Source organism: Balaenoptera ricei, chromosome 12, assembly GCF_028023285.1.
Source record: "Balaenoptera ricei isolate mBalRic1 chromosome 12, mBalRic1.hap2, whole genome shotgun sequence".
NCBI lineage: Eukaryota > Metazoa > Chordata > Mammalia > Artiodactyla > Balaenopteridae > Balaenoptera > Balaenoptera ricei.
In genome coordinates this window covers 16,613,315-16,757,493 of record NC_082650.1, presented here as the reverse complement: position 1 = coordinate 16,757,493, position 144,179 = coordinate 16,613,315, and the positions used below count along the sequence as shown (strand labels likewise).

At 38.0% G+C, this 144,179-nt stretch overlaps 1 protein-coding gene and 1 pseudogene across 4 annotated transcripts; one reads left to right on the top strand and one right to left on the bottom strand.

Moving 5' to 3' along the window:
- Positions 1 to 38,191: 38,191 nt before the first annotated feature.
- Positions 38,192 to 121,876, top strand: TAB2 (TGF-beta activated kinase 1 (MAP3K7) binding protein 2). Of its 4 annotated transcripts, none has more exons than XM_059941022.1 (8): positions 38,199 to 38,279; positions 62,769 to 62,917; positions 85,615 to 85,805; positions 92,924 to 94,424; positions 109,801 to 109,961; positions 110,177 to 110,270; positions 111,533 to 111,613; positions 119,910 to 121,876. In XM_059941022.1, exons 3-8 carry the CDS (start codon positions 85,704 to 85,706, stop codon positions 120,050 to 120,052), a joined length of 2,082 nt encoding a protein of 693 aa, XP_059797005.1. In that variant the 5' UTR covers positions 38,199 to 38,279; positions 62,769 to 62,917; positions 85,615 to 85,703; the 3' UTR covers positions 120,053 to 121,876. The 4 variants fall into 4 exon arrangements, with proteins under 4 accessions (XP_059797007.1, XP_059797005.1, XP_059797006.1 ...); XM_059941023.1 differs by lacking the exon at positions 38,199 to 38,279 and adding an exon at positions 38,759 to 39,365; XM_059941024.1 differs by lacking the exon at positions 62,769 to 62,917 and having other exon boundaries at positions 38,192 to 38,279.
- LOC132376421 (large ribosomal subunit protein eL30-like) lies at positions 80,699 to 82,025 on the bottom strand (annotated as a pseudogene).
- Positions 121,877 to 144,179: the final 22,303 nt, after the last annotated feature.

Below are 144,179 nucleotides of genomic sequence, written 5' to 3'. Positions count from 1 at the left end.
CGAGCTGATCTCCCTGTGCTATGTGGCTGCTTCCCACTAGCTATCTGTTTTACATTTGGTAGTGTATATATGTCAATGCCACTCTCTCACTTCGTCCCAGCTTCCCCTTCCCCCTCCCTGTGTCCTCAAGTCCATTCTCTATGTCTGCATCTTTATACCTGTCCTGCCCCTAGGTTCCTAAGAACCATTTTTTCTTTATAGATTCCATGTATATGTATTAGCATACAGCATTTGTTTTTCTCTTTCTGACTTACTTCACTCTGTATGACAGACTCTAGGTCCATCTACCTCACTACAAATAACACAATTTCATTTCTTTATATGGCTGAGTAATATTCCATTGTATATATGTGCCACATCTTCTTTATCCATTCATCTGTCGATGGACACTTAGGTTGCTTCCATGTCCTGGCTATTGTAAATAGAGCTGCAATGAACATTGTGGTACATGACTCTTTTTGCATTATGGTTTTCTCAGGGTATATGTGCAGTAGTGGGATTGATGGGTCGTATGGTAGTTCTATTTTTAATTTTTTAAGGAACCTCCATACTGTTCTCCATAGTGGCTGTATCAGTTTACTTTCCCACCAACAGTGCAAGAGGGTTCCCTTTTCTCCACACCCTCTCCAGCACTTATTGTTTGTAGATTTTTTGATGATGGCCATTCTGACTGGTGTGAGGTGATACCTCATTGTAGAACATCTCCTCTCCCCTCGCCAACAACAAAATAGACATTCTTTTGAAGTGCATATGGAACGCTTACCAAATTAGATTATAATCTGAGTCACAAAACAAATTCAAATAATGTTAAAGGGTTCAAGTCATACAAATTATATTCTCTGACTACAATGGAATTAAATTAGAAATTAAGGGAATGGAAAGAGAAATCATTGAGATTATTAAATGTGTGATTAAAAACGTTACTCACTGCATTTTCAGATCATAGTTTAGGACAAATATCAGAGCAAATGTGAATTCAGCAGGAATTGATTCTCTCTCCACAACAAAAACCAAGACTGTGACTGGGTCACATGAATTAGTCACACACTGAAGGAGCTCTGGTTGCCACCACTCTTCAGGGAAGCAGCTCTTGCTATGTACGGGCAAAAGAAAATATTGCCTGCATTAAAAAAAAAATCTCGGGCTTCCCTGGTGGTGCAGTGGTTGAGAATCTGCCTGCCAATGCAGGGGACACGGGTTCGAGCCCTGGTCTGGGAAGATCCCACATGCCATGGAGCAACTAGGCCCGTGAGCCACACCTACTGAGCCTGCGCGTCTGGAGCCTGTGCTCCGCAACAAGAGAGGCCGCGACAGTGAGAGGCCCGCGCACCGCGATGAAGAGTGGCCCCCACTTGCCGCAACTAGAGAGAAAAAGCCCTCGCACAGAAACGAAGACCCAACACAGCCATAAATAAATAAATAAATAAATAAATAAAATTAAATATATATATATACGAAAAAAAAAAAAAAAATCTCTTCCCACCCACCTCAGGTGATAATACATCACAGAAAAGCATTCTTGGCTGCTGGTTCATAATAAATTGCAACTGGTTGGGACAGCTTAGGGGATTTGTTGGGAAGGGTGGACTTAAAAAAAAACTTTTAGCAGACTTTATTTCCTACCTTAATAAACAAAAGGTTGACTTTTGTCACTGTTTTGTCACTCTAGAAAGAATAATCTCACAGTTATCTAATAAATTAAACATCTCTCCAGTTAGTAGACTTGAGTAGTTCTATTGTGGCAGGCTCCCTTGGCTGGAACCTCTCAGGAGCAACTCTCTCCTATCCCACTCTGTTTGCACCACTTGGTTGATGCTAAGTGGGTATAGATAAGTAGAAGCCAAGGACTTCAGGTCATGACCTATGTAAATAGATCAGTAACCAACAGAGGAAATTAAAAAAGTAATGTAAGTATAATGGAAATATGGAAGAAGGGGAGAGGGTATGTTATATCTTTGTATAATGTAACAGGAAGTTCATTGATTATACCTAGATTTAATAAATCACAGATTAGGGGCAGAAGAGTCTCATTTGGAGGTGTAGAAATAACTGCAAGAAGAAACAACTCAAAGAGAAGTGGTGGCTTTTGCCCAACAGGACTAGAGTTGAATAAAGGAGGGCAGGGCACTACGGCTTATAACTGCGCATGTATAACTTTGATTTTTAAAAACATTTTTGAAATATAATAAAAATCATTAAAATTAGTAGGGCGAATAGTTCAAGGTTTCAGAATACAAATAACAACAATCTTGTAGGTGTGTTATCACTAGGATCTGACCACCAATGATTAATTGCAATGTCTCTTTCTCATTTGGTTTCCCGAAACTTAACACTCATTTGCCAGCTTATACACTTAAAATGCAAGTTGACCTTTGTCAATTTCTCTTCTTAGGGCATTTAACAGCCTGCCACTTGCTACATCCCCACTAGTTCACAACACCAAAATGCTTCATCTCCCCACATACCCAGCCCAAGTGCCTCTAGCCATGCTCTCCACCCTGACTTGTATCCTTTCTCCAAGAATAAGCAACACCTTACTTGCACCACAGGCAACCCTCCTCTGACTGCCCCCAAGCTGAGTTGGGTGCCTCTTTTCTTTCCCGTAATTCTTTGTGAACATCTCCAGCACTGTTTCAACAAAATTATATAGTGTTGTATCTTTAGTTTCCCTACTAGATCCTTTCTTGAAGTCAGTCTTTGTATCCCAGTGCCTATTACTGAGTTTTAGTAAATGCTCAATAAGTGTTTTTTTTAGTTAGTTCTGAGAATGCAACTCTCACAAGGACTAAGAGGAGGAAGCATCTAACAAAAATTAGAGCTAATTTTCACTCTGGGTTAATCTGTGTCTGCCACACAATGATCCCTTTACACAGACACACACACACACACACACACACACACACACATTCCCAAAGCACATGAGCAATCTGTCCTTACTCATGGGCAGGGTAGGCAGTTGCCTGAAGGGCATGATTTGAAAAGTTACTAGAAAGTTCCCCTGAATCCACTCCAAAATACCTTCTCCATTAGCTGCTATACTGCCAGAGAGGCCACCCGCAAATTGTTAACATCTAAAAAACTGCCTCTTCCTTTAGGCACAACCAATCTTGAAAGAGGTTACCCTGAATCATGCTCCCTATCCCCTTGGAGCTACTTCCCCATGCCCACTGCCCCCACAGAGCCAGGAGCTCTGAGAGAGCGGAGCTGGCTAAAGGCAGGAGGAAGGCAGTTCTGCAGCCTGGGGCGCTGCCTAAAGACATCCCATCTGGGCCACTGCTCAGAGACGAAGAGCACAGCTGTTGGAATCAGGAAAGTCTGGTTTGACTTGCCTCCGACTCTTATACCTCTGTGATGTCGGGCAGGTTATTTTACCTGAGTATTAGTTGCTTTTAAGAGGCCACATTCTCCTGGTGTAGTTGTAGGATTTAATGATACAATGCCCACTGAGCTCTTCAAGAGGGCGCAGGACAGGCACTCAGTAATAAGTTAGTTACCATTCACACTCTTGTAAGTGGGTAGACGGAAAGCACAGACCTGGGGAGAGAAAGCCAGAGGGCACTGAAGACAACTCTCAAATATTTCACAATTGTGCCTGGAGCCTAGAGTCTTGTACATTTCCTAGAATCTCTTTACAGGGGAACAGCTTCCCCCATCTCCCAGGGGTAGTACTAGGCCTATCTTAAACAGTGAGCTACTTCCTTTCTCTTAACTTTCTCTCCATTTCCACCTATTATCCCTGTAAACTCTGGGAGCAACAAAGAATCCTTCCTTCTTATGAAGTAAGAAATAGGGGGAAAGTTCTAAGATGTGTATTTTAATATACTTATATACCCGCTTCATCACATACAGACATGTAACTAATTAAGCACATTGAGTGACTTCCCAAACACTGGTAGATAAACAAAACCTGGAAGGCAGAAATGTCCTTCTCTATGTCTAACCGGTTGCTATCTCGCCTCAGGTCGTGGTGGTTGGGGAGATGGACAAACTGATTTGCTTTTAAATCCTAAATCAGTGGTTCTCAATCTTGCGGATGCATCAGAATCATCTGGAGACCTTGTTAAAACACATGGCTGGGAATTATGCTCAGAGGGTCCAATTATTAGGCCTTAGAGTCTGAGAATTTGAATTTGTAGCAAGTTCCCAGGTGATGCTCCTGCCGCTGGCCTGGGGACTCCACTTTGAGAAGCAGTGCTCTAAATAACACTGTGTACGGCTTAAAACAACTGAAGTCCTAGTTTTCCTTTCAGAGAAAGAAAGGCACTGAAAATATATTTCACAAATTCTTCTAAAATTCTTCTAAGATATAATTTGCTCATTTTTAAAAATGAGGTATACATTACTCAAAAAAATCTCTTTTTAATAATCTAGTAGTTCCAATCCAGTTTCTCAAACTTAGTTACGCACTACTATTTAATTTTTTCCAATGCCCTGGTCTTAAATCTTAGAGTTTAGAAAAATCCCAGCTGCTACCAATGGACTTTCATATCTGACATATGCACAGAACATGAAGAAAAAACAATTTTCAAATATTATTATACGGCGTACATTTCTTACAAATTACTTCTGTATATCTAAGATAATAATTTGCTTTTATGGCTGTTTTCAGTTTTCTAAGTTATTACCAATACTTGATGTTACTCTACTTTGTTTTTTCAAACAGGATATAAACAGCATTTTTTAAAACCCTCTAAAAAGGAAAAAATGTTTCTGAAAAAATGTATGTTTGAAAGTGCATGGTACTTTGAAGTCCCGTGGAGGGCAAACTGGTTCAATCTTTCTGGAAAGGACTTTCCCAGTACCTATCAGAACCCTTAGAAGTTTTCACATGTCTTGACCCATTCATTCCTCTTTCAGAAACCAATCTTGAGGAAATAACCTGACAAAAGGTTTATATACAAAAATGTTCACCACTGCATTATTTATTATAGCAAAAATTTGAGACCCAACTATCGCAATAGGGGGCTAATTCAGTAGACTATGATACATCTGTACATTGGTATATTTGACAGCCCTTAAAATGAAGGATTTTTAGTAGCATAGGACAATATTTATGATATAATGCTAAGGGAACAAAGCAGGCTAACAATTGTATATATCATTTAACTTTGCCTTTGTAACCATAAAAGAATGTATTTTTTAAAAGACTGAAAGCAAAACACGAAATGTTGACAGATGAACATTTCTTCAGGTGAAAAGATTATAGGTGATTTTCTTTTCTTCTTTATATTTTCCTACATTACACATGTATTAATTTATAAATAGAAAACAATAAACATTGTTTTAGAAACAAGTATAAAAATGGTAGAAGCCCCTGAAATGTATAAATTTATGCCCAAACTGCAAATGTTCCCAGAAATATTAAATGGATAGAAAAAATAAGCTTCCCCTACATATTGGAGGGACTATTAACAAGCAAACTTTGTTTTCTGGGTGTCTTTTTTTTTAAGAGTAGTAGGAAGTTGTGACTTTTTCCAAAGGAAAATGAAATCTGCTTATTAAAAGTTGTTGTAAAGGTATTTCTTTTGATACAAACTACTCATGTGTATACCAACTTCTTTTCCAGCCCACCAAGCACAGGGCCACTCCATCAGCCTGTTACAGAATTTGTTTTCAGTGTGGTACTGTGCCTGGTTTTATTTTTTATATGTGTTAAAATAAAGACATTGGGTAAGAAAAAAAAATGGTTCTGAAGAACATAGGGGCAGGACAGGAATAAAGACACAGACATAGAGAATGGACTTGAGGACACGGGGAGGGGGAAGGGGAAGCTGGGACGAAGTGAGAGAGTGGCATGGACGCATATACACTACCAGATGTAAAATAGATAGCTAGTGGGAAGCAGCTGCAGAGCACAGGGAGATCAGCTCGGTGCTGTGTGACCACCTAGAGAGGTGGGAATGGGAGGGTGGGAGAGAGACGCAAGAGGGAGGGGATATGGGGATATGTATAGCTGATTCACTTTGTTATGCAGCAGAAACTAACACACCATTGTAAAGCAATTATACTCCAGTAAAGATGTTAGAAAAATAAATTAATAAATAAAGACATTGTGCTCACTTAAACTGCCAGGTAACACTATTCCCTGTAAAGAGAAATTCAGGAAAAAGCAGGTTAGTTCTGAACACTCTCTAAAGCGGACTAGTAAATAAAAGTCCCCAGAACTTAAGCACTGGGCATAATCTTTACAAGGAGGTCTTAAGCATTAATTTCAATTGCTCCACAAAATTTAGTTTCCCACTAAATAATATCTGGAGTTTTGATGCTCTCATAAAAATGTGTAGCATGTTTAAATTCAATCATCAAATTACAGTTGTGCCAAAGAATAAAATTATGGTTATGATGAATTAGTTAATTGTTTAAAAATATCAGCAACAAACAAATAGCACAATGACATTAAATATGTTTAAGGCCTTACTCTGCTCCTGCTACTGTGCAAAGCACTTTATGTGGATTACCTCACCCAGCCCAAAATCACTTTATAAGGTGGGCACTGTTACCTCTGAATGAGGAACCCGAGGGGCAAAGATCCGAACACAGTGGTCCCTGCATCGTTTCCATCTCACACCATGGTCTGCTCAGCAGAGTGGATGTGTTTCTCGCTCCCTCTTCTTTTACTCTCACATCTCTGCGGACCAGCGGAGGGTAGACAGTTAAAAACTCACAGAGACAACCAAGGCTCCTCGGCCCCGTCTGGGCTCTGTGCACCTCAAGGCAAAGCCTCAAGCAAACGCAAGCCGCCCCCGTGGCCACATCACCACCCTACCAGCTCCTTTTCCTCTGTTCCTGCTCATCTCTGGGGTCCCTGAGACAGGAGTGATGAGGGAGAGGGATATGCCACTGCCGGTAGAGAAAGAAAAGGGCCTTCTCTTTGTCCAGCAAAACGTCTCCAACCCACACCATTGCAGAAAAAGCTAATCAAATTAGTGAAAACCTTGATTTCCAGCATACTTTTCGAATGATGCAATTGTACTATGCACAAAGGAACTTGTAATATACTTGGTTTATTAGGACCAAGCAATACTCGATAGTGGAACTTAGACGATATCTGATGATGTCCTAATAAGTGTCTTGAACTCACGGCAGTTCTTTGTAAAACTGCACACAAGTAGCTTTTCTTAAGTCAATGGTTTCCCTACTTCTGCACTTGCACCCCGACACAGGAATCAAGGGAATGCTTTTTAAAAGATAGATCATGTCTTTCCTCTGCTCAAAACCATCCAGTGACCCTCACCTCACTCAAAATAAAAGCCAGAGAGGGAAACTTAAGCCTCCATCGATGGATGAATGGGTAAAGAAAATGTATAAATATATATATACACACACACACACACACACACACACACATAATTCAACCATAAAAAAGGAAATCTTGCCATTTACAACAACATGGATGGACCTTGAGACCGTTATGTTAAGTAAAATAAGTCAGACAGAGAAAGACAAATACTGTATGATCTCACTCATAGGATCTGAAAAAAACTGAACTCATAGAAAGAGAACAGACTGGTGGTTACCAGAGGCAGGGGTTGAAGGGGAATGGGTGAAGGTGGTCAAAAAGTAGAAACTTCCAGTTACAAGATAAATAAGTCCTGGGGATGTAACGGTGACTATAGTTTACAATACTGTATTGTCTATTTGAAAGTTGCTAAGAGAGTAGATCTTAAAAATTCTCATCATAAGAAAAACAAATTCATAACTGTGTAAGGTGATGGCTGTTAACTAGACTTACCATGGTGATCATTTCACGTTATATACTTATATCGAATCATTATGCTGTTCACCTTAAACTAATACAGTGCTGTCTGTGAATTATACCTCAGTAAAACTGGGGAGGGGCTTCCCTGGTGGCGCAGTGGTTGAGAGTCTGCCTGCCAATGCAGGGGACACGGGTTCGAGCCCTGGTCTGGGAAGATCCCACATGCCGCGGAGCAACTAGGCCCGTGAGCCACAACTACTGAGCCTGCGCATCCGGAGCCTGTGCTCCGCAACGAGAGAGGCCGCGATAGTGAGAGGCCCGCGCACCGCGATGAGGAGTGGCCCCCGCTTGACGCAATTAGAGAAAGTCCTCGCACAAAAACGAAGACCCAACACAGCCATGAATAAATAAATAAATAAATAAAATTAAAAAAAAAAAAAAAAAAACTGGGGAAAAATTTTTTTAAATAGAAACACAAGCCCAAGTTCTCATCATGGCCTTCAGTGGATCAACTGAGGAGCCTTTGAAATCCATAGTCTCTGGTTTGGGGCCTGAGCCTGAGTCCTTCCAGCTCCACAGGTGATTTGTATGTACAGGCAGTGTGGAGAACCAGTTCTGCAGGATCTGACCTCATTTTCCACCACTCTCCCACTCCAGGCCACTGGGCTGCTTGCTGGTGCCTGTGCCTGACAGGTACACACTTCACTGCTTTTGCATTTGCAGGTTTACCCCTGGCTCAGCTATCACCTCAACATGTCTTTGTTCAAACAAAGAGTACTTACCTAACCAACCTTTGTGTCCTCTCCCCTCTTCTCTTCATCTCTATCCTCCCTCCTTGCTTTATTTGCCTCTATAGCAATTGTCACTACCCCATATATTTACTAATTTTTAATTGTATTTCCTACCCTACTCTTCTCCACTAGAATGTAAACTCCATCAGGGCAGGAATACTTGTCTGTTTTGCTTTCTTATACATCCCAGGAGCCTAGAAGAGTATATGATACTTAGTAGGTGTTAAATAAATAGCTGTTGAATGAGGGAATGATTTAAAATTTCCTCACCTTCTTCATAATTTACTAGATAAACCCCACTTTCACAGCAAAAACAAAGATATGCTTCAGCCTGAACCTTGTTTGACAATTTATCACAAAATCTAAAATAACAGGATCCAGATTAAAGACAGTTTCTTCCTGGGGGGTGGGGGGGGGGTGGGGGGGCGGTTTGTGCCATTTTGTTAAAATCAGACACAATCCCTGAACTCCTGCTGCATGCAGAACACCACACAGTAAGCTCCTGTTTCTTCAGAATGATTGGGGAATGCATACTTTGTGAACCAAAAGTGACCGCATACATTGACCATCCAGGGATTGTCGCATTTCAAAAAATGAGAGTCCATCATGAAACTCAGTTTAAACTTCCTTTGATTATTCAGAAACCACTTCAGAATTTTACTGTGACTAGATGTCATCATTAGGAGTATTATTTGAGCTTTCTAGGTGAATACGTGCTAATCTCGGGGATGTTGCTGATCATATGAGCAATAGAAGACAGTGCCTGTCCTCAAGGGTTTACAGTCTAACTATGAAGACACATCATAGGAACTAAATCATTAGAAAACAAGTTATAAGGCAACATACCAATGAATATTCATTAAAATGACACAAATTAAGAATATAAATGAGGAACATAAATGGGTAATCTTAGCAGCCTTCTAGAAGGAAGTGATTGGCAACTGGATTTTGCAGAATTTAAGAGTAGGAATGGCAAGCAGATTGAGTCACCTAGACAGAAGTATGGTGCTTTGATTAGCACAACACTCTGGAAAGAGTAAGTGTTTCGGTAAATTTTTGACAACACAGACTGATTAATCTCATTTCCCAGTGCTTTGGACCACAGATTGAATTCCATCCGTGCTGGCATCAGAAAACTGTTTCTTAATCAGGAGTCCATGAGCACTGAACAAGTCAAAATAAAAAGCACAATTTTAGACTGAATGATTGATGCAATTAAAGTTATTAGTAAGTAAGGGCCTAGCTATAAATATAGAGCTGCAAGTTCAAACAATGAGACTATCTAGAATTTTTGTTTATTTTAAGAAAGAGCATAAAATTAACTAAATAGATTTGTTTAAATAGAGGAAGAGCTAATCATTAAATTTATTTTTGAAAGAATTGAACTGTGTTATTGACAGTGTTCCAATAGGTAAATTAAGAAGCATAAAATTTACATATCAGTATTAAGAAATCCAGCGTATTTCCAACTTGTAACAAAAGCACCCCTGAAGTTTCTACAAATCAATATACCTTAATTAAGCAACAATGACCTTATTCAAAAGTTAAAGTTATTTCATAGCTAATCATATGACCTATTTCCTTGACATCCTTAATCTTAATTAAATTCCTTTGTTTTTCTTTAATAAAAATATCATATAACTCAAGCTAATTATGAAAGTTTTCATTGTTACTCAATATATGAGGATTGAATTAAAATTTTTTGACTAGATGAATAAATCAGTTTTTCCTGGTACATATCTTTATTAGTTCCCCTGAATGAAAAGCCGACAAGTTGGGAGTTTCCAGCTGAGTTTTGCTTCCCAATGAAAACAACCCTGTGAACTCCAGAAACTGCTTTCTCGGGCCGGGCTTCATGACCACAGGCCTCTGGTTATGGGGCTTACTAATTACAATAGGACATTAGAAAACTTTTGAATTGTCTCTCTTCTTCTTCATTTACAATTGGGGACAGGGGATGGGGGGATGGAGAGAGGAGAAATTTGTAGTGAAGTGTAAATGGAATTATTTTATTTTGAAAGATCATTGAGTATAAAATGTTCTGAAATATTTTCTTATATTTAATGTAGAATAAATTCATTTTATATAAATCTACCATCTCATTCAGGATAATTATTAACCCAACTCTTTTGATTCTAGAGAGAAGTCTGGAAACTACTATTGAAATTTTTTTCTTTTTGAGTTATCTCCAGTAAGCTGTCATTAATTCGCTCCTTACGTGTGTTGCTGTTTGTTTATTTGCATGGGTTTTCTGGTTTCAAAACAAAACTGGTCTCAGATGCAGGTGTCCTGGCTTGTTGTTTGAATCTTTTCACATTCCAATAGCATTTTCCATTGGAATGTTGAATTTAATGAATGAAAAACCAGATGTTCCAGGTACATCAGCCTGGGTTGAGAAGGGCATATGTGACAGTACCCCCGTGCCTTTTAAAAGCATTAATAAATTACAATTCACTTCAACTCTTCAAAATTACCATCCTCTAAATATAAGCTTAACATGATCTGTTAAGGAGAAATTTATGATATCTTTCAAAATGCTGTAAGATCACTTCACAGACAATATGACTTCATTTACATCATCTGATAATATTAGACGAATCATCATAAAAATGTTTATTCTGCTGTGATAATTTAATTACTGAAAAAGTCAATAATTCAATACAGTGTTATAAAAGCAATTGTTTCAATGGTACAAAGGCAGAGATCTAGAGAGTGTTAAACACTCAATAACAAAGTTATTTTCCCTGAAAAAAACTTAACAAATAGAAAGCTTTTAAAGCTATATATAAGTGAATAGCTATAAATCCTAAGTGTCATTGTACAAATCCAGCATCTGTTTTGCTCAAGAGTAATGGCATTTATGTATGTATGTATGTCACTAGCTGTATTAGTTTGCTAGGGCTGCTGTAACAGAATACAACAGACTGGGGTAGCTTAAACAACAGAAATTTATTTTCACACAATTCTGGAGGCTGTCTGTAAGATTGATTCTTTCTAAGGGCCATAAAAGAAGGATGTATTCCACATCTCTCTCCTTGGTTTATAGATGGCCATCTTCTCCTTATGTCTTCACATAGTCCTCCTTCTGTACCCATATGTGCCCAAATTTCCTCTTCTTATCAGTCATATTGGATTAGGGCCCACCCTAATGACCTCATTTTAACTTTACCTCTTTAAAGATCCTATCTCCAAATACAGTCACATTCTAGAGTAGTAAGGGTTAAGACTTCAACATATAAATTGGTGGGCGGGGGGGCTAGGGGGCACAATTCAAATTATAACATTAGCTTTATCAATGGTTTCTAACATAATTTTACCACCTGCTGTTTTGATAAGCCAAGACACTCAGGTAAAGCAGCTGCATTGGTTAGGTTATAGTTTCTTTCTCTTATCTGATTGCAAGGTCATGTGTCGTTTGGTATTACTCTGTAACAAACAGCACTGCACATAATATAAATTATGTTCCCGAATAAATAGATTACTTTATGGACAATTGTTATTAAAATGGATGCCATAGTATAAATACCTATGAACTGGAAAGGCTCTTGAAGAGTCAGTAGACAGTAAACCTGGGTTCTAGTGCAGCTTCTACCATAGACCAGCTTTGTGACCCAACCTCTCTGAACTTGAGTTTTCTCACAGACTTGTGATGATCAAATACAACCATTAATATAAGAGGGCACTGAAAACCACACAGTGCTATGCAATTATAAGGCATTTAAAAAACTTTTTTAGAGTGAAATATAATGCAGATATAGAAAAGTACATAATCATGCCCTCTAAATTACAGTTTTGTTTCTTCCTTTCCAGTCATTACACTTTTATTTTTCCTTCTCACCTTACTGTACCGTCCAAACCTCCAGTACAATGTTGAATAGTTTTCATCATGAGTGGATGTTATAGTGGACTCTTAAGATATAGTGGACTCTCAAAATTCTCTGGAAGAATTTGTGGAAGATCTGATTTATTTCTTTCATAAATGTTTAGTAGAGCTGCCAGTGAAGCCATCCAAGCCTTTACTTAGCCCAACTGTCTCTCCTTTGAAGATAAGCTATCTTTTTTTTTCTCTGCTTGCTTTGAAGACTTTGTTTTTGTCTCTGGTTTTCTGCTGTCTTGCTACAGTGAGTTTAAGTGAGGTTTTTTTTTTTTTTTTTTTAACTTACCTGGCTTGAGAATGTATAATGTGTGGCTATCTTTCATCAGTTCTGGAAAATTCTGAAGCATTATGTCTTCAAACATTACTCTTTCCTATTGTCTCTCTCCTCTCCTTCTGGAACTCCAATTAAACATGTTAGATCTTCTCTCAGTATCTCTGTGTTTCGAACCCTCTTCTTGTTTCTCTCTTCTCAGGATAATTTCTTCTGATCTATTATATAGTTCATCAATTCTATTTTTAGCTGTCTCTGACCTATGGTTAAAACCATCCATTTAGGGCTTCCCTGGTGGCACAGTGGTTGAGAATCTGCCTGCTAATGCAGGGGACGCGGGTTTGCGCCGTGGTCTGGGAAGATCCCACATGCTGCGGAGCAACTAGGCCCGTGAGCCACAACTACTGAGCCTGTGCGTCTGGAGCCTGTGCTCCGCAACAAGAGAGGCCGTGATAGTGAGAGGCCCGCGCACCGCGATGAAGAGTGGCCCCCGCTTGCCGCAACTAGAGAAAGCCATCGCACAGAAACGAAGACCCAACATAGCCAAAAATAAATAAATAAATTAATTAATTAAAAACCAATGAGCAAACATTAAAAAAAAAAACCATCCATTTAAATGGTTAAAACCATTTAAACTAAATTTAAATTTAGTTTAAATTTTTTTAAACTAAAACAATTTAAACTAATTTTTTAGTTTAAAAAATTAAACTAAATTTTTTCACATATGTGTTCATCTACTTCTGGTTTTTATAGCTGACAGCTTCAAATCCACCACGATTGCTCTTCTCAGTTATCTTTGTGCCTGGTTATCTTTAACCATGCACTACATATTGCATTTGTAAAAGGAATAATTTATAGAAATAATTTGAGGCTCACAGTGAAGGCACTTTCCTCCAAAGAGGATTTGTGCTTACTTCTGCCAAGACTGGCATGCTACCAACCCAAGACCACCTTACACCAAATTCAAGGTTTGACATTCCCAAAGATCTGAAGGAGGTCAAGCTGATTAGGGGATTTGAGTAGAGCTCAATATCTCTGAAAATACACATGATATTCCTAGGAAATGCATTTTTGTTGGACAAAGATATGTAGTTTTAAAGTCAGAAGACATCATTTTAAATCAAGACTGTACTACTTACTACATGTGTAACCCTGAACCAGTCATTTAAGCTCTTTGAACTTCAGTTTTGTCATTTATAAATTGGAGATTATAGTATTTACTCTTCAAGGTATTCTAAGGGAAAATTAAAATATGGAGGACATTTTAGAAAGTCTAGTACACACACAGACACAGAGAGAAACATTATTTTTCCTTATTTCAGGGGCAAATCCCATAAAATGATATTATATTCTCCCACTTGGCAGAACCTGTTTGAGAACTTTGAAGATAATCTCAGCTAAAAGGATTAACTCTGTAACTGGCTAAGTACATTCCTTCCCCTTAATGTTGTTTTTGAATTAAAAATATATGCCTAGCTCCATTGTTACTATCAATCATAGCTTTTCATTGGGGATTTATTTAAAGAATCTTTTTCATGCTAAATAAATACAGAGATTTAATTTTTTTCCTTGACTGGACAGCTTACTCTGAATGTTTTTACATATTTCAAATACAACAGAAAATGAAAAGTGTTACAGTGGAATAGAAAAACTATGTTAAGAATCTGTCTAATTTTAGTGGAAATGTTCATCTGTGAATACAGCATTGGTTCGAAATATTTAATTCTGGTCAAGAGACTATAGTAATTACGTTAGTGTATCTAACGTCAGCTGCCATTATAAGTTGCAACAGAAAGGAAGTTAATGGTGCAGTGCAAATTAGGGGAAATCTATTTTTCCTATACCCAGGTTTTTGCTAGATAAAAATGAAGCTAGATAAACTAGATAGCATTTTTGCTAGATGAATGTCTTCTGGATGAAGACAGAATAATTTTTTTCTTTTTATTGTTATTGAAGAATGTTGGTCTCGAAGTATTAACAATATAGGAACAATAACTTATATAGGACTAGAAAGATGGTAAACTGAGGATAGACCCTGTGATTCTGATCATTTGTGAGTGAATCCAGGTAAACGGATTCATCCTAAGAAGTCTATATATTGTTAATAGTTACTCTGATTAAATTTAAGCCCTTATTTGTATGTTTGGCTCAAGAGATCTCAAATGTCCTATTTCTCTCATATAAAAGGAAAAATCATACAGAATGGTTTTGATCAATAAGACATGTTTGCTGAATCATGGGTATAAGATTGACTGGAGTCAGATAATTTTGATTCTAGAACTGATTCTGCCAATAACTCTGATTTTGAGCAAATCGTTTAGTTTCTGCACAGGTCAAGTGAAGTGCATGAAATGGTCTTTAAAATCACTTCCAGCTGTAAAATTCTGTAGTTCTGTGGGTTATTTTAAAATTCAATTTAGGACTGAAAGTGATGCTTTAGGATCATTCTCTTTCCTTCAACCTTTTTCGGATTGAATGTTATTCTTACAGAACAGTTTAGTGTTATGCGACAGAACTTTTTGTCAGTCATGTGTCTAAAATCATCTCTCCCCCCATTACCATGTCCCCCCCACCTCACCCCATCCCACACACACACACACACACACTCCACTGCGGTTAAAAGACAGGCCCAATGTCAGACTGAGGAAAGGACCAGGGGTTCCAGCAGGAAATTAAGAAGGCAAAGACAGGGAGAGGTGGGCTGAAAGCTGAGAGAGGGGTTGTCAATACCAATGATCCTTAGCTTCAAGGCCTAAGTCACTGGCATGGAATATTCTGGACTCTGCATCTTTTGCTGCATGGAAAGGGAGGATCCTGACTCAGTTAGCCAAGTGCATTGGATGCACCTTGGCAAAAACGAACCCATGTGTAAATTGAATGCTGCATCATTCAGGGCTTGGGGAGTTTTGCTATGAGATAACCAGGATAGAGACTGAGTGATGACAAGAGACTGCCTTCCCTCTCATCCCTGGAATCATCGTGAACTGGGATAACTGGCAGAGGTCCACAGTGTGGTTGGTCAGAGACACATCTCTGTGGGACAGAGGGGTCTCTTGACATGGTGGTCAGCAACCATATAACATTACCAGTGACACCAAGGGCAAATCTCTAGCACCTGAGGCAGCCAAAACCAGAAGACACGGCAAGGAGCCAACAGCTACAGAGTTTAGCCCCAAGGAATATTTGAGTTCTCTCTCCTCTAATGGATATTAACAGGGGAATTACAGTAACCCTGGGAATAAACTGGAAAGCCTGCTAATCAAGTCATAGATTCTTGGGGACATTATAATGTAGAGTAGTAAGGTAATTGTAATCTTAATTATACACTGAGGTTGTTGAAGCCTGCAGTATAAAGATTATGTTTTCAACTATTAAAATTTCTTAAAATGAAGTCCAGCAGGGAGTTAATAAGGGGATGAAATGGTCATTTCTGCATATTACACTTAAACATTCATCAAAAAAAATACGGTTAGGAGTAATAAGAACCCATGTTTATAAACCCTAACTCTATGAATGTCAGTCCACATTCTAAAATCTCTTTTTATTTATTTGTTTCATCATGTGAAAGTTATTTTGTGTCAGAAAGCTGTAGTGTCTTCATCTATCGTTTCCATATAATATTTTGTCTTCACTAAGAAGAGGGCTATGTATTCAAAGAATACTTGTCAGAAAACACTATACTGAACAGGTCAACATCCTTTCAAATCTTATTTTTGTGATTGCAAAATAAATCACTTTATAAAACCATCGACCCAGCGCTCCCTGAGCCACCATTGTGGAGAACAGAAGGAAACGTTGAAGGATTAAGACATATCTACTCATTACATTCTTATATTATTTAATACAAAACTACATATGCCATTTGAAAAACAGTTTTGACAAAGAGGTATAAAATTAAATCTATTTTCATATCCAAGAAGGAAATCATTGACATATACTAAGTCTTAAAGTTCTGCCTATTGAAGCCTCTCAATCAGCTTCTATGAACTTACAGCCTGTTCTGTTTCACATAGTCATTCAAAAATATGCCCAAGAAAGGCTCAGGAGCAGATCCCATCATTCTCACAAATGCTAGAAAATTATGATCATATATGTGTATGCATATTTTGTGTGTGTGTATGTATACATTATACACACAAATAAGCCTGTGTTTTATTTATATATGCATATTTGCACTTTTTTATCAGAAAAAAGTAAAATGTTAACAGTAGGTAATTCTAGTCTTAGAATTATTAGTAAGTTTTATGTTCTTTCAGTATTACTTGTGAAATAGAAATATTTATTAGAACACTATAGAGGAATAGTTTATGGTTTGGAAAGATGTTCACAATAAAAAGTGGGTATTTGGCATCAGACTTCCAACTTCAGGGAGTGTAACTGACCAAGGGCCTCAGGCGGCTGCGCTGGGAAATCTGTCCACAGCGTTTGCGCCAAGGCCACACCCCTACCGTCTGCTCACAACCAATGACAGCCGGACAGGGTTAGTAAGGCGGGCCTCTTCCTCGGGGACCTGGGACTCCTCTGATGGCCGATTCTTAGTCCAGGACTCCCCCAGAGACTTGCTGAACTTTCCCTAGATGACACCACTCAACCTCCTGTCTCTCTCTCCTTCACTTGGGATCAGACCTAGATCACAGTCTGATGCCTCTCCAGCCTCTCCCAGCTCGCTCCCCATTTTCTCTCACAGGTGTTTTCCTGATGAAATTCAGGTACCTTTAGTCTTATCTTGGTGTCTGCTTTTCAGAGAACCTGAAATAACACAGGCTACAAAGCAATATAGCATATTATTATACTTTGGTTAAGGAGAAAAATATACCTGTGGGTGTGTATGTGTGTGTACGTATGTATATTTCCATTATGTATATACACATATACGTTTACAAATAGAAAAAAGCATGGAAGAGTTTCTCTCTCTGGATAGAAAGAGTATAGGTAATTTTGGGCTTATCTGTATTTTCTTAAATTTCTAAATTAAATATGTGTTATGTGTAATAAATGAAAAGTAAAGTTTTGCATGTTACTAATTTAGTTCGATCTGTGACAGATACATTTATGCCTAATTTTACGTTTTACCAGATTGGTTAAAGATACATCCATTCATTCATTTCTTCACAGAAACATCTGTTACTCCTGTTATGTGCAAGTCTGTACTAGGAACCATGGCAGATGCAAAGGTAAAGATGAATCAGTGAAGCCAAGGAAGGAGGAATCTGAATGGAGATGAGTGGACTGTGGGAAGTGCCCTGAGAGAGGCACAAAGCAAGTGCTGTGAAGATCCAAAAGATGGAAAGAGTACCCCTGTTAGGAAGACCAGGGTCTCGCGTTTCAGCTAGACCCTGAAAGAACAGGTAATTTTTTTTTAATTTTGGAATTTTATTGAAACCACCTCAGGAGTTTGGATCACAGTTTGGGAGTGCCTCAGAGTTTGAGACAGCTTGTTTATTGTCTCTCATGTGTCCCAGTGCAGGTAACATTGTTCATGGCACTTTGCACTTTCCATCGCCATTTTCCCATCCACCAACTTTCTCCTTCTGGGGGTCTCCCTGCCAGCCCAGTCCTGAACCTGAATCAAGGAGTCATTATCTAAGGTCACTGTATTCTTGGTTTTCTGGCCACCTAGTATGGTTTCCTCAAATTCTTCTCTCATCTTAAAGGAGTTCTCATTAATTTGAAAGATGCTCTTGGTTTTTACAGTGATCTTATCTTCATTTGTACTGATGGGCACAGTGGGTTTTGCCAGACAGCTCAGATTCCTGCTGGCTCCTCCTATTCTTTCAGTAACAGGAGTCTGGGAATTCAGTCTTCAAGTGCCTGTTTTAGTCAGATAAACTCTCTTTTTGGAGCTTCAGAAGTTGGGCATGTCCCTCACCAAAGACAGACACGTTCTAGAACAGGTCACACTTTGATGGGTAAAGGTGGAAAAAATGACAGGTGCAACAGCAAAAGGTTAGGTCCCAATGCTCTACCAATGTTCACAAAGTAGTTGATTTTATAAATTAGTAACATGTACCCTGGTTTATCTGTGGAAAATGGCACAGGTGAACCACAACTAGGATCTCACAGGATCTCCCATCATTTCACCTAAAGGACTAGACTCATTTGTTTAAAAGTGGCTCAGTACAGCAGTCTTTCCAAATTTGGGAGTATCACTTGAAAACTGTTGAAAGTTATTTTGTCATGATTGGTACATCTTTCTTCCTGTTCAAATGTCTTACTGAAATGTCGAGTATTACTATAAGTAGGGTAGAACTGGGGTGGGAGTGTGCATCATTAAGATAATCTATTATTAACTTCTGCTACATGAGCCCATCATGTTACTTGGCTCACCACAAGCTTGAAATTCAAATACTGCAATAGCTTGTCTCTTTGAACTCATTTCCTTTTTCTAAGGGCACTATCCAAAGTTCACAAGACTGTTCAGACTCAGGAACCATTAAACGTATAAAAGCACCTCCAAGTCATTTTCTTATCTCAAATGTCCTGCCTGTTCTCTGCTGTTAATAGATGAGCAGTTAGAAACGGAAGATCCTGACATTATCACGTGGAAAGAAAAGTAGTTCGAAGAAAAAAACAATAGAACACAAAATTCTGCAGTGAAATGCTGACTTTGAGTGTAACACAGACAAAGCAGTTATTCATAAATCTGAGGTAACATTCTTTTGAATTTTTTTTAAAGAAACGCTATAGTAGCTGAAACTAGAGTCTAAAGTGTTTCCTTCGCATGTCATTTTTTCCTCCAATTCAGACACATAGACTCATTATTTTAAAATTCTTCAGAATTCATAAGGTTTCCATTTTAGAATAGTGAGCATCTCAGCATTTATTTTGGAAAAAATTGTTTAGAAAAATGTGTGACTTTTTCTAGTAAGTAAACCAATAACTAGGTCTAGGAACATAACAATTCTTCAGTGCCTCTCCTCACCCCGCCTCTGAACAATCAAACTTGGTTTTCATTTTTTATTTTTTGTTCTTGTGTTTATATAGGAAGTTTGCTCTAAGAGAAATAAGAGGAAGAGTAAGAAGAGGGGGTTCTGTTCTACAGATCTATAGAATTTGGACTAAACAGTCTTACTGAAAATTTACTGTGTGCTTGGCGTCATGCTCTTGCTGGATTCACCAGGGCAGGAAGTTAGGGTGGGGTGCGAGAGACCCTTCATATACAGAGAGAGATGAAGGCATGAAAGACCATACAAAGTTTATCATCTTAAGTTTGTAGTTGGTAAATTTTTTGACACTAAGAACTCCTTTTTAATCTAAGTATCTTAATAATGTGGCCCTCTCCATACAGCAGCAGTTGTACTTTGTCAATTTAGTTTTCAGACTAGGCTTGGGACCTATACGAAATCACTGGCTCCTTACAATAACCCCATGGTCTGTGGAGTTGGGCCCCTTTCTCCGACTCCAAGATCTGAGGCTGAGACACAGTTCTTCTCTGTCCATAGATGGGTAGCGTTGTGAGTCATGGAGCGATTCTGTTGCAAACATGATAAGCATTAGGCCTCTGAATCCCATAGCAAAGTGGGTTGAATTAAGGATTTTCAGTCATTTTTGCATAATAATGTCTGCAGAGCCAAGAGGACTTAATGTCCAGATAACAGTGCACATAAGACCTGGTTCAACAAGGATAGAAGAATGACAGGGACAAGGAGAGGAGTTCTCTTGTATCCTAAAGACTTACATATGTGGAAATTTACACAGTTTGGGGAAGAGTAAGTATGGATGGCAAACCAAAAAAGAGGCAAACTGCCCGTCTCTCCTCCATTCCACCACCCCCCGCCCCTGCCACAGACCCTGCTGCAAACCTCAGGCAGCCGGTGCTTCTCAGACTTCTTGTCTGCTGCCCTGTCAAGGTTTCTTTTCCTTCGATTCTTTTAACCATCGTGGAAATGAGGTCAGTACTCTGTGATTGTCATTTCATTCCAAATTCTTGAAATATTTTATTATTTACAAAAGATTTCCCTACTGACTTAGGACAGGAAAAATTATGAATGTGCAAAACCTGAGAGTCCTAATCATAAAAATTTCAATCGTCGTGGCTTTAGTTAAACAAAGATTATTCCTAAAGAACTTTTGAAGGAAAATATTTAAGAAACATAGCTTTATTTTGTTTATTTTTATTGAAGTTTCATTTTGTGTGTGGATGTATAAGTAATGTATTCATTGCTAAAAATTCAGAAAATACCACCCCCAGAAAAGTATAAAACATAAAATAAAGGTGGCCCCTCTTATCGTCACCCAGTGTTATGTTTTGGAGCCTATCTTGCAAGAATTTTTTCTATACATATACATCCACTGTTTTCAATGTGATCAGAGTTTTTTTTAATAATCTGTCACGCAATCTGCCTTCCTCACTTAATATAATATTGTGGCATTTTTTCATGTCAATGTGTGTAGTACATCACCCTTTTTAATCTTTGCATCGTATTCTTTATCAATGCGCCAGAATTTAGCTCGTTACTCACTAAGATATATTCTGGTTGTTTTCTATTTTTTTGCTATCATAAGGAAGGTTGAAGTAAACATCCTTGAACATATACCTTCAAATATATGTACAATTTTTTCTTCCTAGGAGTGGAATTGTTAGGTCAAACAGTTTGCATATTTAAAATTCCAATACATGTTATTAAACAGCTTTGTGGGAAGCTTATACTATTCTACTCCCAATCCCAGGATATAAGAATGCCTCTGTCTCCACCATGCCAACATTGGGGTTCCACATTTTTTAAATTTTCACCATTAATAAACAAAAAATTAAATTTCATTGTTTATGAGTGAAATTGACTAGTGAGAATGAATTTATTTCTTATGTTTATTGACCATCAGCAATACTTTTTAAAACAACCCCTTTATGTCCTTTGTCCATCTCCTGTTGGCCTGTAAGTTTCCAACCTTATGACTTTTAATAAGCTTTTATATATTAGGGATAGTAATACTATTCTATATAGACTATAAACTCCATGAGGGCCAAGACCATCTTCTTCATCACCGCATAGCCAGCCTCTAGTGTAATGCCTCACCCAAGGCAGACATTCAAAAAATATCTGCGGAATGACTGACCTTTCCCTCGTATATGTTGTAAGTATATTTTTCCAGTTTATGTTTTTCTCAATCCTTTTTCCCCATCCACAAGTTTTTAAACTTCATGTCGTAAAAAAATCTATCAATATATTTCTTTACATATTTGAGTCATGTAGTTCCCATCTAAAGATTATAAAAAAATAATATCAACAAGCATTTTTGTGTACACCACATGTACCAAGAACTGTTGTAACAACTTTACCTATGTTCCTTCATTTAATCCTTGTAACAAGCCTTTTGTCTAGTCATTGAATCCCACCCTACCCCCACCCGAATTATTTCTCCTTAAAAAAACCATTCTAGTTCTTCCTCTCAATTGATTTCATTAATTTTGATGTGTAACGCTTTCACATTTTCTAAATCAGGAGGAAAGGAATAAAATGAGATGTCTCACAAATATCATATGATATCGCTTATATATGGAATCTAAAAAAAGGGTACAAATGAACTTATTTACAAAACAGAAATAGAGTCAGAGATGTAGAAAACAAACTTATGGTTACCAAAGGGGAAGGTGGGGGGAGGGATAAATTGGGAGGTTGGGACTGACATGTACACACTACTATATATAAAATAGACAACTAATAAGGACCTACTGTATAGCACAGGGAACTCTACTCAATACTCTGTAATGACCTATATGGGAGAAGAATCTAAAAAAGAGTGGATATATGTATATGTGTAACTGATTCACTTTGCTGTACAGCAGAAACTAACACAAAGTTGTAAAGCAACTATACTCCAATAAAAATTAATTTTAAAAAAATGAGATGTCTCACTCTCTCCCCCTCATCTCAGCTGCCCCCATTTTCCTCCCCAGTGCATGTATGTGTGTGTGTGTGTGTGTGTGTGTGTGTGTATTTCCCCTTTTCTTTACAAAAACTGTAGCATGCTATACACACTGTTCTGCAACTTTTACTTAATAAAATATGCAGATGCTCTTTAAAATTACTTTGTCAATCTTTGATTGTGCTTGAGTTAAATTTATAACCTTGGGGACAATTTTGTCCTTAAAATATTATCTTCCAACTCAAGGTATATTATTTCTATTTTTCTTCTAGTTTTTTGTTTTGTTTTGTTTTCTTCAGCAGAGCTTTTCATTTTCTTATAAATCCTAAATATTTCTTAAGTTTGTTTCTGAACAGTTGGTCTTTTCAATCTTTCTCCATCTGATACACTGGAAGAAAAAAATATCTCCTTTGTTTTTTTAATGTCATTTACTTTATTACCAATGAGGTAACACATTTTCATACATTTATTGGCCATTTGTATTCTTTGTCAATTCATCCTCTCATCTTTAAACATCTGAATGACAGAGGCTTGGAAAGCTGCAGAGGGCAACTAAAACCATTGTTCAACACATTGAAAATCTAATTCATTATTTCCACCAAAAACACTTCTTCGTTTCTGTTAATGTGATAACAATTCACCATTTTTTAGGCTCAAAATCAGTCTTTCTTTGATAAGTTTTTTCTTCCTCACCCCTTTCATTTGCCTAAAATGATTTTATAAAAAATCTACCATCTGGGAGACCTTCAAGATGGTGGAGGAGTGAGACGTGGAGATCACCTTCCCCCCACAAATACATCAGAAATACATCTATACGTGGAACAACTCCTACAGAACACCTACTGACTTCCCAAGAGGCAAGAAACTCCCCACATACCTGGCCATGTGGCTGACAGGGTCTTGGTGCTCTGGCTGGGTGTCAGGCCTGTGCCTCTGAGGTGGGAGAGCTGAGTTCAGGACATTGGTCTACCAGAGACCACCCGGCTCCATGCAACATCAAACGGCAAAAGCTCTCCCAGAGATCTCCATCTCAATGCTAAGACCCAGCTCCAATCAACGACCAGAAAGCTACAGTGCTGGACGCTCTATGCCAAAAAACTAGCAAGACAGGAACACAACCCCACCCATTAGCAGAGAGGCTGCCTAAAATCATAATAAGGCCACAGACACCCCAAAACACACCACTGGACGTGGTCCTGCCCACCAGAAAGGCAAGATCCAGCCTCATCCACCAGAACACAGGCACCAGTCCGCTCCACCAGGAAGCCTACACAACCCACTGAACCAACCTTAGCCACTGCGGTCAGACACCAAAAACATGGGAACTACAAACCTGCAGCCTGTGAAAAGGAGACTCCAAACACAGTAAATTAAGCAAGATAAGACAGAGAAACACACAGCAGATGAAGGAGCAAGGTAAAAACACACCAGACCAAACAAATGAGGAGGAAATAGGCAGTCTACCTGAAAAAGAATTCACAATAGTGACAGTAAAGATGATCCAAAATCTTGGAAATAGAATGGAGAAAATACAAGAAACGTTTAACAAGGACCTAGAAGAACTAAAGAGCAAACAAACAGTGATGAACAACACAATAAATGAAATTAAAAATACTCTAGATGGGATCAATAGCAGAATAACTGAGGCAGAAGAACGGATAAGTGACCTGGAAGATAAAATAGTGGAAATAACTACCACAGAGCAGAATAAAGAAAAAAGAATGAAAAGAATTGAGGACAGTCTTAGAGACCTCTGAGACAACATTAAACACACCAACATTCGAATTATAGGGGTCCCAGAAGAAGAAGAGAAAAAGAAAGGGACTGAGAAAATATTTTAAGAGATAATACTTGAAAACTTCCCTACTATGGGAAAGGAAACAGTCAATCAAGTCCAGGAAGCATAGAGAGTCCCATACAGGATAAATCCAAGGAGAAACACGCCAAGACACATATTAATCAAACTATCAAAATTAAAAACAAAGAAAACATATTAAAAGCAGCAAGGGAAAAACCACAAATAACACACAAGGGAATCCCCATAAGGTTAACAGCTGATCTTTCAGCAGAAACTCTGCAAGCCAGAAGGGAGTGGCAGGACATATTTAAACTGATGAAAGGGAAAAACCTACAACCAAGATTACTCTACCCAGCAAGGACCTCATTCAGATTCGAGGAGAAATTAAAACCTTTACAGACAAGCAAAAGCTAAGAGAATTCAGCACCACCAAACCAGCTTTACAACAAATGCTAAAGGAACTTCTCTAGGCAGGAAACACAAGAGAAGGAAAAGACCGACAATAACAAACCCAAATCAATTAAGAAAATGGTAATAGGAACATACATATCGATAATTACCTTAAATGTAAATATATTAAATGCTCCAACCAAAAGACATAGACTGGCTGAATGGATACAAAAACAAAACCGGTATATATGCTCTCTACAAGAGACCCACTTCAGACCTAAGGACACATACAAACTGAAAGTGAGGGGATGGAAAAAGATATTCCATGCAAATGGAAATCAAAAGAAAGCTGGAGTAGCAATTCTCATATCAGACAAAATAGACTTTAAAATAAAGACTATTACAAGAGACAAAGAAGGACACCACATAATGATCAAGTGATCGATCCAAGAAAAAGATATAACAATTGTAAATATTTATGCACCCAACATAGTAGCACCTCAATACATAAGGCAAATGCTAACAGTCATAAAAGGGGAAATCGACAGTAACACAATCATAGTAAGGGACTTTAACACCCACTTTCACCAATGGACAGATCCTCCAAAATGAAAATAAATAAGGAAACACAAGCTTTAAATGATACATTAAACAAGATGGCCTTAATTGATATTTATAGGACATTCCATCCAAAAACAACAGAATATACTTTCTTCTCAAGCACTCATGGAATATCCTCCAGGATAGATCATATCTTGGGTCACAAATCAAGCCTTGGTAAATTTAAGAAAATTGAAATCATATCAAGGATCTTTTCTGACCACAATGCTATGAGACTAGATATCAATTACAGGAAAAAATCTGTAAAAAATACAAACACATAGAGGCTAAACAATACACTACTAAATAACCAAGAGATCACTGAAGAAATGAAACAGGAAATCAAAAAATACCAGAAACTAATGACAATGAAAACACGACAATGCAAAACCTATGGGATGCAACAAAAGCAGTTCTAAGAGGGAAGTTTATAGCAATACAATCCTACCTCAAGAAACAAGAAACATCTCAAATAAACAACCTAACCTTACACCTAAAGCAATTAGAGAAAGAAGAACAAAAACACCCCAAAGTTAACAGAAGGAAAGAAATCATAAAGATCAGATCAGAAATAAATGAAAAAGAAATGAAGGAAACAATAGCAAAGATCAGTAAAACTAAAAGCTGGTTCTTTGAGAAGATAAAAAAAATTGATAAACCATTAGCCAGACTCATCAAGAAAAAAAGGGAGAAGACTCAAATCAACAGAATTAGAAATGAAACAGGAGAAGTAACAACTGACACTGCAGGAATACAAAGGATCATGAGAGATTACTACAAGCAGCTATATGCCAATAAAATGGACAACCTGGAAGAAATGGACAAATTCTTAGAAAAGCACAACCTTCTGAGACTGAACCAGGAAGAAATAGAAAATATAAACAGACCAATCACAAGCACTGAAATTGAGACTGTGATTAAAAATCTTCCAACAAACAAAAGCCCAGGACCAGATGGCTTCACAGGCGAATTCTATCAAACATCTAGAGAAGAGCTAACACCTATCCTTCCCAAACTCTACCAAAATATGGCAGAGGAAGAAACACTCCCCAACTCATTCTACAAGGCCACCATCACCCTGATACCAAACCCAGACAAAGATGTCACAAGAAAAGAAAACTACAGGCCAATATCACTGATGAACATAGATGCAAAAATCCCCAATAAAATACTAGCAAACAGAATCCAACAGCACACTAAAAGGATCATACACCATGATCAAGTGAGGTTCATCCCAGGAATGCAAGGAATCTTCAATATACGCAAGTCAATCAATGTGGTAAACCATATTAACAAATTGAAGGAGAAAAACCATATGATCATCTCAGTAGATGCAGAAAAAGCTTTTGACAATATTCAACACCGATTTATGACAAAAACCCTCTAGAAAGTAGGCAGAGAGGGAACTTACCTCAACATAATAAAGGCCATATATGACAAACCCACAGCTAACATCGTTCTCAATGGTGAAAAATTGAAACCATTTCCTCTAAGATGAATCTGGTAAAGTAGCAGGATATAAAATTAATGCACAGAAATCTCTTGCATTCCTATACACTAATGATGAAAAATCGGAAAGAGAAATTAAGGAAACACTCCCATGTACCACTGCAACAAAAAGAATAAAATATCTAGGAATAAACCCACCTAAGGAGACAAAAGACCTGTATGCAGAAAACTATAAGACACTGCTGAAAGAAATTAAAGATGATACAAACAGATGGAGAGATATACCATGTTCATGCATTGGAAGAATCAACATTGTGAAAGTGACTATACTACCCAAAGCAATCTACAGATTCAGTGCAATCCCTTTCAACCTCTCAATGGCATTTTTCACAGAATTAGAACAAAAAATTTCACAATTTGTATGGAAACACAAAAGACCCTGAATAGGCAAAGCAATCTTGAGAAAGAAAAACGGAGCTGGAGGAATCAGGCTCCCGGACTTCAGACTATACTACAAAGCCACAGTAATCAAGACAGTATGGTACAGGCACAAAAACAGAAATATAGATCAATGGAACAGGATAGAAAGCTGAGAGATAAACCCACGCACATATGGTCACCTTATTTTTGATAAAGGAGGCAAGAATATACAATGGAGAAAAGAGAGCCTCTTCAATAAGTGGTGCCAGGAAAACTGGACAGCTACATATAAAAGAATGAAATTAGAACACTCCCTAACACCATACACAAAAATAAACTCAAAATGGATTAAAGACCTAAATGTAAGGCCAGACACTATAAAACTCTTAGAGGAAAACATAGGCAGAACACTCTATGGCATAAATCACAGCAAGATCCTTTTTGACCCACCTCCTAGAGAAATGGAAATAAAAACACAAATAAACAAATGGGACCTAATGAAACTTAAAAGCTTTTGCACAGCAAAGGAAAACATAAACAAGGCGAAAAGACAATCCTCAGAATGGGAGAAAATATTTGCAAATGAAGCAACTGACAAAGGATTAATCTCCAAAATTTACAAGCAGCTCAATATCAAAAAACAAACAACCCAATCCAAAAATGGGCAGAAGACCTAAATAGACATTTCTCCAAAGAAGATATACAGATGGCCAAGAAACACATGAAAGGATGCTCAACATCACTAATCATTAGAAATTAAAGATGATACAAACCTCACTGAGAAATTAAAGACGATACAAACCTCACTTATCAGAGAAAAAAATGACAGTGAGGTATCACCTCACACCAGTCAGAATGTGCATCATCAAAAAATCTACAAACAATAAATGCTGGAGAGGGTGTGGAGAAAAGGGAACCCTCTTGCACTGTTGGTGGGAATGCAAATTGATAAGCCACTATGGAGGACAGTATGGAGTTTCCTTAAAAAACTAAAAATAGGACTACCATACGACCCAGCAATCCCACTACTGCACATATACCCTGAGAAAACCATAATGCAAAAAGAGTCATGTACCACAATGTTCATTGCAGGTCTATTTACAATAGCCAGGACATGGAAGCAAACTAAGTGTCCATCGACAGATGAATGGATAAAGATGTGGCACATATATACAATGGAATATTACTCAGCCATAAAAAGAAACGAAATTGAGTTATTTGTAGTGAGGTAGATGGACCTAGAGTCTGTCATACAGAGTGAAGTAAGTCAGAAAGAGAAAAACAAATACTGTATACTAATACATATATGTGGAATCTAAAAAAAAAAAAAAAAAATGGTTCTGAAGAACCTAGGGACAAGACAGGAATAAAGACACAGACGTAGAGAATGGACTTGAGGACACGGGGAGGGCGAAGGGTAAGCTGGGATGAAGTGAGGGAGTGGCATGGACATATATACACTACCAAATGTAAAATAGATAGCTAGTGGGAAGCAGCCACATAGCACAGGGAGATCAGTTCGTGCTTTGTGTCCCCCTAGAGGGGTGGGATAGGGAGGGTTGGAGAGAGACGCAAGAGGGAGGAGATATGAGGATATATGTATACGTATAGCTGATTCATTTTGTTATAAAGCAGAAACTAAGACACCATTGTAAAGCAATTATACTCCAATAATGATGTTAAAAAAAAAATCTACCATCGAAATTTCTCTTGCTCCTGACTTTTTTTTTTTTTTATTGCCACAGGTTTGTTCAGGTTGTCCATACCTTTGCCTAGAAATGATTGGCTTTGTGGTCTTCCCACCTCCAGCCTCTTCTTTCTCCACCTGAATAGAGGACAGATGAAGTACAGATTTAAGTATATTCCGTTGATCATAAGACTTCAATGGTACACTACTGCCCATCAAACTTAGTTCATAGTGCTACCTTTTTCTGTCTTCTCTCCTACCACTATCCTACATTTTTCCTACAGTTCAACAAAAACAAACTACTGAATATTCCCAAAATATGGTCTATGCTTTTCTGACTCTATGGCTTTGCACCTACTATTACATGCACCTGGAATGCTTTCCCTTGTCTTTGTTTGGTTTGGTTTTGGGGGTTTTTTGGTCTTTTGCAATCCCGTCACCTCTTCAAGGCCCATCTGGAATATAATCCCCAAGACACCTTTCCTGTGATCCCCTCCTCTTCTGAATTTCCAGAGTAACTTTGTTTCTCTTAAACTGCCCACCCTATTATTATCATCACTGTAAATTTTTTAAGCAAAGAGAAGATGTCTTGCAGGATGGTATGGTGAAAAGGACCTGGGCTATGTGGTCAGAGGATCTGTTCAAAGTCCCACTGTTCACTTAATAATTGTTTTAGATTACCCAATCTAAAGTCATTTAACCTGTTGAACCTTAAAATCTTTAGTTGTGAATTGGTGGTGGTAGTAATAACGTATAAAACAAAAGAAACTGTGACAAACAGAGAAGATAATATATGTGAGAAAACCTTGTAAATTGTAAAGCACTGTATAATAAATAGTGGTTTATAACTGGTAAATTTTATATGCCCTGGGTTCCTATCACATTTGTGCATTACGCCAGTGTATCAACGTGCCATATTCTACATCAGACAGTCGCAACATTTTCTGATAAGGTCTTGCATCATGATCTAGTCTCAAAAATGGAAATCAGCATGACTGGTTAGTTGGGAAGATAAGAGAGTTTTTAACTAATGGTTATCCAAAGGTGAAAAAGAGCCTTAAGTACTCAGCACCCAAGTCCAGCCTAAAGCTAGATTATGGAATTTAAACACTAGCTAATTTTGCTGACATAAACTATTCTGAATGAAACAGATTTTTATTCAAGAGTTTATGACCTAGGGTGAAAGGGAGAGACAAAGATGAGAATATTAGCCATTCTAATTCTCTCTGTTTTCAAGTCTAGTCCTGAGGCGAAGGGTAGCTGAGTCCATGAAAAAGACTGTTGATTTCTCGTGGATCTGTCTGTTATTATTATTCTCCTGGAATAAGTTTTTAAATTATTCATAAAAACTTCTGGTGCTTCTACCCAGAGTGGCATCACACAACACACACATACCATATTTTGTACACATGAGAGCATGTGACATAAATCACATTGTTTATCCTAGAGAGAAATAAGACAACAATTAATGAGTGACCCTCTTCCTTCATATCACTATCTCCTTTCCATAAGTTTTTAATCCCCTTCCCAACACTCTTACTCTGAGCAAAGGACCTTGCTTTCTGCATATTCAAAAGCTTGGAGGCCACCACAACCTCTCTACTGTCCCTCTTTCTAAGATTAAATTTCTCTACATTGTCACCCATTGTTCTCCTTTTAGAAAATGTTTTTATTGAAGTACAAAATATTTTCAGTAAAGTGCCTAAGTCACGCTTAACTTTAGTGTATATATTACTCGATGGATTTTTGCATGTGTTTAAATCCAATCACCACCCAGATCAAGATGAAGAATATTTTAGTGCCCCAGTAGGCTCCCGCATGACTCCTCCTAATCAAAACTCCTCATCCTGTACCCCCCAGAGGTAACCACTATTCTGAATTGTATTACCACAAGTTACTTTTGCCTGTTCTTGAACTTCACATATACAGAATTATACAATGTGTATTCTTTTCTGTCTGTTTTCTTTTTCTCCTCTCAGAATGTGCATGAGATTCACTGATTTTGTTAAGTGTATCAGTAATTAATTCTTTTTTAAACATGTAACTGTTTTATTAAGATATAATTCACATACCATAAAATTACCCTTGCAAAGCGCAAAATTCAGTGAGTTTTAGTATACTCAGAGTTACGAAACCATCACCAATATATAACTGTAGAACATTTTCATTTTCATCATCCCCAAAGGAAACTGTGTACCAATTAAAAGTCACTCCGTATTCTACCCTTTCCTCCAGCCTCTGGCAACCACTAATATACTTTCTATCTCTATGAATTCACCTATTCTGGACAGTTCATATAAATGGAAACATACAATATGTGGTCCTTTGTGACTAGCTTCTTTCATTTAGCAGAAGGTGTTCAAAGTTCATCGCTGTTGTAGCATGTATCAGTGCTTCACTGCTTTTTATTGCTGAATAATATTCCATTTATCGGTTTTTTGATGGACCTGTGCATTTATTTCTCCTGAGTGTATACCCAGGAATGAAATTGTTGGTGTATAAGAATTTGCCAGAGAGACAGAACCAATAGGATACAGAGAGAAAGAATGAGGGAGAGATTATAGGAAATTGGCTCACATGATTATGTAGGCTGGCAAGTCCAAAATCTACAGGATGAGCTGGCAGGCTGGATACCCAGGGGGAGCCAATGTTGCAGTTTCTGTTCAAAAGCCAGCAGGCTGGAGAACCAGGAAGAGCCTATGTTCCAGTTCAAGTCAGGAAGCCATCTAGTTGGGGAAATTCCTCCTAGTTGGGGAATTCCTCCTAGTTGGGGAAAAGTTGTTCTTTTGTTCTATTCAAGCCTTCAATGATTGGATGAAGCCCATCTACACTGTGGAGGGCAATCTGCTGTATTCGAAGTCCACCAATTTAAATGTTAATCTCATACAAAAACACCCTCACAAAAACACCCAGAATAATGTTCAGCCAGCTATTTGGGCACCATGGCCCAGCCAAATTGACACATAAAATAAAACAACATAGTTAGGTCATAAAGTAGGCATATGTTTAGCTTTAGTAAACACTGTCAAAGAGTTTTCCAATCTGGTTGAACCAATTTACAATCCCATCTGCAGTATATGAGAGTTCAGGTTGCTCTACACTTTTCTTTGCTAACACTTGGCACTGTTAGACTTTTTAACGTTAGCCCTTCTATTAGGTAGGTACTGATATGTCATTGCGTTTGTAATTTGCATTTCCCTGATAAGAAATTATGTTGAACACTTTTCTGTGAACTTATTGGCCATTTGGAAATCATCTTATAGGGTACTTCTTCAAGAGTTTTTCCTTATTTCAAAAATTGGGTTGTTTGGTTTTTCTTATTGATTTATGGAAATTTTCTCATATATTTTGAATGTGAGTCCATGGTCAGATATATGTATTGAAATATAGTCTCTCTTTCTTATTCGCTTTCCTGATAGTGTCTTTTGATTAATAGAAGCTTTTAAAAACTTCCCATATAGGTCTATGATCCATCTTGAATTAATTTTTGTATATGGTGTGAGGTAGGAGTCAAGTATCGTTTTTTTTCCATATGAATGGCCAATTGTTCCAGCACCATTTGTTGAAAATATATCCTTTTCTCACTGAATTGCAGCAGTGCCTTTGTCATAAATCAAGTTCTATTTCTGGATTCTCTATTATGTTCCTTTTGTGTATTTATCTGTCTCTGTGCCATCACCACACTGTCTTAATTACTGAGACTTTTAATGAGTCTTTAAACTTGGTAGTGTTAAGTCTTAAGTGTGTTCTTCAAAATTGTCTTGGTTACTATAGACCCTTCTATTTCCACATAAACTTTAGAATCGCCTTTCAATTTGCACACACACATGCACAAACACACACAAATATTTCAGGATATTCTTCCTTTCTTAATTATTTTTGTCTCAGAAAATGTCCCTTGTCCTAAAAAGCTAAACTCTCTTCTTGTGCCTTCAATATTATTCCTATAAGTTTCTCTTAGATGCTCAAGAGTCATCACCTCATTCTTGCACCTTCAGTCTTTCCCTCTACTTTGAATTTTTACCTCCAGCCTATAAACACAGCCAAATGCCTTTTATTTCTTGCCAAAGCAAAACAAACCAAAAAAAGCAAATGTTTTTCAACCTTACAGTTACCTCAAGTTACCATTCTCTGTCTTTGCCATTTAATATTTTAAAATATATGCATATGTGTTTTAATTATAAAATTTCTATAACATACAAAGTTTGGAAAATATATATCCCATTGCTCAACAACCCCAAGACAATTACAATTATTTTGTATATTTTATAGTATCTTACATATGCCCATGTATATATACTTTTTGCTGTTATAATCCATGTCTTTGGTGTTTTTTTTAAGTTTTCTGTCTTCTTCCTTTGCTTAATAAATATTTTTCCATATTGTTCCATAATCTTAATTATTTAAATGACTGCATCACATATAATTGAGTACACAAATCCTAATTTTTTAAATAATAATACGTTCATAAATTTCAGTTGCTTCCAAATTTTAGTCTTATAAATAAATATTGCTATAAACACCTTCATTCATATAGCTTTTCCTTTTGTGACTACTAAACTTTCTGAAAGAATAGTCAATATTTCATGCTTCTTCCTATCTATCTGCTTATCCCTTAACTCCTGAAATATATCTGCTTCTACCTTACTATGAAACATCTCTCTTAAAGATCACAGTTACCTAGTTGGCAACCCAATGTTTCTAAATCTGCATCATCCTGAATCTCTCCATAGCACTTAACACTGTTGGCTTTCTTGAAACTCCATCCATTCCCCTTGATTTATGTATAATATATGGCCTACCTCTCTGACCATGCTTTCCCTGCGTCCACCTTATTTTCTGAAACTGTGCTGTAGACCCTCTCTACCCCTCCTTTCCTTTGGCAATCTCATGGCTTTGTTGATTTTCTCTCTGCAGAAGACATCCAATGCATATCCCCAACTTTGATCTTCATTCTGAACGTCAATCCCATGTTTTCACATGCTGATCATTTCCACCTAGATACCTCAAATTAGGACTCTCACAAAAATCATCATCTTTCCCTGAATAATTTCTCTTCTTCCTATGGACCCTAGTCATTTAGGCTTAAATTGTAGAGTCATTTTTGACTTTCATCTCTCCGTCTTTGACTCCTTCACACTTGTTCCATCATGTAAACCCAGGACTGCTTCATGAATAGGCATGTGATTCAACTATGGCCTAGGAGATGGGAGGGAAGTCAGAGGGGAGATGGGGGAGTGGTTCTGGGAAACATTTTCCCTCTCCTAAGAAGAACTCTTTTCTCCCTCCAGACATTATGACCTCAGGAAATGATACCTGGAGCTGCCATTACCATCTTGCTGTTATTAGCTGGAGAATAATGCCAACACCCAAGATAGCAGAGCAGAGATGGCAAGAACCTGGTCTTTGACAACATTATCAAGCTTCTGAATCTTTCGAACCCAAAGTTTACTTTGTAATTACCAAATCTGTGAGATATAAATTTCCTTGTAGCCTAAGCCATTTTAAATTGGAATTTGTTACATCCTTACTGATAGACAGCTTTATATCAATTCATTATGTCTCATTTGGGCTATTGCAATGCTATGTAGTCTTTATGCCCTCAACTCTAATCCATTTCATACATCTGCTGCTAGATTATCCTTCCTAAAGAACTATTTGATCATATTTTTTGTCTTGTCCAAAAGACAACTTCTTTAGTAGCTTCCCGTTGCTTAGAGAATTAGTCCAAGCTCAGCAGTTCAGCATTTGTGGTGTTGTACAGCGCTACACTCTGTTACATACCTTGCACTATGGATACATAGAACTAAGTGCTATCCCTTGAATATGCCTCTCCCTTTCCCGCTTTGTTCATGTTGTCTTTGCCTGGAATACTCTTGCTCCATCTCCACTTGCCTGTACACAATCTTCTTGAAACTGTCCCTGACATTTCCTCTACTGCCACCCCCTGCAAAGTAAACTCTCCTTCCTCTAAGCTTCTATGGTGTTTATTACCATCTACTTTGTATTGGTGTTATTTACATAGTGTATTCTCTTCTACTACCAGTGCTGTTCAATAATAGAACTGTCTGTGAAGACGGTTAATGAGCACTTGAAATGTGGCTAATGCAACTGGGGGCCTGAACATTTCATTTTGCTGAATTAATTTAAATGTAAATAGCTACAGGTAGCTAGTGGCCACACAGCACTAGACTAAAAGACTCTTGAATGTAGTACAGGGATTATATCTTGTTTTATCTCTCTAATCATTACAGAGAGCATCTGAAAGGCACAGTCTGCTTTGTTCCCTCGTGTTTTCTCCACAGAGCCTTGTGGATAATAGACACTGAATATTTATTGGATCAGTAAATATGGGTATCACATTTACCAAATATATAGTAAGGGTTCCTAACTATCTCTGTTCCAAATTCAAGTAGATTAAATAGGCGAGAAGAAGGAAAAGTTGAATGACCAAAACTCCCATCTGTTACTGAGAAACAGATGGCTAGTTCCATTATGAAAGCATATCTATTTCTCTATCTCTATCTGTCCATCTCACAACATTCCTTCTCTTGGTTAAGCAGGGAACTCTGCACTTTAAAGCTCTTTGTTTTTTAAAACTTTTTATTTTGCAATAATTTCATACAGTGAAAACTTGTAAGAATAGTAGAGAAATTCCCATATTCACCAAGTTTTTAAAAATATTTAAACTATTTTAAAATTTAAAAATAACCAAGGGGACTTCCCTGGTGGCCGCAGGGAATATTTCAGTGTGTTTTCTGATGAACAAGGATATTCTCATACATAATATATTCAGGAAATTTAACACGGATAACGTACTTTAATCTACAGTTCATATTCCAACTGCATCGATTATCCCAATAACATCCTAAAGTATAGCATTTTCCTCCTCCAGTAAAGATCTAGTTCAGGGTCACATATTGCATTTAGTTGTTATGTCTTTAGTTTCCTTTAATCTGCAGTTTTGTTTTGTTTTCATTGACACTGAAAGTGTTTTAAGAATACGGGCCAGCTATTTTGTAGAATTTTCCTCTATTTGGGTTTGTTTGATGCTTCTCATGATTAGATCCAGGTTAAAGCTCTTCAGTGTTGGTGCAAGGATGTATTGTTATACATACCTTCTCTGCCACCCACTGGTTCTTAGACTTGAGCTATTCACACCTATCGTATTCATAAGTTTACAAAGCATTATATTGCCATTAAAATATGTATATATACATTTCATTAAATTTCTAACAATATTTTGTATAAAATATGTAATTCTACCATTTCAAAAGCAATTGTTGGCTCTATATTTTATAGTGGTTTCAAAGAGAAGTGAAATTTACTTAATAATGGATTCAATTTCTCTAAACTCATTTCATCAATTACTTTAACATTTAGTTCAGAAATAGTTCCTCAGAAAGGACTACTGTGAAGTATTAAGGTTCAGTGACTTTTTTTATTACCAAGCATTGCATACATTAAAACTATAGTCTTCCCATTTTTAAAATCCTAATTTACTTCTCTTAATGATATCGACAATGGAGAGAAAAATACTTAAATTCTGATACAGTAAGTAATAATAAGTACTTCCGGCTTTGACGTGGTAAGGGTTTTGAATTGGTGCCCTATCCCAATATTTCAGGTATTTTTAAATGATGAGTGAGGGGAAAAGAACTGGCAAAAGTACCTTAACCGGAGAGAAGCCTGTACTTCTTAAGAGATTTTTGTTTTGTTTTGGGGGTGTGTGTGTGTGTGTTTAAAGGCTCTCGCTGTAACTACAGCGCTCATACTGGAAATAGAAAAAAAAAAAATGCTCCTTCAGGATTTTTCTGGGGAGTAAGAATTGTTTCAAGGAAAAAACTGGCAGAGAAATGGACAAAAAAAAAAAAAAAATGTAGTGTTTTGGACACCATTAAAGCGCTAGAATGTTTAAATAAATATCTTACATTGTGAGAAACGTGTGAGTGTTAAACACGTTTCATTTTAGGGGGAAATTAAATATTTCTTTAAGATAGAAACAGAAGTCTTTCCTTCGCCTCCTCCCCCCCCCCCAAGTTAAAGTGTCTTTGGCTCTGCTTCTAGGACTTCTAGGAACGTGCAATTTAAATAAAATCGCAACAACAAAACCCTTGCAGCATTTACACTGGTTTTTTCTTTCCAGCGCTCAAGAAGACTCAGAGCCCAACATTTTTTTCCAAACTCGAAGCTGCGAGTTCCGAGCCTTCTAGGACGTGTCCCGCACACTCTCGGGACGACGCTGGTCTCCCGCTCTGGTCACCCGCGTCAGCCAGCGGCTCTCGGCGCCGCCCGCCTCCAAAGGGGTGTGTCCCCGCCCCGCAGCGGCCGCACACCCGCCTCCGCCGCAGGCCCACCTGCCGCCCTCGGCGGCCCGGGCCCGGGGAAGGCGCGGGGCGGCGGCAGTGTCGCGGCATCGGGTCCGCCCCCCCGCCCGGAGCTCGAAGCCCCTTCCCCGCGCGGCGAAGCTAGCAGGCCCACTGGTCCCGCCGCCCGCTTCCGGACGGGCCGAGCCGCGGGGAGTTCTTTTCTCCTTTCAACCCAAACTGCTATCGGCCCCCGTTGAAGGGTAAACCTGCTTTCTCTCCACACACACACACCCTCCAAGTAACGGCGGCAGGGATAAAACTTAAAAAGTAGGATCCCGGGCCCTCCTCGGGCCGTTTGCCTCGGCGCCCCCTCTAGCACGGCCCCAGCGGCGGCCCGCGCCAGTCCGCGCGGCCGGGCAGCGTTCTCCCTTCAGCCTTCGCAAGACGGGTGTGGAGTCTGCGAGAGTCGGGGGAGGGGTGCAGGGCGGAGAAAGAGCATCTCCGCGCCGCCGCCGCCGCCACCGCCGCCGGCCGCTCCCCCGCCGCCCGACTGGGGGAGGCCTCGTCACAGCCGCCGCCTCAGCAGCGCCCACAGATCTCGCGGTGTTTGCCGGCGGCCGCGCCGCCATATTGTGTGACAGTATTTTGATTTGCACTGGACTGGCGGAGCCGCGGCGAGAGCGAGCGAGAGCTGGGGGGGTGGGGGGAGGGCAAGCAAGCGCGAGGGGGGTGGGGGCCGAAGGAGGTAGGGAGGCCGAGCGAGCTGGAGCCGAGGAGCGGGGAGAGGCGACACTACCCAGCCATCGTTTTTGATCTGCAGCAGCCGCCGGCGGGGCGACCCAACCCGACCCCCCTCCCCTCCCCCTCAGCCACGAGCGGCGGCGGCGGCGGCGGCAGCGGCAGCCGGAGGGAGTTGGCGGCGGCGGCCGATCGGAGGGGCTGAGCGGGGAGGGAGGGAGGGCTGAGGTGTCCCCCCTGCCGGGTGGAATCGGAGGCGGCGGCGGCGCTGGCGGCGGCTGTGGTGGTGGAGGCGGCGGCGGCGACGGTGGAGACGGCTGCCGTAGTGGGAGAGGCGGCGGCGGCGGCCGAGGAGGAGGAGGGGGAAGCGGCGGCGGCGAAGGGTAAGCGGACAGCGCTGCCGGGCCTCGGCGGGATCCCCAATCCCGGCTCTCCCCTCAGCTCCCCGCACCGCCCCCCCTTCATCTGAAAGGGACTCTGCCGACTCGCGAGGCCCTTGCGGGGCGTCCGCTTCTTCCTCTCGCTCTTCCTCCCTCCGCCTCCTTCCTTCCCCAGTGGCGAGGCAGAGAGGGAGGCCCCCCAAGTCCTCCAGACCGGGCGGGGGTGGGGAGCATCGGGCCCGGCCTGGGCTCCCGGGACGAAGTGTGTAGGGGGAGGGGGAGATTCATTGGAGTCGGGCGCCGGGGAGAGCCCCGGGTGGGGGAGGGTGCCGGGGGCGGGGAGGGCCCTTGCCTGCACGGGTGCCCCCGGCCCGCCCCTTTGGCATGTGTGAGATATGGGGGGCTGGGAGGGGGGGGACAGAGATCTCCTCTGGGGGAGCCGTGGCCCGAAGAGGGATGACTTAGGGGCGAGGGTGTTGCGGGGAGAGATCGAGGGAGTTACGTGGAGGTCGAGGGGAGAGCGTGGTTCCTTTTCCGAAGTGGGTTTTCTGCAGCCTTCTGGAAGTGGGGAGCAGCCCCGCTGTGAGTGTGTGGCCCTTAGATTTCAGAGGATAGTTCTAGCTTTCTGTCCCGTCAACCTCAAACCCTAAGATTGGGGTTGGGGCCGGGAGGCTGAAAGGGTCTGGGTATCGCTGAACAGGTGACAGGTGTATCGTCCCGTTGCTGATGCTGTACGGCTGCTCGGGCGGGGTAGTATAGCAGAGTGGCGGAGCCCGTGTGGCTTCGTATCTATGCGTTTGGCCATGTTTCATTCCATATATAGTATATTTGCGATGTTCGGTTTCCATTCTTCAAGTCAGCTTAATTGTCGTGGAGGAATTCTTCAAATGTTTCTGATAAGCGGGGTTTCCAGGAGAGTGGAGGGAATTTGCAGCTTCACGGGGGTTTCTCAGGAGTTCATGCGTTTCGGGGTCCCCAATGCGAGGCTGTTTTGAGTGCCTCTCTTCATTGGAAAGTTCTTGAACACTAAGGTCGTATTTGAGGCAACAGTGAAGCAGTATACTTTTGCATCCATTTTGTCTGTTTTAGGTAAGTTTGTAAAGTGTCGAACTTTAGGGTCAGGTTGATTCGCATTTTATAAGAGGAATTCGTTTGTGCTTTAGCTCACTCTTAAAGAGTACGTTGCTCATTATGCAATTTCAGATTTGGCCGGGAATTTTGGTGGGCATGGAATACAATTTTGCTTTCAGTTTTTACACTGCTGCTGCTTACCACACTCTTCGTACAGTAGCAGAGTATTGACACCTTTTTAAAAATATCTTTGAATTCCTTGGAACAGTGAAGTCGTGATTGGTTTTAAACCCTGACAGTTTGAAACTTTAGATTTTGAAACTACTGCATTTTCTAATAAAGACAGACATGCTCTTCATCTCACTGTAAGCTTTGGCTGAGCACTTAAATTAGAAACAATGGGAAGAATTGTCAGATAAATGAGTTACAAATTAAAATAAGGCCAAGTTTAAAAAGGATTCAATAGCTTTGAAAAAACGTGTCTGGAACGAATATATTGAATGATGGCACTATCAGTGTGTTAACAGGAAATAGAACAAAAATTCCAGTGATTCAGAACTTCTGTTGGGTTTTTTTTTCCCCTTAAATATAATCAGTTTCTAATAGAGGGTGCTTAAGATTTAAATCTTTAAAGGATCAACTGAAAGTTGAATGCGTTAATTAGATGAGTAAGTCGTCCACTGAATACACTCCGTTATTTCATTTTCCTGTTGGGCACGTGGAATACCTTTTCTTGAGTTCAAAAGTATTCTCAGGGGACACTGATGAAATGCAAGCGGTTCAGCCCTCTTTAGTGAACTGTCGCATAGTAGAACCTGTGCTTTTTGTAACTTGTTAAGAAGTGGGTAAATGATCAGTCTCATCTGATACAAATTTACTGAAAAATAAGTTTTAACTTAATCTGATTTGATTGAAATAACACCTATATTTGGTCCTCTCTTTACTGGAAAGAAGCGCTTGCCTTCAGCTAGTGATATTGTTTAAAACTTGCATACAGTTATTGCATCTAATGAAATCAGGAGGTTTTTAAACTCTGCAGAGTTAAGTGGGCACACTACTCAGATCCCCAGTTACGTTATTATTGAGAATTGCTTCTTTAGTATTAGTAACACGTTATACTTGGGTAAGTGTCTTAACATGATTAGTCTTGTGTCTTGACAGAAATAAAAATTTATTCTACTTCTGTAGTTTTCTCTGTAGGGAAAATTCTTTTCTCAAAATACTGTTGAGGATGAAATCTACATATGTATCTATGAACATATGGCATTTTGCAAAATGGGTGTGATGGGCACCACTTACATGAAACTTTGTGAGTTTCATGCCAAAAAAGTCCCATGAGGAATGTTTGAATTTTCTGAAACAGCATTTTTTTTAGTTGTATAAATTCATCAAGACTAAAAGTGTATTTCTTAATGGTTATCAATGTATTTAAAAGGCAATGTTTACCTTGTTATAGATGTTTTGAAGAAAAGTTCCTGATAATCTTTACAACATACAAAGTTTGTAAGTTAAACTGTAATTCAGAAAAGCTTCAATTTCATTATATCTCTACCTGGCCACGCTCCTATGACCCAGAAGAGAACAGTAGTAGCACTTTTCCGTTGTTTCACTTATGTCATCTTTATTTGGTCCATCTAAGATTGGGACTCTATAAAATAGAAGGATTATGAGGGAATAACAGAGGCAAATGTGAAAATGGGGCAAAACAGTAATAAGGAGGAGAAGCTAGGGGATAAGATGCTAGTAGAGGATTAGATGAACAGTTTTAGGCAACTAGGAAAATGGAGATGTGGGTAGTGGTGGGTGCCAAGCAGAGGAAGATGATCATGCTGAACGATTCTAAGGAGGTTTGGGCTGAATCTTTCGGTAGATTCTCACAGTCTATATGTCATTTTATTTTAAGTCCTCTGTATTAAGATGGTAAGGATTTGGACACTTTGAAATTGTATGAAATCTAAACGTATGCATGTTCATATTTATTTGCCTCTGGTTCATATTTCCAAAATACTTATAATATTTTAACATTTCATTTTTTTATGATTCCGACCCTAAAAATCAAGGACATTTACTTAATCAGAAATCTAAAATCCCAGAGTAAGTACTCAGGGGTGGCCAGTACTGTACTTTTTACATTCCCTTTAGTTAACTGCTAAACTTGCCTATGATCTTGATAAGAGTCAGAGATTAAGAATGGCTGTCTTTTTCTTCATTTTCTAAGTATTCCATCCCTCAAAACACAATGTTTGGTACTAAGTAGTACTTACTACTAGCCTTCTAGCGTTAAAGTTATGCATTTCACTTAGATTTTTATTGACTCATTTTACAAAGTATGCTTAGTTTCTAATTTCTTAATCCTCAGAAGGAATGGGCTACTGTTAAAAGCACAGTAAGATGTGTCAGCTGAGAAGTTGATGTTTTAGAAGGAGATCCAAGTCAGAATTGCCACAAAGCAAAATTGCGAATATTAATATCAGTGAAAGATCTCTGTGAAAATTGATTAAAGTTTTGCCACTTAAAAGTGCTTTGTTCAAAATATAATTCATGTAGACCCCCGTATCTCCTGACAGTGCTTTATAAATGAGGCTTTGCCGAATGTATCTTTTTGATTTGCCTCAACGTTTTTAATGTAAAACTTGAACAAGAAATTCTATCGGATTTCTGATAATCTGTTTCAGTTCAAAATTTGGTATCAAGGGAGTGGTAAATTTCTTTAGACCTCTAATATCTTAACATTAACCTTTTTAGTGTTTCCTGCATAGTAAAAGAAAGAGAAACTAATATTTATTGAATACCTACTAAGTGCCAAGGTTTCTGTCGTTTCACAAATATTTATTGAGCACAGGGTTCTTTGAGATATTGGAGATGGCAGCAGTGGATAACATAGACAAAATTTCTGTCCTCATATAGTTTACATTTTAGTAGTGGAAGATATAATAAATGAGTAAAATCAAGCGTGTCTGGGAGAAAAAAGTACTGTGGAGAAAAGTAAAACAGAACAGGAGGTTGGGGAACAGACATTGCATATTTGCTCTTTTAAAAACTGCATAGTGGATATTATCTTTGATTTCAAAAACAAAAACTTCCATACATAAATTTTTTTCTTTAAGAATATACTTCAAAACTAACACAACATTGTGAATCAACTATACTCCAATAAGAAACTTTTTTTAGAAATATACTTCATAACTTGGGAACAACATTATGTTTGTACTTCAGAGTTTTAGTTAATAGTGATTTCCTATTGTTAGTGCTTCAGAAAGCTGCTTTGTGGCTCAATAGAAAATTTGGAGTCTGCTATCCTGGTTTGAATCCTGGTTTGCCACTTACTAGCTTTGTGATTTGGGGCCAACTACAATTTCTCAGCCTCTCTGAGCTTGTTTTCTTCTCTTTAAAAGGAGTAGAATACCTATAGGTTTGTTGTGATGACAAATTATACATTTTGTGTGAATTATCTGATATATAGAAGGGGCTCAGTAAACTGCAACTTTTTTGTCTCTTGCTTATCTGGAGTTCTGTTGTAAAACAAAATAGTTGATGTTGGTAACCCTTCCAAGAAGCTTTCATAGCACTATGGGGGACATTGTTTAATACACAGTTTATTTGAACAACTAAGGCACTCTTCTCTGATAGAATAAGGTTAATTAAAACTCAACTGTAATTTATGGTCACTAATACTTTCTGGAGCATTTGCACATGTTATCTAGTCAATATGCTGTCAGGAGTAAACCTAGTCTTTATGATGAGGAAACGTGACATATCTTGATGATCTGGATTTCAGCATTTTGACAAGTAGATAAAAATATCGTATAAGATCCCAGTTCATGGAAGTACTTGTGAAACATTTAGTACAGTTTACGTATTCAATAAATGTTCGCTTTGTCACTAGTTATTATACCTTTATTGTGTGAAAAGGGGTAATTCAGAGAATTCACAAAGTATTAAGGAAAACTTCTATGAAGAGAAAGTAATGCAAATTGTGGATAAGTTTTTTGAAGAAAGAGTGGAATAGTCAATCAAATTGCAATATTTGTTTTTCATTTTTAGCCTGGGAAATCACTAAATTGTCTCAAGGACAGACTGTGTCTTATTTTCCTTTCAGTCTTGACTTCACCATATCTTCAGTGCCTGGCCTGTACTTAAGGAGCTCAAGAAATACTGTGTGTTCAGTGCTGAATGGCTCTTAGTGGTAGTTTTCCTGTGTATCACAACTCTTTTTGGTAGTAAGCACCTTCTGATTTTGAAAAGTGTTTGCACTGGACTTAAGTCTTTGAATCTCTAGTTTTAAGCACAGACTCAGATATCACACGAAGCCTTCTGAATGCTATTTTTTTGAATCTAGCCAAAAGTTTGAAAAAACATCCTAGAACTTAAAAGGAAGAAAAGAAAGAAATTATTTGCAGCTAAATTAGTATTCATTAACCTATTCCTATGAAGTTGTTGACATTAAAGTGAAAAAGTGAATAGAAATTTTTAAAAGCAGAGTAGAAAAAATAATTCATATATAATTATGTGCTCTTAACCAGCCTTTAAAAGACAAGTTTGTCTTACCTCTTTAAGGCAATTTCAGTGCAACTGTACAGTTATACTGACATTATGGATTAAATGGCTCAGTCACTTTCTTACATTCCTGTGATGTGGGGAATATTGGTGTTTTCACGGAAAAGGGAAAACATCCCACCCCACCCTACCCTACTTTAACAGTAACCATTTTTCAGATGTTTGAATCTTAGCACCAGTAAGCTTTTTCCTGTTCTGTAGCAAGTTATTCTCTGCCTAATGAATAATTTTAGCTTTCCTAAAACTGAAGACTTCCCTTAAGTTCTAAGATCTTTAGTCATTTATGCAAAATATTTCTTGGCTTTTAAAAAAGTTCCCCTTGAAGATGTATAGAAACAAATTGCTTAATTTTTAAACTTGGTATGACACAATACTGTTTCAAAAATGAGATAGAAATATCTACAATTGGATATTTTTATACTCTTGGGGGTTTTTGTTTGTTTGTTTGTTTGTTTTGAACTGTAACAACCTACCACTGGAAAGGGATACTACTACAGGGTGTCAGTTTGAGTGGCTTCAGAAAGAAGGTCAGTCTGATTTATCCACAAATAGGTACAACATAGACCAGGGCATTTTAAGAATTTGTAGTATTTTAATTGCCTTGTTAAAGAAAATGGCATTCTTGTTTCACCTAAGAAGAAAAACAAAAAACAGTCCTGGTACAAGCCTCAGAAGCCAAATAATAAAGTAGAGGTTGGAATGGTCCTGCAGAGAGAGACAGAGAAGAGAAGCAAGAGTAAAGAAGTGTAGAATTTAAAAGATTCTGGTGGAAATATATGAATGCTGATTGCTTTTAATAAAATGATTCAAAAGAATTACTCTGTTAAAGAAAATTCGTGGTCTCTGCAACCAGCCCCTGCCCAAGCTTGCCAAAATAGTAAGTCAAAAGCAATGCCACATTCCGAGGTATATTATAGAGATTAGTGCTACCATCAAAAACTTCAGAGTTTCTGAGGGTTGATTCTGACCATTTAACTTGTCTGTTTGGCTAGTGCAGAAGACAGGTTCTGGGAGAATAACAGATGACAGTGAATTATTGAGGGAAAAAAAGTGCACAAAAAGAGTAAATTTTCAGTTAGTAAATTCTTTTTATTCTTTGGTTTATTAACTATACTTTCATCTGAATTATTAAATAATACTCTTCTTTTGAGTTTTAATGTTTAAAGTTTTACTCTAACATTTATATTAAGGAAAACTTATTTTGACCCATAATATCTTAATGTTAACCTTTTTAGTGTTAGCAAAATGGAGCACATCACAAGTTTGCTTCCTGTCGGTTTGCCAGTCAGGCAGGCCAGATACTGCTTGTTTCATCAGTGTAGAGCCAATGGCAGTTCAGCGGAATGATTTTCCATTCCCTATCAATGGGAGGAAATACTTGCCAATACAAATGAAAACTTGAACTTTGCAATTTGACCTTGCTGAACACAGTTCTCACACCAGGCAAGTTTTGTTTAGTCAGAGAAATCAACAAAAACAATCATTCTGATATGAACTGGGAAAATAGGAGTAGAAGGGAGTTTACCTAGTTTTAATTCTCTCAGCTGCTGAAGAAAATACTACTTTTGAGTTTGAGTTGGTCTCTGTTAACTTGTCAACTTGTCAACCTCCACCCTTTTAACTAAACATCTTAATTTTATCGTGTTGGGAATCTGTGACGTATGATAAGAAAAGACCTGGTCTTTAAAGTCAGGTGAGCCCAAGTTCAAATGTGAGTTCTATTACTAACTATAGCTTTGTGGTCTTAGGCTAATCACTCAAACTCTTTGAGTCTAGGACTTTTCTTTAGAAAAATACATAGGTATAATAATACCTACCTTGCATGGTAGTTTTAACTACATTATCTGCGTTTCTTATGTTAGCTAGCTCTGTATTTATGTTACCTAGCACAGTACTTACCTGAACTTAGTAGACATCAATAAGTAGTAGTCAAAATGTCTGATATATCCTGTGCTTTTTGAGGCAGATTTTCTTCCCTGTAACTTTCTTATATCAATATTAGCTTCTATTTAGCGAAGCTCAGTTTCAAAAAGTATTAATCTTTCAAACAGAACAAGGTGAATTATTTTTTCTAGTAGACATGTAGCTCAAATAATGGGAGGTAATCTTACATTTGGAATTTATCTTTGTTAGGTTTTTCGTTCAGAATACCTGTTCAATTCATTTTCCCCAAAAAGTAGAATAAAAGGGAGATAACGTCTATATTGTTTAATTTACTGTACCTCTTCAGACCAAGGGTGAAATAAAACATCACCATTATTTTTTTAATTACAAAATAAACATGCAAATTATTAATTCTTTGTATTTTTCTTATCTGTTCCTGTGAAAAAGCCCACATTTTTAATTTGAAATTAGTTCACAACCCATAATTTAGGTTTTTTAATGAAAAGCATTAGAAAATTGGCATGGATCAGATTTTGAAAACACTGAAAATATATGAGCTAAATATAATACTATAAAACATATACCACTTCATCTGTATAAGGTGACCTTTGTAATTTTTTTGTTTTAAATTGCTAGTTAATATTTTTTCAATTATTTTAATAGTATTCTTTTCTGTGTCCATGTTTCACATTCAAAAAAGATACAGTGCTAAATTTCCTGATGTTCATTACTGGGTTAACTGTGATTTTTTGCTTTGAGTTTTCCTAAAAGTTTTTTTATCTTAATTCATTGAGTGAACTGGTGATTGTTGTAGAATATTTTGCTGTACTAATTAGTATTAATTGCTATTTGTATAAGTAATATTTTAACCTAATAATACAGTTTGTATTATACAGTGATGCTTATACAAACATTTTCTGTTCATCAGCTTTTATTGGTGCTAAGTTATCACTAGAAAATAGTAACAGAGAAGATAGCAATATAGGCAAGAAAATTTGCTTTTTAAAAAGGCTTCAGAACAGAGTGTGTGTTCCATTTTAATTCATTGAACACATATTGTGGTATAATTGCTTGGTTAATTTTTAAAAGACTGTTAGTGACCTGACAAACATGGGCGTCTACTCTTTGGAACTCAAGCAGATGCATGCAGGCATCACAGTTAAGTAGTTACTAGAATTGAAGAGAAAAAGTACTCAAGATATCTAAGGGATCATTGACAAACAAAAGTTGGTGAAAATACAGGTACTGTGTGTTTGCGTTGAGAGTAACTTGCTGTTTACCTTGTGACTAGCATATACCTGAACTGTACTTGACTAAGCACTGTTTGCTACTTTATGATGATTTTCTAAACATGTGGAAGTGGGGTTTCAAAAAAAAAATTTCCATTTCCACAAAGCCAATTCTGCTTTTTTACATATGAAAATGTATTGACATGTATTCGTTGGGCTTGATTTTTCTTTTTCTTTTTTGAGATTTTTCTAGCTGAGGTGGTGCTTGGCCTGAGTGAGACATCCTCATTCTCTTCATGAGATTTTCCCCTCATGAACAATGGCATGAATTTACAGGATGACTGTTCAGAGCCATTGCTGTAGCTCTGTGAATGGAATAAGAAGTACTCTTTTGAGGAAGGTAACTGGTTCATGGGAAAAGTGAACTGGTGATCTTAGCCAAACCAAGCTACGGAATCAGTACTTCAATTTCTATAGGGTATCACACGACCAAAAGAATAGAAAGAAACTCCATAGAGTTTGTTTCATATGGCTTCTATGATATACCTGTGCAAAATAGCTAACCCAAAAAATCTTGCCTGACTCATTCTTTCACCATGCCTCATCTCTACCTTCTTTATTGGTCAACCTAATTCACCTATCCAGTGGTTTTGAATTAGTTTTGAGTCCTGCTGTGTGCCAGGTATTTTGCTAGGTGATGGGATTGGAAAGATGACTAACATATTGTTCTTGCCCTCAAGGGACAGGTATACAAGCTATCAGTAGTATACTAACACTAGCAAATGCAGTGACAAGGTTAGACATAAAACACTTTAGGAATCTACAGGAGGTGGCTGACTCAGTGAGGGAAGGAGGGATATAAGAGGGAATTCTTCATAGGAAGGGTGACACAATCTGTGTCAGATAGGCAAGGAAGAGGAGGACAAGTTGGGAGAAGAGAGGCCATTGCAGTCAGAGAGAACAACATGCATAAAGGATGGAGGTAGGAAAGTCCACACCTATTCAGTACTGTGAATAGTTCCACAGTGCATTAGGTACCAGTGGTGGGTTAATTGGAAGTGAGGTGGAAAATGAGAAGAAAGAGCATGAAAATACTTGTATGCTCTGTAAAGTAGATTTGACTTCATCCCATAAATGTTGGAATGTTTAAATTAACGTTCTAGGAAGATTTCTCTGGCTGCAGTGTAGTTTCTGATGGCTGTAGAGAATATTTAGAAAAGAGCGGGGGTGGGTTTCCCTGGTGGCGCAGTGGTTGAGAATCTGCCTGCCAATGCAGGGGACACGGGTTCGAGCCCTGGTCTGGGAAGATCCCACATGCCGCGGAGCAGCTAGGTCCGTGAGCCACAACTACTGAGCCTGCGCGTCTGGAGCCTGTGCTCCGCAACAAGAGAGGCCGCGACAGTGAGAGAGAGGCCCGCGCACCGCGATGAAGAGTGGCCCCCGCTTGCCGCAACTAGAGAAAGCCCTCGCACAGAAACGAAGACCCAACACAGCCAAAAATAAAAAATAAATTAATTAATTAAAGTTCTAGGGGTTTAAAAAAAAAAAAAGAGCGGGGGGGTGGGGGCCGGGGGCCGGGAGGTAGCCTTATAACCATTTATTTGAGAATTGATAAAGATGTGAGTTAAGGCTGTAATTAAGGAGAAGAGTAGGTGATGAATTTGAGAATACTGAGTGTGAAGTAAGTAAGTAATCACACACGCCCTGGCTTGCGTACCTGAGTGCATAGTATAATGCCTGCCATTCATCAATACAAGAGCATACCAGGGGCAGTAACAGGTGAGGAAGATATTTGAGTTCTGTTTGTTGGTTTTAAGCTTCCTATAGAGAGAGAAAGAGGAAGAAGACATCATTTTATTTGGGAGGCAACACGGAAATCTTCTCTGATTAGATGACATTGGAGCAGGTGCCTGAGTGAAGTAATAAAGGGAAAGAGCTTTCTAAATAGAGAGGCAGGAGCATGCTTGCCGTGTTCCAACAGCAAGAAGACCAGTGTAGTTGGAGTTAAGAGAGCGGGAGAAGAGTAGATGAGATCCTCTCATCTACTGATGTGCTTTCCTTGTAGCTCTTTAGATTGTAGAAAGGATTTTAGTATTCAGGATGAGATTAGAAGCCACTGAAGGATTTTAAGACGTGAGCTATTTGCCTTTTTTCCCCCTCTCACTTCTTAGAATATGATTTAATTGTTAGTGGTTGCGTGTGTATAATTTTATATTATTTTCATGTATGTAGATTCGTGTAGCCATCACAATTAGGATATAGAACTAGATCTGTTCCATCACACAAAGAAACTCCTTTGTGCTACCCAGCCTTAACCCTTTTGGCAACCACTCATCTGTTCTCCATCACTATACTTTTGTCACTTCGAGAATTGTTATAAAAATGGAATCATGCGTTGTGTTATATATTTTGAGATTGGCTTTTTTTCACTCAGCGTTATGCCCTTGAGATCCATCCAAGTTGTTTCCTGTATCAGTAGTTCATTGCATTTTAATGCTAAGAAGTATACCATTGTATGGATGTACCACAATTTGTTCAGCCATTGATTGAAGGACTTTTGTGTTTCCAGTTTGGGGCTCTAAAACTAAAGCTGCTGTGAACAGTTTTCCACAGGTTTTTATGTGAAAATACTTTTTCATCTCTCTAGGATAAACCCCCAGAAATACAGTGGCTGGGTTGTATGATAAATGTATGTTTAACTCTATAAGAAACTGGCACTTTTCCAGAGTGGCTGAACCATTTCACATTCCCATCAGCAGTACATGAGAGATCTAATTTCTCTGCATCCTTGTCAGCATTTGGTATTGTCAGTATATTTTTTATTTCAGCCATTCTAATAGATATGTAGTGACATCTCTTTGTAGCTTTAGTTTGCATTTCCCTAATGGCTAATGATGTTGAATGTATTTTCATGTGCTTGTTTGCTGTCTGTATATCCTCTGTGGTGAAGTGTCTGTTCAAGTCTTTTGCTTATGTTCTGATGGGATTGTTTGTTTTCTTGTTGTTGAGTTTAGTGAGTTCTTTATATATTCTGGACACAAGCCCTTTGTCAAGCATGTGATTTGCAAATATCTTCTCCTGATCTGTGGCTTTTCTTTTCATCCTCTTAATGGGGGCTTTTGTGGAGAAAAAAAAAATTTTATGAAGTCTAATTTATCTTTTTTCTTTCATGAATTGTGCCTTTTGTTGTCAAGTCTAATAAGAGGTCTTTGCTTAACCTTAGGTTCCAAAGATTTTCTCCTTTTTTCTTCTAAAAGTTTTCTAAAAAGCTTTACATCTTGCATATGTAGATCTATGATCCATTTTTACATAATCTTCACATAAAGGTGTGAAGTTTAGATTGAAGTTCACTTTTTGTCTGTGGATTGTTCGGCTGTTCCAACACCACTTGTTAAAAAAAATTATCCTTCCTCCATTGAATTGCTTTTGCACCTTTGTCAAAAGTCAGATGGCTGTGCTTGTGAGCATCTATTTCTAGATTCTCTATTCTGATCCACTGATCTTTGTGGTTATCTCTGTACTACTACCACACTGTCTTGATAACTGTAGCTGTATGGTAAGTCTTAAAACCAGGTAGTAAAATTTCCCTAACTTAATTCTTCTTTTTCAGAATTGTTTTAACTATTGCATTTCCTTTCCATGGAAAATTTAGAATCTGTAAAAAAATCATGCTGGGATTTTGGTAGGAATTGCATTAAACCCTTAGATCAATTTGGGGAAAATTGACATTTTTATTTTGTTAAGTCTTTCAAGCCATAAACACAGTTTATCCCTCCTTATAGTTAGGTTGCCCAATTTCTTTCATCTGCATTTTGTAGCTTCCAACACACAAATTCTATACATGTTTTGCTAGATTTATAACTAGATACATTTTTTTTTTTTTTGGAGCAGTTGTAAATGATACTGTGTTTTAAATTTTGGTTTCCAGTTGTTTATTGCTAGTTTATAGCAATATGGTTGATTTCTATGAGTTCACCCTTTGTCCTGAGACCTTGCTAAACTAATAAATTCTAGTAGTTTTTTTGTAGAGACTGGGTTTTCTAATGTGTCTATGAATAGAGACAGTTTTATTTCTTCCTTTCCAATCTGGATGCCTTTTATTTCCTCTTCTTGCCTTACTGCTCTGGTTAGTACTTCCAATACTGTGTTTAGTAGACGTGGTGATATCAGACAAGCTAGTCTTATTCCTGATCTTAAGGGAAAGCATGAAGTCTGTCACCATTAAGTACATGTTAGCTGTAGGTTTTTTGTAGGTGCCTGTCTCTTCCTAGTTTAAGAATCACTTGATATGACCATATGATTTTTCTTCTTTAAACTGTTAACTGAAGGTAACTTTCCTTGTTAAAGATTCACTCTGGCAGCTCTTTGTGGAGTAAACTATAAGAGCAGGGCAAAGATGTCAACAGGGAAGCCATATTGGAAATTATTGCAGTTATCCAAATGAGAGCTGATGGTGGCTTAGACCAGAGTAACAACAGGAAAGAGTGTGAAGAGGTCAGATTTTGGATATATTACAAACCCTGGGTGGGCAGGAATTGTTGATGAATTGGATCTGAGGCATAAAAGAGAAGTCAAGGATGACTCCAAGATTTTTGGCCCAAGCAGTTGGAAGTATGGAGTCGTTGTTGGCTGAGTTGGGGAAGACAGTGAAGTAACAAATTTGGGCTGGGCAATCAAGAGGGTTTTTTTTTTTTTTTTTTTTGGATGTGTTAACTTTGAAAGGCCTACTAGACACTTAACTGGACCTATCAAGTAGGTAATTTGATATGCAAATGGAATTCAAGCAAGAAATTCAGGCTAGAAATAGAAATTAGAGAGTCATCAGTTGAGTTGATATGTGAGAAATTATTGTGATAGTTATTAAAAATTATACCTGTAACCTTTTTCTTTTTACTGTACCATTGTTTAAGGCTTATTAACAAAAAGCAAGATTCTCCTAGCACGTGAAGAACTTTGTGAAAATTTTGACTGGTTCTGTTTATCAACACTGTTGTTTATCTCACATTGAGTGCACTGGAAATTATGTGGTTGGAAGACAAATTTGGGGGATATATATTTATCGTAATGTGTATTTAATCATGCTTATTTGATAAGTAGATGGCTATAATAGTAGTATAGACACATGTGCTTTACTAATTTTCAGAGCTTTGTCCTAAATCTTTGTAAATGAAGTAGCTTTATGCATATTGTGAAAAGGGTTTGACACTATTATTAAGTGACTGAAAGGCTTTCTGTGGCAACATTTCTTTTGTAGATAAAACAGGTAGCCAAAGAGACAGGTCAAAAACAAAAATTTAAAACAGGAATGCAAAATAGCTAACAAGGAGAGACTTAGATTTCTGACTTAGAGCCAGAATTAAATTGGTAAAGGGAAAGGGTAAGCCTCAGTTTACAGACTTGGTAAAAAGATCTTCTGAGTTCCATTCAGGTATGTTTTCTTCATATTAAGGTATTCTGGAAAATACTTTTTTAAGTGGCATGATATTTCCTGTTGTAACTGATTAATGCTTTTTCTTATTTATAATTTAAATATCTCAGCACTTTTTTTCCCCTATCACAGGATTTACCATATTTTATTATAATATTCTGTTTATTTTTCAGTTTCTCCCACTAAATAAGTTTTTACAGCATTAGTACAATGCCTTGACATTTAAGCTCTATGTAAATATTTGTGAATGAATGAGTGAACACACATACTACTAAAGTTTAAAGCTAGAAGATTTGCTTGCTTTTAAAAGTAAGTGAGTTTTTGAGATTCCAGAGTATAGGTTATGGTCAAATGTCTTTTCTGAGTAGTACCCTGATGCTTTCAAACAAATATTACACTCCTGAAGAATGCACCTAAACATAGCAACTTTACTAACCCAAGGTCAGTGAAGCACGCATTTTGCCATTTGTTATTTGTTCTTTTTTCCTAGTGGTAGTGGATTTATGCAAAATCATCTAAAGTTGTCCCAGACTTCTTGTACGGAATGGAGCACACATGGCAAATAGTAGGCTGGGCTTAGAGTTTAGTCCATAGTAGTATCTCATAGGAAATTTCCTATACACATTTTAGAAGAAAGTAACTTTCATCTGCCTTTAGGAGGACTAGGTCCTCCCTATTTCCAGGTAGATGGTAGGGGTATAAGCCTCTTTTCTCTTCAGTTAAAAAGATTTTCATTTACCTTTCCTCCTTTGAGCTTTACAAGACAAAAGTACCCTGAGCCTTTACTGTTCCAATTCAGATTTAAGTCCCAAGAGAAGAGTTATTTTTGAAAGCCGTAGTATTTTATTTCCAGATCCCTAGTGTGTTTGTATGTGTATGTTTATGTACGTGTATGTATGTATATAGCTGTATATACATGTATATATTGTGCTAGTCAATGACATGTTAATGAAATTCATAGGAAAAATGGCTTTCCTCTGGTATTGTTGACACCAACATAGTAAGAATGTAAATTGTTTGGTGCTCTATTGTAGGGAATAAGGCCGGGGCGGGGGGGGGGGTGCGCTATATAAAATTATCCTTATTTTCTCTGGGAGAGAACAATGTGTAGTCAGCTGAGTCTGATACAGAGGTACCTACCTCTCATGATTATTGAGAGCATTAAATGAGTGAATGCATTATAAATCACTTGGCCCAGTGCTTAGCACATACATAAATGCTTAATAAATGTTAGCTATTCATTGTTACAAAATTATTATAAAAATAATAAACTTAAAACTTTATTGTTATTACTCTTTTCATTTGGCTTTCTTGATCCCATTCTTTCCTGCGTTTTATCTAACTTTTCTGACTCCTTTGTTGTAAATTCTTGGTCTTTAAGTCTCCTCTCTTCCTGCCCAACCTCTTTTCCATTATTCCCTAGGTCAACGTCATCACCTTCTACCAAAACTCAGTACAGTCTAATTCTACAAAATCTTTTACCTCTCTTGGCGAGGAAAGTGATATGATCCAGCTATGTTTAGGAGCTAGAAAGCTTGTTACCACTGTGAAATATAGCTTAGAAAGGCTTAAGAGTGGAATAAGCCATCAGATAAGAGATTATTGTGTTACTTCGATTATCCAGGTAAAAGATACCTGAACAAGGAGGTTGTGGGACTAGAAAAGGGGATTAATGCAAGAAACATTTGTGGGAGTAATCAGTAGAACTTTGCCAGTGATTGTATATGGTGAGGAAAAGAATTGAAGACCCTGAGATTTCTAACTCCAGAATCAGTGCTCTATTATTAGTAATTAACATATAGCTATATTATTGTGTGGGAGGCAGTGGGTTGAGTTTTGGACAAGATGACTTAAGGTTACTAGCATGGCACTGTCAGACTACTAGTTTATTTGTTCCAGTCCCACCCACTTATCCTTCCCCCTCACTCACTCACTCAGTCTCTGAATTCCATTGCTATTAGTCTAAGAACTTCCCTTTAAGAAAAGTAATTTCTATTTGGTCATAAACAGCACTAGAGATTGAAATGTGTGGAGAGCAGTTCCTGGTTTCCTACCCACATTCGCATTATCCTCCTCTTTTGGGCTCTTCCCTCCGATGAAAAAGATTACTTAGAATAATATTTACCACCATGACTTCTATCACCCACCCCACTTCTGTGATATTGGTATTTAAGTTTTTATATTTTTATATAAAGTAAATGAGGCAACTTGGCAGAGCTCTTTGAAGAAGAATAAAACTTCATGAAGTGTTTGTGATTAAAATATTAATCAATGAGTAGAGTAATACCTGGTTCATCTAGTATCATTAGGCAATAAATATTCTACATAGACAATTGAAACTTATCCCCAAATCTATTTCTTTATAGATTTTATGTATAGAGATTTTAATGTTATATTTATATACTATGTAGATTATATATATTTTTTAATAGCTCCAAATCTTTTTCTTTATAATGTTTTATATGATTTACTGCCTTCTGAGAACATTTCCCCACCCCAACTTTACCTATTCTGAAAGACAGAAACAGCTTTTTGTTCCAGAGCTTCATAATGAGAATCAGGAGCCCCAGGTTCTAGTCCAAGGCCTAATAGTAAATTCTTGTGTGAGTTGTTTTTGATTTTGTTTTTCATTGTTTTTGGGGGGCTTTTGGGTTTTTTGTTTTTTGTTTTTTTACCATTGAATCAGTGGAATCTGGAATTGTGCCTGGCATGTAGTAGATGCTTAGCAAATATTTTTTGAATGAATCATTGTTTTATGCCTACTTTAGCACTCCGTTCCTGATTTATTACTTGGAATTCATTACTGCCTAGTAAATAAGTTTCTGAGTTTTTAATATAATATGACTATCTAGGTTCTGATTGAGGTGAATTATTAATATTAAGCTTAATTTATGAGTCTGTTTTTGCTGCTTAGTGGAATTTTCAGTCCTCTTGATGTATTTTCTGGTACTTAAACTTCCCAAAGAAATTGTCTTCTGATACTTGGTTTATTGAGAATAGTTTCTTTATTGAATACATTCTATATGCCTATATTATATGTGGGCAGTGTCCTGTATACAAGCATGTCACCCATGTCCCCAGGGATCTTACACCTTGGATGAAGAGACAAAGAAGTGGAACTATAAGAAAATAATTACATGTTGGGTCATGAAGCATTGACCCACAGGTACATTAGGAGTTCTAGGAATAGAGAGATCCATGTGGGCTGAAGCAGTAGAAAAAGAAGATAGAACATTAATTACTTTTGAAGAGATAGTTAAGATTTTGATAAGCATCCAGGTGGAGAAATGATATCCTAAGCTAGAGCAGTAACATAGTCAGGAATGAAAGCAGGGTTGAACATGTTCAGACAAAGCCTGACTGAAGTTCTCTGACTGTGGGGACTAGTGGGAAATAAAAGTAGGTGGATTTAATAGAGTTTAACTCTAGACTCCATAACCCTGAAGAGGGTCTGAGGAGAGGATTTAAAGGAGTCCCTGAAAAAAAAAATCTGTATATTTTTACTAACGAATAACCTGTAACTGAAATTTGATATTTCCTTCCATTATGATTTTAAACAGTAAAGCACAGTAGTATTAGTAGTACCTGTGACTTTATTACTAATAGAAAAAAGCACAGATATTTTCATATTACTTTACTGTTGTGGCTGTCTCTGAGTATAGTTTATGTAGATTACTACTTCAAAATTATAGTTGTTATTAGACCCCTGCTGGATTTTATTGTGTTGAGTGTTAATAAAGAAGCAAATATATAAATATATCATAAATATGGGTTCTAAAGAACACTTGATTACTGTGCTTTTCAGTATAATTGATTTTCTTTGTGATCATTTATTTTACTCATTAAAAATCATTCTTTTTAAAAAATAATTAGCTATATTTCGGTAAAACTGGCTTTTACTGAAAAGCCGGGGTTGACCGGGGGGGTGTCCATGATACCAGTCCTAGTGGAACCAAACTGGAGAAGGCCTTGAAAACCACACTGAGGAATTTTAGTTGAAGTGATAAATAGGGGAGCGGCCTAGTATATTTTTCATTTGTTTGTGTTGGTTTAATTACAGAATAAATATAAGTCAATTTAGAAATTTCTAAAACTTCATTAAGTTTGAAAAAAAAGAGAACCTCTTCTTAGCTTACAGTTATAGATATGGTTTAAAAGGTAACAAAAATTCATCTATAATCACACAATCACCATCTTTACCCTCTTATTATGTATCTGTTCCAGTTTATTAAGTTCTTGGGCAAAGAAGTGAAATATTTTAAGTGGTTATATAGGAGCCTTTCTTAATCTGCTTGATGGGTCAGATGGGAAGAACTTAATGGCCGGGAGGTAAACTATGGGTTTGGTCATTTAGAAATTGGATGATTGGGATAGTGTGGTAGCAGTAGGAGTGGAGTAGAATTGGCAATTGTGGTATGTGGAAAGAAGAACCTGTAGGACTTGGTGGTAAATACGGAGGCTGAAATGCATGGAGTGGTGTAAGGGAAAGTATCAAAAAGAAAGTTAAGAATAGGGTGCCTAAATTAGGATTCTTGGAACAATATTGTATAGGTCCATGATACCTTTTCTGAAACCCTGGGGCCAGCTATGTTTTGGAATTCATAATTTTTTGAATTTTAGAAAGGTAACGTGTATATATTGTATACTATGTAACATGCCCAGCAAGGTTTGAGGCATCACCCAGTAGTTAAACACTAGTATCTCTGCAGTGAAAAATGGAAATGTTTACAGTAAGTGGCTAAATAAAGCCTATAAGTAGCTTCACGTCAGTTCAAAGCAGATTTTTGCCACTACCAGATGAGTTTTGACATGAAGCTTCATAAAAAATCTTTTCAGAACTTTTTAGATTTCAGAACTGTGGAAGTGATTGTGAACTGTACTGACTGTAACATCCAGTGAGGAGTGTCTCAGGAGTTGTGTTTTGAGGAACGTTAGTTATTAAATGGATGAAATTTGAAGCAGTTGAGAAAGGTAAAGGAAGGCAAGAGAAAAGTTAAGGTAATTTCAGTTTTCAGGCTAACAAGAAAATTGCTATTTCTGATAAAAATGGGAAGTTGAAGAGGGGAAGCTAGTTTGGGGAAGAGTTTAAGTTTAAACTTAAGCACAATTAAGAGGAAAAAAAATCTTCCTGCTTCACATGAGATTCCCTTTTATTTCTCATGCATTCTGTATCATGGGTAAATGAGCTTAAAAGTTTAGAAGTGTTGGAGTAGAAAATTTCCTTTTAAAATGAGCTGTTAATTTTCAGAGCCTATAGACTCTGATGTTGAGATATTAAAGTACTTCTAGCTTGGGAGTTGTTGGAAAGGTATTCCTAGATAACTAAGGGTTGTGGCCCTGCTCACTAGAACAAAACTTGGACAATAGACCAAAGGAGAAGGGTGAGGTACTGGTCCTCTAACAGGATGCTTGTCTGTATGGCTGAATCATTAATATGGCCATATTTATAATCATATGAATGTATTCAGAAGTAGTAATTGGTGGAGAAGCAGTGGTAGCTGACACGTTTTCAGTGCTTAACACATGTACTAGGCACTGTTCTAAGTGGTGTTCAGCAAACAGTCTAGTGGTATCTGTTCCTGCCTTGTAGACTAGGTCATGATTATCATCCTAGGTGGGAAGCATTAGTCTAGGTAGTGGTGTGATTTTGATTCCCAGTTCACTCTAAAAATCTGGAAGATAGATAATTAATGCATGAATATATAGAATTGAGTAGGGTTTAACTTTATTGCCATTCCATGATTTTTTTAAAGAATTACTTTGATAAATGGACTCATACATTAGTATTGTCATATTAGAAATATGGATAAGTATCTTTAACAAAAATGAAACAGGGGCCAGTAATTACTCTTGAAATTTTAGTTACTTTCTGTTTACTGTATATGTATGTATTTGTTTTATGATTCATAAGTTTAAAAAGGCAAATTTTGTCTTAAACTTTTATTCAAATTCTGCTACTTTTATTCAAATTCTGCTACTGACTTGTGTGAATTAAACTTTATATTTTTCTTCTGTTAAATAAAAATGTTGGACTAAATAATCTCTAAGATCCTTTCAACATCAAATTCTATGATTCTGAATGCTTACGTTTCATCAAGTAGAACAGAAAGCTTAAACTACAATTTAAAGGAGCTTCTCCCTAGATGATGCTGTAACTGTAGATGAGATGCCAGAGCAAGAAATGAGAGAATAAATGTCATAGTTTTTACTTATACATCCTTTTGACAAACATTAAGAAGTACCAAAATAAGGAACCTAGGACGCTAGAAGAATATGCAGTGTTGACCAGAAAAGTTTTAAAGAAGAGAATGATCAGTAAGTATTCAAGTTAGTAATTAATCAATCAAATTAATAAAATATAGAGGAGGGAACCCTGGACCTGGAGTTAGAAAGCCACAAATACATCTCTGGCCCTAACTCTGCTGCTTATTGGAGTTTTGATAATCAGTAAATTGGTGTATTTTTCTGAACCTTGCAAATGAGAGTAATAATTACCTAGCCTTACTGGGTGGTTTTTCATGAGCATCAAATGATATGGTGAATTAAAAGTGCCTAGTAAAACTTAAAATATTCTATGGGAACTTCCCTGGTGGCGCAGTGGTTAAGAATCCGCCTGCCAGTGCACAGGACACGGGTTCGAGCCCCGGTCCGGGAAGATCCCACGTGCCACTGAGCAGCTAAGCCCGTGCGCCACAACCACTGAGCCTGCGCTCTAGAGCCCGCAAGCCACAACTACTGAGCCCGTATGCCACAGCTGCTGAAGCCCGTGCGCCTAGAGCCCATGCTCCACAACAAGAGAAACCACTGCAATGGGAAGCCCACGCACCGCAACGAAGAGTAGCCCCAGCTCACTGCAGCTAGAGAAAGCTGGCGTGCAGAAATGAAGACCCAACGCAGCCATAAATAAATAAATTTTTAAAGAATAAAATATTCTATGAACTTCCTTTTAAAAAACAAAATTTAACAATACATTTGAAGATCTAATTGGATTTATTAAAAAAATATGAAACAAGCCGCAAAGTTTTTGCAAAATGGTGGGTAAGGCTCCCGAAGAGGTTATTGGATTTGGTGATTTGAATAAAACTTATCAAGGGACGAAACTTGAAGGCAGATTAAAACAAATTTGAGACCATAACATAACTACTCAGTAGAGAAGTTTGGCAAGGCACAGATGGTAAGAGAGCGATGGCCTGGCATAGCTTGTTTATTCTTTGCATTGCTATTGCAGTTTTTTGTGTGCATGGTTGTGTTCCTTACTAGATTAGGAATAGAGGGCCGGAACTGCAGTTCCTTCACAGTGCCTTGAATAGAGTAGCAGTTTTAATAAATAGCTTTGTGAATAAATACTTGCTGAGCAAGACTTAACTGGGAAGGAAAGTTTTTGTGGTACAAATGTGTTCATGGATGTATGTTTAAGATGGTGAAGACTTAAACAGGTTCGTAGATTGAAGTGAGAGATTGAAAAGAAAGGGTGTTGTGGAAATGTGAAAGAAAGGGATAGGATCTGGAGCCACAAATGAAAATGCTGGTCTTAACTGACATGAGACTCTTTCCTGCAAAAAGCACCAGATAATTAGCTGTGTATTTCAGAACACAGAGAAAAAAAGGTAAGCTTCCTGTTTCTTTTTACAAAGCCGCTTAACATAAAATATGAACATAAAAGATTGCACATCAGTCTCACAAAAGTTGGTGCAAAAAATGCTTAATAAAACTGTCAAATGGAATCTAGCATTACATTAACAGAATAATACTATAACTGAGTAATATTCACTCTAGGAATATAATGATAAATCAAATTAAGTCTTATTAGTAGGTCACGGGGGGTATGAATATCTTGAGGGATATCAAAAAAAAGGTAAATCAACATTTATTTCTAATAAGAATGCTTAGTGAAACAAGACGAATGAACATAGCCTAGATTTTATATATCTCAGACCGGAAGCCAGCATTTTGTTACTAGAAATGGTAAAATACTAGAATTCCTATTTTAGTATTTAGTGAAATACTAAATTCCTTTTTAAAAGTCATGAATCAAAAAAGGTCTGGCCAGCATTACTGTTACATAACATTGTCTTGGGAATGCTGACCAATATAATTAGACCAAAAAACAAAATAGGAAGTGTAATTATTGAAAGGGAGGAGGCACATTTATTTGTAGATGACATTTTATATCTGGAAAATCCAAAAGAATCAACTGAAACATTATTTGAGTAATGAGATTTCAATATGATAGTAGTTATAAAATAAAAACAAAAATTAATGGTTTGTCTATAAAAGTGTTTTTCTTGATGTCTTTAAACTGAAAGTCTATCCATATGGGTTAATGAATAGGAATCCTCATTTTTAAATACTTTTTTTTTTTTTTTGCCTTCTGGCAAAATTTAGTTTAATCTTATCATCTCTAAGTAAATTGCAATCTCTTTTGAGTAAGACTTTTTCCATGTTAACTTTTAAAAACTATTTGAAATAAAGTTGTAGCAGTGAATACATTTCGAGTAACTTTAAGGAAATTTTTTTTTTCTTTTTCTTTTTAAAATTCCTTGTGGCCTGCGATAATGTTCTATTACTTGGTAATGCCAGGGAAGGTGTAATCTGATCTTTGAACCATATTTGGTAAATAATAATTTTGTGTGGAACCCACTGTTCTATCAGTAAGAGGAAAATTATTGCTCAAATGTAAGGTTTTTCTTTGCCCTTAAAGCATTTCCTGACTTAAAGACCTAGTTAGATCATATATTGATTCCTTTTGTTTTTTAAAAGGCACTGTATCCCAGATCTATAACCTTTTAACCTGTTGACAAAAGTATTTTCTCCTTTACTTGGAGGAGGAAGAATTACATGTCTACTTACTTGTTTACCACTAATTCTCTTTATATCCTAAATGTAAATTGTTATATTTTTATTTATCATCAATTCTCAGAACTGAGCGTTCTTACATTTGCTTTGTTCTGAAATCAGTGTTGATAAATCAGTTATATCTCTTAGGATGTGACACAGTTGAGTTATTTAAACCTAAAGCTTGTTACACAGCTGTTGCTTTAGCATTTATGAAAATGAAAGCTTAAGTATACTCATATGTTTAGAACAAAAAAATAATGTTCCATTATGCAGAAAAATGTATTGAATACCTACTGTGTGCCAGGTCGTTAGGTGCTAATTCTCATGACAATCCAGTGAGGTGGGGGATGGTATCCCATTTAATAGACCGGAAACTTCTGCAGCATTTTAGTTTATACTGGAACCAGATTTGAACCTAGATCTTTCTCTACCTGAATATTTTCACCTGCAACATGCCATCACAAAAGGTGGAAAACTGACATTTTTCTTAAAAACTACTTTCATTTTATTTTGCTTTGTTGTGTTTCTAGTTACTAGAAATGCAGGGAGTTAAGTTCTTTGAATCCTTGTCTTCACTACTTTTTTGTCCTGTTACAATTCTCACAATCTCCCATCATTTGACAGCAGCAGAGGGTTCAGTTTATTTTGACTGCTGTGGGATTGATTCGTTTCTTAGAGAGAGACTTCTAAGGGTATCAGCTCACCAAACATAAGGACATCATTTCCAGGCCCTAGTAATCTAATTAGTACAACAGTCTAACATTTTTAATAGCCTACCATTTCTGTAACCTTTGTAGTTGCAAGTTTTTGCGTGTGTGTGTTTTTTTAAATAATGTGGACCTAACCAAAAAAAAAAAAAAAATCATTGAATCTGTTTTGGTAATGGAAAAAAGAATTTCCAGTGTGGTTAAGAACCACATCTTATGAGCTGTTCTTTGCCTCCCTCTTTAAGAATTACGAAGTATTTTTAAAAATTGGAACTTGAAATTCAGTTCATTGCTTGGATATATCTAAAGCATTTCTTAAGAAACCTCTGAGAATTGATTGTAGGAATTTAGGGGAACAATTAGAAGATGATTGGAAATAAGATAGCAAAAGAGAAAAGTGACCTGAAAACGAGGACTTTACAATTCCAATTTTACCAATGAAAATGAATTTATTGTTGTTTTTCTCGTTCTTTTATACTCTGTGGTCCCATATTGGACAGTCTATTGCTAAAAGCCAATAGAGATTTCATAAAGGCTACTGTTTTAGTTTCTAGAATTGGGAGTTCAGAGTGGAGTTGTGTAGATTAAGACAATGACTGAACTAATGCAGATAGCATCTTCTGGTAACTTGTAATTTAAGAGATTCTTTTCCACTTAAAAATATTTCATGTGAGAGACATTGGGGACTACCTCACTGCTATTAGATCTCAATGTTATCTGGTCACGTTTCTTGTTCTGCCTACCTCTAGTTTACTCTAGTTTCTCTTCTGCTTTCAAGGCTCCAGACCCAGTTCCTGGACCTGCCCTGGAAAAGAAGTATCCAGTAGAGATGAGCTCACTGCAGTTACTTAATTAAAAATTTGTAAGCTGCAAAAATGGCAATGGGCCAATCAAGAACAGCTACCATTTGAATTTTTCTATTTCCAGGTATGCTAAAGTCCATGGTACCAGCCAAGCTTAGCCATGTAACTGCCTTACTATGAAATCTATAATAACCAAAACTTTACTTTCAAAACTTGTGGTCATCTTGCTTTAAAGTTTGGTAACATCCCTAACACCTAGATAACATGCAGCTAGTATTGACTTTAATGTACCTTTGCCTGAATATTTCTAATTTAACTTGTTTGCTAGTAGTAGCAAACTAATGCAAAAACAATTTAAGAAAAATAGATTTGACATGCTATTGAGTTAAGCCCTGTAAATCTCCAAAAAGTACTCTGGTCTTCATTGAAAAGTAAACAGTTAACAACAAAACTGTCTTCCTTTAAGAAGTTCACATATGGTACAAGTAGTTTAGAGAATTAAATGAAACCAGTTCTCTGTCCTGAGATCCTCAACTATTCTACACTACGAATGCCTTCACATAAAGAGTTAATATGGTTTTCAAAAATTGGAAGAAGTAAGATTCCTGGATAGAATCAAGTAACGTATTATGTAATACTTTCGCCTGAAGAATTTAATTATATTTTAAATGTAAGTATATAACTAGTAGTTGCTATGTTTTTACTTGATTGCTCAAAAGAAACCAAAGTCATTAGTAGTTGGAATGTCGTGAAATTTAACAACAAAACTAAAAACTGAGGTTTCTTGCTACCTTAGATTTTAACCGAGAAAAAACCACTTACGAATGGTCATAGGGCTGAGGTCAGTTAGCTTTTAAGGACATTTACTGCTTTTACCAATTTGTATAGATTTAGAAATAATTAATCCATAAAAGGTGACTTTATTTACTAAATGGGTAGATGACCTTACACACCCTTTGATTTTAAAGTTCAGTTCAGTTAGGTTAGAGATTACCCAAAATTGAACAGAGGAATTTTATATCCCAATTGTGATTTTAAAAGATGATTCTAATATTCTAGCTTATGCTTTGTATTCCTTCCTCCAGTGTTAATGCATAATGAATTTAATGTCAGCCAATCTTGTCAGCATTAGGTCACTGATTATGTGCCACTTCATTTGTTTCGTATGGAAATAATTATATCTCACTGAGTGTTGAATTAGGACTGGAAAGAGTTACTACCAGAGATACTATAGGGTCATTACCACTGGTAGGTGAATTGAAGGGGAAATTAGAGAGAATTGCTTCTGAATTTCAAGTTGTACTGGTTATCACTGGGGCTATGAGTAATGGTGAAAGTTTTCTACATTATTAAATGCAAATTGTGTATAAAACACTGTGCTAGGCACAGTAGGGATATAAAAATAAATAAAACTTGCTTTCAGTCAGCTTACAAACAAGTAATACAAAAAAAGTATCATAATAGAGGTGCAAACAATGTACTTCAGAGTGCCAGAGAGAATCAACTTTGTAGAGAAGGTAATATTTCTACAGAACCTTGAAGAGTAGATAGAACTCTTTAGCGAGAGTGACAAGAGTATTCCTAAGTTATGGAAGTCAAAGTATATAATATATTCTAAAAATTGTGAGCACTCCAGTGTGCCTACAGAATAGTAGGGTACAGAAGAATATGATGGGTGATGGAGCTGTGTCACACATGCTTTCAAATGTCTGATGAAGGAGTTTGGATTTAGTTCAGTAGGTAATGAGACTCCATTGCAGATTTCTTAGCATTGGCACACTTAAGTCAGTGAGGCTTTTGAAAAGCTGACTGCTGTACAGTGAGGGCTGAAACTTGATAAGGTTAGAGATTAGGCAGTAGTAACACCTATAAAGGACAACACTTATTGTTATGTGATTGGGCATTATGTGTGAAGAGTTTTTACCTGCAGTTTCTCATTTAATCCTTACAGGAATGTTGTAAGAAGTAATTGAAATAATACAGGTTAACAGCGTTCAGCACAGAGCCCAGCCTGTAGTGAGTGCTAAACCAGAGTGATTATGCTATAAGTTCAGAGGAGAGTGCTCTTGTCCACCTTTATGTATGGACGTTTAAATCTCGTCTGTCAGGACTCCTGATGATAGAGCGTTGTTGCAGTTGCTAACTGTATCGGTAACAGTTTCAGCATTGATAGGCTTTGAGTTATTTGAAAGTACATTGAGTTGGCTCAGTTCAGGTGCTTTCAAATAATTCTTTCTATTCTGCTCTTACTCTCCTACCCACATATCAGAATACTAGTAGTGTTATGGGGAAATATGTAGGAAATAACTTTACAGGGAAAATATTCTGCTTTAAGCTCAATTGTTTATGCTTAATTATACAAGTAATACATGAATATATATTCTTATAAAAAATTAAAACATAACAGAGATGACTAAATCTCCTTGGACCATCTTCCATCCATGTGTCCCTTTACCCAGCCGACTCTCATTAGTGTGTATCCTTTCAGAGCATTTCCTGTGCGTTCATATAAAAATAATCTGTTTAAAAATTTTTTTGTATCCTTTTTTTTTTTTTTAACACAAAGGGTATCATTATACATGGGTCTTGCATCTTTTTTCATTCAGTAATGTCTTATAGGTCTTTGCATATAATTACTTGGATATCTTACTCCACTTAAAAAAAAAGTTGTATGATGTTCTTTAGTATTGCTATACAGTAATTTATTTATTCATTCCTCGATGGTCATTCAGGTTGTTCTTTTAGTAATATACACTGAAGTGACATCCTTATATGCTCCTCTTTAAACACATGTGTTTGTCCATAGGTTAGATACTTTATATTGTTATAGAGCTCTGGTACTTAATGATCAGCAACAAATTTCATTTACAACTGATTGCGCTAGCACTGGGTAGTGACACCACAGTTGAGAACTGCTGGCCTAGAATACTGCTCTGCTACTGACTTAGTTGGAACTGTAGATATATCTCTTAATACGTCTTTCCATGATTCTCTTCAGTTAAAAAGAAAAAAAAAAATGGTTTACCAGTTGTCTTCTCTGCTTCACATGTGGGGAGGATGAAGTTAGATAACAAATATATGCTATAAGAAATCCAATATAAATCTGAATTCTACTAATTTATAATCTCAGAAGCAGGGACTATATTTTATTCATCTTTGCATGTTTAGAGCACATTACCAGGCTTATAGTGGGCAGTGTTTGTGGAATGGATCCCAGATATCCATTTGGTGAACCAAAAAGTAGATCACATTTATGAGAAAGTTCTAGGCCAGTAGAATTTTCTTAGATCTTTTACATTATCTAGAATCTGTACATTTTTCACTGAAAACTTTCCACCTTTTTAGCCTTATCTCACTTCCCTTCTACACTACAGATATAATTCTTCAAATTTATTCTTTCATGGTCTTTCCCGAAATACAAACAGTAGTCAGTGATATCCTGCAAGACTTTTATAATTCATCTGTAATGGCTAAGTTCAAGCACTACATTCTTTGTGAAGTTTCTCCTGCCTCTCCTTAATTCCTAAGTTTTAGGCACTTCCTCCTGATCTGCACTGCAGCTTATACACCGCTAAATGGCACAGAGTGAATGTTGCTGAATGAATGCATGCCCACCTCTGGGACTTGGTGGAATGTCACAGAACCAGGCAGGGATTGGAACTTCAGAGATAAATTATCTGAATCTGGAAAGTGAGAGGCATGTTGTTCTTGCTGACTTGTGGGATTCAGCACATATGGTGCAGAGGAAAGCAATTAGGATCATCCAGGATATGCCCGTGCCTACCCTACTTCTTCAGCCTCATCCTTTATCACACTTTCTCCCTGTTAGTCTCACTCCCTGCACTTTAACATTAACCAGCTACTTGTGGTTTCCCAAACTTGCCATACATTTAAACTGTTTTCCCAGACAACTACTTATGTTTGAAATATTCTTTCCCTCTTGCCTGACCATCTAGCGAACACATTTTTATCTTCCAAAACCCAGCTTAGGTGTTGCCTTCTTTATTTTATTTTTTTTTTAATTATAATCTTGTAATCATTTTGTTTTTCATGTCATCATTCTTCTTTTTTGAATTTTATTTATTTTTTTATACAACAGGTTCTTATTAGTTATCCATTTTATACATATAAGTGTATATATGTCAATCCCAATCTCCCAATTCATCCCACCACCACCCCCCTCCCTGCCACTTTCCCCCCTTGGTGTCCATACATTTGTTCTCTACATCTGTGTCTCTATTTCTGCCTTGCAAACCAGTTCATCTGTACCATATTTCTAGGTTCCACATATATGCATTAGTATACGATATTTGTTTTTCTCTTTCTGACTTACTTCACTCTGTATGACAGTCTCTGGGTCCATCCACGTCTCTACAAATGACACAGTTTCGTTCCTTTTTATGGCAGAGTAATAGTCCATTGTATATATGTACCACATCTTCTTTATCCAGTCGTCTGTCGATGGGCATTTAGGTTGCTTCCATGTCCTGGCTATTGTAAATAGTGCTGCAGTGAACATTGGGGTGCATGTGTCTTTCTGAATTATGGTTTTCTCTGGGTATATGCCCAGTAGTGGGATTGCTGGGTCATATGGTAGTTCTATTTTTAGTTTTTTAAGGAACCTCCATACTGTTCTCCATAGTGGCTGTATCAATTTACATTCCCACCAACAGTGCAAGAGGGTTCCTTTTTCTCCACACCCTCTCCAGCATTTGTTGTTTCTAGATGTTTCTAATGATGACCATTCTAACTGGTATGAGGTGATACCTCATTGTAGTTTTGATTTGCATTTCTCTGATAATTAGTGATGTTGAGCACCGTTTCATGTGCTTCTTGGCCATCTGTATGTCTTCTTTGGAGAAATGTCTATTTAGGTCTTCTGCCCATTTTTGGATTGGGTTGTTTGTTTTTTTAATGTTGAGCTGCATGAGCTGTTTATATATTTTGGAGATTAATCCTTTGTCCGTTGATTCGTTTGCAAATATTTTCTCGCATTCTGAGGGTTGTCTTTTCATCTTGTTTGTAGTTTCCTTGGCTGTGCAAAAGCTTTTAAGTATCAATAGGTCCCATTTGTTTATTTTCGTTTTTATTTCCATTACTCTAGGAGGTGGATCAAAAAAGATCTTGCTGTGATTTATGTCAAAGATTTGTTCTTCCTATGTTTTCCTCTAAGAGTTTTATAGTGTCCAGTCTAACATTTAGGTCTCTAATCCATTTGGAGTTTATTTTTGTGTATGGTGTTAGGGAGTGTTCTAATTTCATTCTTTTACATGTAGCTGTCCAGTTTTCCCAGCACCACTTATTGAAGAGACTGTCTTTTCTCCATTGTATATCCTTGCCTCCTTTGTCATAGATTAATTGACCATAGGTGCGTGGGTTTATCTCTGGGCTTTCTATCCTGTTCCATTGATCTGTATTTCTGTTTTTGTGCCACTACCATATTGTCTTGATTACTGTAGCTTTGTAGTATAGTCTGAAGTCAGGGAGTCAGATTCCTCCAGCTCCATTTTTTTCCCTCAAGACTGCTTTGGCTATTCAGTGTCTTTTGTGTCTCCATACAAATTTTAAGATTTTTTGTTCTAGTTCCGTAAAAAATGCCATTGGTAATTTATAGGGATTGCATTGAATCTGTAGATTGCTTTGGGTAGTATAGTCATTTTCACAATGTTGATTCTTCCAGTGCATGAACATGGTATATCTCTCCATCTGTTTGTATCATCTTTAATTTCTTTCAGCAGTGTCTTATAGTTTTCTGCATACAGGTCTTTTGTCTCCTTAGGTAGGTTTATTCCTAGTTATTTTATTCTTTTTGTTGCAATGGTAAATGGGAGTGTTTCCTTAATTTCTCTTTCAGATTTTTCATCATTTGTGTATAGGAATGCAAGAGATTTCTGTGCATTAATTTTGTATCCTGCAACTTTACCAAATTCATTGTTTTAGCTCTAGTAGTTTTCTGGTTGCATATTTAGGATTCTCTGTGTATAGTATCATGTCATCTGCAAACAGTGACAGTTCTACTTCTTGTTTTCCAATTTGTATCCCTTTTTTTTCTTTTCCTCCTCTGATTGCCGTAGCTAGGACTTCCAAAACCATGTTGAATAATAGTGGCAAGAGTGGACATCCTTGTCTTGTTCCTGATCTTAGAGGAAATACTTTCAGTTTTTCACCATTGAGAATGATGTTTGTGGTGGGTTTGTTATATATGGCCTTTATTATGTTGAGGTATGTTCCCTCTATGCCCACTTTCTGGAGAGTTTTTGTCATAAGTGGGTGTTGAATTTTGTCAAAAGCTTTTTCTGCATCTATTGAGATGATCATATGGTTTTTATTCTTCAGTTTGTTAATATGGTGTATCACATTGATTGATTTGTGTATATTGAAGAATCCTTGCGTCCCTAGGATAAATCCCACTTGATCATGGTGTATGATCCTTTTAATGTGTTGTTGGATTCTGTTTGCTAGTATTTTGTTGAGGATTTTTGCATCTATATTCATCAGTGATACTGGTCTGTAATTTTCTTTTTTTGTAGTATCTTTGTCTGGTTTTGGTATCAGGGTGATGGTGGCCTCATAGAATGAGTTTGGGAGTGTTCCTCCCTCTGCTCTATTTTGGAAGAGTTTGAGAAGGATAGGTGTTAGCTCTTCTGTAAATGTTTGATTTGAATTCGCCTGTGAAGCCATCTGGTCCTGGACGTTTGTTTGTTGGAAGATTTTTAATCACAGTCTCAATTTCGGTGCCTGTGATTGGTCTGTTTATATTTTCTGTTTCTTCCTGGTTCAGTCTTGGAAGGTTGCGCTTTTCTAAGAATTTGTCCATTTCTTCCAGGTTGTCCATTTTATTTGCATAGAGTTGCTTGTAGTAATCTCTCATGATCCTTTGTGTTTCTGCAGTGTCAGTTGTTACTTGTCCTGTTTCATTTCTGATTCTATTGATTTGAGTCCTCTCCCTCTTTTTCTTGATGAGTCTGGCTAATGGTTTATCAATTTTGTTTATCTTCTCAAAGAACCAGCTTTTCGTTTTCTTGATCTTTGCTATTATTTTCTTTGTTTCTATTTCATTTATTTCTGCTCTGAATTTTATGATTTCTTTCCTTCTGCTAACTTTGGGTTTTGTTTGTTCTTCTTTCTCTAGTTCCTTTAGGTGTAAGGTTAGGTTGTTTATTTGAGATTTTTCTTGTTTCTTGAGGTAGGCTTGTATAGCTATAAACTTCCCTCTTAGAACTGCTTTTGCTGCATCCCATAGGTTTTTGGATCATCGCGTTTTTGTTGTCATTTGTCTCTAGGTATTTTTTGATTTCCTCTTTGATTTCTTCAGTGATTTCTTAGTTATTTAATAACATTTTGTTTAGCCTCCATGTGTTTATGTTTTTTCCGTTTTTTTTTCCCAGTGATTGATTTCTAATCTCATAGCATTGTGGTCAGAAAAGATGCTTGATATGATTTCAACTTTCTTAAATTTACTGAGGTTTGATCTGTGACCCAAGACGTGATCTATCCTGGAGAATGTTCCTTGTGCACTTGAGAAGAAAGTGTAATCTGCTGTTTTTGGATGGAATGTCCTATAAATGTCAATTAAATCTAGCTAATCTATTGTGTCATTGAAAGCTTGTGTTTCCTTATTAATTTTCCATTTGGATGATCTGTCCATTGGTGTAAATGAGGTGTTAAAGTCCCCCACTATTATTGTGTTACTGTCGATTTCCTCTTTCATAGCTGTTAGCAGTTGCCTTATGTATTGAGGTGCTCCTATGTTGGGTGCTTATATATTTACAATTGTTATATCTTCTTTTTGGATTGATTCCTTGATCATTCATTATGTATTGTCCTTCCTTGTCTCTTGTAACATTCTTTATTTTAAAGTCTATTTTATCTGCTGTGAGTATTGCTATTCCAGCTTTCTTTTGATTTCCATTTGCATGGAATATCTTTTTCCATCCCCTCACTTTCAGTCTGTTTATGTCCCTAGGTCTGAAGTGGTTCTCTTGTAGACAGCATATATGTGGGTCTTGTTTTTGTATCCATTCAGCAAGCCTGTGTCTTTTGGTTGGAGCATTTAATCCATTCACGTTTAAGGTAATTATTGATATGTATGTTCCTATTACCATTTTCTTAATTGTTATGGGTTTGTTTTTGTAGGTCCTGTACTTCTCTTGTGTTTCCCACTTAGAGAAGTTCCTTTCGCATTTGTTGTAGAGCTGGTTTGGTGGTGCTGAATTCTCTTAGCTTTTGCTTGTCTATAAAGCTTTTGATTTCTCCATCGAATCTGAATGAGATCCTTGCCGGGTAGAGTAATCTTGGTTGTAGGTTCTTCCCTTTCATCACTTTAAATATATCATGCCACTCCCTTCTGGCTTGTGGAGTTTCTGCTGAGGAATCAGCTGTTAACCTTATGGGAGTTCCCTTGTATGTTATTTGTCGTTTTTCCCTTGTTGCTTTCAATAATTTTTCTTTGTCTTTAATTTTTGCCACTTTGATTACTATGTGTCTCGGTGTGTTTCTCCTTGGGTTTATCCTGCCTGGGACTCTCTGCGCTTCCTGGACTTGGGTGGCTATTTCCTTTCCCATGTTAGGGAATTTTTCGACTATAATCTGTTCAAATATTTTCTCAGGTCCTTTCTCTCTCTCTTCTCCTTCTGGGACCCCTATAATGTGAATGTTGTTGCATTTAATGTTGTCCCAGAGGTCTCTTAGGCTGTCTTCATTTCTTTTCATTCCTTTTTCTTTATTCTGTTCCGCGGCAGTTAATTCCACCATTCTGTCTTCCAGGTCACTTATCCATTCTTCTGCCTCAGTTATTCTGCTATTGGTTCCTTCTAGTGTATTTTTCATTTCAGTTATTGTATTGTTTATCTCTGTTTGTTTGTTCTTTAATTCTTCTAGGTGTTTGTTCTTTAATTCTTCTAGGTCTTTGTTAAACATTTCTTGCATCTTCTCGATCTTTGCCTCCATTCTTTTTCCGAGGTCCTGGATCATCTTCACTATCATTATTCTGAATTCTTTTTCTGGAAGGTTGCCTATCTCCCCTTCATTTAGTTGTTTTTGTGGGGTTTCATCTTGTTCCTTCATCTGGTACATAGCCCTCTGCCTTTTCATCTTGTCCATCTTTCTGTGAATGTGGTTTTTGTTCCACGGGCTGCAGGATTGTAGTTCTTCTTGCTTCCGCTGTCTCGGTGTTGCCTTCTTTAATTAATCGTTGCCTTAAATCCTCCACTTCCCTCAGATTTGATGGGTCCCTTCTTTGTTTCCCATGTATACTGCAGCACAACTCAGTTACAATTCAGTTATTATATTTACTTGTTGATGTATTGTCTTCCCCTACTAAAATGTAAATTTCTTGAGTGGAGGCAACTGTGCTTCTATTAATTTTAATATTTTCAGCACCCATTATCATATAGAGTGAGTAGCAGATACTCAACAAATGTTTATTGAGTAAGCAAAATATGTATACTATATAGTACATATGCAAGTATAATATATAACAATAATACATTAGAAAACGTGTCATTTCATAAATCAAAATGTTAAGTAGATGATCACTTTCATATATTTTTGCAGTTCATATTTCTTATTATGGAAGTCTCTAGATTTATGGATAAGTATGGTATAATGAGATTTCTGGTTCTTTATTCAGCTATTTTATACAATTAAAAATATTGAGTATTCCCTAAGGGTATCTATAATTGGAGAATTGTGAAATAGATTTATATGTAATAAATCTGCTGAGATAGAAGTTTCTGTACAGTTTTGAGATTATTCTTGACCATCTAATATAAAATTCATTCCCCATAACTATAACAAGATTAATAGCCAACTTTTCAACAGTTTTGTAGTGTTAGATTTGAAAGACTGGCACATAACAAAAAACAAAATTATTTTCTTTTAGAGAGTTGATTCAATTTAATATTGTTTCACTGTTTTAACCACTCATTTTAAATACACTATAATTTCTTTTGAAGATTCTGAATACTGTTATAGTAATAAAATCTTTCATTTAAATGTTTTCCTTTGCACATAGATCCTTATGTATTTTCTCCATTAGCAGGCTTAGCAGTCTCATGATTCACCACAGTTGTCAATTACCAATGAAGTGTATGTATATGATTTTTAAATTACTGATTTAACTATTTGTTAGTTATTAAAGGTTTTGGAGATCGAGAATAACTGTGCATTTATACTGTGTCTAACTCATGAAGTTAATCATCACACTCTCAGTGCCATAACACACACACAGACCTAGCATCTGGCCAGCAGTCTATGCTGGGGAGAAGTCAGCTAAGGGCCATGACAGTAGAAAGAAGATGGGCAAAGTTAGATGAGATGAACAGAAAAAACAGGGGTCAAGGAAGGGGTTGAAACTGCATGGAGATCAGTTGGTGAAACTTCTTATAACTTTCTCTGAATCTTCATCTTAAAATGCCATTCTAGATTAATATTTTAACCAAATTATTATAATTTTCACATATCACTGAGACTGTTAGTTCATTCCAAATGTTTATGGTTGATGTAAGATGTAAACTGGTTCTTTCAATTGCTTTCATTTCCTTTTCTCCTCTTTTTTTCCCTTTTACCCATAAATAGGAGCTTATTATCATATCACATATTTATATCATGTTTTCTTTTAAAGATATTTGCATACAGGATGCATTAGCCAAAAATTACATTAAAAGGGGCACACTCAGAAGTAACTTTGTTTCCATCTTAAAGCCCTAATGTATTGAAAGATAATAATGGGGTATGAATTGGAAAATACACACAAGGTAGTTAGTTATATAATATGTTTTGATGGATTATAACCATTCTGCCTTAGATTTATTGCACTTTTCTTGATCCTTAGAAAATGGTAGCACTCACCACAAAACCACAATACATAAATTGCCAAGTGTGGCTGACTTGCACATTCCTTTTAGAGGAACTTATAACTGGTAAGCCTTTTAACCATAAGAAATGGTCAGCGTTCAATGAACTTGAGGCAGTGTATTAAATGAGAAATTTGGGAAGTTTTTTTTTAAGAGGAGGTAATGTGGATCATTATGTTACTTCAGTTATTAATATTTACTGTTTTTCTTTAGAAAATAAATTACTGTAGGCTTATAAAATTGAGAAATACATTTTCTGGTAACATAATCCTTTGTTCCCTTTAAGCTTTTAACTAACACTAAATCTCAACATGATAGGTAACTTAAAGTAAGTAGCATTTAGGTGACTAACTTGGTGTATTTCTGTTATTTTATTTTTGCAAATATCTATGTAAAATGATTCAGTATTACAGCTGTTTTATGCTACAGTTTATGCTACAGGTGAATTATACTTATCCTGTTTTTAATTGTAAATGATGATAGTATTTGAATTTTAGATTTTTAATTGCCATAGCTATAATTCTTACATTTTAAATCTTAGGAAAATAATTTGATATTATAGAATTTGGGGGGCAGCAAGTTTGCTTTGCCTTAATAAAGATGTAATATCATGCTCCAAGAAATACAGTTCTAAAAATTTGCTGTTAAAATTAATTTTGAGATTTTTCATATTCAATTAATGACATTTGTAAATTCTTTTAAAGTTAATCAGATGTGAAGTGCATCAACTATTACCTACTTGGCATTTGATGAGATACTTACATACTACACCAATAATGAAAAAGACATTTAAAATAGTGTATGTAATTAGGAAGGTAATACTTTTTTTTTTTTTAAGTTGAATTCTGAAATCTTCATTGAGGCCAAAAAGTTTCAAAACTTGCTTTAACTTTAAAAAAGTTATAGCTAACTCACTGCACAGTCTGATCCTGTCAGCCAGTCCACAGAGAGACACAAGTTAAAGTTAGTAATAAGAAACTGTTAACATCATATTGACAACCAAATATGTTAAGTTGAAACATTCTACCTTCCAATTAGACATCCTGGGGAATTGAGTAACCGTTGTTGAGGTCAGGGGCTTTGCAGTACAAACAGTTCTGTTACAATTTGACATATGTGTTCCTAAAAAACACCATACTATGGAAAATAATACAGTCAAAAAATAAAAAAACAAAACCCTACAAGACTTACGGGAAACATGGAATTGGGGTACAACACTCAAAATGTCATCAGTGAACATTTAGAAAGACAGGAACCTTAAAAAACATGATAGTGTAGTTTTACACATGTTAAATGGCTAAGAAATATGTAAATACTTGTACAATATTTATACAAATAAATATTGTACTTTGCTTTTAAACCCTCCTGAAGTTTGCCTTGTAAAAGAAGTTTCCACATAGTTGTGGAAACTTGTTATTGTGAAGTGGTTGAAGAAGGGTTTTCTGAAATCACAAGGGAAGTTGAACACAAGTTGTGGATGGGTGTGACTGATTCCACGAAGATGCAGTGAGCTAAGGTAGCTGGCAGATGTTTGAGGTGTGTTCACATTCACATTTTGTGTATTCACATGCAGCTTGTTTCAGCTGAGTATGGTTTTCTGCATTCACCTAGTGTTTCTGGCAGATGAAATCACAGCAAAATTCATTTAGTGTTCAAATTGTTCCCTAACATATCAATTGCATTGAAACAAATTTACAGTTTCAAAACTAGTATTACAGCAGCACTGACATAGCCGAGGGTAAGGCAAACACTTTTAGTTTGGAGGGATAGCTACCATTTTTTATAGTAGTCTTTAATCTAGATGTATTCTGATCTGTATTTAGAGATTTATTGCAACAATATTTTTTGAACATCTACTACTTGCCTTACACTTTCTAAGTATTCAGGGTACAGCAGCAGTGAACAAGGTAGTCTCTCCACTTTGAAACTAACATTACTTGTGTAAAAATTTCTGTTTGTTGTCAAGGGTTAGTTTTAAGAGGTAAAATTGGATAGATGAATGGAAGAGGAAGTCTGGTAAAAAGAGTCTACTGGGCAGCAAGGCTTTTCTCTAACCTCTTAAATATATATACTTTTACAAGACAATTTCCTAGGGTTCTATCCAACTCAAGATTCCATTGTTTATAGAAAAAATTATCATTTCTGGAAGTCACTATGGAAATCAGAGTTAAATTTTAGGATGGTATATATGGTTAAAGTGGAAAGACCTCCTTCTTGTCCGTAAGCTAAAGGAGAATCCCAGTGCAGTTGAGAAGTGAATTTTAGTTTTATATATTTCATCCTATTTCTCTGTGATATTTCAGCATGAACTATATATTTTTTGTTATAATAATTAAATTTGTTCCAGCAAAACTCAACCATGTACAAACTGGGCAAAGATAAAGTATGTATACCAGTTTACATAATAATACTAAACCGTTAGTGTTAACTCAAGATCTTCTATAATAAAGGCCACTGTACGCTTGCAGCCTTCATTGGCCTTTCTCGTCTTCTCTTGTAGATACTCACCACCCCAAACTCCTTCTTCATAATTCCCTTTCCTCCTGTCCCTCCTTCTTTTAGCCAGACAGGTGACTGACTCATTGTCTCCAGAACCTGCCCAGTATTTGGTTGCCTTGCTTCATACTTTAACCTTCTTATTTAAGTACCCATGATTCAAGACCCTCCCACACCCTCCCTCAGCCCAGAGAGCCCTTTAAACACCTATAGCACAGTTTATATCACTTATCTGGCACTTATATGCAACCTAATATTTGGTTTTCAGGTAGCTTTATCTGAGTTACCCAATTAAAACAAATTATTTGTCCCATATACATGGGAAAGGAAGGCCTCAAAGGCTCAGTCAACTCCTTCAGTATTCTGCAGCCAGAGTGGCCTGCAGCTGTGTTTGCTAAGGTTTTGTTCCTTTGTACTTTGTGGAAATTCATGATATTTAGAATAAATAATTATTACTACTAGTGTTTGTAATTTCTGCTACAGGCGAGGCAAGTGTAATACCATTAATTTTCACTGTGTTATCACTAACCCTGTAAATTCTTGGAGTTTCCTTCATTTTACAAGGAAGAAATGATAGTGTTAATGGCTACCATTTACGTAAGCTATTTTATTTACTTGTTTGCTTGCTCTGTGTTCCTTTTTATCATCTTATGTGTATTACTCATTTAATTCTCAAAATCATGTGAGGTAGCTACTCTGTCATCACCATTTTGTAGGTGAAGAAACTGAGACACAGAGGAGTTTAATGATTTGCCCAAGAAGACACTGCAAGTAAGTGACAGATTAAATTTCATAAATAAATGAGCACAGATTATAGAATCCTAGAATTTATACTTAACCAGCCATTTAATTGTCTCATCTTATTAAATGAAACAATGCCCACTAATGTAGAAATTGAGGGTGAAATATTTAGCAGTGTTATTTCTGTTTTTAATTATTAATGTGTTCTTTCGCCAGAAAATTTTAGAAACAGATGGTTAGAGTATTGTTTCTTGAAATTCTACTGCTTAGGAAAGTTTTAAGCTTATCTGAGAGTTACATTTAATTTATTCATTGATTTCTTTTTTTAATAAGACTTTAATAATAAAGGCCAACACTTTGTCAAGTTTAAATTATGTAAATCTAAGTAGTTTATATAAGATACATTACCAGTTACTCCTTCTTTTTTATTTATTTTTTTATAAATTTATTTATTTATTTACTTATTTATTTATGGCTGCATTGGGTCTTCGTTGCTGTGCGCGGGCTTTCTCTAGTTGTGGTGAGTGGGGGCTACTCTTTGTTGTGGTGCACAGGCTTCTCACTGTGGTGGCTTCTCTTGTTGCAGAGCACAGGCTCTAGGCACGCGTGTTTCAGTAGTTGTGGCATGAGGGCTCAGTAGTTGTGGCTCGCAGGCTCTAGAGCACAGGCTCAGTAGTTGTGGCACACAGGCTTAGTTGCTCTGTGGCATGTGGGATCTTCCTGGACCAGGGATCGAACCCATATCCCCTGCATTGGCAAATGGATTCTTAACCACTGCACCACCAGGGAAGTCCACTCCTTTTTTTTTTAAAGTTGGATCTCTGGGAATTTTGCTTTGCTCCATCATTTATTTTGTATGGTACCTCCTGGACAGGAGCAGTCAACTTTAATCTTTTACATATTTGTATAGTCATAGTTTGGGGGTTTTGTTTGTTTTTTAATCTCTTATCAAGGTTTGTTTAAAAGTAATACATCTCATCTAAATCTATAATTTCAATAGTAGAATAGTAGTGTTTACCCCTATCCCCTCCCCTCTCATCTCTCCCCATTTCTCCTGGGGTTAGAATTGCGAGACCTTTGCTGTTTTCTCGGACTTGATGGAAAGCCAGCTTCTGGTCACATATGGTTAATATTCTACAGTTTTTTCATTAACAACACACACACTTTTCTTACCAAAATGCTAGTAGGGGAGGGACCTTGGCGATATAATCCACCCCTCATAATAGATTAGGTGGCTAGGCTAACAGTATTTACAGGAAAAAGTAATATAAATACTGAATATGGATTGAAGCAAAAAATTGTGAAATAAGTATTGGGCAGATGGACATAGGAGTGAAGAAGCATGGTTATGTTCTGGGATGGGAACTAAGTTATAAAGCTAACTCTTCATTTTCCACAGTAGGAAATCCATAGAAAATGTATAAAATTGAAAAATCAAGAAATAGCCCTATAATCATCTTTGTAGGAATGTGGAGAAACAGCTCAGTGTTGACAGTGGAATATGGAATAGGATAAAAGTGGAGAGGCATGAGACAGGGAAATTGCTGGTTTCTCGATAAACTTTGTAGTACTATTTGGCTTTTAAAAAACTATGTACGTGTTTTCTTCTTTAAATTTTTATTTAATTTTTCATTATAGGGTATGTCCTTAAAATAGTTCCAGAACAAAAAGTTAAGATATTTTAAAATCAATTTTTGTATATAATGTTTAGTGTTTGGGCTGGAAGAAATGTTGGCCTTTAGGGAAAAAATTAATAATGACTGTATAATGTTTTATACATAGTATAACCAAGAATATTTTTCTTTGAGTGTTCTTAAATTCTATGGTAGGATTGTCTCATCTATGCTCAGATTTTAGTTAATGCCAGCACCATAGATGCCTCTCAAACGTTTATCTGCAGCCTAGACCTCTCCTCTGAGCTCCAGGTCCATATATCCCAACTCCCTCTGTGATATCACTGTTTTGAGGTTTTAAAGGTACCCTAGACTCAGTATGTTCAAAACTAAACTTAGAATCTACCCCTTTGTTTTCTTGGACCTTTTCTGTTGTTCCCCAGTTTATAGATGGGACCACCATCTGAGCAAATAAGAAAGCAACCTTTATACCTCCTTCTTTACCCCAATATCTAATCCATCTCAAAGTTCTATTAAATTTTACTTCCTAAATATCCCTGAAGATTTTCCTTCTACTCACTGTCCATTGCTATCTCTGCAGTTACAAGCTATTAACCTTTTCATGGCTGACTACAGCATTTTTCTAACTAGTCTTCTCATACATTCTTTTGCCCCTTTTCTCTGTACTATAGCCATTCTTCATACATACAGGATTTCTTGATCATGTCACCTTTCCTGCCTCTGAGCTTAAATCTTTCAGTGGCTTCCCATTACCCTGAAGCTAAAACCTCCAAATTTTAATGGCCCAAAAGGCACTTCACGATGTGGCCCCTACCTTTTTCTTGCTGCTGCTCTCTATAGTTTTTCCTCATGTACTCCCTTCCAGTCTGTTTTTGAATGATGTGAAAGGGATGAAAAAGATTACTGTGTCAGCAACAAGGTAGACTGAGATAGCAGGCAGCAGATCTGGTAGCAGGAGGCAGACAGAAGATAAAATAGTGGACAAGTTAAAATAGTTACCTAAATTATGAGCTTGTTTTGATGTGCCTTTAATCCAGGAATGTCTGTGACCTGGAGAGCAAGGGTATAGACTCTAATACTTGTATCTCCAACAAGGTATCTGCTGCATACTAGGCACTCCTTAAATTCATGGGTTGTGGATGATGATGATAGGCCAATTTTAAATATCCAGTTACCTCATAAATGCTCAAATTTTGATCAGACCTATAAGTCCTGTTGCTTTGCTTTATCGTTGTTTTTTAATCTGAAGACTGTGGTCTCTTCTTGTGAGTACAGTTAAACCGTTATTTGTGTTATACTCTTACAGTCCTGGAAGAATTCACCATGGTAAACAATAGTGAAAATGAAGACTTGATAATTATCATAACATGAAGTCTGAGTGAGCCATTAACCGATACTTAGTACTCTGCACTGTCATAGTATTGAGAGGTCAGAAATAAATTGCTTACGTACTCTAAGAAAGGAAAGAACATGGCACATTTTGTAAATCTTGCCAGTATATTTACGGTTGGGTTTTGTAGTACTGTGTATACTCTGCTACTATTTAGAATCCTTAAGAAATTATTCCTCCTAGATCATTTGAGCTGGTGGCAGGTTAGGTGCCAAAATTTTGCACCTACTGTTAGAAGCATACCTATAAAGTATGATTTCTTTATTTTCTCAGAAGAGCAGTCATTTTGCATCTTAACCATAGAAAATATATTTCTATTTATTATTAGAAATAATTTTCCAGATTAAGTTGTAAAGTATTTCTTGGTTTTCCTTTCATAATTAAATAAATACCTGTTTGTTTCAGTAATGTGTTTAGTTGTAAAACTTATTCACTCACCCACAAAGGCTACATTTAAAAATAGTTATCTTGCCTTGTCCTTAAAGTTTACTTTTGCTGGATGCAGAATGTGGGTTGATTGTTTATTTTCCCTTTCAGCACTTAAATTTTGTCATCTCAGTATCTTCTGGACTCCACTGTTTTTTATGAGAAGTCGGCATTCATTTGAATTGTTGTTTCCCTATATTTCATTTCTTTGGCTCCTTTCAAGATTTTCTTTTTCTTTGATTTTCAGCACTTCTACTGTTAGGCTGCTGTGTGGTTTTCTTTGGCTTTTCCTGTTGAGGGTTTGCTGATCTTCTTGATCAAGATCTTTTTGTTTGTTTGTTGTTTTTAAAACAGGCTCTGGCCAGTTTTATTATAGAAAAATTTTGCATGATTTACTTTTCACCAATCTGTTTTGGCATGCTTCTAATGATATCAGAATCACCTGGATCATTGATAGCCATTGTGCATATTCTTTGGTATTTCCCACACGCTGTGCCCAATTCAACATTATTGCCACTGTAGATGGATACCAGTTTTGGCCAACATGGCATAATACTCTGTTTCAGATTTCCTCAACCTGAGCAGTTGTTGGTGAGGATGACAGGTTTCACTTTGCCTTGTCTTATTTTCAGAGCCTGCATGTACCCCAGCATGTACTTTCCACTTTTCATAAGGAGTTGGAATCTTGAGTTGATCTGGAGTCTAGAGTTGATTGACTTAGGCAACTTTTTTGTCTTCTTTATGACCACCACCTTCCTGCCTTAGGTGCAGGATGGCGCCCAACCAAGAGCAACCTCCAAGATGGCCGGGGAGCCAGTCAAGATCTTCTTGATGTGTAAATTTATATCATTTACTAACTTGGGGAAATTTTTAGCCGCTGTTTCATTAAATACTTTTTTCTACCCCATTCTCTCTCCCCTTTTCTTCTGGGTTTCCACTTACAGGTATATTATATTAGAGTTATTGATTCTTTCTCACAGGCCCCTGAGGGTCTGTTCGTCTCCCTACCTCAGCCATTCTTCTTTTCCTCCACTCTTCAGGTTAGAATGATTTCTATTGCTTTGTCTTCAAGTTCACTGACTCTTTCTTCTGTCATTTCTGATCTGTGGTTAAATCTAGCCAGTGAATTTTTTTATTTCAGAAATTTTTCACTTCTTGAATTTGCATTTTTTTAATAGTTTCTTTTTTCTTTTTTTTTTTTTTGGCTGAGAAATCCAAGTATATTTGCCTTTACATTCTTGAACATAGTTAAAATAGCTGCTTTAAAATCCTTATGTGCTAATTCTAGCATCTGGGTCATCTTGGGCTTGGTCTCCCTTAGTTGCCTTTCTCTTGAGAATGGGTCAGTTTTTCCTCTTTCTTATGTGTAATAATTTTAGTTTATAACTTGGACATTGTGAATGACACATTGTAGAGACTCTGGAGTCTACTGTGTTCCTCTAGTGGGTATTGATGTTTTGTTGGTGGTTTGCTTCCTTACTTGTTTGTTTCAGTAGGCAGTTAACTTGGCTGAAATCAAACTTCAAACTGAAATGTCAGTTCTGTTATTTTAGCCTTAGCCTGGCCATTTGGAATCTCTCGCATATGTGTAGTTTGGGGATCAGAGATATGTGCAGAATTTATACACAGAATTTGGTGCTTCTCTCCTTTCTATGATTTACTGGCTAGATTTTCAGCTGTTGTGGTCATGCCACAACATGACCTATCCTTTGGTTCATTAAGTGAGTAAGACTACAGATTTTCTTGTTTGGGTTTTAGCTGAGCAAACCAACTGAGGCCTGCTCTCTGGCTAAAAGCCATTTAAAAAATGGAAAATCACCCTGTGCTGTCCACTTCTTCTACGTACTGACTTCCTTCACCTCCCCACCCCCAGCACCACCACTCTCCCTTTGCTGTTTCTGCCTTCAACATCTTTATATGTTGTCTAGTTATAGAAGTTGCTCATGAGAGAATTCGTCCAGTAGGAGCTACTTAGGCATTACAGGAAGTGGAATCCCTAAAATACAGTTGTACGTTTGAACAATTTTCTTGTTAGTGTACTTGATAGTCTTTATTAGAAAAGCAAGCAAGTGTGATAAGAGTTTTTCAAAGAACTTTAGAAATTTCTGTATATGTTTTAACAATAGAATAAGTTGAAATTTATTTTCATGATTCATCCACTTTTAAATAAGAAAGGTTGTCCTGAATTAGACTGAGAATTTATTTATTTGCCTCTCCCTCAAATTATGTATATAAATTTCCAATCTAGATTATTTGAAATGCATTTTAGAAGCAAAAAATATGAAGAAACCATCCAGTAAAACCTTTATTTCATCCAACAAATGTTACATCTTTGACTGAGATCCTGGGGATACAGCAGTGAACTTCAAAGTTCTTAATCCTGTGGAGCTAATGCTTTAGGGATAGGCAATGGGTAGGTAGGTATGTCAGATATTGATAAATGCTATGAAGTAAAAGCAAGGTATGAGGATGTGATAGGGAGGGAAGGGAAACAAGTGTGGCATTATTTTAGATAGAGAGATTGGTCAAGGAAGCAGTCTCTGAGGAAGTGACATTTGATCAGAGGTGTTAATGAAGTAAGAGAGAGAGCCATGCAAGTATCTGAGTGAAAAGTGTTCCAGGCAGAAGGAGCAACGAGTCTAAAAGCCCTAAGGGAGGAATGAGATTGGCTTCTCTTTGGAAAGTAACCAGTGTGAGGGAACTTAGTTTGGAACTGAGGGAATAAAGATGGTGGTAGGAGACAAAGTCCCACGGGTGGTAGTTAGCCAGGGGCCTTGTGTAGGATTTTGCGCCAGGGAAATGATTGTTCTGATTTACTTTTCACAAAGATCACTCTGTTCAAAAGAGTGTGAGGTGGGGGTAGAGCAAAGAGTTAAGGCAGGGAGGAGACCAGTTAGGAGACCTTCGCAGTAGTAGTCTAGGTGAACTATGATGGTGGCTTGGACAAGAGCAGTAATAGAGGTGGGGAGAAGTGGTCAGATTCAGAATATTCTTGTGCAGATAACAGCCAACAAAACTTTATAATGGATTAGATATGGCATGTGAGAAGGACCAACTGAATGACTGGTGGTACCATCTCTCTTTCACGGAGGTGAAAGAGACTGGGAAAGATTTGGTTTGGATGGGGGAAAATTGAGAGTTCAATTTTGGACATAGTAAGTTTGAAGTGAATTTTAGATATCCAAAAGGATATGTGAGGCAGGCAGCTGGTTATATTAGTCTGGAACTCAAGGGAGAGAGAGCTCCCTTGGAGTTGGACATACAGATTTGCAAAGCCTCTCTTTAAAGTAGTGTGTTTGGATGAGATTACCTTGAAGAGGAATGTAGGTGTAATTGAAAAGAAACCCTGGATCTGAACTCCATAACTCCCCAACATTTAGATGTTCCGAAAGGGAAGAGGATCTGACAAAGAAAACTGAGAAGGAGCTGCTAGTGGGTAGGAGGAAATCCAGAAGAGTATAAATCTCAGAAGCCAAGTGAAGAAATTGTTTAAAGAATGAGGGAGTGGTTGACTAGTTCATAAGCTACAGAGAGGTCTGGTGAGATGAGGCCTGAGGAGTGACTGTTAAGTTTGACAACCTGAAGATCCAGGACAGCTTTGATAAGTGTAGTTTCAGTGGAGAAAAACTATGAAAACCTGACTGGGGTAGATTTAAAAGTGATAAGAGGAAGGAAATGAAGACAAAGTATAAACCACCCTTTCAAGGAGTTCAGCCCAAAAGAGGGAATGGGCAGATAAATGAGCTGATAGCTGGAGTGAAGTCAAGGAGGCTTTCTCAAGATGAGCAGTACTGTAGCCTGTTTATTGCCCCTTATTGTTGTGTTTAAATATCTTTACTAATTTCCAGTACTTTCCTTTTCTCCTGCAACCCATTTCTAGAAACACTACATTGAGTGCTAAAAATTGTGTGTGTGTGTGTGTGTGTGTGTGTGTGTGTGTGTGTTTTAGAAATAGATTTGAGAAATGTGTGATGCAAATAACTTGGTTTGGCAGTGCTTTTACCTATGAGATGTAACTAAGCTGAAGTCACAGAGACAAAAGAATTAAGGAAAAATTAAACAAATGATAATAAAAAGCTTGAGAGTCTTTACCAAACATGATATCTCAATGAGCTTTTATTGTGTTGAGGATTCGGGAGTCCTATCATAACTAAATTTACTCAAAAGTGTTTTAATATCTACTGTTATGCTGAAAACTGTCTACAAAGCGCTAGGTGTGTAATAATGGACAAAAGAGACCTAATTACTATATTCATAGAGTTTACAGACTTGTATTTAAGCTTATGGAAAAGAGAAATACTACAGACAAGAAATTTGTTTTAAAGAGATTGTCTTATTGTCAAATTTATACTAAAATGAAATGTATTTTAATTATTATGCAAATGGAATGATTTTAAATATTTTAATATGTTATTTAGGTTTAATATACTTTATACTATTTATATCCCAAAGAGGCTTTCAAGATTAAACACGGTTTACATTAGGAATATTAGGAATATAAATAAGTTAGGTAATTCTCAACTTGGGCCATACGTTAGAATCACTTGGGGAGCTTTTAAATATCCATACACTCATGCTGCTCCCAACCAATTAAATCAGAACCTCTGGGGTTGGGGCCCAAGCATTAGTATTTTTAAAATACTGATTTTATAGAAACAGAGGGAATAAAATGCTGCTAAGCCCCTGAGAATGAATTGATTACACATTTAAAGATTAAGTATATCTGAAAATTAAGGCAAAATATCAAATGTTTTGATTTACAGATCAGTTTTAGACAAAGCAGGCAAAGCTATTTGTAGGACCAAACTTTTTCAGGATCCAAACTTTAAAAATTTTAAGTAGAATAAACAAGATTACTTACTTTAGGCTGTCCTCTGATCATTAAGAAAAAAATCAGTAAAGTTACTCAGTTTTCCCTTTTAAAACAACCTTGACAGTTTCTTATTTGAATGCCTTTTGGTACAGCCATTATAAAGCATTTTTCAGTTTTCCCTTTTAAAACAACCTTGACGGTTTCATTTGAATGCCTTTTGGCACATACAAATACAAGCATACAAATACATAGGAATTAGAACATTTTAAAGTTTGCCATCAGTAGTTATAAACTGAAAAGACAGTATAACTATATGGGAAGCATTATAGGACTAAATAATATTTTTATAGTTTATATTAAATGTTAGGTACTAAAGCACATACCCTTTTGTATTGAAATTTTAAATCCACAACAATATTCATTCTATAACAGTTCTCATTAAAGTTTTTTTTCTTTCTTTCACAGAAAATGCTTGGACAGAAGAGATGAGTACTGTTTCCACTAAGGCCTAGAATTGCCTACTGTACAAATAGTCCTGATCAGGCAATATACGAATGGCCCAAGGAAGCCACCAAATTGATTTTCAGGTTTTACATGACCTGCGACAAAAATTCCCTGAAGTACCTGAAGTTGTTGTATCCAGGTGCATGTTACAGGTCAGTGTTCAATGATTTCTGAATTTATTAATACAAACTTGGTATTTTTTTAAACACTGAAAGAAAACTCTTTTATCTTCTTTGGCATTAGTGTGCTATGATGGAGAGATGAGCTTTGGTGTCTGATAGTCATGTGGCCTTTAGCAAGTTATTAGGCTCTCTGTACCCCATCTGTCATATGGATACTACCTACCTTGTAAAGTAGATATGAGGATTAAATGAGATCTCAATATAAAGCATTGATACATGGTCCACACTTACTATGAACTTGCTTCACTCCCCCCTTTCCCCATTTTGCCAGAACTTTTAAAAATTCCAGGTCTTCATATGAAAGTGAGAAAATCATTAAATAAGGAATCAGGAAACTTGGGATCTAATCCTAAATGGGCACCCTAAACATATTTGACAAGTAATATGCCTTCTTTTGTACTTTAGTTTTCTTATCTGTAAAATGAGGAAATTTGACTAGACAATGCCTGAAGTCCCAATTCTAAAGAAAAAAAAAGTTTCTTTTTATATCTTTTAATTTAATCTGTAAGTTTTCCAATTAATACCACTATCTAATAAATTTTTACATTTTTCTTAGTATGTACAATTTTAGAAATCCGTAATTCTAAATATTTAGTGATAGTGTACCTTCTCATTTGATTAAACTGGAAATCTTTCTATCAAGAACTATTTTTCAGCTTGTTAAAATGGAGATATAAAAAAGTGATTTGGTTTCAGACATATTTATTCTTGATGAATGATCTTTAAAGTTTGAAATTATATGAAACTTTAAAGGCTCAATATCTGTACTTGATATCAAGTGACTACATTTTGTTCATACCCTATCATCTTTTATCTATACATTTAATTGGTCTACCCACCTTTAGTCTAACCCAGCTTTGGTCTCTCCTATCTATCCTCCTCACTTCTGCTAAAAATGTCTTTTTAAATGCAGATTTTATTATATATTTACCTGTTTAAAAACCTCATGGTTGTTCCCCATACCCTTCAGAGTAAAGTTTATATATCTTGACTAGGACATACTAGGTCTGTGATCTAAAATCCTGCCTTCTTCTGCGGCATGATCTCTTACCCAGTCCTTCCTCCCTCACACCCTATGCTATAATCATCCTCAACTGATTGGAATTCTCCAAACATGTCTGGCTCTTTCTGTGGTGTATTGTTTAAGAGCATATGTTTTGAGTTAATAATACTGTATTGTATATTTGAAATTTGGTAAAAGAACAAATCTTAAGTATGCTTACCACCAAAAAAGAAAGAAAGAAGCCAGGGTGGGGGGGTGGGGGGAAGGATGGAGGAAGGAAGGAAAGAAGAGTTCACTATGTGAAGTGGTGGATGTGTTAATTGTAGTAACCATTGCACAATGTATATGTATAGTAAATCATCACATTGTATACCTTTAAAAAAAATCATGTACAACCAAAATATATACAATTTTTATTTATCAATCATACCTCAGTTAAAGCTAGGGGGAAATAAATTTAAAAATTTAAATAATAACAAATAGTATATATTTTGCTGATAAAGAGACTTGAGTTCAAGATTTGACAGTTATTAGCAGCAATTGAATTAACCTTTCTGACCCTCATTTTCCTCAGGGGTACAATGGGAATAAAGAAAGTTCACAGAGAGTTAAATGTGATAATGCAGGAAAACAACTAGTAGGATACCTGATTCATAATGAGTGCTCAATAAATGTTAGCAACCAATACGAATAACAGTAATAATAGTGGAAGGCCCATAATGAATATTTGGTGAATGAATCAATAGCCCATATTTGTTGATATCGGATGTGCAGTGAAATGAAAGAGGAAAAAAGGGTAATAAAAATGGAGTCAGAAGCTCAAGAAAGTATGGGAAGGAGCAGAGATAGTGAGGGGAAGGTATCTTCCCCTAGAACTCAGGTACCTCTTCCTAATTCTTCAAATAGCATTTTCTGATAAGACTATACTGAGAATGTTCAGTGAGTCATTGAAAAATTCAAAAATACTATAGGTTCTTCAATAAGATTTGCTACTGAAAGAACTGTCCAGAACATGGAGGGGGAGGGGAGGGAGGGAGGAGAGAGAAACACTTACAGTATGATCTTCAGGATATATTAAGTTAAAAAAAAATGTAGAGCAGTATATATAGATGTATGTAAATACATCTATAAATAAATATTCACATGTATGTATGTTTGCCCCTGTTTGCATAAGGAAATACTGGAAGAATTAAAAACAAAGTTAATAAAAGATGGTTACCCATGGTGGGCAAGGAGGAATAGGCCAGATGGGAGTGAGACTTCTCAGCGTGTATCTTTTAATATTGTTTTGATCTTTGTAAATGAATTACCTAGTTTTTAAAAAAATAAAATAAGTAAACATGTTTTCAACTTTACCAAAAAATAGAAAATAGATGATTTAGAATTTCTTTTGGGCACCCAGTAGTATCAACCTTCACTGTGTTAATCTGGTTTTACAAAAACAAACCTCCGTATGACATGCTTCCCCATGCCCAACTCTTTTTAAATTGAGTTGCTAATCATTCGAATAATGTCCCTTTTAGCTGATAACAAAAATGTGACAAGCAAGGAATGCGGAGGGCTCCTCTGGGGATACAACTAAGGTGTAAGTTTTCCCAAATTTAGAGTTACTTTTAAACTGTAACGGCAAATAAGCTACCTCTAAATGTAGTATAAACACCTCTTATTTGGTGACAGCCTTTCTTCTGGGAGCCGCTCTCCCTTTCTCAGTTGGGTAGGCTGTCTTTTCTCTGGAGAGATCCTCCCTATAATATACTGGTTCAGAACTTTTCTAGATGAAAAAAAAAGTATATAGAATATTGAAAATTAGTAGCTAAAGGATCATGTCACACTACCACTTTGTATACATGTTCTTAGGAGGAGAACAGAAATATCTATCCTCTGTTCTCTTCCTGACTTTGTTTACTGTTCAGCCCCCTCTTTTTGGAACTACTCACATCATTTCCTTGTGCTATGGAATTCTCTAAGATAGCTGTGTTATCAGTGGATGTAATTCATATCTTTAAAATTTGGTAATTAAATCATAACTTAGAATAGTGTAAAAATATTGCATAGTTGACACTAATTTTTTTAACTGAAATTTTCACTAGTTTTTAATTCTTTTAGTATGACGATTAAATCTGTAAATTTAAAATTGCTATTTCTTTTCAAAGTAATGTGTTGTGTTACTTACCATATCCTTAATTGAAGCCTTCTCAGGTGCCCTCCACCCATAATCCTTATTCATATTTCTATTGAAACACCTACCATTGTACATTATATTTATTTGCATACACATTAATCTCCTCCACTGGACTGGGAGATCCTTAAGAGCAGGGATTATATTCCTTTCTACATCCTAATGGGATGCTCAGTAAATATCGGTTGAAAGAGTGAATGAATCAGAGTTTGAGAAGGATGATTATAGTGTATACTTTGATATTGTCTGTAATGTCTCTGTGCAAGAAGCTTGGGGGGAAATGAAAGATGAACTGAAAATAATGATTCAGACTCTTTTGTGGTTTTGAAAAGAATGCAGATTTGTATTATACAAAAAAGAAGTGATTTTTCAACCTTTTAAAAACTCATCCCATCTCTTTTGATACACTTAAAGGGAGTCCTATACAGTTTCCCACTAAAAGTAGCCAGGGCTTCTTTGAGAAACAGCTGGTCCCAGGTCTGGGATAAGAAGTATACAAGATGATCTTAGACATCTTGTCATATTAGAAAGCAAGGAAGCTATGAAAGACTAATGGGCTCATGTCATACGTACACAGGAGCCAACTTGGAGTCATTCCCGCTAGGCTGAAGATAGGATATAATGCCCACAATCAGTTGACACATATCAAAATGTTAAAGATACAGGAGTTTATAATGATACTGAAAATAAGTGTCACCTTTGGAAGTTGCTAGGGCACCAATTCATTATTCTAAAAACCAGTAAAGAGAACTTATTTATCCTGCCTCTTCTGTGCAAAGAGTAAGTAAATAGTTAAAGAGATCAAGTTCTATGAGGAAAAATTGTAGCTAAAACATGATAAAGGAATCTTATATTTGGAATATCACCAATAGCACCATTTTGCAACCCCTAATGAGATAAAGTTTCTAAACGGTGATTATCATTGGCTGATAAAAATCATCAGCTGGATCAAGCTGTGACAACATCAGAACCTACCAATCAGCCTTAAGATCACAAAAAGACAGGCAGATATATTATTGTGCCTCCTGTGTGATACGCTATGAAATAAAGCCCATACAGGGTCTTGCTAACAATTTGTACATGAACCTGCGCACACCTCTAGTTGTACCTTCTAGTTCACAGTGAAATACAGAAAATATTGATACCACAGGGTGCAATCAGCTAATCCAGATGGGAAATCTGCTGGACAAATGATCATTTTTCAAAAAACAAATGGCTTAGAAAATTTGAGAAAGAGGGGAGGATTAATTATTATTATAAGAAACCTAAGAGGCATATCAACCAAATGAAATATGTGGACCTTGCTTAGATCCTGATTTAAACTAACTAAAAAGATACTTATGAGACAATCAAGGGACTTCAACACTATTTGGATATTATGCAATCTTAAGTGTTGATTATTTTAGGGTATGATAATGGCATTGTGGTTATGTTTTAAGATACATATTGAAGTATTTACAGATGGAAATGAAATAATGTCAGGCTTGATCTAGCTTGATGAAGGGAGCAGCTGGGGCGTACACATTGGATGAAGAAAGATTTGCCATATATTGATATTTTTAAAGATGGATGATGAATATAGGAGAGTTTGTCGTATTTACTCTCTATTTTCATACATGTTTAAAATTTTCTAAAATAAAATGTTTAATAAAAAGTACGTTTCCTTTTATCCTATTGTAGCCTTGTAAAATCCCTGTAAGTTCTTTTATGTTTTGCTGATAAGAAACTAATGTCTGTAGAGAGTAAAAAACCTAAGGGCACATGAGTTATGGCATAGCTGGGACTAGGACATATTAAATAGTGAGAGATTATAAAGAATTGAAAGGATTTTTGAGAGCTCAAGAGAATTAGAGAAGAAGACTTTTTAAATAGCAGTACCAGCTTTTAAAAAGGAAGTGTGGGATTGGATTTAGTAGGGAATATACATTTTAATTTGGGAATGTCGGCAAAGGAGATGAGAAGAAGAGGTCTTTGTGAGCTTTGGCTTAGGAGGGAGAAGAATTTACTAAGAATAACAATAAACTTAGCTTGAAGCAAAAAGCACCAATTAGGTTTGGCAAAAGATAAGGTCTAACTATGATAAGGAGTAATCAGTTGATAAAGATTGTGATGAATTTTTAAATTTTCTTTGAAAAACTAGTATATATCAATTCAGAATTATGTGTAAGATAAAAGGATTTTTATAGCATGAGAGATTTGAAGTGTTGGTTTGGGGAAGAAAAAAAGTCAAACGTTGCTCACTAATCTTTTCTTTCGTATTATCTGGTCAAACTGTGGACTATACCATTTCTTAACAAGACTTTGAGATGCCTTTTAGTTCCATTTTCTCTAATAAGATTTTATCTCATGTCAAACCACCTGTAGACATTTTAACTTGGCTATATTCATCCTCTTTATGTCTAAAACTGTCCCCTTTCTGTCAGGCTCTTTGTCTTCCAGTTCTCTTTGAATTCTCTTTCTCCCTTATAGCCAAATTGTGTTGACTGTTAATTTGTAGTCTTTCATAATTTGTTTCCACCATCAGTCATTATTTCATATCTTCTAACCGATCTTCTTGTCAAAAAGTTTTCCCTTTCCTCTTCATCTTAAGTATCAGTGGAGTTCTTTATCTTCCCCAAACACCCTTTGTGTCTTCACTTCTCTGTTAATGAATGTTCAGTGGCTCTCCCCATTGCCTGTATTAGAGCCCAAACTCTAGTATAACTCATTTTTAACAAGCCCCAATTATTTAATCCCAATCTGCTTTTCTAACAATTTGTTCCACAAAATTTCCAATACAAACCTTTAACTCCAGCCAGATCTGCTCCAGTCACCTTGTTTAGAACATACTTTTCCTTACTATCACATTTATGTCTGTCTTTAGTCATGCCATTCCCTTCACCAGGAATGCCTTTTTTCCTATCCAAGTCCTACATATACTGTGAAACCCATGAGATTATACCTCCCTCATTAACACAGTCCTTTCTACAGTAGCCTATGGTATTAACTCTCTGTTGAACTTCAGTACCACTTATTGTTTGACATATATTCATGTTTTAATAATGTTACCTTTTCATAAATCCATGGTTTGTCTCCCTAATTGAGTTGCAAGCTCTTCTAGGGAAAAGTCTGGTTTTATACATCATTTGAGTCTTCCACAGTCTCAAACAGAATGATGTACATATCGTAGGTGTTCAGTAAATATTTTTATGGATAATTTATAAGTAGTGGTTAGTTTCTTTTGAGAATTCTTTAGAAACAGTCTAATTGTTTTTTTGTTTTGTTTTGTTTTTCATTTCTCTGGAGTAGAATTATATGATGCTGTCTAAAGGCAAAGATGTGAACTCAGTTACTCTGGAGGCTACCTTGACCTTACATTACATATGTATATGTATGCGGTTTGTTTGTTTTTAACACAAGAGGAAGCACATAAGGAACTGTAATGCCTTTGTTATGAATTTTAGAACTTTTTAATTTAAATACCACAAGTAATAGTTTTTAAAAGGTCATTGGTTTAAAAGAATTACATAGCACATGAATATGCAAAATATTAATTATACAGTATTACATGCTTAAGTTAAATGCTTATATTTTGTTCAAAATTCAAACTGCATTTTTAATTAAGTTGTAATTTTACTATATTTGCATGAATCCATTTTACTATAAAATAACTCCTAAAACAGAATAATGACTTGGTTCACTTTTAGCTATTGCTAGTTAGAGAACTTTTCCATTACATTAGTAGTGAGGATTTTTAATTCAACTATTTGCATAAATATTAGTTCTTCTCAAGTAAAAGAGCTCAAGTGTATCTGTTATAATTGTATTAACTAATCTCTTGTTAATCGTGTAATATTTTAGTAGTGATGAGAGTATATGCGTTGGCTTCTGGTTGTTAACACAAGCTGTTTTTATTTTGTTTTATAGAATAATAATAACCTGGATGCCTGCTGTGCAGTTCTCTCTCAGGAGAGTACAAGGTATCTTTACGGTGAAGGAGACTTGAATTTTTCGGATGATTCTGGAATTTCTGGTCTACGCAATCACATGACTTCTCTCAACTTGGACTTGCAGTCACAGAATGTTTACCACCATGGAAGAGAAGGAAATAGAATGAATGGAAGTAGGACTCTAACGCACAGCATTAGTGATGGACAACTTCAAGGTGGTCAGTCCAATAATGAACTGTTTCAGCAGGAGCCACAGACAGCACCAGCTCAAGTTCCTCAAGGCTTTAATGTTTTTGGAATGTCCAGTACATCTGGTGCTTCAAATTCAGCACCACATCTTGGATTTCACTTAGGCAGCAAAGGAACATCTAACCTTTCTCAACAAACTCCAAGATTTAATCCCATTATGGTAACTTTAGCCCCAAATATCCAGACTGGTCGTAATACTCCTACATCTTTGCACATACATGGTGTACCTCCACCTGTACTTAACAGTCCACAGGGAAATTCTATCTATATTAGGCCCTACATTACAACTCCTAGTGGTACAACTCGACAGACACAACAGCATTCTGGCTGGGTATCTCAGTTTAATCCCATGAACCCTCAACAAGTTTATCAACCTTCACAAGCTGGTCCCTGGACTACATATCCTGCATCTAATCCTCTGCCACATACCTCAGCCCAGCAGCCAAATCAGCAAGGCCACCAGACCTCTCATGTCTACATGCCCATCAGTTCACCTACTACTCCACAACCACCAACAATTCATTCGTCTGGTAGCTCACAGTCTTCTACCCATAGCCAATATAACATTCAGAATATTTCAACAGGACCTCGGAAAAACCAGATTGAAATCAAACTTGAACCCCCGCAAAGAAGCAGTTCTTCGAAACTGCGTTCTTCTGGACCTCGAACCTCCAGCAGTTCCTCTTCGGTCAACAGCCAGACCTTAAACAGAAATCAGCCCACTGTTTACATAGCTGCCAGTCCCCCAAATACCGATGAGGTGATGTCCCGTAGTCAACCTAAGGTCTATATTTCAGCTAATGCCACCACAGGAGATGAGCAGGTCATGCGGAATCAGCCCACTCTCTTCATATCCACAAACTCTGGAGCATCTGCTGCCTCCAGGAATATGTCCGGGCAAGTGAGCATGGGGCCTGCCTTTATTCATCACCACCCTCCCAAAAGTCGAGCAATAGGCAATAACTCTGCAACTTCTCCTCGAGTGGTGGTCACTCAACCCAATACAAAATATACTTTCAAAATTACAGTTTCTCCCAATAAACCCCCTGCAGTTTCACCAGGGGTGGTGTCCCCTACCTTTGAACTTACAAATCTTCTGAACCATCCTGATCATTATGTAGAAACAGAGAATATTCAGCACCTCACGGACCCTGCTTTAGCACATGTGGATAGAATAAGTGAAGCACGGAAGTTGAGTATGGGATCTGACGATGCTGCCTACACACAAGGTAATAATATTGGCAATGGGATCATTTTCCATTCTGGGCTTAAGTGGTGTACATTGGATTTCACTGCAGAGGTGGATATCACTATCATTTTATCTTTTAAATGTTGCCTGAAATAATGCTATCTTAAGAACCTTTGAGAGTATTCATATAAATTTTGAATATCAGTTTTATCTTATAACTTGAAGCTTGAATGATAACCTTATCAGATCTTCAGAATAATCAACTCTTGATTTGTTTGTTTTCTTAATGTTTATAAAACTTTCTTTTCAGTAACTCTGTCACCTGCAGTGATGCAGATTTTCCCTTTAAATTTTCTTCAAATAAAAATTCATAAAAACACATTTTAATAAGAGATTAGTGAACTTATATAGTAAATCTGCCTTCTTTGACCAGAAGAATTCTCTGTTCTTCATTTTTCTAATACAACATTATTTGTCTTATTTTATAACAAAGTCTAAATTGCTGTGAATTCTTGAATAACTCAAAGAGAAATTTGAATCCTATTCCTGATACTTGTTTCTTTCAGTCTCCCTTAAACATCAGTTAGTGCAACCTTTCTTTTTGTTTGGAATTGTGAATGAGAACATTAGTTTTAAATCTATCTCACTTGATTGTCCTTTTCTGGAATAGACTAGTTAATATTGGCGTAATACTAAATTATATCTATATTAATTCAATTAGAGATAATTTCTATCATATCACATTTTATCTGACCCCTTAAGTTATTTAATCTTCCTTAGGAAACTGTTAAATTCATTCAGATAAAAAAGGAGAGGATGCTTGTCTTGAATATTGACGCAGGTTTTGTAAATTAGCTGGAGTTCTTTAGAGTAAGGATGTATCTCAATCATCTTTATATCGCCAATGAATTGTTCCAAGTATTATAGATTGGAAAATACTACATCATCACCCCCATGCAGCATGTAGCCTCCTACTACTACTAGTACCACTTGTCCTTTTTAGAATTTCTAAAAGTAGTGATTTTACTGCTGAGTTTCTTAGAGGAGCCTGATTGTTTTGGTTTATTTTATGTTTTAAACAATTATATTCTAGTGATTCACAGCCCAAGCTAGGCTGTGGTGCTTTCAAATTCTATAATCAACTACAAAGCTTTCAAAACATAAAAATGCCCAGACTCAGTCCACACTTGCTCAATTAGAGCTTCTTAATGGTGAAGCCTGGGTGCACATGGGCATGGGTGCTCGTGTGTGTTTTAAAGCTCCATGGGTGATTCTGATTTCACTAGAAACTGTGCTGAGACTTTATTTTCCATATATCTGTGACTAAACTGGAACCATTTTTGTTTAGTTTCGGCAGTAAATTATTTTTAATATAACAGTATTTTTTTCCACTGATACTTAATTCCTGTTCTTCCCCCAAAGTCCTTTCTTCTACTCTCCTTCCATCAAAATAGTAGATTTCCTACGTTTGGATAGTTACTGATTCTTAAATGGAGAGTAATTTTTTTCTTCCAGTTTTATTGCTATACAATTGACATATAGCATTGTATAAGCTTAAGGTGTACAACATAATGATTTGATTTACATATGTACGTCATGAAATGATGACCACAGTAGGTTTACTGAGCATCCATCGTCTCATATAGATACAATATTAAAGAAATAGATTTTAAAAATATTTTTTCCTTCTGATTGAGAACTCTTAGGATTTATTCTTTTTTTTTAATTTTTTTTTTAATATTTATTTTTTTGGCTGCATCGTGTCTTAGTTGTGGCACGCGAGATCTTTCTTTGTGGTTCATGGGCTCTTTGTTGCGGCGTGCAGGCTTCTCTCTAGTTGTGGCGGGCAGGCTCCAGACCGCACAGGCTCAGTAGTTGTAGCGGGTGGGCTCTGTAGTTGCGGCACGTGGGCTTAGTGGCCCCGCGGCATGTGGGATCCTGGTTCCCCGACCAGGGATCGAACCCGCATCCCCTGCATTGTAAGGTGGATTCTTAACCACTGGAACACCAGGGAAGTCCCTCTTAGGATTTATGCCTAACAGCTTTCATTTACAACATACAACAGTGTTAATTATCTTTACTGTGTTGTGTATTACATCCCTAGTATTTATTTGTCTTGTAACTAGAAGTTTGTACCTTTGACGGCTTTCATCTAATTCCGCCCCCCCCCCACCTCTGATAGCCACAAATCTGATGTCTCTTTGTTTGTTTTTGAAGTATAATTGACCTACAACACTGTATTAGTTCCTGGTACACATCATAGTGACTCAATATTTCTGTACGTTTCAAAGTGATCATGATGATTAGTTGTCATCTGTCACCATACAAAAATATTACATAATTATTGACTATATTCCGCATGCTGTACATTTTATGCTTGTGACTCAAAATTTCATAACTGAAAGTTTATACCTCTTAATCTCCCTCACCTGTGTCTCTCCTCCTCCCACCACCACCCCCCAGAGAGTAATTTTTTTTATGAAGATAACTTGATAAGGGGAATTTTTGCTTAAAGTAGATGTGAGATACTCGTATACTAACTGGAGTGTGAAAATAAAGTGTTGCTTGTATGTGCTAACTCCAACTTCTCTCCCATTCTCTCCTGAGTCTTCTCTAGTCAGGGTTTTTCCCACTGCAATCAGCCACAACTGCTCCTGTCAAGGTCATCAGTGACAGCATCATTACTAAACCCAGTAGTCTTTCAGCCCTTGTCTTCCTTGATCTGTATCAGTAGCGTTTGCCATAGTCAAGCACCTTCTTCTCTGTGAAACATTTTGTTCATTTGACTTACTATATGATAATACACTAGGATTCCACCTCTCCTTTTATTCTTTGGTGGTTCTCCCTCATCTCTCTGACCTTTCACCTCTTTGTTCTTCCACTTCTTTGTTGAAAGAAGTGAGATCAAAGCCTCAAAGTTCAATCCTTGGGCCTTCTCTCTTTTCTGTCTTTACCATTCCCTAGATGATCTCAATCAGCCTCATAACTTTAAATATTATTCTATGCTAAGAGCTCCCAAATTTGTAACTCTAACCTGGACTTCCTGAATTTCAAGCAGTTTAATTAACTGCCTACTTAACATCTCCATTTGAATGTTTACTAGGCATCCCAGGTTTACTATATGTCTGAAACAACTTCTGACATTGCCCCCAACTCACTCTTCCTATCTCCATTAATGGCAGCTTAATCAGGCCAGAAACTTCAGAAATACCACTGACTCCTTCCTTCTTTCACATTTCACATCTAATTTGACGATAAATCCTGTCAACTCTAACCTTCAAAGTATATCAAGAATTCTTTTTTCTTACCACCCCCGTTCATTGTCACCACTCTGGCCTGAGCTACTGTCATCTCTTAGATGAATTATTGCAGTAGCCTACCTGCTTTCACCCTTGCCTACTTATGGTCTTGTTTTAACTCAGCATCCACTGGGATACAGTTTTAAAAACATAAGTCAGATCATATGACTCCTCTGCACATGATCACTACCTATTTCATTCAGCGATCCACTGCCTCTCCCCCATCTCTTTTCCTTTTACTTACCACCTCACTCACTCTGTTCCAGCCCTGCTGGCCTTCATGCTACTATTCTTTAAACATAGAAGGCATACCTTAGGGCCTTTGTACTTGCTATTCCCTCTGTCTGAAATTCTCTTCTCCCTGACTCCACAGTTAACTCCCTCACTCCCTTCAAGTCTTTACTCAGAAGTCTACCTTTTCAGTGAGACTATCCCTGATCTCCCTATCTGAATCCACCCCCCCCCCCAGCATTTCCTGTCTCTCCATCATTGCTTGTATTTGCTCAACAGGGAAATGAATAATCTAATATTAAGATATATAACAGCTAGTACCTGCTGAAAGCTTATAATGTGCTAGGCATTGTTCTGAAAGCCCATTTATTTCTCACAACCAACTATAAAATAGGCACTAGTAGTATTCCTGTTTTCAGCTTAAAATGCTTAGGAACACATAGGTTAAATACGTAGCCACAGGACAAGGGGCAGGGTCAGGGTTCTCACGTAGGCAGTTCACAGGGCCCACGGCACTGTCTTTCCAGATTTTCAAAATAAACCCTCTGGAAAGATGCTTCAGGTTTATCTTGTACCTTCATATAACCCCTGGTGCACCACTGTAGGGGCTGTGTATGCCTCAGTTTGAGAAGCATGGAGCTAGAAGATCACTCAATAAAAATAAATAAAAAGAGGCAGCTATCACAAAAGAAATCACAATATAGATAATATATAGATATAATTTGAAATAACTTGAAACAATAAAGTAATACCCTTGGTAGATGTAGGAAGCACCTTTTTATTTTTTTCTTTTATTTTTGGCCACGCTGCGTGGCATGCGGGATCTTAGTTTCCCGACTAGGGATCGAACCCGTGCCCCCTGCCGTGGAAGCGCGGGGTCTTAACCACTGGACCGCCAGGGAAGTCCTGGAAGACCTTATAAAGAAACCTGAAGGTAAAAAAAAAACTTTGCTAATGAATAAGGGCTCTGTTTTGAGAGCTCAAAGCCTACCAAAAAAAACCAGGTTTCGCCAGAATGGGCCACAAATTATTTGTCTTTACTGAACAACCTCCAGACAGCTGTAACAACCATGATCACTTTCTTTAAGTATACCTACACATGTAAGGAATTTCCTAACATTCGTATGGCTGTGTACCCTTGTGTTATCTGCATGTGCACACTGTATTGGGGTGGGTGCTGTTCTGCAGCCTCTTATCTCATTTCCTTCTGTTTAGTGTGGAACTGGTGTTGACCAAGATTTATGTATCATCCAGTGTCAAAATCTTGATCTAGTGTTTCATTGACTTGGTTCCAGTCAAATCAAAGGACTGTTCTTTCCAGCAAAATGCATCTCTTGCGATGTTAACTTATACATGTGTAATGCTTTACAGTTTACACAGCACTAAATGAGGTGACCCGAATAATACTGATCTTTAAGTAAGGATCTTTTCTGAACTCTAATTTGTGTGGTATGGGTAATAAAGAGAAAAGAAATATCTCTGCCTCCTGCAGTGAAATTGATCTTTCTAAAGCTCCTGAATCATACTGTTTCAGAGTAGAAAAGCAAGTTAAGCCAGGTACTAGAATCATTGGAAAATATTTTTCTCAAATTGAGGCGAGAACATGCCTAAATAAATGTGGTAAACAAAACGCATTATTTTTCATTTATTTATCATTTAACATTTGAAATATAAATATACTACAATAAAAATTTCAAAAATGAGAATTTGTTTTTTAAAGATCTATTGTTTCATATGCCCTCTGCTATAGAATGAAAAAAGAGGACAGTTAATGAATCTTCTTTCGCGACCCTGCTCATCTCAGCACCAAGTCTATCGCCATCACCCCCTGTAAAGGAAGTAAATTATACTTGAGTCCTTAATCATTCACTGTCTTCTGAGACTTTCTGGTGTCCTCCCCCTGTTCATAAAAGTATGCTTTTTGTAACACTGGAAACTTCTGTAGGTGTGGAGAACAAATGCTCCACTCATTCAAACCAGTTTTCATGGTGGGGGGTTGGGGGCAGTGGCCTGTGGTCTGTGTTTTGTTACAGTTGCCAGAGGCTCTTACCAAACTAACATTGCTGCCAAAAATGATTTCTTCTTCTCCGTTATCGCTACAGAAAGCATCTATGGCATTGATCTAGCTAAAGTAATAAGCATTTTTAATGATACTTTAATACTTTTTTTTCCAGTTAACATTTATGGTCCCATTACATTGTCAAACAGCAGCTATGACTTTAAACCTAAAATAGAAATACAAATAAGAAAATGTATGAGACGAAATTCGCTTCTTGGACTTTCTCATTCCTTGTCATTTTTTTCAGCAGTACTTCCCTCCAAATCACAACACCTTTCTATTTAATGAGATTTAATAAAAATGCTAATCATGGGGGCTTCCCTGGTGGCGCAGTGGTTGAGAGTCTGCCTGCGAATGCAGGGGACACGGGTTCAAGCCCTGGTCTGGGGGGATCCCACATGCCGCGGAGCAACTGGGCCCGTGAGCCACAATTGCTGAGCCTGCGCGTCTGGAGCCTGTGCTCTGCAACAATAGAGGCCGCGATAGTGAGAGGCCCGCGCACATGATGAAGAGTGGCCCCCACATGCCACAGCTAGAGAAAGCCCTCGCACAGAAACGAAGACCCAACACAGCCATAAATAAATAAATAAAATTTAAAAAAAAAAAATGGGCTTTATTTAAAAAAAAAAATGCTAATCATGACAAAAATTGAGGGGGCTAGATATTCTTTTCAAAAGGAACTAGAAATTAAATTTTAAAATTTGCACTTTGACTTTTATTCACCTGCTGATTGGAAATGCCTTTTTTCGAACATTGACTCACTGTGTTGGCATTGAAGTCACATTAAATTAACTCAGTAATTAAGCTTGACTTCAAATCACTTAAAGAATTTTTTTCCTTTCGAATCTGGCCTACTTCTCGTAGGTTCTTCCCGGTCTTAAGACTACCTACCTTTTTAATTTGGAATAAATCTCAAGGCTGGAAGAGACTTGTTTCATCTAGAACTCTGCAACAAACGTTATCCAGTCCACTTACCCATCCAGCAGTTGGTCCTGCAGGACCCCTGTCAGGCGTAAACCCATTGTGTACTGCGTGCTTTCTGAGGGACAAATTGCCTCCTAAGGCAGCACATTCCATTTCTGAAGAGTTCTGCCTACTAGCAAGTTATTTCCTATGTTAAACTGAATTTTTTAGAAGTATTAATGAAAATAACATATCCATATGGTAAAAGAAATTTAACCCAAAAAAGGGAAGATACAATAAAAATGTTTCCTTTTGACCCCTGACCTGTCCCTTCCCCCAGCCATCCCACCGTTTAATTATCAGAGGTAATCTCCATTAGCAGTTCTTGATCCTCCTTCCCTTTATAATTACACTCTCTCTCTCTCTCTCTCTCTCTGTCTCACACTCACACTTTTTTTTTAATGGGAATGCAATATATGTATATGGGTATACATACATATATGTGGCATTATATAATATATACATACTCTACAGTATGTATAACATAAACATACTCTTTAGGGATATATTATATACATTTTTTGCTTAACATCTCTTAAGATCATTTTATTTTAGCATGTATGAATATTTCATTCTTTTAATTTACTTTTAAAAAGTTTTAGTCATTATTTTAACATTCATTGAGATAAAGTTCATCAGTCATTTACAGTGTACAAGTCAGTGATTTTTAGTATAGTCACATGTGTGTAACCATCACCACAACCAATATTAGAACATTTTCATCACTTCAAAAAGAAGCTCCATACCCTTTATCTGTCACCTCTTTTCTTTGGAGAAATGCCTGTTTATTTCCTTTGCCTATTCTTTAATTGGGTTATTTGTTTTTATTACTGAGTTGTATGAGTTCTCTGTATATTCTAGATATAAGTCCCTTATATGATTTGCAGCTATTTTCTCCCATTCTGTAAGTTATCCTGTCACTTTGATAGTGTCCTTGAAGCACAAGTTTTTAATTTTGCTGAAGTCCAAGTTATGTTTTTCCTTTCATTATTTATATTTTTGCTGTCATATCTAAGAATCATTTGCCAAATCCAGGGTCATCAGGATTTACCCGTGTTTTCTCCTGAGAATTTTATTGTTTTAGAGCTTAAATTTTGGTCTTTCATCTATTTTGAGTTAATTTCTATGTAATGGTATGAGATAAGCGTCCAGTTTCATTCTTGTGCATGTGGCAGTCCAGATGTCCCATCACCATTTGGGCTGTTGTTGTGTTGTTGCTGCAAAGTTCTCTCCTGTACCATAGGTGGCCTTTTTTTTTTTTCTTTTTTATGCTGGAGTAGAGTTGATTAACAATGTTGTGTTAGTTTCAGGTGCGTGGCAAAGTGACTCAGCTATACGTATACTTGTATCTACTATTTTTCAAATTCTTTTCCCGTTTAGGTTGTTACAGAATATTAAACAGAGTTCCCTGTGCTATACAGTAGGTCCTTGTTGGTTCCCTATTTTAAATATAGCAGTCCAGCACCATTTGTTGAAAAGACTCTTCTTTTCCCATTGAATGGTCTTGGGACCTTTGTAGAAAATGAGTTGACCGTAAACACATGGGTTTATTTCTGGACTTTCAGTTTTTTTTTTAATTATCTGTATGTCTATCCTTATGCCATTACTACACTGATTATTGTTACTTTGTAGTAAGTTTTGAAATTGGGGCAGGCAAGTTCTACTTTGTTCTTTTTTTAGATTGGCTCTTTGAGGTCTCCTGCTATTCCACATATAATTTAGAATCAGCTTGTCACCTTCTACAAAGAAGTCAGCTAGGATTCTATAGGGATAACACCAAAATATTTTTCTAAATATACTTGATTTTTTAAAAACATGCAAGCAGACCAAAAAGGGTTTATGATGGAAAGTTCTCCTCCCCGGAGACAACCAGTAGCTGGTCACAAACAGTTCATTTTGTGTTCTTCTAGAAATTGAAATTGTATATGAAGCATATATATATTTATACCTTTCCTTTTTTTATACAAATGAAACATAGTATTTTACTCTCTGTCTTTATCAGTGTTTTTGTTTTTATCTCTTTGAGAGTATTCCATGTCAGGCATTGCAGATCTGCTTATTTTAAAAATGACTGCATAGTATTTTGTACCATAATCTCTAATCAGTCCTTTTTTTGACAGATCTTAGGGTCTTGTTTTTACAAACTGCTGCAGTAAAAATTTTGTGCATACAAATTTTGCCCACACCCAAGTATGTTGGCAGAAGAGATTCCCAGGAGTGGAAAACTGCTGTGTCAAAGGATATGTGTATTTTTAATCTTGATAGATGTATCATTTAGGCTTGGTTATGCTGCTGTAAGAAACTGTGTCTTTAAACAACAAAGGTTTATTTCTAGTTCACTTGCCAAATAGATTAGCTGGTGGGCTCTTCTACATCATCCTCACTTAGGTACCCAGGTTAAGGGAAGCTCCATCTCCGTGCTTCCGTGATGATTGTTCAGACAGGTCAAAGGACATACAGCAAATCAGCTCTGACTCCTTAAGTTCTGCTCCGACACGTGTTACTCTTTAGAAAAAACAAGTCCACGTAGCCACCCCTAATTCAGAGAGAATGGAGAGGCGCAGTTCTACCACATACCTGGAAAGCAGAGAGGCAGAAATATTTGGTGAAGGACACTGATGACTGCCTCAGTACATGTTGCCAATTTTAATTTTGAGACTCTCTCTAAAGAGATTCTACCAGTTTATACTCCCATATTTATAAATGGGGAACATTTTTAGTAATATTTATAAGAACGTCCTTTTCCTCTTTCTTTCTCCCACCCATCACTATGTAGGTGATTGAAAAAAATACATCTTTGTCTGTCTGATAGGTAAAAATATATTGTTTTGGTGTTTTTAAATTTGCATCTTCGAATATGAGTGAGGTTGAGCATCTTTTCATGTATTAATTTTTAAACCATTTTTATTTCTTATTTTGTGAACTTGCTTGTTTTGTGCCTAGTCTGTTTTTTCTAATATGTTGTTACTTTTAACTTGGTCAATAAATTTTTTTGTTGTTTTATAAATTTTTTTATTTTCATACATTAAAACTTTTTAATCTTTTTTTCCTCTGGCTTCTGTTTATGTTTAGAAAGCCCTTCTGCATTCCAAGATTTTGAGAAAAGAACAGAAATCTTGTGTGTATCTTCTCCTTAGTTACAGTGATACTCCTTGAAATCATATTGAACTGGCCTTATTTCTCTTTCATATGGCATCCCTTCAAAAACTTGAAAATAACTACCATATCCCCTTTAAAAGTATAAACCTTTCTAAGCTATAAACATTCACAGTTCCTATTATGATTCATCCAGTTGTATTTCTTTGAGGCTCTTGAGGTGTCTGTAGGCCCCAGTTTTCTTTTTCTCTAAAACAAAGCTTTTAGACAGTATCTATATCATAATGCTATAAGAGTACATGCAGCATCTTAATTATATGCAAATAAATGACAACAAAGTTGTCTAGCAGGGGTCCCATACTCATCTATTATTAATACTAATATATAAATAATTTAAATTTCTTAAAAATAATTACAGAGGTTAAGCATTATATTCATGGTTTTGTTGTAAAATGTGTTGCCCAGATTACAGGCCCAGTTGCAACACTGTTGCAAGATCTGATTTCAAGCTGTCCTTAAAAGTGGCAAAATAGATTAAAACATCAGCATGCTTTATTTTAAAGAGTAATTGCCATCTCTGAATCTTGTGACTGAGTCACCAAATAAGTGATTGTAATTATACGGTGGAATATAAAACATCTAAATATCCCTGCTGTCAGCACTTACAGTCCAGAAAAATCTTGATTTATTTTAGAAGGTGACATTGTGCCTTTTTAGATACAATGACTTAGGCCACATGGTACCACACTTAGGCATTTAAAATTGCCCTGACAGACAAAAATTTTAAAGACACTAGAAATAAGTGTCTTATGTTTCCAGTGATAAAGTTTATCTCCTTCACTCCCTCTCTTTTTTTAAAAAATAAGCCTAAAATCTTTGTATCCATAAATGCCTGGTACGTTTTCCAATGGCAAAGGCATCTTTTTTTTAATATGCCCATTCAATTCTCTTATTTTTTTTTAACTTCTGGAGAAATTAGATGTCATTTACACTTATAGAATGCCTAAAATTAGTAAAGCTAACACTGTCTGAAACTTCAGGTGAGTTTTTCTATTTACAAATAAAGTTGAGTAACTAATTGTCTCCATTGTTTATTGGAAGCTGACGAAAGTTCGGTAAAGCCTACGTTTTCGGAGATTGCTGTGTGAAATATCTAGTATGCCTATAGAAGCGGTTTTAAGAGCCTTAGTATGTATTTTAAGTAACTAATTGTCAGTTATTTTAACAACCACCAGGGGGCGTTGCATGCCTAAATTACCTTTATCCATTAAAATTTAATTTTGACTGAAAGAAGATTTGAAACGTACTGAGTATTTTTTCTCTGCCTGTTATTCCTCCTCCTTTTTTGTCTATTTAATTTATTTATTTTTATTTATTTATGGCTGTGTTGGGTCTTCATTTCTGTGCGAGGGCTTTCTCTAGTTGTGGCAAGCAGGGGCCATTCTTCATTGCGGTGCGTGGGCCTCTCACTATCGCGGCCTCTCTTGTTGCAGAGCACAGGCTCCAGACACGCAGGCTCAGTAATTGTGGTTCACGGGCCCAGTTGCTCCGCGACATGTGGTATCTTCCCAGACCAGGGCTTGAACCCGTGTCCCCTGCATTGGCAGGCAGATTCTCAACCACTGCGCCACCAGGGAAGCCCTTTTTGTCTATTTAAAAGGACAAGGTAGATAGTTAAGTTTGGAAAACTAAAGAAATCGTTGTATGATTGAAAAGTTAAATATAACCCTTATTTCCTTAGTAGAACTAGCATATAAAAGAGCCATCTTTCTGCAGTGTCAGCAACCTAAAAAAGTCTTGCCATATTTTAAAATTATTAAAATTTTGCTAAGTAAAAAATATTAGAAGTACACATTCAAGGAGACTTTAAAATAAATGTCCAATTTTTGTTTTATCAGTATTTCCTGGACATTTCTATTTCATTTTACTATCCATTAAAAGTCAAATTATTGTTGTTATTTTACATTTAATAGGTATTTATCAAGTACCTACAATTTTCACGGTTAAAAGTAGATACAAGATGATACAAAAATGTTTACCCTCAAGGAGATTACAGTTTAATTGAGAAATGTACTTTATCATGAAAAATCTAAAATGCTGAATTTTTCCAAGTAAAAAATGAAATGAACTCATCTAACAAAAAAAGATTCCCCTTTAGTGTGAAATAATTTATAAATACAAAGTAATAATATGTAAGCTTTTGACATAGTTTATTCCCTTTGTTTCCTTCCTTCACACTTCACTCATGGTAGTAATTTACTTAATGCCCTTTGAACTAGTACAAAAAGCAGTTTCAGCTCCATTACTATTTAAATAATTTAGGATTCCAGAATAGGGAAAATTAATGTGGTTTGGCTGAATAATTAAAATATTATTACAATGCAAATATTACAAATGAAGCTGCAGCATAGTCTTTACCTGTGCCTTATTATGGTTTAACTACTTGTATATAATTGGATATTATTTTAATTTTATCAAGGTATACATACTTGTGTGTGTATATATATATACACACACACATATATTCTATGTATAACTACTCTATATAGACTACAGTAATGTACCTAGGTATAGGTCTTCTTTTTTTTTTTAATCGTCCATTTTTCTACATTCATTGGACCCCTTCAGTTTGAAGGCTAGCGTCCCCCTTCAGACCAGGAAATCTCCTGATTTCCAGTTTCTTATTGCCTCTTTCCAGAACTTATTTTAATCAGCTATTTAACGTCCTGGACCAATTTTCTATTTATTTCTCATTGTCATATTCTCAGTATATCCCACCTCCTTGTCCTTCTGTTTTGTAGTTGAGATTTCCTTAAATTTTCTTTCAGTCCATGTATGAAATGTTCATTTCAGCAGTAATGTTTTTAATTTCTAAGAGCTAGTTCTCCAATTCCTTTTTCATAGCAGATTGCTGTTTTATGGATGCTCTTGTCTGAACTCTCTTAATGATGTTCATTAGAAGTTGAGTTCTCTCATCTCCCTACTCAATTATATTCACTTAGTCTGGGTTTAGTCTTTCTCTTTGTTTATCTAGGTCTTTCACATGTCAGATGTTCCTCAAATGTGTGGTGATCCTTGGCTGTTGCTTCATATTTAAGAATGAAGGACTATGAGGGCTAAAAGCCCTGTGTTAAGAAAGTGAGACTTGTCACTTGGCAGACTTTGCTTTGTGAGGAATAAGTGAAGAGCCTTCTGCTGCAAGAGAACACTCCACTATCACCACCTAGCATTCTTTGTGTATGGGAACCAGCTTGAGAAATGTGTGTTTGAAGGAGCCTTAAGAATAAGCATACAGCTACCTGCCCTTCCACAGGATGGGGCGAGATCAGCTGTTCCATAAAGAGACATCCAATTAACCCCCTTTTCTGGCCCACTCCTCACTTCTGCCTTCTGTTGTTACCTTCATTCTCCAAAGTCTGGAGCCTCTTTAGGTTTCTGCAGGCAGGTTAGCTGCCTCTTTGCAGTATAGTACTTGTGTATGAGACTGTAGCTTTCTCCTTCATAAATCTATGCCACTTCATCTACTTTCATTCTCCAGAAACTTGTTGAAATCTCTCGTCCATTTCTTGCCTTCTTCCTATTTTTTATCATTGTTGGATTCTATCAGTTTTATTCCTCTGTCATTTTCATGGGGTTTCAGGAGGCAGAAGATTATGTAAATATAATGCTCAATCATCTTTAAATGGAAGTCCTCTCTAATATAATTGATTCTTCGTATTTAATTGTTGTAACTCCTTACTTTGAGGTTCTCTCCCTGCCCTCGTGGTATGAATTTTGACCACTCAGAGTGTGATATAGGTTGGGTTTCAATTTCTTAGAAAATCTGTTCTTATCCCCTCTCCATATATAATATTAAATAATATAACAAATGTATATCTTATTTTCTAATTCAGCACAAATATAAATTATCACATATCATTAGAACCACTAAGTAAATGTGTTTTAGAAGAGTAGCTCCTGCTCGCCGCAACTAGAGAAAGCCTGTGCGCAGCAACGAAGACCCAGCGCAGCCAAAAATTAAATAAATAAATGTATTTTTTTTAAGTTTTTTTTTTTTTTTTTACATATTTAGGAAAAAACCTTTTAGGGAGAAAATCTCCATTAATTTTAAGAAATACTGCTTTTAAGTAATCATTAATTTGAACAAATGTCTAATGCCACTTTTGAGACATGTTGGTAGGTGGTCAGGGTTTAGAAATAAAGAAAAGTGCATTATGTACTCCTAGTTCTCCTTTACCTTGCCCTTCATTCCCACTTCATGCCTCCATCTTTCTCCTCTTATTATCCCACTCAAAAATTAACAGCCCACTCCTCATCTTCTTTTAAGAGAATAAAATAAACCCTAATGCAGAATTCTTATATTTTGGAAATAGAGGGGTAAAAGTCTGCAATTCAAATAAAATAAACCAAATTAATAAAAGCCTGACAAAACAAGCTTGGGGTAGGTATGGATGTACAAAGACACAGTGAGTTTTCTACCAGGAACATGTGTACCTCCAAAAACACTGCCCTGTGTTCTTAGAATATATATTAAAATGGGAGAGAGGGTACCAAGAATCAGTCATGGTTTTTAAAACTTGAAACATAATGCCCTAATATTCTTTTCTTCCAATAAGTAAGAAAGGAGAATTACAGAGGAAATACCTGTGGATTATATTAGTGTCAAATTTTTGTTGGGAAAAATTATCTATTGTTTAAAGGTAATTTTTAAGTGCTTGAGCCTAACTAGCCTCCCGCACCTCACACCCTAATTCTGATTCTAGAATACACTACCGGATTGAACGGCCTGAATGTATATAGCCTTTTCCTTATTTTTTAGATTCATGGAAATTTGAGTTTGATTGATGATGACTGTTTAGCATTAATCTAATCTGATTAATCAACTTGACTTTTTCATTTTATTACTATTTTTCATTTTTAGAGGTTATTTATTGTATTTTCCCAAATCTGCCTGTTTTCTCATGGTAGAATCATCCCAAGCTGCCTTTTAATAGAAGTCTATTCAGGTATCTTCACTACCAGTCCAGTGTCCTAAGAAGTGAAGCTCACATTGTCCAGAGATGGCAAGAACATACACCAATTTTTATGGTTTAATAAGGTTTCCCAAGCAATTCATCATTCATGCAACAAGATTGATTGCTTATTTTCTTTCCTTAGGAAATCTTAGGAAAATATTTTCACAAAATGTAATTGCAGTATAAGAAAATATGTTTGATTTATCTGAATGGTATGGTTTTTAATTTGCAGTTTGAGGAATTTAATGTTAACATTCATGCGAATTGAAATCAGTTTTATTTGTTGTATACATCAAAATGGATTTAACCTAACTCATGTTCCCTTCTAAAATATCTATAACATGTCTATATTAGGATACCTTATGTATAGTCCAAACATGTCAGACTTTTTGGAGTAGAGGGGCTTATCCTTCCAAGGGGTCAAATTTGAACTAAATAGTAAGTAGGTTAATTACTCTACTAGACCTTTTGAGCGGTTATAGGCAAAAATGCTGTCATTGGCCATATTAAAACCTCCCCCCCCCAAAAAATGAGTGACATTTGTATGCTTAAATAATTAAAATAATTTTCAAGTAAAAAATTTTGAAATTTTAAATGTTTAACTCACAATATTTTGTGTTATTGTTATCTTTGGGATTCTTGGCAGCCTTTTGTTTGTCACAGAAGTAGTCATTTGTTTTGTTTTCCCAAGGCTGTTTAAAGGTTAATTGACTAAACTGGGTGGGTCCTCATATTTACTAATATGTATTGCAGCTCTTTTGGTACATCAGAAGGCCAGAATGGAACGACTTCAAAGAGAACTTGAGATTCAAAAGAAAAAGCTGGATAAACTAAAATCTGAGGTCAATGAAATGGAAAATAATCTAACTCGAAGGCGTCTGAAAAGATCAAATTCCATATCCCAAATACCTTCAGTAAGTCTTTCTTTCTCTAACTGTTGTGACTGCTATGCTTGAACATGAGAATAGGCAATCTGTCCTAAGTATAAAAGCTTGATCTTGTTTTCTAGAAATGCTCTTAATTCATACTTCTTTCTCTGTCCTTACCTCCCCCTGCAAAACTTCACTCTTTCTTAGCTAATAACACAAGAGTTCAATGTAGATCCTTCTCACATGGAATTATTTTTCAGCTCGAAGAAATGCAGCAGTTGAGAAGTTGTAATAGACAACTCCAGATTGACATTGACTGCTTAACCAAAGAAATTGATCTTTTTCAAGCCCGAGGTAAAGTTCAATGCATACTCAGCTGAAATTCATTTTTACCAACTCTTTTCCCACGGCTAAAAACAGACTTATCAATTGTAATCTTACTGTTTCCGATTTGACTTTGGAGCCATATAGTGCTACTTGGATTTTTGTTTTTGCTCACTCTCCACTCCCTCGCAAAGTTATGTATTTGGTTGCGGAGTAATTTGATACGTTGTATAGCCTTCAAATCCCCTTTAGTCATGTGTTAAGGGAAGACAGTGATTAGTGTGTCTGGCTTTATTGTCAAAAGTATTGCTGTTATGTATTAGTATAATCTGTTACAATATTTATTAAGATTAAAATGTACGAACCTCATATACCTTTTTCCTTTTTCCCTTTCAATAATTATGCTTTTAAGAACATAATTTAAAAGGCACCGCCACCCTAATGGTACTTTCTTAATTGCTAAAATAGAGAAGAAAATAAAAATACGGCTTATATATTTTTAGGACAATGATAGTTTATTATACTTGAGCTATTATTGACAAGCAATAACTGCTTATTGTAGAACAAAAAAATGTTTACAATTCAGTTCCATAGACAACTAAAAGGAATATTTATAACTTAAACCTAATTCTAAAGTTTAGAAATAATAGAAATGTATAAAACGGAAAAGACAGGAAAGGGAAGAAGCCAAAAAATAAGCCCTTAATCATACTTCTTAGTATGTGCCAAAATCCATTAAACTGAAAGATGATTTGTTTTATTTTAGTAAGTAAGCTGTTTATCTTGAAACATTCATTGAAAATGCCATAATTTAACTTTGGAGAGAAAAAGGAAGTTAGTGCCAGTCTAGAAACTATGATTCTTGAACTTGTTCCTTTTGTTTAAAATCTGAAGCATTGTATTACATTAGTACAAGGTTTTTATACTTACTTGAAGCCAAGCTATTTAGTTGCTTAAGACCATGTTAAAATTGTATTTTAAATTGTTAAATTTTAAGTTATCTTGTCACATAGAACAGGGGTCTAGTTCTAATTCTGTTACTGTCTGTCTTACTGGCATTAATTTGCCTTCTTCCCCAATTTACCACTTAGACCTCTATTATGGGTACTGTATTATACCTATCTCAGCTGTTTTTGAAATCCTGACATGTAATTTGACATTAGAGGTGCAAAAAGTATTTCTTCTATTTATACTGTGATATTTTTTAGAAAGAAAATATTTGGTTTTTTAAACAATTTTTTTAATATTTTTGAGCTATAAGCATTGATATACTTACTTTTTATGTATTTCAGGACCACATTTTAATCCCAGCGCTATTCATAACTTTTATGACAATATTGGATTTGTAGGTCCTGTGCCACCAAAACCCAAAGGTTAGTGTGTCCAGTAAGTGTGAGAACTGTTGCATTTTGAAAAGCAAGGTTTTGGAAAACCTTCCACTCTAGAAGTGCTTCAGACTTTGGCATTCTTGGATGGATTCATTCGGAAAATATTTATTTTCACTTACATGCTGGGAATTGGGGAGGGTGCAAAAATGTAATGTACTTAGCTCTTGAAAAGTAATATGCATGTCCTTAGGATTCATTATATACTCCCAAAATAGCAAATCTTGGCCAAAAAAAAAAAAAATCACCAGGTGCAGAAACTTGCATTCTTTGAAATTTTAGACAAACGTTAAGGAAAGACACCTTAGGAAAGTTTATTTTTCATGAGTATTCTGTCCTATTTAGTTTACGCATAGTTCTCTGTAATCAAAATCCTCTGAATTTCAGACGAATGGTTTTTTAAAATAATTACCTACTATCATTTTTACATCACTGATATTCACAGACTATATAGACACCAAACTAAGAAATGTCGGAACGGTTGTGTGGGTTTTTTTACTCCAGGCATTAAAAAACATACAGAAATGGGAATAAGAAAGAACCAAGTATGTTACTAGTTTTTTAGTTTGTTACAAGAATTTTCGTAGTCTCATTCAGTATCCTGTGCTGTCCATTTGTTTTTGTTCAAGTATAATTTAATTAGGCCTAGCTTTATCTTCATATTTTTTAATTTAAATGTTTTTAAACATCGTTAGCTGGAACATAATGAACTCTTACTACAAAGGAGCAAAAGTGAGATTAGAGTATTTGGCATAGTACATGGGGAAGCCAGTGTTCAGACATTGGATGCTATTTGGATGTTAATTGAATAAAGGAATAAAGAAAACAGTGGTATAGCCTAGCTTCTTAAAATAAGCAAAGTGGGTATTTTAGACTCTAAATGAGTGCCTTAATACAATCTTTTTACTCTCTTTCAAAAACTAAAATTTTCATATAAAAAGATCCTGTTTTGTTTCGACATAATCCAGTATGTATGTGTTGAGGTTAGGAGGGAGGTGGAATATAGATGAAATAAGATTCGTCTTGAGAGTTGTAGAAGCAGGATAAGTGCATGAGGGTTTATTTCACTGTTCTCCCGTGATAAAAAGTAAGAAAAGAAAAAGAGAAACTCCAGTACTTAAAAACCTTTGCACAAAAGATAGAAGCTTGTGTACTGGCTACTTTTGGAGAAATAAAGAATCAGTCATTTTTGCCTTAAAGCTAAAATAGGGAGGTACTAGTTTCACTTATAGAGGTTTACTTAGTTCTTGAAATCAGTTCTGCTTGGCAATGCAGGGGGTTTTTTTGTTTGTTTTTTTAACAGCTTTATTGGAGTATAATTGCTTTACAATGGTGTGTTAGTTTCTGCTGTATAACAAAGTGAATCAACTATACATATACATACATCCCCATATCTCCTCCCTCTTGCATCTCCCTCTCACCCTCCCTATCCCACCCCTCTAGGTGGTCACAAAGCACCGAGCTGCTGATCTCCCTGTGCTGTGCAGCTGCTTCCCACTAGCTATCTATTTTACATTTGATAGTGTATGTATGTCCATATATACACTACTACTCTCTCACTTCGTCCCAGCTTACCCTTCCCCCTCCCCGTGTCCTCAAGTCCATTCTCTACGTCTGCTCGTCTTTATTCCTGTCCTGCCCCTAGGTTCTTCATAACCATTTTTCTTTTTTTTTTAGATTCCATATATATGTGTTGGCATACGGTATTTGTTTTTCTCTTTCTGACTTAACTTCATTCTGTATGACAGTCTCTAGGTCCATCTACCTCACTACAAATAACTCAATTTCGTTTCTTTTCATGGCTGAGTAATATTCCATTGTATATATGTGCCACATCTTCTTTATCCATTCATCTGTCGATGAACACTTAGGTTGCTTCCATGTCCTGGCTATTGTAAATAGAGCTGCAGTGAACATTGTGGTACATGACTCTTTTTGAATTACGGTTTTCTCAGGGTATATGCCCAGTAGTGGGATTGCTGGGTTGGGTTGTATGGTAGTTCTATTTTTAGTTTTTTGAGGAACCTCCATACTGTTCTCCATACTGGCTGTATCAATTTACATTCCCACCAACAGTGCAAGAGGGTTTCCCTTTCTCCACACCCTCTCCAGCATTTATTGTTTGTAGATTTTTTGGTGATGGTCATTCTGAACGGTGTGAGGGGATACCTCTTTGTAGTTCTGATTTGCATTTCTCTAATGATTAGTGATGTTGAGCATCCTTTCATGTCTTTGTTGGCAATCTGTATATCTTCTTTGGAGAAATGTCTATTTAGGTCTTCTGCCCATTTTTGTCTTGTTTATGTTTTCCTTTGCTGTGCAAAAGCTTTTAAGTTTCAATAGGTCCCATTTGTTTATTTTTGTTTTTATTTCCGTTTCTCTAGGAGGTGGGTCAAAACGGATCTTGCTGTGATTTATGTCATGGAGCGTTCTGCCTGTGTTTCCCTCTAAGGGTTTTATAGTGTCTGGCCTTATATGGCCTTATATTTAGGTCTTTAATTCATTTTGAGTTTATTTTTGTGTATGGTGTTAGGGAGTGTTCTGATTTCATTCTTTTACATGCAGCTGTCCAGTTTTCCCAGCACCACTTATTGAAGAGGCTGTCTTTTCTCCATTGTATATCCTTGCCTCCTTTATCAAAGATAAGGTGACCATAGGTGCGTGGGTTTATCTCTGGGCTTTCTTTCCTGTTCCATTGATCTATATTTCTGCTTTTGTGCCAGTACTGTACTCTCTTGTTTACTGTCACTTTGTAGTATAGTCTGAAGTCAGGGAGCCTGATTCCTCCAGCTCCATTTTCCTTTCTCAAGATTGCTTTGGCTGTTCGGGGTTTTTTTTGTTTCCATACAAATTGTGAAATTTTTTGTTCTAGTTCTGTGAAAAATGCCATATGTAGTTTGATAGGGATTGCATTGAATCTGTAGATTGCTTTGGGTAGTAGAGTCATTTTCACAATGTTGATTCTTCCAGTCCAAGAACATGGTGTATCTCTCCATCTGTTTGTATCATCTTTAGTTTCTTTCTTCAGTGTCTTAGATTTCTGCATTCAGGTCTTTTGTCTCCTTAGGTAGGTTTATTCCTAGGTATTTTATTCTTTTTGTTGCAATGCTAAATGGGAGTGTTTCCTTAATTTCTCTTTCAGATTTTTCATCATTAGTATACAGAAATGCAAGAGATTTCTGTGCATTAATTTTGTATCCTGCTACTTTACCAAATTCATTGATTAGCTCTAGTATTTTTCTGGTAGCATCTTTAGGATTCTCTATGTATAGTATCATGTCATCTGCAAACAATGACAATTTTACTTCTTCTTTTCCGATTTGGATTCCTTTATTTCTTTTTGTTCTCTGATTGCTGTGGCTAAAACTTCCAAAACTATGTTGAATAATAGTGGTGAGAGTGGGCAACCTTGTCTTGTTCCTGATCTTAGTGGAAATGGTTTCAGTTTTTCACCATTGAGAACGATGTTGGCTGTGGGTTTGTCATATATGGCCTTTATTATGTTGAGGTAAGTTCCCTCTCTGCCTACTTTCTGGAGGGTTTTTGTCATAAATGGGTGTTGAATTTTGTCGAAAGCATTTTCTGCATCTATTGAGATGATCATATGGTTTTTCTCCTTTAATTTGTTAATATGGTTTATCACATTGATTGATTTGTGTATATTGAAGAATCCTTGCATTCCTGGGATAAACCCTGCTTGATCATGGTGTATGATCCTTTTAATGTGCTCTTGGATTCTGTTTGCCAGTATTTTGTTGAGGATTTTTGCATCTATTTTCATCAGTTATATTGGCCTGTAGTTTTCTTTTTTTTGTGGCATCTTTGTCTGGTTTTAGTAGCAGGGTGATGGTGGCCTCAGAATGAGTTTGGGAGTGTTCCTCCCTCTGTTATATTTTGGAAGAGTTTGAGAAGGATAGGTGTTAGCTGTTCTCTAAATGTTTGATTTGAATTCGCCTGTGAAGCTATCTGGTCCTGGGCTTTTGTTGGAAGATTTTTAACCACAGTCTCAATTTCAGTGCCTGTGATTGGTCTGTTTATATTTTCTGTTTCTTCCTGGTTCAGTCTTGGAAGGTTGCGCTTTTCTAAGAATTTGTCCATTTCTTCCAGGTTGTCCATTTTATTGGCATAGAGTTGCTTGTAGTAATCTCTCATGATCCTTTGTGTTTCTGCAGTGTCAGTTGTTACTTCTCCTTTTTCATTTCTAATTCTATTGATTTGAGTCTTCTCCCTTTTTTTCTTGATGAGTCTGGCTAATGGTTTATCAATTTTGTTTATCTTCTCAAAGAACCAGCTTTTAGTTTTATTGATCTTTGCTATCATTTCATTCATTTTTCATTTACTTCTGATCTGATCTTTATGATTTCTTTCCTTCTGCTAACTTTGGGGGTTTTTTGTTCTTTCTCTAATTGCTTTAGGTGTAAGGTTAGGTTGTTTATTTGAGATGTTTCTTGTTTCTTGAGGTGTAGCATTGTATTTCGATAAACTTCCCTCTTAGAACTGCTTTTGCTGCATCCCATAGGTTTTGGGTCGTCATGTCTTCATTGTCATTTGTTCCTAGGTATTTTTTGATTTCTTCTTTGATTTCTTCAGTGATCTCTTGGTTATTTAGTAGTGTATTGTTTAGCCTCCATGTGTTTGTATTTTTTACAGATTTTTTCCTGTAATTGATATCTAGTCTCATAGTGTTGTGGTCGGAAAAGATACTTGATACGATTTCAATTTTCTTAAATTCACCAAGGCTTGATTTGTGACCCAAGATATGATCTATCCTGGAGAATGTTCCATGAGCACTTGAGAAGAAAGTGTAATCTGCTGTTTTTGGATGGAATGTCCTATAAATATCAATTAAGTCCATCTTGTTTAATGTATCATTTAAAGCTTGTGTTTCCTTATTTATTTTCATTTTGGATGATCTGTCCATTGGTGAAAGTGAGGTGTTAAAGTCCCCGACTATGATTGTGTTACTGTCGATTTCCCCTTTTGTGGCTGTTAGCATTTGCCTTATGTTAAGGTGCTCCTATGTTGGGTGCATGAATATTTACAATTGTTATATCGTCTTCTTGGACTGATCCCTTGATCATTATGTAGTGTCCTTCTTTGTCTTTTGTAATAGTCTTTATTTTAAAGTCTATTTTGTCTGATATGAGAATTGCTACTCCAGCTTTCTTTTGATTTCCATTTGCATGGAATATCTTTTTCCATCCCCTCACTTTCAGTCTGTATATGTCCTTAGGTCTGAAGTGGGTCTCTTGTAGACAGCATATATACCGGTTTTGTTTTTGTATCCATTCAGCCAGTCTATGTCTTTTGGTTGGAGCATTTAATCCATTTACATTTAAGGTAGTTATCAATATGTATGTTCCTATTACCATTTTCTTAATTCTTCTGGGTTTGTTATTTTAAGTCTTTTCCTTCTCTTGTGTTTCTCACCTAGAGAAGTTCCTTTAGCATTTGTTGTAGAGCTGGTTTGGTGGTGCTGAATTCTCTTAGCTTTTGCTTATCTCTAAAGGTTTTAATTTCTCCATCGAATCTGGATGAGATCCTTGCTGGGTAGAGTAATCTTGGTTGTAGGTTTTCCCCTTTCATCAGTTTAAATATGTCCTGCCACTCCCTTCTGGCTTGCAGAGTTTCTGCTGAAAGATCAGCTGCTAACCTTATGGGGATTCCCTTGTATGTTAATTGTTACTTTTCCCTGCTGCTTTTAATATTTTTTCTTTGTTTTTAATTTTTGACAGTTTGATTAATATGTGTCTTGGCGTGTTTTTCCTTGCTTTTGCCGTTTGATATTACGTGGGGCTGGGAGGCCTCTGGTGGTCCAGTGTCCTGAACTCGGCTTTCCCACCTCAGAGGCTCAGGCCTGACACCCGGCCAGAGCACCAAGACCCTGTCAGCACCCGGTCTCTCTTCGGAAGACAGGGCTGGGCCTTGAGAGAGACAGAAGACGTGGAAGTGTGTGGGTGGTCTCTGCAGTCAAAAGTCCTGAGTTCCAGTGCTGACTTTCCTGCTAACGGGTCTTTAGCCTCTGTTTCTTTATCTGCTAGTGTTGGAGGGTCTCCTGCAGAGTCAGGGGTGGCTGTGGCTCACCGTTGGGACAAGGACACTGGCAGCAGAAGTTCTGGGAAGTACTCCTTGACCTGAGCCCTCCCAGAGTCTGCCATTAGCCCCACCAAAGAGCCCCATCCCATGACTCTTTTTGAATTATGGTTTTCTCAGGGTATATGCCCGGTAGTGGGATTGCTGGGTCGTATGGTAGTTCTATTTTTAGTTTTTTAAGGAACCTCCATACTGTTCTCCATAGTGGCTGTATCAATTTACATTCCCACCAACAGACAATGCACGGTTTTTTAACAGCTAAAATGAAGTGTGGCAATCACAAGTCATCCTGTGCAACCTAACTTCCTCTTTTTTCAATTCTGGTGGTTACTTAGTTTCCAAATAACACTCATAAATAAGAGTCATAATTCTAAGTACCAAAAGAGATTGTGCAGATGTAAGAAAACCATTGGAGATTTTTCCATTTTAAAAAAATTTAGGTCCTCTATTGATACCTTAGATATTACTTAAATAATGAAGAAGATTCTGGCACTTAATAATATATTGAAGTGTTAATATAGATTGAATAGCCTTCCTAAAAAACCTTTGTAGTTAAACAAAAAGGAAAGACAAGGTTTTACTGAAAATGTGCCAGGTAGGAATGTTTTCTAACCTCGGTGAGACCAAAATTCTAGTAAGTAGACTGGATTATCCCCAGATTAAAACAATTATGCTATAAAATGTTTCCCAAGTATGGAGTGTGAAATAATTGTAGATGGTAAAAAGTCAAACTTTTTTTAACTGTATTTATTTTAATGTGTTTTAGGGGGTACTAATTAGTACTGTCAGACCCTTGATTTTTCAAATATTTTTACTTAGGTAAACCTTAAATAGATATTTGTTTTAAAGTTATTCAATTTAAAGAAAATTACTGTATAAATAGTACTTCCATGCTGCTCATGCATGTGCCAGAAATTGTGGTGATGCCCAAAAACTTCTGACCAATGCTTAAAGTGGGAATTTTGCAATAAAGTGTTTAACGCCAGACAGTAAAGTGCTGCTAAAGGGGTACAAAGTACCAAACATTACTTAATTATTTTAAATTTGTTATAGAAACTTGATATTTTCATCTACTATATACAATAGTTTGTCTTTTAAAATAGCAGAAAAGTTATCATTTAGTTACCAACTCCGTGGAGCAGGTAGAATTTTCAAATTAATATACATTGTTTTAACATAGTTTGGAAACTACAAATTATAAGCCTTGACTGGAGAGATCCAACAACGCATGCTCCTTTTACTTGAAACGTCCCCACAATAATTTGTAGGGATACTATTCTAAAATTATAATGGTACCTCCCTCCCCCATAAAAGTAGTTTCATAAACGTAATTTCATCTTAGACACAACCATGGAGGAATATAATTATTCCTTATATTTAAGATACCTCTGTACATTCAAACATTCTAGAACATTGGTCTCATAAAGCTGCAGTGACTTTATTTTATAAGTAAGAAAGATTAGATGTAGAGGATACATGATTTATTATCTAAGATCACAGAGCAAAGAAATTAGGAGTTAGTAGCAGAGCCAGGAGTAGAACTCCATTCTCACAACTCTTAATCTAATAGTCTTTCTAGTGTTCCATAATAAATATGATTTTAAAATAAAGTGAGAAATAAAGTCTGGTAAAATTTTCTACTGATTTACTCCTCCGAGGTCTATTGTCGATATTTAGTTAAATAAATAAGATTTTAGAAATTAGTTCATCTTTATATTTTATTTGTGTTGTTCAGATAGAGAACATTTAACAAAAACTTCCATTCCTGGTAGAAAACAAAAATATAAATACTACTTCAGTGAGAAATGAAACTCAAACTTTAATCAGACATAAATGCACTAGCAGTATTGCATTGTAGTTGGACACCTTTTCACCATCTTAGGTGACATTATGGTAATCTTGGCTATTAGTTACCATATGAATTGATTTCCCTTTTCTCCTGCTATAAATTGGGGGAAATGATGCTCTTTTCCCCTTTGAGGAGATATTGAGGTGGTTATGTCATTTACATGTTGCTCTTCCCCAGCAGAGAAGTGCCAGCCTGATAAGAGACAGGTTGTGAGGATCAAGCATGTGTGTCAGTTTCAGCTAGATGCTTCACTTGTTTAACAAGCTGTTTCATGCTGTGCAGTACAAATACTGTTTAAAGTTGCCAGTAATTTATGACTTTGTGATTTTTGCTTCCTTACAGATCAAAGGTCCACCATCAAAACACCAAAGACTCAAGACACAGAAGATGATGAGGGGGCTCAGTGGAATTGTACTGCCTGTACTTTTTTGAACCATCCAGCCTTAATCCGTTGTGAACAGTGTGAGATGCCAAGGCATTTCTGAGCCAAGAGGCCCTATATCTTCCCTAAAACCACATCTGAAGTTCAAGAAACTAGTCTGTCATCAGGGGAAAAGTTTCACTGCTACATAGGATTTTGTCAAATTGAAGGTGTGACAAGATGGTGTTGTGCTAATGTTAAATGTCAACCCACAGAGCTAATAATACCTCAGTCTAATATCATGGGCAGTTGAAATTCATCACATGAAGGTAATCTGCTGAAAGACTTGGTTGCCCACTGCCTAACCATGTACAGTGTTACCAGTAGCCCATTAAGGATAATTCTCAATATATTAATACCTAGGTGTTCCCAGTACCTTTTCCCCTCATGTCACTACTGAATTTTGACAGGAGGAAGGAATAGAACAATGGCTTTTTTTTTTTTTTTTAAAGCTTTCGGTGAAACACTACAAACATGAAGAAAAGGAACAAGGTTTAACTATTTAAAAACTGTTTGCTGCCATATAGTGCCAATGGATAGGGGAAGAACTTCACAAATCTGTGGTACTCTTGGCCTTGTCTTTGTCTTCCCTGAAAACGTCTCCACTCTGTGAAGCCAGCATCTAGGGTCTAAAGATGAAAAGAAAAGCAGCACGCATTGTCTGTACAAACATGGAGTGAAATATCCCAAAGCTTTTCCTACTGTACAGATCTCTCGAGTCTGCTTTAAGTGATTTCTTTTCTTCCTTATTATTTTCTTGTATTTCTATATGTATAGTGTAATAGTCTTTTGTTAACTAATTTTCTTTTTTCCTTTTAGTGATTAAGCACGATCATGTCCCTTTTTAAGCCTTACCTGAGAGAAGCAATGCCTTAAAATAAAAAAAGCATTAATGAAATGAAACCATGCACAAAATAACTTTCCTCTACTTATTCTGTACTTTGCCCTCATGAGTGCCGATGTTCTGTGAAGACATACAGATGCTGCACAGTGAATTGCAGAAAATATTACAAGACTTAACATCTATAGGTCACACTATATACTGACTTTAGCAGTGGGTAACACAACACAGTGTTTTATCTTCCACAGGGAAGCTTAAAACAAAAGATATTTTTAACCCACTGACAGCAACAAGGTTAAGCTTGCTTTATCTGCCTCGTGTCCCACAGAACTCTCACAAGAGATTACTATTGGGAAAGTACAGTTTCAAAACCAGCAACAGCAGCAGTACCTACAGCCCTTTTTTCGGAGAGAAGTTTAAATGCTTTACTGTTGGGGCAGTCCGTTTCTAAACCTGACTTGGTGGCAGTATCATGTATATTTATAAAACAAGGCTAGTCATATTTAGGACAACTGAAGAAGAGCTGGAAAAAAGAAAAACAAGCAAACTTGAACACTGAAGCAACCTCAAGCATCTCTTTATTTTGATGATATATTTTTATAAGGAAAATAAATATTCAGATGATCAGGAATGTATATAACTAAATGAAATCAAGAAAAAGAAATAACAGTATGCATTTTAAAAAACAATTATGGAATTATATATCAGTGCTTAGAATGGGGCTAAGGGAAGTGCTGAAATGTAGCAAAAGATAGGAGGTAATGTAGACTGTCACCCACTGTAAATGTTTGCAAATGAATATTTTTAAATAAACAGGATTATTACAGGTGATTCTATATGAATGTCAAAGCCTTAACTTCCAGGCTTTGCATCTTGTATATGGGAAGAACTATGACAATCCTAGTTAATTAGACAATAAACTCAAAGCCCTTACCTTTGATGCATTTTGTTTTAAAAATAGGCCTTGTTTTTCAGCTTCATCTGCAGTTCTATGTGAAGATTGATAAATCAGTTTTTACTTGTTTTATTAATAAAACGTAATTTGGATATCTTGAGTTGATGGTTTTGTGATTTAGCTGGGTAAAAACTATCTTTGTAACAGATAAGTTATTTATAAAAATTAAAAAACTTATATTCTAATGTGGATTTTGTGACTTGTTTTTAAAGTTTGTGGGACAGGAGATAATTTATGCCCCAGCAGAACATTTGATAGTTAATATAAACCAGAGAAAACTCATTCTCTAGAGTTTTCTCATGACATCATGGCATTCCACTGCATTTCTTGGATTATTTGTATCAATTTCCCCAGGCTTCTTTTTAACTAATGAATGAAAGCAATCATGTTTAAGCTAAGGCAGAAAAATGAATATTGCTTTTTTCAGAGTTTATTATAGCTTTTTCTTTTATTTCTTTTGGGGTTTTTACACTTTACCCCGTTGTTGAAAATGTGATTTCTTGGGCCATTTAGCCTGAGTAGCCATTTAGTTAATATTTGCTCTCTCGTATTATGTGGAAGTGCTGAGGATGGTGGTGCTTCTCTTGAAGAGAACCTTTACATTGAGTTTTCAAAAAATTATGACTCAGTTTTTCTGAGCTTGAAAAGAGCAGAGTAGCCCTTGCTGATCTTGTTGTGACATAACTTACAGAAAGCTCTGCCTTGCCTTGACTGGTCTTTGAAACCTAGTAGGACATAAATATTCTTTGCCAGGGAATATGAGGTCTGGATATGTTGGTGGTCTGGAGACTACCTTCAGGAAATATTGCACTAAAATAGAATTACAGGTACTAAGAGCCTCAGATGGAAAGATGGACTTCGTTTCTCATTGCTGATCATCCTTGGGTGCTGACATTCTTTATATTGAAAGGGGAGGTGGGCAGTTAGCGGTTCATGTAAACTGGACTTCTCAGGAAAACTTTTATTTTTAACAAAATGTTGGCCAATATCTACTATATAACTAGTATGTTATACAAAGATGCACGTTGTATTGAGAATTTTTGTGGAAAAAATATAAAAATTTATTTTTCTTTTACAATTTCCATTTTTTTAAATGACAAGCAGGGCCAAACTACAGTGTAATATTAATTGACTTTATATTGGAGAATTGAAATTGTACATAAACTCATATCTATGATAGCTCAAAACTATATTAGCTATTAACTTTTAACTTATATTTTAATCAAAGCGTGTATAAATAGCAAGGTTAACTGACATTTCATCAGTTTCCTCTATCTATCCTGGTTTAATGTTGATGGGAAATTATAGTGAACAATGATAAGTTTAAGTAAATGGTATGAGATATAATCGTCAGTCTGTGAGTAATTGAAGTTGACTGTGTTGCCTTAGAAAATAATATTAAATGGCACCAAAGGCCATTCCAGATTTGATATCTGCGTGCCAGGTATTAGCATAGTTTCCTATATAATATTACAAAATACTTATATTTCTCCGTGACAAGTGAACATATTTTTTTTTTTGGTTCTAGTTTTTAGAAACTATAATTGTATCCATTATACTTGAAGATGAAATGACTCAGGGCTGCATTTTAATTTTTATTGTTTCCATCTGAAAATACAATTAGGCAACTGAGAGAAAAGACTTCCTCTAAAGAAAGTACAATTTTGTAGCTTTATATTTGTTAAATTGGATTTCCCCCCCTCAATATGTAATAGGCTGTTTGGTGTTTTTTGTTGTTGTTCTTGTTGTTTTTTTAAGGGAGTGTAGTTAGTCATTAAAAGTGCTTGGTAATGCATTGTCTTTGCAACTATAAATTTCGTCCTGTATTACAAGTTCAAAAATAGAATTGCCATGTTACAGTACAATAGTTTATTAATTCGCCTAGTTATTTAAGAAGGTTATGAAAGCAGTTGCATTTTTAATACTGTGCCACCTTATTCCCCAGATAGACCCCTCAAACCTTAAGAGTCAGGACAGTTGGGATCCAATTCAGGCATCTCCCTAGATTTACTCTGTAACCCTGGGATAGTCCCTTGCTTTTCTTTCCTTGCCTTGTTAAAGGAAGATAATTATATTAATGTTAAACCCTGCTCACAGAGGTGTTGAGGGGCTTAATGTGAAACTATCTGAGCCAACCTCTTTTCTCTCTAGGAACCGGATTATCCTAAAACAGTGGGTTATGTTTCTGTATGAATGGGTTTTGAGGCATTTTTCTCAACAGTATTAATGAACAGAATGGTAAGTTTACTATTTATTTCTCTGAATTGGTATAGGGACATCTCAGTCGATCAGAATTTGGTATTTCAGTCACTGTAATTCTTTCCCTCTTTTAAAGTCAAAAGGTTGATTGCTTTGCAAAGGTTACAAAGCTGACCTGAAGATCAAGTGTGTTTATATTTCTCTTGCATGTCCAGCTCTCTAAAGAATGTACGTTTTATGATGGAGAATAGCAAATTATTTCTCTAGGAAAATAAACACTTTCTTCAAAGGACTTAGTCCAGTGTTTGCACATCTGCATATTTGTTTTAAGCCTAAAATTGACCCAAGGTCCACTTCATTCTAGCCTCTGTTTACAGATCCCCTTCTTTTACCTCTTTTTTTTTTTTTTCCCCCTCTTCTGAGGGCAGAAATACATCTCTCCTCTGATCCCAACTGCATTCGGCCCTCCATATCTGCAGGTTCTACATCTTCGGATTTAAGCAACCACAGATCAAAAATACTCAGGAAGGGACTTCCCTGGTGGTCCAGTGGTTAAGAATCCTCCTTCCAAAGCCACGGTTTGATCCCTGATCAGGGAACTAAGATCCCACATGCCGCAGGGCAACTAAGCCCACGCGCTGCAACTACTGAGCCCACGCACTCTGGAGCCCGTGTGCCACAACCAGAGAGAAACCCACGCACCGCAATGAGCCCACGCACTGCAACGAAAGATCCCGCATGCCACAAGGAAGATCCTGTGTGCCGCAACTAAGACCCAACGCAGCCAAATAAATAAATAAATGTTGGGAAAAAAATACTCGGGGAAAAAAATTCCAAAAACTTCCAAAAAGCAAAACTTGAATTTGCTGTGCACCAGCAGCTATTTACATTGTATTAGGTATTATAACTTGAATTTGCTGTGCACCAGCAGCTATTTACATTGTATTAGGTATTATAAGTAGTCTAGAGATCATTTAAAGCATAAAAAATACTACACCTTTTTATATAAGGTACTTGAACATCCTTGGATTTTGAATATCTTGGGGGCGGTCCTGGAACCAATCCCCCGTGAATACCAAGGGACGACTTACATAGTAAAACCATTACAACTTACCAATCTACATTCCAAAAATGCTTATTGATCCTCATAGCATAGTGAATAAATACTGTGGTATCTTCAACGTGGCAATGCTTTCCAGAGAGTTTAAAAACAAAAAAGCTGGGCTTCCCTGGTGGCGCAGTGGTTAAGAATCCGCCTGCCAATGCAGGGGACATGGGTTCGAGCCCTGGTCCGGGAAGATCCCACATGCCGCGGAACAACTAAGCCCGTGTGCCACAACTACTGAAGCCTGCGCGCCTAGAGCCCGTGCTCCACAAGAGAAGCCACCGCAATGAGAAGCCTGCACACTACAACGAAGAGTAGCCCCTGCTCGTCGCAACCAGAGAAAAGCCCACGTGCAACAATGAAGACCCAAAAGCAGCCAAAAATAAATAAATAAATAAAAATATTTTTACAAAAAAAGAAAAAAGCTCCCTCCCACCTATGAAACCACCATTAGTTCCTAGTAGGCTCAGTGCCTTTCGCACTGTGATCTAATTGGTTCTGCCTCTGGCTTCTTCCTCTCACCTTGCACCTGCAGCTAGATTAAAGAGAGAACATCATCTCCATGCTCTCTTCAGAAACCTCTACTGTTTCCCCATTGCTGACTGGGCTTAACTTGTACAATTCTGTCGTCTTTTCAGGATGGTTTGTTACTTTCCAACAGAATACTCTTCCAGCTAAATTGGCCTCATCATTTCCCTGAAGAGATCTTGCACCGCCCCACATCACCCCAATGTACTTTTGTCCATCCCATTTCCCCTGTCTCTACTTAAGTTTAACCTTTCAAGCATCAGGTCAAGGGTCAAGGTTGTGAGAACTTTCCAAACTGCACCTTCTCATGGCACTTGCTATATTTTCTGCCCATTTGGCATTCACTGCTACTTTGACCTCTCCATTTACATCCTGACAGGGCAGGTATTGTTACACACCCCCTTTGTGTCCTCACAGTAAATACCCTATGTACAGCAAGAAGTCAATAATAGTTGATGGTGGTAATGATTCTTGAGGACCAAGTTAATCTCTAACATTTAATTCCAAGTTAATCAGTGGGTACAGACATTTTGAACTTGATATGTATTTTCTCATAGGACCAATATCATAAGTGATAGGTTCCCAGGCCAGATCACTAATTAACTGGAATGCTTTGCATTTGAAATACTGAAATAAGGTGCAGTACTATTGGGGTAAGTAAATTAACAATGAAATTAAGTGAAAATGTTTCAAATCTCTTACGTGCGTTTCTGGAAGAGGGTGGAGAATTAGAGACCTTTGTGGATATTCTGGAAGATTCAGAAATTTGGCATTTGAAATTGAGTCTCCTGATTCTGTTACATCTGATTTCACTTTAGAGCTTTAATTTTGCCTTTTTCTTAGGTAAAGATGCTTGCGTGGCTTGTTCTTAAACATAACGAGGATCGATTTTTTTTTAATTCACAATTGAAGCAGAGAAGGACATGAGAGAATATTTTTCCTGAGAAAACTGGTCTAGAGAAGAGGAAAGAAAGAAGAAAGTGGAATGTGAAATGTGAAATAACTCCTCCCCTTTCCCAAGAAGGGGGTGGAAAGACAGGCTTCCGACTAAAGGAACAATAGCAGAGAGCAGGGACTAGGTGTATATTTGTGACTCAGGCATGTATAACCAAGACACTGCCTGTGTGATGGGCACCATGAAACAAGGGTACATTTTATTACACGAATTGGCTTGAAGTCATAATGACTATCTTTTGGGGTTTTAATAGAATTATTTCACAAACCCTTTCACTGAAGCACCAGATTCAGTATCCCAGAGCATAATTACATTACTATCGAATGGTAAAAACATACAGCAAAGTTTTTTAAACTTGTCACTGTATTTCTTTATCAACCACAATCTTATTCTTTTCTACTGTTCACAACCATTAACGTACCATAGTTAAAGGCACTGACTTCACATTACATGAAACAAATGGCCTCCACATACCAAGACAAATGAAATAAAGAATAAGCAGGACTCGCTGAAAACCTTCGGCCAACTGGCATTTTTTTCCTCTGAGCACATGTGCTCTGACATCTACGTTCGCTACAGTGCAGAAATCTTGAGACCTCCTTGAGTTGTATGAAGCTTTCATTTTTCATGGCGTTTTTTACATAGTCATGAGTCCACAAGTAAAAGGATTTTGTTACTATATTGAGTCATTAGGTTCTATTTTCTCAGGTTTCTACAAGGATACAGAGGAAAAAATGCCCTTCTGTTCTCAAAGAATACAATTCAGTAACCCTTCAGCTTTCTCCTCTAGACAGAATAACGACCTTCAGTCTTTCCTCATACACTCTGTTTTCCTTTCCTAAGGCCCCAGCTTCCTCTACCACGCTTTATGAATTATAATTGGACATAGAACCTTTGGCATCTTTATTCATTCAGAAAATGGGCTTGGGGCTTCCCTGGTGGTGCAGTGGTTAAGAATCCGCCTGCCAATGCAGGGGACACGGGTTCGAGCCCTGGTCCAGGAAGATCCCACATGCTGCGGAGCAACTAAGCCCATGCACCACAGCTACTGAGCCTGCGCTCTAAAGCCTGCGAGCCACAACTACTGAAGCCCACGCTCCTAGAGCCTGTGGTCCGCGATGAGAAGCCACTGCAATGAGAGGCCCGTGCACCACAACGAAGAGCAACCCCTGCTTGCCGCAACTAGAGAAAGCCCGCGCACAGCAACGAAGACCCAATGCAGCCAAAACTTAATTAATTAATAATTAATTGATTGATTAAAATAAGAAAGAAAATGGGCTTAATGCTTGTTTTCTGGCACTTGTATGTCCTGTGCTTTTGGCTTCACGTTTGGGGCACGTGGGAGGTTTCCTCCTGTGGCGTTTGTCACACAGCTGTCTGCCTATGCTCTTCAGGGTGATTTCATGGACTCGGTTGACCTTAGAATTGTGCTACCCAGTTACTCACTCCGGTTTTTGCTTTTGTTACATTTTGTTTTCTTAATCCATCAGTGCTTTTACTTCACGGCTACTGACTTTATGCTGTTGTGGTTTTTTTGTTTTGTTTTTTGGGGTTTTTTTTGGCTGTGCCACGTGCCCCAACCAAGGATTGAACCCAGGCCACTGCAGTGAAAGCACGAAGTCCTAACCACTTGACTGCAGGGAATTCCCTATGCTGTTTTTATAGAAGCTTTTCTTTTCTAATGTTTTAAAGTATTTAAACTTTAATTTCTCTTTCAGTGTTAACCATCCATCCAAAATTAATCCTTTTCTACGTACTGAGCATTTTCTCAGTAGGTTTGTCTGTGACTCACCAGGAGACGAGCAGAATGGGGTGGGGATTCTTAGCCTCAGGACCAACCGTGACTCAGTCCTTGATAACGTCTTGGAACATCTCTACTCGGCACGTCCTCAGACTACACAGTTCACCTGAGAGCCCAAGAACACCTTTCCTGGCTTGATAATGAGATGCCCAGGAGATTATCTACCTCATATTCCACTTCCCTGTTTCTCTTTAACAGGTAATCACGTTGATCTGACAAGGTTTGCTTCTTCGGCAGATGAATTGGGCACTGTGTAATTTTCAAAATATGATTAACACCTGCTTTTTACTACGTTAGGCACTGTTCCAAATGCTTTACAAATATTAACTCATGCGATCCTCATAACAACCCAAAGAGGTAGAGGATATGATATTCCCATTTACAAAAGAAGAAGTGAAGCAGAGAGGTTAAGTAACTCTCCCAAGGTCACACAGCTAATAGGACCAAAATTAAAAACCGAGCAGTCTGACTCCACTCATGCTTTTAACCACTACAGTGAGCTACCTTCAGGCTCTCCTGAGGGGCTTGCAGATGGATTTTTATTGCTATTTATTCCAAGGTATCTATAGTAAGTGATCAGCTCTCAGTCTCTGGAATCTTCTTTCCATCTGAGGAGAAATTTTGCATTTCAATTTTTGCTACTCCTCCTTCCGCTAGCCTTCCTAGTCTTACTCCTGCGAGTGAGGGCAGGGTCTCTTGTTCTGTTCACCACTATGTACCTGCTCCCCATGTGGGCCTGGCACATTGAGGTGCATAACAAATTTTAAGTTACCTGATAAATTTGGTGACCTAGTATAACTTTATTTTTCTATCATTTTCCCCCAAATGCTTCTCAATATCACATTCCTCCCATAGGCCAAGCATTGTGTTAGATAACATGGCAGATACAGTCACCGCCTTAGAGCTTACAAAAGGGAAATCAGTACAGTCAGTCCTTGTTATTCTTGGAATTTCATAAAATTTGTGAATTTGTCTACTCACTATAGTCATTCATGGACATGCACAGACCGATGAAAATTTTGAGTTTCCTGACACTCAGGCTCAGGTCAGACAGACAAGGTGAGGACCCTGCCTTTTTGTTTCAGTTCTCCTACTATAAACACCTGTCCTTTTTTATGGTCTATTTAGTGCCATAGTTTTTGCATTTTTGTGCTTTTTATTGGTGATTTTGCTGTTTACGATGACCCCCAAGCATAGTGCTGAAGTGCTGTCTAGTGTTCCTGAGTTCAGGAAGCCCAGGATGTGCCTAAGGAGAAGAGACAGTGTGTCAGGTTAAGCCTTGTTCAGGCGTGAGTCATGGTGCTGCCGGGGAGGTCAAAGTCAATGAGTCAAGAGTACCTATGAAACACACATAGAAACAAGGTCATGTATTACTTGGTTGATGAAAACGTTGTGACCAGAGGCTCATGGGAACATAACCCTGTATTTCCCTAGGAGTAGGAGTTTAGTCTTCACTAATACAGTGTTTGTGGAGACTTTACAGAACACAGCTACCATAAATAACAAGAATCGACTATAATTATAAGGCAAGTGCTGTACAGAGGGGTACAAAGTTCAGTGATGGGAGAGATGACTTCTAATGGTTGAGTCAGAGACAACTTATGAAAGGGAGGCATTTGAAATGGGACTCACGGTAAGCAGGAATCTGACAGAGGTGGGAAGACATTCCAGGTGCGGGAAACAGTGTGAGCCCCAGTGGAGTCTAGAAGCTACAGGGGCTGTGCAGAGATCTGCAGGGAACCTCGCTTGGCTGAAAGGTGAGTACAGGTTAGGAAGAAAAGACAGGAAAGGTAATTTGGACCATTCTGTGGAGGATGATTGAGAGTGTGCTTAATTTAATAGGCAATAATGAGCCATGGAAGGTTTTGGGGTAACTTGCCCAAGGAAATGAAAACAGAAGTCCACATAGCAAGTTTACTCATTATAGCCCAAAACTGCAAACAACCCACGTGCCCATCAGTAGGTGAAGGGATGAACAGATGTGGTCTATATATACATTGGAGCACTACTCAGGATTAAAAAGGAACAAATACTGATACAACAACATAGACGAATCTCACATGCATTATGCTGAGTGAAAGAAGCCAGACAGAGGAGTACATTCTGTATGATTTCATTATTGTGAAATTACAGAAACAGCAAAGCTAATCTATAGTGACAGAAAACAGAGCAGTGGGATAGAATTCACTGAAAAGGGCACAAGGGAACCTTTGGGGTGATGGATGTGTTTACATCTTGATTGTGGCAAAGTTACATGGGTGTATCCATTTGTCGAAACTCATTTAAAAATGGGAATTTTTGTATAAAAATTACACAATTTATGTGAGTGTACTTTATTGTATTAAAACAGTACATATCAAAATAAATTAATAAATTTAATCTTAAAAGAAACTTTAGGGGAGGAAACATCTGTTTTAATACCTTGGGGGGAAAGCTGATGAACAAACACCCATGAGAAAGACAAATAAGGGGAAAAGCAGAAACACAAAACAAGTTGCCAGCTAGGTGCCCTCTTAGTAATTATCAGCTATAAGGTGGAACCTTGTCACATCTGAAGTTTAAAGACTCACAGACATCATCCTATGTGAGAATTTCAATTATCTATACTGTCACTAACTTGTATCTTACTTACAAGTACATAGTAGTAGTGTATATAGGAATTCCTGTGAAAGCTATCACCACTGTCTATCAGATAACCAATATACCTGGTCAGTTTTCTTCTCAAACCATTGACTGAATTAACGCTAAGCAAGAGGAGGTCAACCTGTGCTGAGGAGCATTGTGTCGTCGTCTGTTCTAGGGAGCTCAGCGTGAGATCAGTGGCCACGAGGACGCTGTGAAAGTGGCCAGGGGAACTCGGCCACATGTACACCGAGATCAGTGCTGTCCAAGGACTTTGAGTCCTCAGGTCCTTCCAGAGGATCATTCTTCGTGAGGGAGGGAGGAGCTGCCTTGTCCTGGCGGTGCTCACTCGCGTGCACCCACCACTGCATGTTCCATAAAGGGACACAGCATCAGCACCCCAAGGACACAGCCTCTGGCCTTCTGGCAGCTGGAATTCTGCAGCACAAACAGATGTTCTTCAGGGAGCGACCCGTGTTTAGCTTTCCCAGTTTTGACTGCCTTTTTCCTAAACTATTCATTTAATTCTAGTAATTCTCTTGTATATAAAATTAGCATCTCTGGTTACACTCACTATGTAACATTTTATGCTGACAAATCCCGAACAACTATCAGATGCTTCTGCTTTCCAGAGTTAAACCTTGATTTAGAAATTTCATTTCTTTTTTATTCATTCAAAAAATGCAGTCCTATGTGCCAAGCACTCTTCCGGTTCTGGGGACACAGAGTCGGCGTTACAGTTACCACGGTGCCCGCCTGTCCCCCGGGACCTCTCACAGCCCGGGACTGCCTGTCACGTGCCTTCTCTGTATGTTGCCCAGTTGCTTTGAGAGTGGTCTTGTCATATTTTGGTTTCAGGTTCTCCCATTAGTAGCATGTGCTCAAATTCAAGAGAATACATTTCTAGTAGTTTTGGGGGTTTTTTGGGTTTTTCTGTTTTGTTTTGTTCTGGCTGAGCCTCAGGGCATGTGGGATCTTAGTTCCCCAAGGAGGGATCGAACCCACGCCCCCTGCAGTGGAAGCGACACCAGGGAAGTCCCGAGAATACATTTCTAAATGTGAGCAACCATTTCTTTTACTGAAGAACGATAAACTGTGATACTTTCCTGGCTTCTGCTTCTGTGATATAGTGGAGAACCTCACTTGTCAAGACGTGTTGCAAAATGCTCCAAAAATTAGCTGTTAGTCTCTTCAGAGCGGGTCTTGGTTGTCATATTGTTGAGGCGGGTGGAGAGGAAAACGGGCAAGTGAGCAGCTCTGGGGTCAGTGCTCCCGAAAGGCTGGAAAGTGTCGCTCTGACCCTACACTCGTTTGTCTCTTCATGTGTGGTCTGCTCAGCAGCAGCCGATTTTAAGTTGGATGGATTCCTAAATCCCACATCGTTTTTTGTTCGTTTCTCACTGTCTTTAAATGTTTCCTTTAATAAGGAAGGGAGAGTGGAGGGTCTCTCAGAAAGATGATGCCCTTCCCCCTTAAGCGCCATGCTGGGGAGGACACAGCACACGTGTGGCTTCTCCCCTTGGGCTCCCCTTTCTCGCTTTCTAAGCACATCATGAGGACGTCTTCCATCAGCTGAGCCCTGTGTGGCACGGCTCCTAACTGCTGAATAAACAGAATAGAAGTCAAGCAGAAGAAAAGCACGAATACACACAGAGGCATAATTACACGGGAACGTTTTTAAGTTTAAAACATTGCTCACTCGGAAAAAACTTTAGAGAGAGGAGTTTAAGCTGTTTTCAGTTTTCCCTTCAGAAATATTTTCTGACAGGGTTGATATTTCCATAGTTCAAAAGAAACTTTTCGAGCAGAGGATTAAAGTTTTGATTAATTCCAAAAGACAGCACAAACGTGGTAGCGGCCTTCAAAAGCACCTATGATGCTGATCATAGGAAACGGGTATCAAGCAGGGGAAGCAAAGACTCCACGGAGGGGTCTGGACGCGAGCAGAGCAGCCAGCATCCAGGACCTCGATGCTGTCACCTCCAACTCCATCTCCGAAGGGGCTGTTTGAAAATCCACGTGAAGCCATCACCTCTACTGCCTGAGAACAAAGTCCTTCCCACAGTGAGCCTTCACCCACCACCTGTGTTGGCTGGGTTAGGGCATTTATCCTTGAGTAAGTCCCATCCCTACCCCTCTTCACAAATCATTCACGGGAAAAACACAGGAGCTGCCACAACGTGAGCACAAATTTAGTTCACGGCTCATCGAGAGAAACAGCAACAGAGCCAGGGGAACAGGAGAGCCCCCAGGAGGAGCTTTTACTCCGGTGGCTCCTCAACGCCAGGCTTCACGCTGTTCCCAATCCACGCTGATTCCTTCAGCGATCTGGAGCAAATAAAAAAAATGAGAACAGTATGCTGCATTTTCATAGCTGATTTTGTTTTAAAGGCTACCTTTTGTTCTAAACATTTTTAAACTTCTTTGTAGACCCTTAACCCCTTGAGAAAATGTCCCAGCAGTAGAGCTTTTAAATCCAAAAAGCCTCTCTATGGGACTTCCCTGGCGGCGCAGTGGTTAAGAATCCGTCTGCCAATGCAAGGGACACGGGTTCGGGCCCTGGTCCGGGAAGATCCCACATGCCGCGGAGCAACGAAGCCCACAACTACTGAGCCTGCGCTCTAGAGCCAACGAGCCACAACTACTGAGCCCGTGAGCCACAACTACTGAGCCTGCGCGCCTAGATCCTGTGCTCTGCAACAAGAGAAGCCCCCGCTCGCCGCAACTAGAGAAAGCCCGCGTGCAGCAACGAAGACCTAACGCAGCCAAAAATAAATAAATTAATTAATTTTTTTTAAAAGTTTTTTTAAAGAGCCTCTCTGTGAGCTCACACCCTCCAAGAAGCCGACCCGAGGCGAGGCGAGATTAGAGATGCAAGAGATGGGGGAGGGGAGGGCGGCAGAGCACCGCGTGGCCTGAGCCCTGGGAAGCGGGGAGGAAGGACAGGGCAGACAGACTCGGGCCGCAGCACAGATCTAAGGAAGTTCCAGCCGGGGCGGTGGGGAGCCCTGAGCAGTGGCGGCCTGTCAGAAGAGCCCATGTCTTCATGTCCTGGTACCCCCTGGGCTCCGTCAGTGGCTGGAAACAGCCTCGGCGCAGATGCGGCGACGAATCTGCCGGGACAGCGGCTGGGGCCTCGGTCGCAGCGGGGCGTCTGGGCAGCTCACGTTCACGGCTGTCACGGTTCAGCCACGCGCCTCACGGACCGACTTTACCTCTTCACGTGCGTCTGGGCAGCAGCGCCTCCACAGTTTCCGTGGGCCTCTTGCTAAGGAGGGAGGCTGGCGGTCACCCTCCTGCTCCTGTCACTGCACTTGATCTGGGGGCCACATCGGGGGCTCACCCCCGCCCTCTTCCACTACCAGTTCCCAGTTCCCCTCACCCTCAGCCTTCCCCTCAGCAGGTCTTTGGGGTGTCCCTGGTGTAACCCAGACCTCCTGGCCTGAGGGCGCTGAGTCCCGGCAAGCACAGCCTGCACAGCCCAGGGGCTGCCAGGGTCTACGAAGAGCCACGCTGAGGCGGGGAGCAGGAGGTGGCCACACCGGTCACCCGGGGTCCACACACGTTCCTCCCGGTCCCCACGATCATGATCGTGGCCCCTCACGTGCTGGGCACTGGACACGAGGGCGAAAGTGCCACAACAGTCCTTGTAGTTCAGTGGGACTTGCTGTGCACTCTAGCAAGAATGCACCCCCTTTCTGGGCTAGGACCTGCAACCCTGCAGGGCCCAAAGTTGGGGAACGAGAAGCACACAGTCCCCCAGTGGGTCATCAGTGGTCATGGTAAATGGAACCACTTCTGTTCCACCGCTTGTTTCCTAGCCCCAAGGACTCCTACTGGGGACACAGTCCCACAATAGAGATTTCTGACTCCATGCCCAAACTGCTCTCTGAAGGGTGGCACCTCTCCTTTTCCGAATGTTACTGCTAAACTGGGGCTGCAACTGTGCTGGTAGCCACTTCGGTGCTCCACGAGGCCAGCGTTCCTGGCTGCTGCAGTATGTGATATGACCAACATCTCATGATTGAGGACACGTTCCTGCACCTCGTTCACCGTGAAGAGCATCCCCTGGCCTTACAGCGTGCTGTGTGGGATTCTGTGCCCATGGATAAGGCATTCAGGAGGCCCCCAGATAGTGGTGCTGGCTGAAGCTCTGTGGGCAGGAAAGGCAAACCCACACCAAGAATAGGTATCTACTCTGATGAGGAACAACTGATGGCCCTTCCAGAACAGAAGGGGCCAAGTGTAGTTGACGTGCTCCCAAGAGGTTGGCGGTGGTCCTTTGAGGAAGACTACCATATCAGGGGCTCAGCACTGGCCTCCAGGGGCCTGAAGTAGAGAGAGTGGACTTAGAGTCCATATTAGGTATGTATTAATATGTAGCCTCCCTCATTGTCACCATGGCCGCTCCGCTTGTGCACCCATCATGCCAGTTCCAGGGGGTCAATGACAAAGTTTGACTGATGTCAACTGGCTAAGTCATTTTGTCTACTTGGTTGTTCACTGCCTTTTCCATAGTGATGCTTTCTGATGGACATAATGTATGATAACTTCTCATTTCATGCCCCCCCCATATGTCCATCACATGGTCTAACCCCACCTCCTTGTCTCCCATCTTCCAATCCTTTTTATTTCAAGCCCCTGATCAGACATCCAGGTATTGGCCACTGCCCAGAGTGATGTATAGTCTCACCTTAGACCGTGTCTCCTTCCACTTAAAGTGGGTGGCCAGGTGTACTGCTCACAGTTCCACACCTTGGGAAGATTTTCCCTCTCCACTGTCTTTCAAGGCACCCCTGAGCGTAGCTGTAATGCAGCCACTGTACATTTGCAGCTTGTACCCACATACCGATGAACCCATCCATCAACCGAGGTTGGGTCTTTTCCTCCTGGTCATATAGGACCCCCCCGCTTAAGGCCATAAGTGTGAGCTGGGGAAATGACACTGGTGGTGATTTGGGTTCCGGCTACCTGCTCATGTAGCCCACCTGTGCCATCTGGCCCAGCTTAGGCTTGATTCTGGATGGACCATTTCCATCTTACAATGGACTGATGGTGGGTCCATTCAACTTTATGACTTGATGAGTCATGTGATAGGACCCGTAATGGACAGTCCTGCATGGTCACTTGGCACCCCATGATCAAGGCCCAGTAACATACCAGGAACTACTTCCCAAAACAACTGCACAGCATGGCCTTGTTCCAAATTTCGAGGGTCTGTGCTGTTATTCTCCCACTCGAGGGGGTCTCCATAAGCTCTACCCTGCATCTTCTTTCACCACTGACACCTTCAACACCATAGGGTCTGATGGATATTATGGGCCAAGCAGCCTGGGCCAGCTACAAAACTGTTTCCTGCTCCCAACCCCACGCAAAGCTGACAAACTTTCATGTCACCTGGTGTATGGGCTGGAGGTGTGGAATGTGTTGCTTCCAGAAGCCAAAGAGGCCCATCAGGCACTGAGTTTTCTTCTCTCTGATGGACAATGCAAGATACAGTAATTTGTCTTTTATTTTGAAGGAGACATCTGGGCATGCCCCTGACCACTGGACCTCTGAAAACGTCACTGAAGTGGTTGGTCCCTAAATCTTCATAGCGTTTATCTCCCACCTCTAATGAGCGTATGTCTTACCAAGGCCTCTGCTTACTAGTCACCTCTTGCTCTCCTATCTGATCAGCATACCATCAATGTGACTGATGGGTCAGCGTGATGTTCCATGGGCAGTTCAGGCAATCCAGCTCTCTTTGGACTAGATCATGACAGAAGGCAGGAGAGTTAACATAGCCCTGAGGCAAAACTGTAAATGAATTTGTTGTCCATCCAATGTGAATGCACTGTTTCTCATCTTCTTTTCTAATTGGAATAGAAAAGAATGCATTTGCCATAGCCTCCAAATGCCTGGGTATTGTCCTTCCCGTATACAGTCACCTAACTGGCCACAGGTCCCTCCAGGGAGAGGCTGGGGGATCATCACAGTACGCATTTGCCACGGTGTTACAGGGTCCTTCTTCCTAAGGACGTGGCCACTCATCAGGTAATGGGTTCCAGACCTGAAAATAGACTCTGGTCCAGAAACGGAGGAGAGGATCATGACTTTATTTGGGTAAGTTCCCTTAGCTTTCCGCTCTTCCAGCCTTGCCTTGCTCTGGTTGTAGATGTTAAGCAGTGCCCCTGTTGGCTCCCCATCTACTTGGCCTCAAGGGTCACCATGCTCTAATGACCATCCCCATGATTCTTGCTGGTCAAGCACCCTCCCATCTTGCTGTAAAATCATTGTAGCCTCCAGTTTCTGGTAGCTAAGCACTGCTACCCAGTCTTTACTACTTCATGGGGGTGGGAAATGGATATTAACGAGCCCTGCTCTGTGCCATCCCTTTTACCATCAACCCTGGGCTGCAGCAGAAAGCCACCGCTGAACTTCCTGGTGATGCTGGGTCCCTCTCCCCCATGTGTTCCTGATGGCCCCGTCTGGAACCTCTTTGTGGGTCTTCGGCCTCACATAGGATAAGCTTTCCAGTGTGGCCATTCCCCTCAGTCTCTCTTCCTTCCTTCACCATCTGTTAGGGCAGCTCAGGCCTTTTCACCTCACTCAGTGTTGGCTGCCACACTTCAGGCTTCTAACGGCCACCTCAGCAGGAGTCTGCCCCTCCTCTGGAGGCCTTGCCAGGGTGTTAAACCCCATGTCTGATAAAGTGCCCCAAATCGATGCATTCTTGCTTACCCAATCTTATGTTCTAGCCTCTTTGATGAAGCCCCTCAAAATCCAATCCCAGAGAGACTCCCCTGGCTCCTGCCCACACGTGCTTGCTGATTCTCCCAACACCTTTGGAATATAATCATCTTCCTCCCTGATGAGGAACAGTCTATGTACAGCCAAATTATGCTGGAATTGAACCCTAGTTGTCAGCCTGGCGGCCAGGAGAGGAGATGAGGGCAGCTCCTGAGGGGACTCCTGCCGCCCTGCAGGACCGTGGCCTCTGTAGTGTCTTTCCAGCACAGGGAAGGGCCATCTTACTGGGGAGGGGCCACTTCCACAAGCTCTGAGGGCTTGGGAGAAGGGGCAGCAGGGGGTCTGCAGAGCCGACATCCTCGGAGACATCCATCCACATGTCCCCATCACATGCTCATGCGTCATGTTTTCCCAGCCAAGGCAAAGACCTTACAGACCTGCCTTGACGGAGTATTTAAACAGCTCTGAAGTTCTGAGTCTATCAGGTCCTCCATCCACTCTTCAGCTGTGTCAGTTCTTCTACTGCAGGAGGTAAAAGCCTCTTTACCAAGAGGCCTCACACCCAGCCTTTAACTGCTCATTAAGGGCATAATAATAGTAATAAGTATTTATTATCCCTCTGCGGGGCCTTAAGGCAGCTTAGCAGTTACCAAAAGCTCCACTCCTGTAGACGTTGTTTTCCCACCTTCACGTTGGAAGGATAATTGCCACCACCGGGACCTTTTCCTTGGATCACCACTGATGAAATCTTTAGCGACCGGGCTGCCACGGTGTGTCAGGGGCCCACGTACCACTCAGAACGGCGCCTCCTCGCCCTGGGCAGTGAGGCAGCCAGTGCGCAATCCCCCCTCGTCTCCTGGGACCCCTCCTGGCACCACTTGTGTTGCTTCAGCTTCCCACTGAAGTGGATACCGAGATGGGTTAGATGTGTGAGATGTGCTGGGGGAAACACCAGGGTAAAGGAGAAAGGAGCGATGCAGACCTCACCGTGTGTGTGTGTGTGTGTGTGTGCGTGTGTGTGTGTGTGTGTGTGTGAGAGAGAGAGAGAGAGAGAGAGAGCAGGAAGGAGGATGGAGTGGGGAAGGTGCGGAGCTCAGACTGCAGGTCACTCTAAGGCAGCTGGACCAGGCCAAGGGAGTGCCTGAAGGAATTTGTCCACCAAGGAGCCCTGATCCCTCAGGAAGGGGTCTGAGCGAGCGCTCCTGCCCTGTGCCCCACCCCGTGTCATTGGCTGGGGCAGCTCGTGGGAAAAGTGGCCTCAGCACAGACGCAGCGGGGGATCCAGAGAGAAAAGCTGGGTCTGTCCGTCAGCCCGCAGAGAGAGCTCGGAGGGCTGCGTCCCCGCGGCTGTCACAGCAAAAGCCCCTCCCCCCACCGCGAGCTCCGAGGATGACAACTCCCAGGGAAGTTCCCACGGCTCCCGGAGGGGACCTCCTCCCGGCCAGCGGGGAGCGAGGCCATTCCCAAAGGAGCCGGCCGACTGCGGTAAGTCAGAGAAAGACAAGCGCCAGACAATCCCACTTACGGGTGCAATCTGAGAAGGCCGAACTCAGAAACAGAGTAGAATGTGGTTCCAAGCCGAGCAGGTGGGGATAGGGGAGATGTCGGTCGAAGGGCACAAACTTCCAGCTATTAAGACGAATACGTTCTGGGGCTCCATGCACAGCGTGGTGACTGAAGCTTACGATACTGTATTATATACTTGAAAGTTGCCAAAAGAGAAGATCTTAAATGTTCTCACCACAAAAAAAAAAAAAAGTAAATAGGTGAGATGATGTGGGTGATAATTAACCCTATTGCGGTCATCACTTCACAGTACACTCACTGTGTACTGTGTACAGTACACTTCAATGTGATCGAATCATCACATTGTGCACCTTAAACTTACACAGTGTTATAATATCTCAGTAAACCTGGTCGGGGGGAAACCTGAGCAGGTCAGCAAAGCCACACTTTTTCAGGCTCTCTTGGTCCAGTATTAATAATGCAGTAGCACGCTTTGGGTTTTTTCTCTTGTGAAGGCTCAAGTGCACATGAGATTTAATTACACTCTGAGAAAGGCCTTCGTTAGATGGAAGGAAGGGAGTACGGAGATGTTTAGCCACACACAGCAGTGGGGGGCCTCAGACAGCTCTGGTGCAAGCGTTCGTCATTGTATGCATTTTTCTTTTTTCTTTTCTTTTTTTTTTTTGGCCGCGCCTCATGGCTTGTGGGATCTTAGTTCCCCAACCAGGGATCAAACCCGGGCCGTCGGCAGTGAAAAGTGCAGAGTCCTAATCACTGGACCGCCAGGGAATTCCCTATATGCATTTTTAAATCTCATGATAGCTTGCAGCCTTGATATATATAGAAACTGTATCTTCTCCTCCCAAGTCTTACCCGTTTTTATCCAACAGGGCCTTGAGGAGATGGGGCAGACGTGGCAGGAGTTGAATGGGGGAAGGGAGAGTGGAAAGATCTAGCACCTGTGAATCCAGCACCTTGTCTTCGCGCCAATGAGACCACTGGGGTCCCGGGACCCAAGAGGATGTGCAAGGACCCGGGAGCAGAGAGGCTGCTGGGGGCACGTCCATCAGGCTCACGGGGCTTCCCTGAAGGGACCCTGAAGCCCCACACTGTTCTGGGCTTGGAGAGTTTCAGGAGTTGGGAGAGGAGGTCGGGCACGAGTGGAGAAAACTGTGCCTCAGACGCCCTGAGGCAGGAAAGAGCCTGGCACATCTGAGGGACTAAGAAAAGTCCAGGCAGCTGGTGTCCAGAGAGATGAAGGGGCATGGCCGGAACGGAGGCCGCAGTGGCTGGTGCAGGTCTGAGGCCACCTTATGAGTCTTGGGCTTTGAGAAGCGGGGGGTTGTTAAACAGAGCGGATGCCTGGTCAGGGCTGCCTTTTCTAGAAGCTTGCTCTGGCAGCAAGTGCAGAGAATAGACTGGAGAGGGCAGGAGGCTATTGTGGGGGCAAAGGTCACGAGCAGGCAACTCACAGAGGAGGAAATGTACAAGGGGAGTGACACTAAGCCTCCCTTGTAAACAGGAAAGTGCAAATCAAAACCGCAGTGAAATGTGATTCACACCCATCAAGTCAGCAGCAGTGGAAAAGCTGTCAATACCTTTTTGGTGAGAATGTGGGAAAACAAGCCCTCAAACCCTGCAACAGGACAATTTAGCAGAATCTAATGAGGTTGCAGATGTGTTCTGTCAGCAGTTCTACTTGTAGGGAGGTGCCCTGTGGACACCATCTGCATGTGAGAGAAGGTGAGTGTAAGAACATTTATTAAAACATGGTTTGTAATGCAAAAAGGGCGGGGGGTGGTAACTTAATGTCCACCAATACAGGAACAGATGTGTAAGTTCATACCGTGGAATCTATACAGCAATTAGAATGAACTGGAGCCACACATGCTAACAGAGCTACATCTCAAAATATAATATTAGGTGAAAAAACCAAGTTGCAGGCAGAAGGATTATGTTGCATTTGGTATCACTTATATAACACTTCAAATGCATAATACCCTGTATTTGCAGACTTATATGTATGATGGAAGTATAAAAATAGAAGGGAGGCCACCAGCTGTAGAACACTGGTTACCGCTGGGGAGAGAAGATGGGTGACAGCATTTAGAGACATAAAGAGAGTTTCAACTATATCTCGTATTCTCATTCTTTTAAAAATGTGATGCATTTAATGGCTAATGTTAGCATTTATTAAGTCTGAGTAGTAGGTTGCATAGTTGTATAACATAACATTTTTTTTAATTTATTTATTCATTTATTTTTGGCTGCGTTGGTCTTCGTTGCTGCACGCTGGCTTTCTCTAGATGCAGCCAGCATGGGCTTCTCTTGTTGCAGAGCATGGGCTCTAGGCCCATGCTTCAGTAGTTGTGGAGCGTGGGCTCAGTAGCTCTGCGGCATGTGGGATCTTGCCAGACCAGGTCTTGAGCCCGTGTCCCCTGCATTGGCAGGCGGATTCTCAACCACTGCGCCACCAGGGAAGTCCCAACATAACATTTTATATGTTGAAAATTCTTTATTAAGAAAGTTGGGGAGGGGGGAATGATTCAAGTAATCCAGGAGAGAATTCACAGGAACAATCACAGTGGAGATGAAGAAAGGGCAGGTAGGAAGAAGAATGGACTGGCTATTTGATAGCATAAAGTGGAGAAGGAAGTTGGTCAAGGATGTCCCCCAGCTTCTGGCCGGGGCAGCCAGGTAGACAGTGGAGAACATGGAAAGAGGCGGGTGTGCGAGGAGGGCAGATGGCCGAACAGGGAACACAGATAAAGGGGATTTGAGGGGAGAGTCATGACATCAGATGTGAGTGTGCTGAGTCCCAGGCACCCGTGAGTCATCCAAATAGAGCTGTCAGGGGGCGGTTGAAGCCCAAGGTGTGTTCTAGGCTGGAAAGGCAGCTACTTGTCAGTGAGGATCAAGCCCGGAGTAAGACCGCCAACAGAAGGGCTGTCGAGTGAGAAAAGGACAGTCTGACCAGTACTCCTGCCCATCACGGTCAGGCAGAGCAGGAGAAGGCGTGGGGTAATGAAGTGCAGGGTCCCCTGCATTACTGATGACGGACGGGGTAGATCTGCACGCCTTTTTGGAAAGCAATTGGGCAATAGGCATCAGAGACCTTAAACTATGTGTTACTTTGCTTGTGCCTAGTGATTCTACTTGGTGTAAATTCTGGAACCGTGAAAGAGCTTTATGCCAAAGATATTTATATTCATAATAGCAAAAGAGAGGAATAAATAATGTGCAATAAATTAAGTAAATTATAGTCTCTCCACTGCAAAAAATATGTAGTTCTAACAGATGATGTTTACAAAGTTTGTAATAAGAGGAAGAAATGCTCACGTTATAATATTATAGGAAAAAAACAGGATTTTAAATTATATCTGGAGAATGATCTCAACTGTACACCTGCAAACAAACAACAGCAACAAAAACTCATATATTAAAAGCATATGAGAAGGAAATACACCAAAATGTTACGTGGTTGATTTGATATTTTTCCTCGTCATTTTTCTGTATCTCCTGTGCCTTCTATAATGAATATGTATCTCCTTAACAGTGGAATACACATACACATTATTTTCCCAAGAAGAGCTGGTGTTAGGAGTTGCACTCAAGGTGTGGTGTCTGCGTTGTCTGGTAAAGTGAGGAGGGGCACAGCCCCCTGCTTATGGGAAGGAGCACGAAACAGAAGAACCTGGGGTGGTGGTTGCTCCGGCTGCCATGTGACTTTTCACTGCATCATGGTTTGGGTTCAGCTGCCTTTTTATGTTTCCCCAGGAAAAGCAAGAGTCTTTATCGCGTTTCCGGAAGGGCCCATTCAAGGGAAGAGAACACAGGAGATAAACCCGGAGCGGCATCACAGGTTGGCCGGCACCAGGCACGCAGCTGGACTTTGTGTAGGACAGCAGCCATGAGCCACGTGTGGCTATTTACATTTATAATTAAATTGAGCAAATTAAGTAAAATTTAAAATTCACTTCCTGGGTCACACTAGCCACATTTCAAATGCTCAATAGCCACACATGGGTAGTAACTACTCTCTTAGAGCAGAACATTTCCATCACTGCAGAAACTTCTACTGGTCCGCACTAATGGAGAAAATGAACGGGCTTTTCCCATATGCAAAGATGGCTTTGATAAATTATCAAAGAAATGCACATTAACAGATTAAAGGGGAAAATTGAATCATCTCAGTAGATGCAAACAAAGTATTCGGGGAATTCAAGATTTATTCATACAAAAATAAATACACCAAGAAGAGACTATGGGAAAATGGAAAGAAAAAAGAATTCATTTATAATAATAATAAAGACTACAAGGTGTCAGGAATAATTTCAATAACATATGCACCCACACCTTTGCAGAGAAAATTGCAAATTATTACTAAAGGAAATAAAAGACAACCTAAATAAATCTAGATATATGCCATGTTCCTAAATGCAAAGATTCAGTATTATGAAGATGTCAATTCTCCATGAACTAATCTATAAATCTATAAATTCAAAGCAATTCTAATAATATTTCCAGTAAGGATTTTTGTGGGACTTGACAACCTGATCTTAACATTTATCCAGAACAATTAAGGGCCAGAGATAGCTAAGACACTCCTGAAGAAAAAAGAAAAAATGAGAAAAGAAACTTGCCCTACCATTTATTCAGTCATTCATTCAACAAATACTTATTGAGCACCTACTATGTGCTACAGCTTTAGATACTGAGAATGTGACAGTTAACAAAAAGGTCACTGATCCCTGCCCTTGTAGAGCTTAGTAACATTCCAAATGTCAAGACTTGCTCTAAAGCTGTAATGATGGAGATGGTGTGTACGGGCACAGGCGCAGACAAACAGAATAGAGAGCCCAGAAACAGAAACTTGACATGGAATGTGGTTTGATAGAGGAAAAGGACATCCACATGGAGAAAAAAATTCCTCACCACATACAAAAA

Coding starts and splice junctions, on each gene's coding strand:
- TAB2 (XM_059941024.1), top strand. CDS start 85,704: ATGGCCCAAGGAAGCCACCAAATTGATTTTCAGGTTTTACATGACCTG. Junction 94,425..109,800: donor CGATGCTGCCTACACACAAG/GTAATAATATTG, acceptor TATGTATTGCAG/CTCTTTTGGTACATCAGAAG. Junction 111,614..119,909: donor TGTGCCACCAAAACCCAAAG/GTTAGTGTGTCC, acceptor GCTTCCTTACAG/ATCAAAGGTCCACCATCAAA.